The sequence below is a fragment of the Myiozetetes cayanensis genome, unplaced genomic scaffold (genome assembly GCF_022539395.1).
Source record: "Myiozetetes cayanensis isolate MyiCay16 unplaced genomic scaffold, myiCay2020 scf3, whole genome shotgun sequence".
Taxonomy (NCBI): domain Eukaryota; kingdom Metazoa; phylum Chordata; class Aves; order Passeriformes; family Tyrannidae; genus Myiozetetes; species Myiozetetes cayanensis.
In genome coordinates this window covers 30,586,772-30,730,950 of record NW_026087521.1, presented here as the reverse complement: position 1 = coordinate 30,730,950, position 144,179 = coordinate 30,586,772, and the positions used below count along the sequence as shown (strand labels likewise).

General features: G+C 40.4%; 2 protein-coding genes and 1 long non-coding RNA gene across 4 annotated transcripts; 2 read left to right on the top strand and 1 right to left on the bottom strand.

Moving 5' to 3' along the window:
- Positions 1-31,084: 31,084 nt before the first annotated feature.
- Positions 31,085-42,923, bottom strand: LOC126644829 (uncharacterized). Its single transcript, XR_007630027.1, has 4 exons — positions 42,681-42,923; positions 33,768-33,835; positions 31,984-32,158; positions 31,085-31,300 (listed from the first exon to the last, which is right to left on the bottom strand). It is a non-coding gene; the product is annotated as an uncharacterized LOC126644829 (long non-coding RNA).
- Positions 42,924-52,856: 9,933 nt separating this feature from the next.
- On the top strand, positions 52,857-68,856 carry SLC38A2 (solute carrier family 38 member 2). 2 transcript variants are annotated; one of them, XM_050324895.1, is made up of 16 exons: positions 52,860-53,065; positions 53,671-53,835; positions 54,095-54,176; positions 54,295-54,410; positions 57,252-57,325; positions 57,421-57,513; positions 57,708-57,789; positions 60,714-60,796; positions 61,497-61,555; positions 61,685-61,834; positions 62,603-62,682; positions 62,778-62,878; positions 63,263-63,387; positions 64,090-64,234; positions 64,352-64,449; positions 65,201-68,856. In XM_050324895.1, exons 2-16 carry the CDS (start codon positions 53,717-53,719, stop codon positions 65,297-65,299), a joined length of 1,506 nt encoding a protein of 501 aa, XP_050180852.1. In that variant the 5' UTR covers positions 52,860-53,065; positions 53,671-53,716; the 3' UTR covers positions 65,300-68,856. The 2 variants fall into 2 exon arrangements, with proteins under 2 accessions (XP_050180851.1, XP_050180852.1); XM_050324894.1 differs by having other exon boundaries at positions 52,857-53,065; positions 64,090-64,449.
- A 22,414-nt stretch (positions 68,857-91,270) lies between these two features.
- SLC38A1 (solute carrier family 38 member 1) lies at positions 91,271-134,019 on the top strand. The gene is made up of 16 exons (XM_050324896.1): positions 91,271-91,503; positions 100,568-100,780; positions 108,277-108,352; positions 108,908-109,023; positions 113,884-113,957; positions 115,590-115,682; positions 115,983-116,064; positions 117,448-117,530; positions 118,174-118,232; positions 118,941-119,063; positions 121,188-121,267; positions 122,446-122,546; positions 125,656-125,774; positions 126,294-126,435; positions 126,544-126,641; positions 127,670-134,019. Exons 2-16 carry the CDS (start codon positions 100,662-100,664, stop codon positions 127,769-127,771), a joined length of 1,467 nt encoding a protein of 488 aa, XP_050180853.1. The 5' UTR covers positions 91,271-91,503; positions 100,568-100,661; the 3' UTR covers positions 127,772-134,019.
- The last annotated feature ends 10,160 nt before the right edge of the window (positions 134,020-144,179 follow it).

Here is a 144,179-nt window from a genome sequence, read left to right as displayed (position 1 = left end):
GAATAGCATAGACTATATATAAGGTCTCAGCTCCAGGGTTGTGCAGAGGACCTGCCTTGATAAATTCAGAAGTTTCCTATTGCATCAAAGTTCCTTCCTCCTTTCTCTTCCCAGTCTTTCTTGCCCAAATATACCAGACTGTATTTGGGCCAAGCAGCTTCCCTGTCCCCGCTCCTCCAAAGGAGCTGCTGTGAGGTACTGATCTTCTGTCTTTTCTTTCCTAGGACAGACAAATGTATTTTATTATTTCCAAATTTGAAAGAGTGCTCTTTTTTTTTATTATTTTTGTAACCATGTTTAGCCTAGCCTGTCACACAATAACTGAACTAGGTGCTATTTGCAGGTCAATATTTTCATCTGCTTGCTAAGAGATGCAGACAGAAAGCTTCCTGGGAACTTTACTCAGCTCTGGACCTCTCTTCTGTTTGTCAATATGTGATGGTTTATCCACAGCAGAGCAGTGGCATTTCAATCCCCAGTTTATCATCATAAAATCACTGGGAACTCCACTAGAAAACTCAGTTGAGGATACTTTGTACTTTCTCACAGTAGTAAAAATATTTTGATCAGTAGCAAGAAGATTTTAAAGCAGCTACACAGTTTTGTCTTGCTTTTAGCTGGTGACAGGACAAAAGAAAGAAAAAAAAAACGCTTTTTATTTTCTGACTGGTTAAAGAAACTGTAAAAACAACAGTGTTGGTGATGTTTGATAATGCATATATGGAGGGTGGGTAACAAAAATTGAAACATGAACTAACAAAAAAAATCCTAAGCCTAAACTAGGAGATACCAGAGGAAACAACAAGTTATGAAAAGAACAGCAACTGCTTTTTACTACTGTCAGAGATTTTCAATATCCTTCCAAATCAAGGTCTCAGTGAAGGAAAAAGCATAGCTTATCCAACTCAGAGAGACTCCAGGGAGTCCAAAGGGCACATTGACCTCCAGAGACAGGAGATGCTTTACAAGACTGCTTTGCTCTCTGCCTGCAAAGGCCCATACTTAAACCTTGAGCAAAGCAACTGTGGGATAAAAAGCACCTGTGCAAAGCTTTTGGTATCTGTAAGGGTTTACTAGCACTTCTCAAAAGCCTCCTAAAGAAATAAAATCTAAGAGGGAGGGAAGTTCAATTCCGAAATATCACTGGAGGCAACATCAGATGAGCACTAATTTCCAAGATCCAGAATGCCTGAGAGATACCTAGGAAATTAACCCAGGGAGTCATCAAGAGATTAGATTTCATCACAGTAAGTGATGTGAGAGTGTATTTTTTCATATTTGTAGATATGTTCAAAACTATGCAGACTGTTTCCATACAATTTCTTCTAATCTAACTCACTCTGCATCCCAAACACGCAGACCAGGAATGCAGCAGTCTGGCACGAGCTGTTCCTGAGAGGGAAGAGGACCCAGCTGCTATTTATACATGTTATACATTACTATGCGCTCTCTCTTAGCAAAATTACTTCAGACTGTGGCATGGACAATCACTTGAGGGACAGACCCTCTTGTATTTCAGTTCTAGAAATGCCATCAACAGCTCACTGAAGAAATACCTCCTAGAAAAGTGCATGTGAGCTTATAGAGATATAAATTCTTAAACCTTGTTAGTTTTGGCCTGTCTCTGGTCTCTGGAGTTATTTTGGCCAGCACTCTCAGTTTCTGAGAATCTCAAAGATAGTATTACCACAGAGTAGTTTCTTCAAGCATGGACAGTGATGCACTGTGGGGACATTTACGGTATTTTTAAAAAAATATTCTTTAAAGAATTATTCTCTGGGATATTAAAGATATTGAAGTTGATTTCACCTTCAAGTACCACTGAATTGTATGAAATCTTTCCATTGAATCAAAGAGGATCTTCTGAATAAATAAATGGAGCAAACTTGTCTGATAGAGCAGATTAGTTAGAGTGCTTATCACTTTATCTGGACATTTCCCTCTCATATACTTGAAAATTCTTTCTTAACTAATAATATTAGAGCATTATTTTTAAAAGTACATTATCTCCTCAAATCTTGCTGGTCCTCTGTGTAGCAGACAGTGTAAAAAAATGTGGTCCAAAAATATCTAAGGAAACAGAAAGAAAAGGGTAAAAGAAAGTAGTACTCAAGATACTGTTCCAGCTGAGGTTTCTGAAGCAAGTGATGAAATGCCTAGGAAATGTGAAGTAAAACCTAGCCATCAGAAAGGAGGTCACCCTGGTTTTACAGAGCACTGAAGGACTCATGTTACTTTTCTGAGAAGTCTATTTTGGCTTTACTATTAGCAGCACCCCTGGATCATTTAGCCTTTCCATTAGCTTCTGCCAGGATTTAATTACAGTTGCTGGAGTAGGCTATATGCACAAAAAAAAAAAAGCAAACATATTACCTGGCAAAGCTGAAATATGTTTGAGTAACATCTGTTTAAGCAGAAGGAAGACACAATTTGCTGAGAGCTGCAAGTCAAATCTGTGGCAAAGACCAGCTTAGAAGCCAGGCATTCATCATGTCAAAGAAAAAAGCTTTGGAATGGTGGCTACTTGCTGAATTTGGGGAAAGAAGAGAGGGACAAGAAAACCTTTCCATTAAAACTACATGCAACGTGTGATTTGATTATCCAACTACAAAAGCATTACCAATGCAAAATGTATCAAGCACTAGCACACTGAAAGTTAATGAGAAATAAACAGTGATGCAAGACATGATTACCCTGTCATCTGGATTACATGATAGATCTCATAATTCATTATCATCCTCCAAATAAACTGCAAAGCTGACTTCATTATTTACACCTGTAGTATCATCAGTCTGTAAGTACTCACCGCTGGTAAAGGAAAGTTTCCCCTCACATTGATCATGGCAGCACATGCCATCCTCCAGATACCAGTACACTGAAATGGCCTCACTCTGCTCCCACAGGCACCCCATATAAATCCAGGAGAGGTCCATTTGTAACCTTAATATTTCTGGACTGTAGCTTTAGTAACTCTTTGACATGGGTGGATGAACAGCATAGCAACTTCATTTTCTTCACTATAAGAAGCAATTTTATACCTTCGAACAGTAGAGAAAATTTTGTTTGATAGACCACTTTATGAAAATGGCTTATAATTTCATAGGGATAAGCAAGAAATGAAATACTATTAAGAAAAAATCACAATACTAAGAACAAGGCTAATTTAAAAAAAAATAGAGGAAGAGAAAAAAATCAATTTGATGGATAAAGTCTTTACACGAAAGGCTAAAAAAATCCCAGCATATGAATCATTAAAAAAAAAAAAATGGTCCAGAAGAAGCCTGAAAACTCAGGTAATACATCCTTGTGCTTTAAAGACTACACATCATTTATGACAGATCATTTTCAAAAAGTTTTTAAAAGCTTCACCATCATCAGGCAACCACTTTCCACGTTTCACTATTCTTTCCTGAGAAAGTATTTCCTAATACCTTTGTCCATTGAAACTTCCTGCTTAATTTTTTTTTTAACATAAACCCATTAATTCTTGTCCGAGCAACAGCGGATGTATAACAATATCACACTGCCTTTAGTTCTGAAGTAACTTTTTACTTGTTTGAAGATTATCACTATGTTTTCCTTCACTACTCAGAGAAAACTGAACAGCTTGTTTTTTCTGTCCTTCCTCGTATTTTAAATATACCTCTGATCATTCCCATGGCCCAGGAAACAGTGTTCTCCAAATGATCTCTGTATTTCTTTATCTAAAGTGTTTAACATTGAGCACTGCTCCAGGAGGGAGTACAAAGGAAAGATCATCTCAACTCTGATGTACACCCCTCCGTGACTCATTAGAATGGGACTCCTTGCTCCCATTACAACACTGCTTTTCCCCAAGCAGCTGGGCACAGATTCTTACCTTTTAACTCACCCAGGAAGAGACCCTTCCCACTGAAAAACACTTCCCCCACTGCTGATCACTCCTTCCAAGAAGGGATTAAAATTTGTGGCCATACTGTGCTACAGCAGTAGCAGAGAGTTTTGAAGGCTGTACCACTGCAGTAGCTCATTCATGAAACCACTTACTCCTCATGTGCTATTGGTGTAGGGGGCAGATTTTAGGTTTTGATTGGGAAATATTCATGTGCTGGAATTACTGGGGTTCTAAACATGTTTCCTTCTCCTGGTTTTGTCCATGCAATTCTCCCTTTTCTGCACTCATTTTGGCTGCCCAGTTAACGAATGAAAAGTATCACTAATATGCATGCACAGAGTAAGAAGCAACTATATGACTGAAATTAAGTGACCATCCACACACATACAAAAAAAAAATTTTAAAAAAAGGAGAAAAGGTCTTTGATATACAAGACAAATTGAGAAACCCTCCTCATAACTGTGGAGGAACTGCTTATCAGCACTTAGTGTAACACCTGGGTGCAGAGAGATGTATCTTTTATGTGCATTGAAGATTTCACATTAAAAAAGCAGCTAATGACTCTCTACTACATCTTTCTACAATTAGTTGAATCGTATTTCTGCTTTTGTTACAAGTAAAGGGAACAGTTCAGAAATACTTTCCATACTAGATCACTAGTGAAACCAGAAGAACTGCTCCTACTATTGTGCACATCAGTAAACTCTGTCAGTCTTCAAAAAGACAAAGCCTCTAAGGAAGCCATCTCATAGAGACAATAAAGTATGTCTCTGCTGCACCCATTCTCTCAGCTGTTACAAAAAGGTAACCTCACCCCATAACATTTGAGAACCAAAAGCAAATACATGTCACTGACAGCATTCAAACATCTTTTCATCTAACAATCACCGCAGTTAAAATGCTTAGACACTGTCCCAGGGGTTTTATGTCGAACCCTTTGCTGATATTAGTAATGTTGGTGGAGACTGCGGTAAGGAAGAAACACAAAGCAGATCTGCAGAAGTGAAGAGAGCTCCCTCTCAGAAGTCTTTCATTATCATATGATGCTTTCTGGTTAACTGATCACCTCTGATTTGTTGAATCAGTGTCTTAATCATGTACTTGGCACCAAGCAAAGGAACTACCGGCAATATTAACAGAGTTATCCAGGATTGGGGGTGGAAGTCCCTGTTGTTTAAAGCACGAGTTAGGCAGTATTACCACGTGATCCCCTCGCTCAGACTCTTTGAAGTGTTATGAAAACATTTTTAAAGCAATATTTGCCACAGGGTAGTCACTCATGTTACATCTGCCTTACCCCTCCTCTTTCCATCTGTGAGTACCTCATTACCAGTGGATAATACTGATGCTGTAATACCACTTTCCCTTGGGAACAAAATAATAATCATCTGTGTCATTTGAGAAGGATCCTGCTTGGGCCTTTATGTGCAGGAATGCACAACTATAAAGCATGCCTGACTAAAACATTTGATTTCGTTCTGTTCTCAGTTCAAGAAATACAGGTACAATATGTGATCATTTGTTTCTAGTTAGAAGGTTTGAATACAGTTTTGTTTGCAAAAAGAGTAATTGCATCTACCACTTAAGATTGAAAATAAACTAGATTTCAGTAAATACAACAGGACTGTTGCTACTAATGCATTTCTGTTTGTCTGTAGACTATGATAAGTATTACTTTCATTAACTTAATTTTTCTCCTTAGAAAGTTACAAGGACTCATGCTGTAATAGGTTTTATCAGAAAATGACCTGGCCAAACCAGCTCAAGAAGTCAAGGATAGTGAGAGAAGAGCACAGAAGGAAAGACTGCAAGTGCCAGTAAATGGACTGAAATCTTTGTACACAATGTACTTGTCTGTATTTTCAGGGAATTTCTCAAAGAACTATTTAAGATTTGGGCTTGGCAGATGATACCAGTAGTGCAAAAGAGGAGATAAAACCTGGCTGAGATCTGCAGAGCCAAATGATGAGCCCCAGTCCATTTAGGGAACTTTGGTTCTGTTTCCTTTGCCTGGAACAGAGCTGTCCCTCAAAACTCCTAAAAGCAGACCCCTGTGTATCTCACTTTTCAATCGTGGAAGATTTAAGTTAAATTCTCCCTGCTCTCTCAAGTTATTATCAAAACCTCCATCAAGACTATTTAGACAAAAGAATAATGCCTTTGCAGGAGCCCAGCTGCAGGACATCTTGCTGGCTGCAGGCTTCACAGCCGTGCTGTGAGCTACCCATCAACAGGACAAAACCTCATCCAGTTCCGAATGCAACAGAGCACCACCATTGCTCCACATCTGCTTTTTTAGGAAGACAATCCCTGTTCCAAAAATCTTACAGTTGCTCTGGTTTTGTTTTTCTTTCCTTTTGAGAATAATGAACTTCAGAGAAATATCCAAATACTGACACAGCCTAAGCTTATATTCAAAATGGTGGTGCTCTTCTATAAGAAAATGGAACATTTCATGCTGTCCCCTGTCCCAGCTCCATTTCCCAAAACTCATGCAAAACAGCCTACAAAGGGCAGCATCCAGTGTGTCTAAGCCCTGCCTCCAGACAAGAGAGTGAAGGTCACCTCTCTGAGCCAAGTGAAGGAGGATAATGGCATAGTGGAACAATCTGAACCAAGGCTATTTTTAAACTTCATCATCAGGGGACTAAATCACTGTTCTTCGTGGTAGCTGATGACAAGATCAACTACAGTATCGTGGGAAAAAAAGGGCTAAAGTCACATAATAATTACATGCATTTTGATGTTTATTGAGAACAGCTACTCTTGTAAAATTATAATGCTGTATTCATAGATTAGAGCTCAAGTTCCACCACCACTGTTGTAACATTTAGTGAGATTAGTCATTTTGTTACAGAAACATACAATTGGATTATACTTTTTATAAACAATTTACATACAGACCTTTTAACTTACAAGTATATGACTGAGTTGATCTTATATATTAGTGTTAAATCTATCCACAGTGAAGACCCTCACTCTTGGGTACAGGGGTGCATGTACACACACATTTATTTTTTGACAGATAAGTATACTTCTACTTTACAAGAGGTAATAATCCACTTTACTTGGAAATGACAGCAAGTATCAAAAAATAAATTCATCCACCATGACCAGAATAGGCAAATTTGCAGTGTGCATTTGAGACAGGAAAAAAAAAAAAAAAAAAAAAAGATTGAGATGCATGAATAAAAAGTATCCTTCCATTTAAATTCTCATCAGTATAAAGATACATCTGGAGAAGGTGGCAAAAGTAACCATTCCTTCAGTTTGCTTCTACTGGACCAGAACCTGCAATGACTTGGTAACTTGGTTGTGCTCATTACATACTAACCCCCTCAGTTGTCATAGATGGATATCTTCCAAACCTTTGAATATTCATTACAAAACATCCTGGAGAGGCAACAATTGCTGTTATTATTCTTTTTTGGATAAAGACTGGAGAAGAGCAAAAGAAAGGACCTAATCTGAATGAATGAATGAATAAATAAATAAATAGGCACTTAGAGCAATTAAGAAGAAATTTGAGTATGCAAGTTCAAACAAGTCATCCATAAGATCTCCACCCAGCTGCTTAAACTGTGGGGTGTCCAAGTTCTCATCAGTCAAATGAGGCTCAGGCTTTCATGCATTTTCTGAGCACCTTTAAACTCTGCCTCTAGACTGGGTTAAGCCTAGCCCAAAACACAGTGGTTGTGAGCACAGAATGGGACACCAAGTTCAAACACTTTCCCCATTCTTGCCAGGTACAGACACAGCACTCTCACCTATCACCTCCTGCCTTGAAAACTGGGCTACTGGGAAGAAAAAGCCAGAGATGAATTCCTACTTTGGAACTGGGCTGGTTTATAGAAAGAAGAAATACAATATTCAGAGCATAAGTGTAAGGCCAAAGAAACAGTATTGAGTCCTGAGCTTATACTTGTGTGCTCTGCTATGGTTAATACAAGATGTATAGCTGATAAATTTTAAAAGCTGCATCTGAGATGAGCAGTTAGCTACACTGCTCAGGACCGATATCCAGAAACACCTTTTTTAAGATGAATTCTGCTATCTCTACCAATCTCTGCTTGCAGCAGTCATAAGGTTTAGAAAAGGAATTAATAGGAATGCATGGCTAAGGGTACCTCTGGTGAAGAAGAAGGAATAAAACAGAAGAGTGACTAACATCTATGCAATTCCCAGTCCAAAGCTAACAGCTTTTGAGAAAATCATGTTCTGCAAGGTAGCCAGAGATGCAGTGTAATGCAGGATTACAATATTACTGTTTTGCAGACAATGCTGACAAGGAAAAGCAAATTTTTTTAATCATTACAGGCAAAACTTTTCAATCTTCTAATAAATAGTACTAGAAAGAGACAAAAAAGGGATTTTATTTTTGGCTTTCATACTTGCTCACTTCTAATTAATGGCATCTTAATTGGTCACTTTAGTGGAGCAGGAAGTCAGGCATCAAATCTGATTACATATCCAGCCTGGGATTATTTCCTCAGCAAGTCACAATAGACAGAGCAATGGGGAAACACAAAGCAAATTGTCTGTCATACTTCACCCATCACAGTGGAAATTTTATTGTTTAGAGCTGCCCGTTTATAAGCATCACATTCAGGATACATCTTCATTTTTTAAAAAATCACAGTCCTGAAAGCCATCCAGCTGCAACAGCTATACTGACAGATGAGCACTGTTTACATTCCTCCAGCAGAATGAGATAATACAAGAATGCAAAAAATTCAGCCAAATGTTCTGAAGAGAATTCCCTCCTTTGCAAAGCATCTGAATTCTGAGCAATGGGATTTTCCACAACTGGAGAGTGCCATTTTCCAATTTCCACACTTTCAAGTGATCTATTGGCTGGTCTTGCACAACTATAAACACAGCGGTAAAGTTTTTTTAAATTACAACCTTTTAGCCAGATACTTTGTTAATCTCCTATTCAGTTCCCTGGGCAGCAACTCTGAGGAATAACAGATGAGTTGGAAAACCACTTCATTTTGACATGAAAAACTTGAGATTCTTTTCCAACTAATCTAAGAGAGTAAGTGCTGTAGTTTTCTCACAATATAGGACCCCGCTCTTAAAACACACACCATTTTCCCCTTTACCCTCATCTCTTCAGCTCATACTTCAAATGAATTTTCATATTATTATAAAATGTGTTGATATTCTGGTTGAAATCATAAATGTTTGGGAGCAGATGCCCAGCAAGAATGATACTCCAAAGGCAACATTAATTTCAGTTTGCAATACAACTTCAATACAAGCATTTGTATACAAAGCATTTCTTTGTTTTTCCTTTTTTTCTTTTTTTTTTTTTTTTAATGTGATAATATAAAAAGCTGGCAAAACAGAACAAGGATGAATGATTATTTCTTTAGATTAATACAATCTCACATAAGAGTCAAATCCTGCTCTTGCTGCTTTGACTTCAGTGGAAGGCAGACCTGGCATCTGATGTACATCCTATGCTCTGGGCACAAAAGTGTAAAAATTGAAATACACAATCCAAAAAATATTAAGGACTACCTATCCCAATGCACAGATGAATATCTATCAGCCTACACAAGAACAATTAAATAAAATTCCTAAATGGAGATTAGATGGCAGAGAAGATTACAAACACGATGAGGGTCATTTCATCTATAGTTTACTGTTTTACAGGCAGTCTGAGCAAGTATAGAACAAAGAGCAGCAGATACCTGCTGGAAGACAAATGAGCTGATCTCAATCCAGCTTTTTCTGGACACACAGACAAATTGGGACAGAGGAGAGGTGAGAAAGAGAAGTGTCAGAGGAAGCATGAGAAAATGCATGCAGCTAGAAAACTTCCTGCCTCTCAGAGAGAAGTCTAGAACTGTGTCATCCCTTGATCCCTAGTGGTACCACCAGAAGCTGACAGTGCTTCTGTCAGCAGGAACACCACACGAACAACAGCAGCACTTTACTGGGAATTTCATTCTCCAATGCTTTAAGCATTTTTTTACAAGCAAGTCTGTCTTCTAAAAAGCATTTGAAAGTCCCTTAATAAATAGTTTTTCTATATTAAAAGGAAGACAGAAATTATTCTGTTTAAGTGCACATGGTGTTTTACAAGAAAACAGACTTTCAGACACTTCATCAAGACTGTCATCACATATCATAGCACTGCTTTACATTTAAAGGGGGAGAGGAAGGTTTTCCTCTTTAAATCTAGACTTCATTACAAATAAGTATGATTTAGGTGACAGCCAGATTTCAACTTTCACTGCTAGGCCAGCGAGCCACGGGCAAGAACAAAAGATGTGACATCTGGGGAAGACACATACTCCTTGAGCAAGTTAAAATTAATACAGTGCTTCTTAAGAAAGTCTCTTTCCTGGGAATGTGGATAAACACTTTCAAGTTTCACTGGCAACGAATTATTGTACACACATACATGAGATTATAGCAATACACAACTAAAAGCAGTAGATCTCACTGAGAGCTAAAACCATGAATTCTAAAAATGAGAGAAGTTTACAGAGGAATGAGATGTTCTATATGACAAGCTCCTTTTCTTCCATTTAGATTTTTTAATGTTTCATTCATTTTACTAGGTTGCTAGGTTGTCTTTAAATCCCAGAGATCAGACAAAGAACACAATCTACAGTTAATATGGAAAGTGCTAATTTTGCTTTTTTCCAGATAACAGCATCCAGGTAACCAAAGCCAGGAAACATGGCTGTAAAGTCCAGGCAGAATCAAACTTAGGAACAGTAAGAATAGTAAACAGTTAACATCAGCCAATAGCAGATTTAGGCAATTTCTATGAAAACATCTGTTCAAGAACCTCAGTATAAATTAAGTCATCTCAATATATACAAAGAATGAATAAAATTACTCCAGAAATAAGCCAAATACTCTGTATTCATTACAAATATTTACTCAGTTCCGTTCCAATTCTTAAACAAGAAGAACAAATCCAGAGCTTGGAGAAGAAGTTACAAACATGTTCCTTAAAGTATTGCTGTTGAAGAGAGGATGCAGGAACATTATGACTGAAAACTCAGAGTTTATTGTACAGTTTTAATTAGAATTTAAGTTGATGAAATGCATACAGATAAGCCACATGTAAACTAAATAAAATAATCATAAGTCACAAATAACAGATTTTTATGGCTATATTCTTCATCCCTCCAGTTTCATAAGCAGCTGGCTATGTTCCATAGAGTTGCAGAGGTTCTTCAAGGACACAGCACAGGATAGTGATTTGTTATTAAAACAATTTTTTATTAATAATATAAATAGTAGAAAACACCATTATTTTTATATCTGGAACAAGTTAGAAGAATGAGAAGAATGAGCTATTCCTCCATTGCAGCCCAAAGGAAAGCATTAGACAGAAGACATGTTGTGGTGGGCACTGTTACAATTTGTTACAAGCTAAATCAAGTTTAAAAACATTGTTTAGACAATAGCTCAGTTGTCTTAATATTAATCAGTCTTCTTCCTTTTAAAAGTTCTCATTCTATTTTCTGTTTGTTTGTTCCTTTGCTATCGTAAACACTCCAGTAGCATTTCAGAGCACTCTGTTTAGTAATGTTATGAAATATAAGCAAAGCTGATGTTATACAAAATTTTTCAGATAGGAAGACTTGGTTCTTTCAACAGGCTTTGCCTACCACACACTTTGCTTGTTTGCATCAAAAGGAATTGATTCTTTTTGGTTCTTATATTCCATGTGCAGAATGGTAACATTCCAAGATTTGTAAGGGTAAAACAGCACAACATAGGGATTGATAGGGAAGACTGACTGCCCAATTCAAGCTTCATTTTCATTTATTTCTCTAATTATCCTTGGCTGAAATGCCCCAGTCACTCTTTTCAGTTGTTTTGGGCTGTTCTGTCAGCAGCTGATCCAGCAGAGAAAGAGCAGGATTAAGGAGCATGAGGAAACCAGACCCACTGCCTGCTCCAATGAAAAGCACTTGCAAAGCCATTTCTGGATTTTAACCTTTTTCTTGCCTTCTTTCCAATCAGCAGCTTTTCTGGACAAATTGTTGGTATGTTCTCTTTCTTGAAGACATCTGCAGAGTGTAGCCACAAGGCAGGTTAGAGAGGCTGGGACATCATCACCCCTGAAAGAGCAGCTTTGGGAGCAGTAGGAGCAGGTTTGGGAACATGCTTCCCTAGAAACGGGGAATGCTCTTCTGGTGCTCTCCCCTCTGCCAGCAGAGACCTGTAAGGTCCCTTTATGCCACGTCCTCTTATGGTGGACCAGACCTGACCTGGCAGAAGGAAAATCCAAGAGAATAAATTATGATCAGTATAGAAAGGCTGAAAACAAGAGTCAAAATAAAGCACAAGGGGGGAATGCAGGATTATGTTTCCCGGCAGGCACAGCCTAGATTCAGCCTTAAACCTTCTTGGGTGGAATAGGCCAAGAATATGTCTGTAACCACAAGTAGCAGAGAGCACAGCCTTGGCCGGGATGCAGAAGTCATTCTGCCATATGCCTTCATAAAGAGATCACAGAAACTATGCAGTCTCAGCTGCCAGACCCTTTCAACCTGGCTGGACCTAGGGTGGGGAAGGTGGCCAGGCAACAGCCTGTGAGCTGCAGGTGCTGTCCATGTTCCCTGGTGTAAATGGGCAGTTGATCTGATCAGAGTTTAAGTTATTTATACCAACAAAGGGTTTTTCCCTTCACTGTGTATTTTATAACCAGCTATGCCTCTGCTGTTGGCCAGTAACATCTCACATAGCACTGGACGGGCGCTGCTCCCAAATAACTCAACTCTGGTTTCACATTCCTCACCTCCACATTCACGCTGCCCAGTGGTTTATTTTACAGATTCCCTGGCCTCAAGAGGCTGCTATCATGTTCCTCCACCCTGGCTGCAACCCTGCCTCTCTGTCTGTTCTCAATAGGGCCTTTGTTGGCTGCCACATGGGGGTCAGCAGTGGCACCTGGGAGCACCTCTTGTTTACAGACCTGGGGCTTGCCTCCCCAGGCCCTCCTCTGAGAGTCACTAGCTCTCAGGGGAGAGCTAGTGTGAGAGAAACCACACAGTGGTTTCTCCAGTCACACACACTGGACTGGACTGGAGTGTTTTTCTGCTCTACACAGGGCCCTCAGCAACAGGACAAAAATGCAAGACATTACACACAGCCAGTAAAGTAAAGCCCCAGCTCCTTTCTTTACCTGAGGTGTGTTTTCATGGCAGTCTTGCACATTCCCAGGAGGAAATTAATCGTCCAGGACAATGTATTTCATTCCTTCAGGCTGATCTGGCTGGAGCAGATTTCCTGGTTTTTACTTTAATCCTAGTCCATCTGCCCACTTCTGTTGAAAAAAATATACCGTTGCTGGTAATCTTACAAAACTGCAAATCGAAGATTACATTGAATTAATCCTGTGAAACAGTTTACCACAATCAAACTACATGACAGGCACAATGTGAAAGTGACAATTATTAAAAACTTTCCCAGCTGTATCTTGATTACAGGGCAGATAAATGAGAAAGGCAGCTCTATCAACAGGCGTTTCCAGAAGATGACACTTACTATCCATCAAGTACTGTAACAAGGCCCTAATCCTTTATTAGCATTACCACAGGCTGCCAGGATGTGAATCAGTAACAGGAGTCCTGGGATGATCTGGACCCAAATTCTGAGCTGCCCCAGTGCTGGAGACAATACACAGGACTTTGCCTTTGCAGAACACACAACTTGCCATTGCCCCTACTTCAAAACGCCCAGTGATGACGGTGTGCAGCCACCTGATTCTCTAATTGCTGCTTGCAAATGCAGGTCATACATCAGGACACAGATCTATGGAGGACTGAAAGCAACAACCAAGTACAATAGTGTTGAGCCCATCATGAATAGAAACCTAATAGGTAAATATTTGTGTACCTCTACCTTTCTTAAAGGCTGTATTCAGTTGACTCTTCAAAGAGTGGGTTGAAAGAGCCCTGCCTACCCTCTATTTACTCCCGTTAGAGACTACTATTACCCCTTTGGGCCAGAGTCCTTAGCTAATGTTCAGATTGCTTTTGTTGAGGAAACTGAAGATTGAATTGTGTATAAACAGGGCAGAAACCTTGTTTATTTACTGAAAATGGGCATTAAAATGTATTTCTCTTAATACAATCATCAAACAGCAAGAAGGAATTTCTTTGCTCTTTATTCCAAGTCTTTTATTTGCCAGCCAGAACTTCACCCAAAAAGCATGACCTTTTTCCTTGTTATTTTCTTTCTCCTCTTAAGGCCCCATTACTGAAGCTCATTTGACCATTCTTGGCTTTTTCCAGTGGTCTCAGCCTGCTTTTGTGGTACCCCAGTTGCACTGCCTACACACAGTTATATCCAGCTCACACCCAGACATACCCTATTGCTTGCTTTTATACCCTTCTGAAACCCTTGCAGTGATACAACTCATGTCCCAGATGGCCTTGAATGGACTGCATCATGGCCATCAGCCTCTATCTTTTCAAGTTTTTTCCATTTGTTCTAAGACAAAGGTAGATTTTATAATCATCAGTTTCCAGGAGACTTCAGACAGTTTCTCCCAGTTTTACACTCATTACCACAAGGACTCTGGAGTACATCACAGAGAAGCTCCTAATTGTGGCTGCAAATGTTGTGTGACAGTCACAAAATAGTAGTGGTGGTTTTGGCCAGCTGAAGCCAAGGACAGACTGTAAGACTTCTAGTTTCTGTGCACTGTTTCATCTTCCCTCCTGCTACAAGGGAGAAAGAGAAGTCTGCAGCACTTGCAGAGCATGTTCCTGGCACTGCAACACCATGGAAGAAGAGGACTTGGGTACTTCAGTCCCTTGACTTGCCAAGGACCCCATAACTGGAATAGCTTCACTGTGGGACCATCATTAAGATATTGATATTGGACAACATTGATTTCTTACTTTAAAACTGCTCCAAGACCACAAATATTATATTATCAAGAAAATAAAGGATAAGAAACCAAATTCTTTTTAGAACAGCTAGACTTTACTCCAAACCCAAATTATTTGTATTATATGTATTCAATTTTGTCATAAATCTTTCCTGCCAGTAAAAAAGCCTGAGAGATGAGAGTTAAGGCTGGTTCTCTTGCATCCTGAAGAGAGAGCTTCACTCAGTTTCAGCCTCCTAAGCTTGTAAGTAAATTACACTTCTTGTGAAGCCTGCACAAAATCCTCCTCTCAGTAGAATCACAATGACACATTTTTATTGATAGAAGGCAAAGGAAAATTAAAGGAAAACACCAGATTGTCAATACACAACTAGATCTCTACATCAGCTAGTTCAAGTAGTTTGCTAAGTAGTAGCACCAATAAATATGTTAAGGGGAAAAAAAGATATCAAAGCCTGGTGTAGAGGTCTTGCTTTCCACTAAAGTTATTGTAAGCATTAAGAACTGTAAATTGCTTCACAACTCAAGTTTTTTTTCAGCACTCATTGTTACTGTCTCTCGAGATACTGCTACATGGCACTGAAATGTCACATGAATTGCTAATCTTTCTCTCTATTGTTTTATGAAATGTGGGGTGGCAACGAACTGCACTCTCTAATCACATATTGTAAGAAAAAGTTGCTGCTTGACTATCCATCCTGAACTCAGCTACCTGGAAACCATGTAACTTATATAACTTATGATTAAAGGAACTACAAGTGTTTCTGCTCACCCTTGCTCAGCATATTGCTCTTTTTAGGGCAACATACAGGCAGAGTTCTGTTAATTAAAGCTGTTCCCTACAGACATATTTCATTTTTGTTTTTGTTTCATTTCACACTTTGTTTTGTGCTTTTTCAGGCAGTAGCACATCTGTTCAGATCCCCAAACCATGCAGTGTGGGAAGTATACTTAATGAAGGCAGAATTCCAGGGATATTCTGAGAAACTCTGAAACAAAGCACAGTACCTTGATAGTTTCTGTTATTGTTTGGACTTGATTTGAAAATGAAGTTGGTAATCTTTTGATCGTATATACTGTAAAATATTATTGTACAGCCATAAATACTATTTCCTGCCTTAAGAAAAATTATGGGCCATTTTCCAGATGTATTGTAGCACAATGGGCATGGCATCAAAAGACAAGATCAATGAGTACAGTAAAAAATGTAATCTTTTTTTTTTTTTAATAAGTTAAATAACTTGACAAGTTTGAATGGTAATCCTAACATGTGTGAGGTAAGATTTTAATACGGAAGAAGTGGCCAACACACTGTACAGGAATTTGTCCCTTCAACAGATGCACTATCAAATATGTGAAATATCCCAATTTTGACAGAAAAGAACGGACCAAATCCCCATCTCAGTTACTGACTGGCTTCACTTCCCATGAGATGGAATTTGGTGTGGTGAATTTAACAGGAAACAATGGACCAAGCAGTCTCATCTCCTGTAAAAATTAAACACTGTATTTTCATAACTTGGGAGTTATGTAAGAAATATCTCAGAGGCAAGCAGTTGTAAGAGTTCCACACTCAGCAAGCACACTTTGAAGGATAAGGCCAAATAATAATTGCCTCCAGAACTTGGGAAGTATAGAGATCTCAAATAATTACAATCCCCAGAGCATGATAATCCCCAACTGCATGAGTAGTTTGGAAGTAGTTTAACACACTTTTGGAGAGAAGACATGAGGAGAGAAGGAGCAGGGAAGGGAGGAGGCCTTTGCACAGCCAGATTTAATATTCTTGTTCTGTGTGTACATGCTTGTCCTTAAGTAGCTAAGCACCTTGTTCCCCTGAAAGTCTCAAAGCATGTTTGTAGGCAACATACACCTATACTAGTCTCACGCACAAGGTTAAATACACTCCTGTTTTCAGGGGAAGAAATCAAGTGGCAACTGCCTTCAAAATCACTGGATCGGCTACTTTTTCATCAATAAAAACATGTACACTTTGGCCATCCAGGATACTGGGAATTGCATATACACCTTTCTGTGTGCACATTGGCTATGGGAGACCTCAGCCCACAGTGCTGTATCTTAGTTTTAAATTAGCCCCTTTTAAATTTAATAAAATATCCATACCTGAAAAAAATGATGAAAACATTCTACCAGCTGAGAGAGCAGCTCTCATGGCTGGTGAAGACTGGGAAATAGATAGAAATATTCTTAAGAGCTCAGTCGTCATCTCCAGACAATGGAGACACAAGGCCTACGGCTTTTTGACCACTCTGTGTTCTGTTTCATCTTTCCCCTATGTTCAGAGCTAGGTTGCTCATGACTGGAAAACAACAGTAGAAGAAAACTGTAAAGTCAGATTTTGAAGAAGGGTTTAAAGAATGCAAGCAGAAATCTGGAATGACTGGAAGGGGGCTGCAGGAAGAAGAGACAGTGGAAACACACAGTGAGGAAAAGATCTCTGCCTGTAAGCCCTGTGTCCCAAGATTGGCAGATCTGTAGAGCAAGAGAGTCACTGCTTGAGGTTCCACCAACCATACCCCATATGCATCTCAAGGTTTCCTTTGGAAGACTCTGTCATGACTCTGTGTCCCATTAGGTGTGCTACTATAGAACACTGACAGGATTAGCTTCATGCAGAAGTAATTCAGCCAAGCTGTATACTCCAAGACTTGCAGCTCAATATGGACAACAAGTGTTTTTTCTTCAAAAAGCATTGCTAATCCAAGCTGGGTGGACATGCCCTGGGAGATGTGACATTGCAAAGGCAGGGTAAGCAGGCAAAAAGAGCTCTGCTGGAATTTTTAACAGGGAAGAAGCCTTTGAACTCCATATTGGTATAAATTAGGAACTCATGCAACCATGCAACCAATTCAGAAGAAATAGTAATTTATTATAATCAGTCATGCTAGACAACTGAGACCAATCAGAAGCAAAAGGTCAACCCTGCCAGGCCATGTCCCACAATTAGGTACGCAGCCATCCTTCTATTATTCCTGTACTACCATACTCTCTTGATGTAAAGGAACTTCTGAAATTGGCTTCATATATACAGTTTTGCTTCTGTCTCATAAACTGTTTATCACAGCTCTTTAGATGCACTTACAACCCAAATAAAGGTGCAAGTGAGTCTGAGCACAGAAGTGCATTTATCTAGGCTTGTGAGATACACTGGATACAGCCTCTGCTCCAACTTATGAGATATAGAGCTGTCACATTTCCCCAGAAATACCCATTCAGGATGGAGAAAAATCACCAAGCTGATTCTGCATCTTATCAGCTAAGGTAATGCAAGAAGTCACTTAAAATATTTCCCATCTTCTGCTGCTGCTCTCTGCAGGGCTGGCACCACAGTAAAATCAAGTTTTGCTGAAATTTTTCACCCATCTTTTTAAACACAGGAATTACGAGCTCTAATCTTGGAGGTGGAAGCCTACTATTTCCAAGGCTTGCTCTACTGTGGCCCTTCAGCTCATGCTGGGGATATGGAGTCAGAATCCATCTCAGCAAGAGAGCACCATTGCTGGATTTCTGTGAGACCAAGGGCAACTGGGACTAACAGACAGTAAAGAGGGAAATGGAAAATGGAAGATAAGCCTTCTGCTTCCTCCTGTATCCATCCTGTGATTAATGTGGGAAGTATAGTGTGGGAAGGTGAATATGGGCTGCATTTGCAGGCAATCATCAATGTCACAGTCATGGCCTATGGAAGAGAGAAGCCCCAGATCAGGAGCATTCAGAGTGCCTGCTGGGGCATGCAGGACCCCACATGTTTGCCAAGTTCAAACAAAAATGGCAGCAACTTGTGTCCTCCAGGCCACTTTTGAAGAGCAAGGTAGATATCTATGTAATATCTAATTAAAATAATTAAGCTTTAAGAGTAAATTACTACATAATAATTCATTTCCTGAAATATGTGTAGGCTCTGTTCCTCTTTCCCACTTAATTCGTCTATCTGCTTTTCTGCTTGTGCCTAGCAAAAACAGGTCAATCCTTGACTCTGCTACAATAGTGGGCATTTCCCACTGGCTTTCAGAGAACTTGTGGTCTCCTTGTCTGGAGAAGAAACCATAAAGACTTAAGTAACAAGTAAAGATTTTAATTAGTCATAAAGCCAGACTATTTACTAATGTAAATAAGCTGTTGTTCTGGAGATACAAATCCATCCAGAATTATTCAGAGATGGTTTCTGAGAAAACCCACTCCATCAATACCAATGGGCAGAGGTGCAGAAATTTAGTTCCTATTTGTGATCACAAGGCTGAAATGTAACACAAGCTGCAGCATGCAAACAGGCAAGAGCAACCCTGAGTATTATATCAGAGTGCTCGTCCCACATACAAAGTGACAGTCAGTTATCATCCTGTGGTGTCAAGCCATGAAGTGTCTAAGGTGTGGTTCTTCCTGAATCTCAGAACATGAACAAAATAATGACCATATATAGTGGTAGGATCCTCCCTGGCTACCAAATACCAATCTGTTCCAAAGCACATGGTTTTGTTTCCCCCAACCTCCAGGCTCATTTATCACCGTATCATTCAAGTTTCATGCAGTTATAACTCTGTTAGCACCAGGTCCATAGAAACTCTGATTGCCTGCTGATACTGAAAGAAAGCACACATCTTTCCAGTAACATAAAACGAAGTTTTGTTCTGTAGTTTTTTTCCAAACAGGCTGTTCCACTGCATTCAAGTGCATGACAGCTCTGTAAATTGAGGGCCACTTGGCAGCCCAGTTCCAGAAAAGTTAAATAAAATACAGTATTAAAAGCCAAAACTTGCTTACATAAAGCAGCTTTTTGGTTTTGCATCCCTTCCTTCTACGTTATTTAATTCTTGTGTTTTTGACAGACCTGTATTTGTTGTACACTTCTTTTGCAAACAACATAACAGGAAAAGAAAGGGGGGGAGGGAGAGAAAGAAAAAAAAATCATTTTCTTTATTAGGCTGTTTGTTTAACATTCTAATCCAGGATATTCTCCTACAACACTTTAGAGTAATATATGTACACTAATACCCATCAATTTTAAAATCAATACAAGAAGAGTTGCCTTGAGGGGTTGCATTTAGCCTTTTCAGCTGAAAGCAACAAAAGAACAGCTAATAACAGCTGAATTCAGTAGAATGTAAATAAGAGATCCTTGCCAAATCTTTCCTGGTTACAAAATGCTCTACCAATTTTAAAGATCCCAATGTGATACCTTTGTACTTTATTTATAAGGCTTTCAGTAAGCCACTCCCTTTCCATATTTGTTTGAGCTTATGCCCATATTCCCATGATTAGTGCAGAACAAATCTAGGTGAAAGGTTGTTCCTCTTTCACAGCGACATTCATCTGACTTTTTTCCCCTTTCCTGATGATATATTTTTAAATCAGCAACTACAGTCTAAGAATTCAAGCAAAATATTTGAAGTTCTGGTGAAGTTTTTATTTCTTCAGAAACAAGGCACCTTTCACAAAGCACTTCAGCTGCACAGTGGATCTCAAAGACCTTGTTCTAAGGAGCTTTTGTGAAGTTTCCAAAGGAGAAAAAACTTTTCCTGCTTTTGTCATTTCTCCAGTGGACTGAGAACTCTTTGAATCAGAGTAAAGAGACCAATTATTTGGCTATCTTTTTGCTCCATCAGTGATATCTATGCAGTACTGGATGAACTCCCAAAGTCCTGCCTGAACATATTCCAGGCTGAGCTGTGCAGGACTTGGGAGGGGTTCTCTGAACGCCGTCTCTCCTCTGCACCTTCGCTGGGAAAGCATAATGCTTTCCCAGGGCGTTACACAACTTCGCCGCAGGTAAAGCATGAGATACCGAGTGGGAATGGTAATTAGAAAAAATTCGAAACTGAGTGACCTTCCCTCAGCACTAACATGCCACATAGTACTAGTTTTGTCCTGACATGTGAGGCACTTCTCTTCTGTACCTTACCCAGGAATCACTTTACATTTCATGAATCTACATGCAACATGAGTCAGATATAAACAGAATTGCCCAACCCTTTAAAAAATTCCATTACACTTACTCTTCCTGCCAATTCAAGTAAAAGTTCTAGGCAGAGCAGGTGGCCCACAGCTCACTAACCTTTTTCCTCCTGCATATGAGGCTAGGATGAGACAATAGGAATCACTATCTTCATGCAGATGTTACCAGCCACATTTTCTTAGCTTAATCTTGCTGAGAGCTTTTTTCAGGTCTCCAATACATCCCAGTCTCTAGCTGGTGTGGTCCTTTTTAGGTGTCAGCCTCACCAAGGGTGCCTTTCAGGTGTCTCCTGATGCCTTGCTCTCATGGCACAGGACTGGCCAGCTACAAAATTCAGGAACTTTCCTTGCTCCAACACATACCCATCTAGATTTGTGTGGCTTAAAAAATAATAGGAAATCCCTGTAATCATAAAGTCAACTTTCTTTTTTCTTTCTCTTTTTTTTTTTTTTCCAAATCTCATATTTTCTGCCCACCCTAGGCCTCCACTGAAATGGAATGAAATTATTTGATAGGCAACTCCTCTTTTACTACAAAAAAGGAGCTGTGGGGGGATCTACAGATACAGTCTTGCAAGTACCTCACAGGCTCAAAGACAAAAAGCTGACAGAAAACAAAAATGTTTTGTTTGCAAAAACACAGGAGAAAATGCTTTGGGTTTGAGTCCTTGGTACTGAACAGTAAAAGTGGTGTATATTCACTTGCCCTGTATTGCACAGGTTGCTGGCACAAAGAGTAACCATGGGTTTCTAGCCTGGAGTTGAAAGAAGGCTGGCTATGTATACCAGAGACTGAACTTAAAATAAGGAAAGTTCAGAAAAATGAAACTAAAAAAATTTAAATTAAAAATTAGATATGTTTTAAAAAAAGAGGCTCATAAGGTTAGAAAAATACATCTTTGCCCTCCACCTAGTTCCTTCCTGAAATACTGCTTTGCTGGCTGGTTACTGCCCTCCTCCCCCACAATAAAACAAAACAAAAAAATCTTTATCTCCAGCCTTACTTCAGTGACTCACACCAAAAACATACCCTTTTACTTCCCTGAACTTCTGAGGAATTTAGAATTGCAATCTTCAAAGCCCCAAGGGAAGTTTGGCATTTCATAATAGCCCAGGAGCCCCACCTGAGGTATGAAGAATGCTTTGAAACATGCCTGTGATTAATTAATTAACATATTGGCACCTAACTAGCTTTATAACACTCCACCTAATGTTTCAGCTTAGAGTTGCCTGTGCCTGTCACAGACACTGTGTGGACAGATGCCATTATCTTGTAAAGAATAATGCATTTTACATCTAAGTAAACATAACAGTGTAACATACATACAGCAACTTGAATTAAGGATTAATTACAGTGATTCGTAGTGCTTAAAGAGTAGGCAGTTTACAAAGCAAGGAAGCAATTACCTATAAAGAAAGGGTTTTTTTGCTTCAACATTTCTGAGTGGTTGCATCATTCTTACTCCTGACAACAGAAGCAAAATCAGTACATTAGAAAAGAGTCTTACTTATGTGAGTCACAGCTCGGCCCTTAACATCAACCTGCTCTCCAAGTGCAATGAAGGCTGGCTCTCCCACGTAAGGCTGGAGCCCTCCATGCTTACAGGTCCCTGTGTGGGTGACAGCCAGTGGCCTAACCTGTACCCAGGGTGAAGTGCCCAGTGAGCACCAGTGGCAGGGAGTGGAGAGGCAATGGATAATTATCCCAGCACCATGCAACTTTATGGATGACATGATTTATTAGGTAGTCCTGAGATTTAGGCCCTGTACACTCTTTCCTATCAGCTGAGGAGCTCAACTGCATCATTTAATTTGTAGAATAATATGTTCTCTCAAAAAGGGAGGGTTATATTAAACCTTCCTTGAAGTAGTAACTAAATTACTCGGTTAACCAGGGTATTTTTGAATATTTCTGGTTGTTTAGGTAAGCATAAAACCCACAGAACCATAATAACAAAATACAACCAATATAGTTAAACACAAATCCTCTTTCTCCTCCTTCAGCTACTAGAATAAATAACTTGTGTGTTGCATATGAGAGAGTCTTAAGCAAGTATGAAATCAAAGTTTTGCATTTAGCCCTGAGAGTAAGGAGTTTCTTGGTCATCCATACATCTTGTGGGAGCAGATTTCACCATGCAGTTCTAACTCCAGGAGAAACTATCTCCTGTGCTTGTGGCTTCCTTGTGTTGGCTAACAGCTTTATTGTTGTGAGGGGACTAATAGCAGAGGAACGCTTTATCAAAGGCAATGCTGCCACAACTGCTTCTAGGTATGCAGGTGGGACTTTTGGGTTACCTTCCGTCAGCTTGGAAGGGCAGGGTCAGTTTGCAAGAGGTGGTTCTGACTGCTATCAGGGTCTGTGACCTCCAGCTCCTTGAAGAGGAGTTCATGGAGAGTTGAGATCAGTTGTCCCTTCTCTGCTTTCTAATTTGTGTGCTGGCCTTTGCTTTGGCTTGGCTACAGACAGCAAATCTCCTGAAAGACTAGGAAGCACTAAAAAGTTGGAAGTGGTTTGTGAAAGTCCCATGGATCAGTGGAAAGCTCATTTTTATCTAGTTTCCTGGGTTAAAGCAAGGAAGAAAGTAGTGAGCAGCACAGGATTCCTTTTGGGGAACAGTGTGAAATCTAGATCTCACAATCACGCTCATCAAAGTTTGCTCTTCAGTGATGACATGCAAGATGAACATCAAAACTAGATTAGTGTTCACAAACAAAACCATGAGATAAAAAAATACTGATGGAAAACAACAAATGGGATTCAGTTTAGAAAAAAAAACACATATAGGAAATAACTGCTAAACCCTTTGAGAAAGAGCAACCTGAATAGAGAAGGTTGAGTTGATACTGAATGTCAAAATGTTTATAAACCTAAAAATTTATAATTCTGTACTGTTGTTACAGAAGCAGGACAAGCCAATATTTCTTGCATAACTTTCTATACAGATCTGGATATCTCAATACCAGAATGACAGCCACAAACTGGGAGGAACTCAGCTAAGTGCAACTGTGGAGATAAAAATGCTACAGAGACTAATGTAAGTTGAGAGAGTAAAGCCTGAGGGTAAAATAAAAAAAAAGGTAACTCTTACAAAATATTTGAAAAGTGTGACCAGAAATGAATAGTTTAGAATGCTACACCAAGAAGTAAGAATAGCAAAAGTAAAAATAGTAATTAATCCTATCCATTGTATTACTAAAGAAATACAAGCTTAGTGTACTCAGTAGTACACAATGTAGTACTCCTCTCATTTGGAGGTGAAAATCAGGAACTTGATTTGTTTCAAGTCAAGTTGCAGTGGGTTTTTTCCACTTTTTTTACATACTAGTACTTTTTTCCTCTAGAATAACATCATAATAATACGATGAATTGCTTCCCCAAAAGATTTTGCCCCCTCTCTAGATACACATATAGGGTAGCCAAGAAACAAGAGTGGAATTTTTTTTACTGCTGATTGAGAATCTGTCATTTCCACTTTTCCCATTTTTTTCCACTTTTCCACAGTTTTCCAGACTGTGTATTCTAGGAGTTACTATGCATCCTCTTAGCAACAAAAGCGTTACAATCACAGCCAAGCCTCATGGGTGCTGAAGACTCGGGCGTGTCCTACACAGGTGAGTCTTGATCCAACATTTCATTGTGGACCATGTAAACAGCCCCACACCACTGCAGGTGGCCAAGTTTTGCTCATGATTACATGATGATTGCTAGACTTGAGAGTGCACTTGTAACCAGAGCCCCATTGCCTACACAGAATCATAAATCACAGGCTAATCAATGAGTGACCCTTCTGCTGGCTCTCCCCAGGCTCGGCTTCTCCCATGGCAAAATTCACTGGAAGCTATGGCAAGGCTTGCACTGATTTCACACCCTGTGACTGTGTCTTGCCCTAGCTTCAGACACTAAAATTATCTACGTGATGTTTTCCATCACATCATCAGCAATTTAAAAGGGAAGCAGGACAGTGAAAAATTAAGGGCAATATGGAACAGCACACCAGGTGGGGTATGATCATCTGTGCATGCATCCTCCTTGACACCTTATCCTTCTGGTGGACACCCATCACTTTGAGGCTGAGACTATTCTGACAGTATAAAAAACCAGATTTATACACAGCCAGCATTGACTTGTTGAGTTGTCCATGTCTTACGAGTGGAAGTATTAATCACTTACTGGGGGTTGTTAACCCGATAGCAAGGAAACCCAGCTGTGCCATTACTCTACACACACCAAGGTAGGTAATACATTGCCTGAGACTGGATTCTGTTGTGTCCAATAATCTGATCTTTGTAAAAGAGAGGCCCATTAGGAATTAATGTACTGCACATCCAAATGTCTGCTTGCATTCCTCTTTCACAGACATGTGTTTGGCGCCTGGGGTATTAACTTTCAGACTTTGTTTCTTTTTACTGCATATTCGTCTGCTATACTGTTGCCTACAAATGGGGTGCAGTAGAAAAACAAGCTGTATTGCCTGTGCCCTTTCCCAGTTCTCTTGGATGCAAAGGTCGTTCGTTCATAAGTGACTGTAATATTTTCTTATATGAGGCGCCATAATCTAATGAGAGTTTATTTTCACTTTTGGTCAGAACCAAAATGGCCAGAACCCATATTAAGTTTCTATTTATAAGTAACAGGAAAATTTTTTAATACTACAGTAGCAATAAAACAAACAGCAATATAATAAAGTGTCTCTGGAATTGTCTCTGGAAAATGAGTCGAAAATAATAAATGCTTAGACACAAAAGTAATAAGGCAAATCATTGTTTAATAAATATACAATTGCTTCCAAAAATATTGCATCCTTATCTTGTTCAGAACTACATTATATGCTATTTTGATTAGACTTCTTGCATAAATTAAAAACAGCTCTCATTTTGTAGACACAAGAATGTAAAATATTTTTGGTAGGATGTTACTTTCAAACCATCCTAAAGATAGTTTTGACCATAATGCAAGGAAATCAATCTGACCAATGAACTGTACAATTTATATTCTGAAAACTATCTGCTCCATAAAACAGAAATTGTTAAATTTCTTCAGAACTAGTATATTTCTTACTTCATATATGAAGAAACCCATAAATTCAACGCAGTTGGATTTTTTTATAGCTGAGAATACATTTTGATTCTTTATCTTTCCCTGTGTTCCAGTGCACTTTTGTCAGTCCCACTCCTTTGTCACTATTCGGCAAAAATAACCACGCAGGTTTCTCTTTTGACACTAGCAGGTTACAATGCTCAAGGCAGACATCAACAATTGTATAACTTGAGACAGGTACATATATATATATATATATAACTTGTTTGAAAAACAGTAACTAACAATGACTAATACCTATGTATGATGCATATTATATTCATGTGTATACTGCATATTCATTAAATATTAAGCAAAAAATAATTTCAATAGCAGGATATAACTACTTATACATTATTAAATAAAGGAATTTGGACAGAACATTTATGTGAATACATTGCAAAAAGAGTAAATGACAGGAGAATATATGGAACAAAAATCATTTCATCATCTTTTAACATGATAGCACGTGTGTATCCACATATGCACAGCCACTCAGTGCAGGAAAGCTGTGATTAAAAGCTCTCATGCATGACTACATGCAGACAATGATGTTAACACTAGTCACTCAAAAGGGGATAAAGAGGCAATGGGTCAAGAAAAGGAAGCGATTTTTGTTAGCGCCATTATCCTCCTGTATTCACTAGCACCAGATCTTCTAAGGCTTTAAGAGCAGAATTCCTTATTCTATATCCATGGTCAAAAAAGGCTCACATAGACCATAATAAACAAGTACTTTCACACAGTGAAGGGGTTACAGTATACACTTTCCTGAGATGGATATTACTGGAAATGCTAGGAAAAAAAAAAAAAAAACACAAAAAAAAAAACACCACCAAATTTACTTTCCTCTACATGAAAAACAAAGAGATTTTTATTATTGTCATTTTTTGCTCATTGTTTAAAGCTACTTCTAGGTATATCTAGATTTCTAGTTTAAGATACTCTGTTGGGAATCCATTCCAAATGGAATTTCATTATGAGATTTAAAAAAAAAATCTTCCCTTGGAATTTTCACAAGTCTATCTGGTGCTATAATATATCAGTAACCACTGATTACTGATTATGATGAATCAGTGTAGCACCTATTATTCTGCTCATAGAAAGGCATATTGATCTTAATGGATGCAGCTAACTAAATGATGTATTTATTTCATCATTTGACAACAGTTCTACTAATTCCAAACAGCTGTAAGAAACAGGGTGTTGTTATTGTGCAGCTAAGAATGCATTTGTAAAGAAAACCTCATCTTGACACTCTCATTTACATTATGCTCGCAAATTGAAATGGGCAAATTCCGATGCAAATCCAGATACACATTCACACATTTCTCCCTTCTTGGTTTAGTCTAGTGGGAAACGAGTCCCTTATTTTCTGCCTTGACTTGAATTTAAGCCCCTATTCCTTTGCATACACAGAAGAGGGAGCTCCCATGTGGGATTATACTGCTCGAACTGTCTCCCTGCCATTACAATTACCACTTTTACTCTGATCCCAGATGGGCAGAGAAGCAACACACCAGTGAAGAAACATAGTATCCTTCCACATGTACTAGAGCCTTCTCAGGGAAATTAGCAATGATACATTAATGTAATTAGCTTGATTACACCGATCTAGCGATTAGTCCCATTTGAAAAGTTTCCTTTGACAACCACCACATGGGACCTCCATGGGCAAAGGGACCAGCACCCACGCAACTCCAGCTTCCTTCTTGACACCCTTGAGGACCCTCCTGGCCAGAAGTCAGGAAGGGACTTGCTCTGTCTGGGACAGCTGCAGATCATGAAGCCATTAAACCATTAATCACATCAAACCATTGCATCTCTTATCTTCTGGAAAAGATGAAGATGAATTCCCCTCCCTCCATCCTTTCCTTGCTTTTACCCAGAACAACAGATGAGAAAAGCCCCAAGCCAAGAACACCTGACGCATCCTTTCACTAATATCACTTCAGTACACTATTTTACCCTAGTTAGTTCACAGTTACATTACAGATACTTATCCAGAAAGTTGTCTTGCCTCACGAGACAACAATGAGCAGAAATGTCACAACAAACACACAGACGAATCTTCTTTAGCTATGGGTATAAATCCTAACTTTAACGTTCTATTAATAAATTTCTAAACTGAGCACCTCTATTCCAGTTACTTTCCAATTTTAATCATCTAAATTTTAAACCAGCTGTTGCCAAGAAAGGTTGTGAAAGCTCACTTACTTCCTCTTCAAATGAGAACCAGACAACTGCATTCACAGAAAAATAATATGACTAACCCATTATTTCGTAAAACTACTCTGTGGAAAGCAGTAAGAGTTGGAGATTCTTAAAAGGAAAGAAAAATCACCAAAAGAAAGATTATTCTCACCAGCTTCACGAACCATCAACATGTTCGTCTCTATTCCCTGAAAGGGATTTGTCTTTTTCTCAGGAGGAGAGTAGAAAGCACAAGAACAAGGATGACAACTTTTCCAAAGATTTGAATAAGAATGAATGAGAAAGAGGGAAGAAAGGGAGGGAGGAAGGAAGAGAGGGAGAGAGAAAAAAAGAGAAAGAGAGAAAAAGAAAGAGAGAAAGAGAAGAGAAAGAAAGAAGAGAAAGAGAGAGAGAAAGGAAGGAAGGAAGGAAAGGAAGGAAGACAGACATTTTCACAAACTGGCTTTGTGGCCAGCTGTGATACTGGGACTCCAGAAAACAGGTGTCACTTCTGGGCTCCAAGTCCATGTGTTATGCAGAGATAACAGCAATATCACCTTTATGAACCCATAGAGATATTTCCTTAGTGCAATAGCTGTGTCCTCGTAAGTCCACATCAGGCACCTAGGATATTATTGACCTCATATACAGGTTGACACTGCTGTATGACATAGACAACAATGATCATGCAATAGCTATTCAACAGCTTTCTGTGCAATACAGAACACCTGATACAGATCCAGTTAACCTCGTGCACTTATTCAGTCCCAAATAAAATCCTATGATTCTATCTTTCTTGTTGCCTAATCCTGTATGCACCTATGTCTTTGTCAGTGGGGTTCTTCAGTACACTGTCTATTGCCTGCACGTGATCAAAAGTCACCAGCAACTGCTCTGTGACCCATGTCCTCTGATAACTCAGTGCCTCTGTGCACCCTTCTGAGTGCTGCGTGGCACGTGAACACACTCCCTGCACCTATAGGAGCAAGTCCTGGAGGAAATATCATAGCAGCTGCTCTTTCACTTGGAGGAGGAGAAGTCCGGTTACACAATAGCTTAGCAAACACAGAAGATAAGAAAAACCTGCTCCCACATCCCAAGCAAGTGCAAATTCTCATCTGCCACTTCTCAGAGATGACCTGAGTAGCAGGAAAGACCATGCTGCAGGAAGGGCATCCCTGAAGCAGTCATACTGCATATGGCATAAGTGGTGATCCTGTAATTTGAGTGTGAGAAAGAGCCTGTGCGACTCTCCAGTCACAGGGTCATATACTGGCCAGGACACCTGAGTCCCCAGACCTGCTGCAGATACAATAATAATTCAACATCTTTGTGTCATCCATGGTAGAAGAGTAGATGAAGCAGATCTAAAGTATTCAGATATACTCACACATATGCATGTATATAAATATGTCCTTAGAAAAATGAGTCACTACGCAACATTTTTTAAACTAATAGTGAGGAAGGCTCCTGACTAGAGGAAGGCTCAACCTAAAATCTAGAGATAGCTCCAAAGCTGAATAAAGAAATGTGGCTCAGAACATACTTCACAATAAAGAAAAACTGTGAAAGAGCAAGGATAGATGATTAGAAGTCTGCAACAATGTAAGAAAATGATCAAATGACTGAGGACTCTACAGTCAGGGAAAGAGATGAGTGAGGGATGTGGCAGAGGTGTGTAAAATCGTAAGAGTTATGGAGAGAGTAGTCTGGCACCAGTAATACTGCATCTACCAATTCAAAAGTGAGCAGTATCAAATGACGTTCCAAGTAAAACTTCAAACTGAACTAAAAGGTGTAGTTCTCATTAAGTGGGTGAAATTCCTTGCAGCAATATTAAAGGTTACAGAAGTTGGTATGGGCTTAAGCAGCAACCAAATAACCTTTTCCTATTTTTTTTCTTGGGCATCCCTTAAGATTACCGGTAGTTTGGAGGTAGGAAAATATTTTAATTCAGGAAAAAGAACAAAACCAGTTTCCCACATCACCAATTTTACAGTCAAGTTCCCTGGATCTAAGGAAGATCCAGAAGTCAGTCTACCCAAAGTGCTAATGATGAGGTTCATTCTCAAAAAACATCTTCATAATCAGAATGCCTCCCTGTCAGATAAGTATCACAGCCTGTTGGGCCAGGTGAATCCTTGTTTTGACAAAGCACAGCCATTCTTATGTTCACCCAGGTATCTCTGTTGATTATGAGAGTTTACTGATACTGACTATTCATATCAACTTGTTTCAGTAACTCCACACACACACACACGTGCTTTGACACCCTCTTGGTAGGCATTACTTATCTAGAAGATAAACAGGCTTTGCATGCAAGCCTTTGCTTCCATTTGGAGCTAACTCATAGAGCCAGCTCCACATTGCTCAGTAGGCAACCCAGTGTCTGAAAAGTGGACCCTGTTAGTGTGTTAAAAACACTAAGATGGGAGCCTAGACATCATATTGGGTGGAGAATGGTATTCCTGAGGAACAAGCTAAAACCTTCTGTTGAGTGGGGAATTACCTACAGGCAGCCAACAGGAGATAATTTTTTTTTCAAGGAATACATTAAGGACCATCTCTAGGGTTTAGACACATTGAATACTTCCAGTGGATGAAGATGTAGATCCTAAAAGGCAAATAAGCCTACCTGCAGCAAGGCAGAGGTGCTGAAATAAACATTCATAGTCATACTCAACTGCCTACGGTCTTGTAGCTTTCAAAGTTACCCAGCTTTTATAATCTCTCTCCTTAACTAATTTCTATCTAGATTGCACAGGAAATGTCAGTGGGATATTTTGGATCTTGCCCTTAATACAAAGATGTCTTGAGAGGAGAATAAGTTAGCTGAATAGAAAAAGTCTGATGAAAACTTAATTAAAGTAGATGGAAGTAACTCCTTTGTGCATCCTACTCTGGGAATACAGGAACCTTATGAAGTTTGAGGTTTTGTGAACCTAAGGGATTTTTAAACTCTCTAAGGGTTTGCAAAATGAATTTTGTCTCTTTCTACTCTATCATTTAAACTCATAGTTTGTTTTATTTTGTATAAGTATAATTCAATTTTTTAAAAACCACAAAAAATGTTTTTCTAGCTCAGACAATCATGTGCAATGTATTAAGGACAGAACAGCCTCCAAGTCCAAGGTTTGGCACAGTCTCAGTCCTGAAGAGACATACTTACAAAAATTGGGATCTGTTTCTTTCCCTTTTCTCTGATGCTTTCCCAGGGTGTCTCTTTCACACAATCAGCTCTCCGTTTCTTTTCTCACTCTGTTTTTCATGATATATACTTGTCTTCCCTCTCTTTCATAGTCACCTTTAAAGATATAAGATGTGCTGCCAGTAACACTGAAATCAACATCAACATTTTAATGAATAATATTTCAGTAGGTTTGAAATCTGTCAGAATGATTTAGCCTATGTCTAATAAGAACAAGATGTCCAGGGATTATTTCTAGCACTCTCCCTTGTGAGTTTATCACTTCTCATTCAGAAGCACTGCATTTTGAACAACACCAAGCCTAACTTCAAACCGTATTCAATCAAATCAAAATTTAAATTTGATTGGGTGTCTTCATGCTTCCATTTGCATTCATTTATCATGAACATGCCAATATGGGAAATGATGACAGAACCGATTAGACTAAGAACCTAATTTTAACTAAATACATAATTCAGTTGTTGGAAGAACCTAAAGATCAGAAAGTTTTTAACAAATTTGAGATAGCTGTAAACAGCTGAAGGGGATTTATTTAAGAAAAGAGAAATCTAATAATCTACACAGGTACATCTCAGTAAAATACTTATCACAAATAGTGAGCATTCTCTTTATAAGATACAGAGTTGAAATAATGGCTCATTCAGCTACTCTGAAGCAACAACCCAGCCTCCAGGGCCACTGACTACCAGCAACAGAAGAAACTTTAAACACTTTAAGCTTCTATTATGTGGCACATCATCATGCACATCATCAGGTATTGCACACACTTCAAATCTTACCTATCCTCACACAAAAGCCTCTTAAAATCTTGGAGGTTTATTTGATATTATTCATCCCAGGACCTTGGAGTAACATCATAATATTTGTGTGAAAGATGAATTCAAGAGCAACTGGTTTTTAACCAGCTTTCTTCCCTAGAGACAGGTAATTTGAAGTCCAACAGCACCTTCCAAGCTGAAGAAAAAAAAAAAAACAAAACAAATATTGAAATATTTATAAAGCAAAGTATCTTCCAAAGAATCGTAAATAATGTGCTATCAGAGGCATACGTTTCATAAGTTGCATTTTTTACACAGAGAGTAAACAGAAGATGCATTGTCATACCAGCAACTGCAGTTTTACCCAAACCTGGTATGTACAGAGGATGAGGTTTATTGATTCTTTCCTGTGTCAGAAGATGTAGAGTAGTTCACAGGCTGCAGTGATTCAAATTTCCACATTTTGAAAGACTGCAACTGCTTCTCCAGATTGCAAAATAAAAACCTTTTCTTGTCTCCCAGTGCAGAGCCTCATGCCTTACCTGACCAGCACAAGATCAGGAGGGTCACAGTACTAGCCACTCTGGCCTAGCTTAAATATCCAGGTTAAAAAAATAGAAAAGGGAGGCTTGCACAGATGTGGGGTATACTTTATTTTACACACTTAGAAACATTTGTTGCATTAAAACTATGCCAAGAAACCAAGTAGCTAGATTTTGGATCTGAATTTACCTTTTTGTTTCATTTTTAAGGAAAAGTCTGACAATATGGGTCAATCTATTTTCCACTTACAGTCTTTTAAATTATAGTGGTAATCTTCCTGTTACTGACAGTGGCGTTAGCATTTGCCTATTACTGTGTTGCCTGGAAGTCCTTGGCAGAAATCAGGATTCTAAATGCCTGTCTAGATGCTGCAAACAGGACGTCGTGAAGAAAATGAGAATTAACTGTCATTATAGAGTCAGCTGTAACCAGAACGACTGCTTAAAGAAAAATTTCGGAAAATCTTGGACCCATGTTCAAACTAGCTGTTCTGGCCACTTCTGTGGCAATTGCTTAGTCTGTATTCTTGAAGCCCTTAGCTGCTAACTCTGACTTTAAATTGGAGCCTCTCTTCCTGTCAAAATCCCAAGACACAGAATCAACAGAAACAATGAAGGAGAAGAGAATGTTATTCTGCTTCACAAAGTATTAACTGAACACAGGGTAGAGGCTGCATTAAAATGTAAGGAAAGCACAGTTTTATATATTGCCAGCAGTAAACCGTCTACATATAAAAAGTACTTTCTTTCTCTCTAGAAGCAAAGAGTAGGCTGTAAGTGCAAAAAAATGGTGAACTATGAACAAAACAGGAAGAACTAGGGAAAAATTCATTATGGAGTAGTCTGTCTCTTAAATAGTTAAAGACCATCTTGCATTGGTGTACTTGCACAACCTCAACCCTCTTTATTAAGAAATGATTGCAGATTATTTCCTTTACAAATATGACAGCCAGAATATTTCTGTATTACTGCATAAGAGGTTCCTCTCCTTTACAAAATGCCATGACTCCTGTTAGCAAACAATACGGTTTTGTTAACTCATTACCCAACCTCACATGCAAAGTAATAAAACTTGTGATAAATTGCTCTTGCTCCATAAACTCTCCCACAAGTAAATGGCTTTTGACAATAAAGCAGCAATATCTCCCATCCCTCTCCACTGAATTTGTATTAGTTTTGCAGCATTTCTGTGCTACAATTAATCTACGGCAAAGACTTGAGGTAAGAGCACAAATTTCACAAAATATAAACCAAAATGCTTACATTGTAAATTCCTCTGTACCCACAGTTACAAGAGACATGTAGCAGCTTGCTGCTTTGTGTAGTAGAACCTGCAAAATATATGCAAGGTAATGAAAGAAAACAAACATAAAACATTTCAAGAACTTGATCTTGCAAGTTGCTGAGGCACCAGCAGTAATTTCCAGGGGAACATTTCTGCTTAAAGATAAGAACATGCTTGAGAGCTTTCCTGAGGCAAAGCCAGAAAACCCAACTTCTCAAGCATTTGAATTTCTCCTCATTTTAAAGTACAAAGATGATCATGACACTTTCCTCAGCTGTTTTAATTAGTTGATGTGTTTTAGATGTAAGCAAGTCAGAACAGTATGCCTTCTTTTTCACTTAAAACTCTGCAATTTTTTTCCTGTGTGCCTAAATATCTTGAAGAAAATCCCTTCTCTACCTAATCTGAGCAGAATTCATTCAAACATTATATTTCATAAATAATTAGAGTACTTTGAGTATGTGATTTACTATGTGCTTTATCTTATTGCATTTGATCTCCCTGACCTTTTAATCAAAAAGGGAAATAGATTTATCTATGGTTAGACCATGACACGATTACCAACTCTGCCTTACATTCTAGAAGCTATATGAATTTTTTGTACCTAGGTTTTACAACCTAATATTGTGAGTCATCTTCCTAGTACAGAGATGTCATCATGTTTATGACCCTATGTTTTCTTTTTCTTGCCTCAGCTTCCGTTCTGGCTTTAGCTGAGCAGTTTAACCTTGGACTTTCCCCATTGCTTCCTGTGTTAAACCCATGTTGCTGAGAAATCTTTGCTGATCCCTTAACCTCTAGCATTCGTGTTTCCTATGTATTGCATAGTCATGATTAAAATTAGTAACATTTTCTTGGAAACATTTTTAAGGTTGCTGAAGTATTTTGGAATCCTGCCTGTTAGTAATCTTCCTGCACAAAATACTGTAAATCAGTGCTTGGCCAGTTGAACTATGATTGTTGCTCATGTTATAGGTGTTCTCAAATGTTCTTTCTCAAATGACTAGGATTCTTTGCAGCAGGAACTTCACAAATACAGGAAGAAACAGTACAAAAGAACTCACTGTTGCCCACATTACACAAGTTTTAAAACTTTAGCTGAAATGACACACATCTATCATCAATGAACAAAGTTGTAATGGCTTTCACACTCTTGGCCAGAGTCAAAACAGATGGTTTATAAGAGCAATTTTTTACAGATGCTGAAATGTTAATTCAGTGCTTTACCTCTTATGCCTCTAAGTACCAAATTTCAAATACAAGTGGCTACCATAATCAGATTCAATACATCATGATGCAATGGATCTTAAAGTCAAACACAAAATTTGGATGCTCTTGTTTTGTCATGGTGAAAAGCATAATAAATGTGCGTATTTTCAGACCACTCTTTTTTGAAAAGTTGGAAAAAACCTATCCAGTCTCCCTCAGTCTTCCAAATAATTTCTAGAACATTTTAACATATTTATTCTAGAATAATTTTATACATTATTGCCTGAATGTTTGTCATTTGCCACTGGCTTCAGCAGCAAAACCAGTTTTAAAACCTAGGTTTCTCCTATTTCACCACATCAGTTTGCTGCCCCCTCATCAACACTCATAGAAGTATTGGTGGGGGGGCTCTGTAAGAAGGTGAATTGCTGAAAGGATTTAGGTTATGAGAAACCCTGGAGAGGCTGACACATTGTGGTATAGGGGCAGGAATGAGAGATGAGCAGAAGACGCACATGCAAGAAGGCAGGACTCCTTGAACTGACGTTATCTTCTTAACACAGACTGGCATCCTGAGAAATACCCTCCGGTGGCTGGGAAGCAGCTGTGAGGAGGTGTTAAAAACTGCTGCAAACCCCAAATGCCTTCAGTGAAGGGGAGAAGGCATCAAGTTATAGCATCAGTTGCAACTTCCAAAGGCAAATTAATCTTCTGCATTAAACAGATTACACACTCATCTCCCTCTTCTCTCTGCCTGACAAGTCTACAAACTACAGCTAAAAAATTCTCCCTTTCTTGGGCATGTTTGTTCCTTTAGATGTTCTGATGTTGTTATGTCACTGACGTTGCTGTAACCTAACACATTTTTCTTAACTGAAAAGTACCCCAAAGGTGAAGCTAGATTTAAAGAAAGCCCAGTCAGACAAAATTCTCTGGCTGTGGCTCATTAGTGTTAGTGGTTACCCATACAGACTTCCTCAAGCTGCTTTTTCAGGCCTCACCACCCATCCCATGTGAAACAGCTGCACATTCCCATCTCCTGGCACTACTGCATGCATAGTCTCCTCTAGTCCAGTTCTGTCAAATTTGATACAGGTTTTTTGTTGGGTTTGGTTTTTTTTTTTATCTCCCACTATGAAGTATTTAAAGTCACTCAAATCATTTTGACAGAATAAAGTTAATGAGTAACCAGACACTCAGTTTTGCTGAAGGCTGGAGATAGATTGGGGGACAAACATGTCCAGTTGGAAGAAAGTGTTAGGCAGGTGACAAAAGCCTGAGTAAGTCAGTCCCTCTACCTCATTAGCAGACATTATATATAGGAAGGCTAGTCTCATACCAGCTAACAAATTCAGACCTAACTCTTCAGTCACCACTAACTGATGCTTTTCAGTCAGTCAAGAGCATCTGTTACTCAAGAACAAGTAAACAAGAATATCCTAGTCCAAACACTATCTGGATTTGGGGGTAAAAGTTGAAACAGTAATAATAATAATAATTTTTAAAGTCTGAGCTTTTGTTTACATATCAAAAAGTGTAAAAAAAAAATCCAGTTAAGTTTCAAATTTCATTTCAAGTAACAATATGCTTGAAATGCAAAATAACAGCTCTGAATGAGAGTTGCAAAATTATGGGGCAAGTTAGTCTCTTAGGCTACACATTTCCAAATTTTAATAAACCATGGAGAGACCATTGCCTTATCTTATTGTCTTGGATTTCTCCATTTCCTTTTTCCATCAGAAATGTTTCAGTTGTGGTCTTATGTCGTTGATTTGGTAACTACATTTGCTCTTTTTCAGAGTAGTCTTGTATTGAGAAAACCTTGAGTTAAATCCAGTTCAATTTATTCAAACTGTGGCTGTGTCAGAACTAGATATTTTTTATGCCAAAAATCACTTACTAATTATTCTAATGTTTGAGATACTATTGATTGATTCTGTTTTTATTATCCTAATACAATGCAGTGTCACTCAGTCAAGAGCAATATCAATATGAAGCAAAACATTGCTTTATATCAGACTGTATTGTTGTTCACTGAGTAACACAGTGGCAAGAATCAGCCTCTCTGAATCATTTATATCTTAAGGGAAAATTACTTTGTTGACACATCTTTTTTTAACGTAATTTTTCCATGCCTCACTTATTTCAAAGGAAATGCAGGGCTATACTTTAGAAACCATGTAATACATAGAAGGTGTGGTATTTGGTAACTTTACTTGCGTTAAATAAGCAAGCACTCATAAAGAGCCCTTGCAAAAATCTGAGTTTAGTCTCAGGAATCCTGCCTTGTCATGCCAAAACAAAGGACCTATGTGTAAGTGTGCATTATTTTTGCAGCTAATTACAACGTTGATGAGCAGGTAGAACATTTTAAAATGTTTCCTTGTGGATCTCTACTTTCTTGTGCTGAGCTAAGCGACAGAAAGGGTAAGTGCACATGCAGATTCAACTATTTATTTTCTTGTAAATGGCCTTGGAAAAGAGTGCAATCATTGTTAGCAAGAACAGCAAACTCCTCTTTATCATGAGTTTAGATAAGGAAAGATTTTACAGGAATCTCTAAGAAAGAAAAGCAGTTTCCACAGCAGAATATATTGTCAAAAGATCATTCTTATAAAATATCTGTTTATTGGAAGTTATTTAAAAAAATAACTGTAATAGAAATATAGTTTAAAATACATGATATTTTGAAATACTAATGTGAAACCCAAATATATTTGGTGGGTTATTTTCATGGAGAAACAGCGATGAAAGCAAAAACATTCTTGTCAGCATTTTTTGAGAAAAATATGATTTTCTAGTGAAACATGGTATTTATAGCACTGAAGTCAGGGAAAAAGTTATGCCTTCAAAAGTCAAAATTAACAAGATTTTCTATGAATAAGAAAACTTAAACACCATGGTTTACTCTGAGCACTACAATAGCTCTAGTTCCTGAATGTTTGTCCTCTCCAACAATATTTCTACTTCCTGCCCATATTTCTAACTCTTTCTTTCTTCCCCCATTTAAGAACACCCTTTTGTTTTTTAAAAGAAAAACTATGCTAAACTCAATTTAATTTTTCACAAAACTGATTTGTACATCCACAAACACAAAGAGCGAGGGACCATAGCTAATATAACTCCCCTCATTCTGTAGAAGAGTCATTGATGCTTCAAGCTTTTGTCTTTTCAGCTTTGGACCTTATGAGGACCCTCATCAGCCTGTTGCTGAAGATACTCAAAGCTCCCCAGACCTGGATGGTTTTATACAATTTCACTTCAACTCTCTCGAGTCGTGATGTATCAGTAGAATAACCCTCTGTTCACATCAGGCCTGTCCTGTGAGCTGCAGGAATGAAGAGTTACTGACCAGGACATTCCATACCCATTACATTGTACAGTACTTATTCCAGATACGCCACTTTTCAGTATTTTCATTAGTGGTTTGCACAATAGAATAAACAGCACTCACATCATCTTTGCAAATAATGCAATGCTTGAAAAAGCTGAAAGACCTATGCAGACCACAGGATTTGAATTCAGAAGGAGGAACTGAAGAAATAGGGAGGATGCACTACCCGAGTAAGACTCATGTGGTCATTAAAAAATTGGAATGCGTTTCACTAAGGACAAATCCAAAGCACAGCACTTGGGAATAATCGACTAAACAAATGTAGGATGGGGATGACTGGGGCAGCAGATCTACAAGCGGGATCAGAGGTCACAATGGGTCACAGACTGAACATGCGTCAGCAATGTCACAAGGTTGCAAGAAAAGCAAATATCCTCAAAAAGGGTCAATAGAAAGTTGACCATTTAGATGGAGTACTATTTTTGGTTTAAAGTATCATTTCCAGGTATGACAGAAATCATATGGTGAGAGAACAGAGAAAAGTAGGTAGAGCTCCCTGAGCCTGGGAAACACTGAAGGGACCAGGCTCTTCATCACCTAAAAATGAGAAGACTGTGGGGAGACATGATAATGGTCTTCAGATATGTAAAAGGCGACTGCAGAGAGAACAAACAGCAGTGGAGTTAATTGTAACAAAGGGAGAACTGGACTAATCTCTACCAAGAATGACTTAGGTATCCCTTGAGAACAGAGGATGGACTAGCTGACTTTAAGAGCTACTTTGTCTGTTTTCTGTGTTTTCTTTAACAATATGTTTTCTTCAATAAAACTTTTTAATTGCTCCAGAAGCAAAATACAAACATGTCAGCATATTTGGAGACTTCTTTTTCAGTGTGTTTAAGCTAATGTAGGACTCCCTAACTAAAAATCACTACCTCTAAATTAAAAAAAAAAAAAAAAACAAACACCAAAAACAGTGACAATATGATTGTTCACAGCATTCATGAGTGCATTAATGCCTGACAACTATGTATGAGTACTAAAGACTGTTATAAGAACTTTCTTCATGACAAAACGAATCAACAAGCTTTATCGAAATAACTATTTCTTCCATAAACACAACATTTTAGGATAAAATATTCACCTCATTCTTCAAAGTCATATTTTTCCTTGGTATGGTTTTTCCCACAGGAGAATTTTAGCTACAGAGTTCGAACAGATTAATTACTGTAACTATTTTACCACCACCACAAAAGGAAGGAGACTGGCTCCTTAGTCTTTCAGTTAACCAGAACCTGCTCTTCGGACTCCAGGGTGGGCTTAGTGTTCCCTTTTTTTTTAATTCATCTAGATAAATTACAACTGTGTTTTAAACTGAATTTTCTCTTTACTTGGGAATACATTTCCTGGTATTGTCAAAGCTGGCAGAAGAAAAGAAGGTAAAGCCTTGTGCCAAATACTTCTCCTGTACAGAAATAACATCTCTGTCACTGGTTTCAATCACAAGTGTATACACATAGAAAGTCATAATCTGTTTTTTTAGTTTAGAGGAAGGGTTGTGCAGATAGTCTGGAATAAATTCTGTGATCAGCTATAGGCAACAAGTCTATTAGAGAGAATCTGCCTCAATAGGGACTCTGCCTTGCACTTGTATTTGATGTTAGTCAACATCTGCACCTCATTCATACAACTATTGTCTTAGACCGACAACAGCACAACATCATCAGAGTAATTTCATGCTTTGCAACAATCAAAGGATAAATTTTACAACATGAGTTTGCTAAACATTCAAGCATGGCTATCTTTGCACCAAAGTCAGAAAGCCAGGCATTGAGACAAAAGTCTGTGAGACATACAATGAAGAGTACTACATTTGAGAGTTAGGTGAAAAGATAGAAGGGAGGGAGAGAGGCAGGGAGAAAGGAAGGGAGGAAGGAAGGAAGGGCAAAACAGAGGTAACAGTTAGAATTTCAGATTTTGCATATACAGCAACCAAAAATTAATATATAACTACCTGGTTGATCAAGCTTCTACGTAACTTGAAGAATGCAAATAAATTTAAAATTTCACAGTAAGTATTTACTATATCTGGAATACAGAATAAAACACCATAAAGATCAGAAGAAGTATAGGAAGACCAAAGGTTACTTATTCAATGCTTCAATTCCATTGAAAATAGGAGATTTATCAAATAACAAAAGCAAGAATATCACTTACTACCTACATTTTTTTATTATTTTTATACCTGGAGAACTGTGAAATACTACACTTAAGAATGCATATGTCATTATGAAACTCTATGTCAGTTCATCTCAGGAGACTTTGAGATTATTTGCCTGTATATTTTGACATGGTATTAGCAATATCTGAATGTAGAAAGTAATGAAAATTAGTAGAAACAAACAATTTTAGGTTTCATAGTTCTTACCCTATATCTTTTAAACTCACCTGTCATAAGCAGCATTTATCAGAATAAAACTAATGCTTTTACTAGCCTTCACTCTCTTGCTGCTTCACTAGTTTTAAAGAGGGTAATATTTGTATTATAGTATTTAAACAGAAAGAAAATTTTAAAATGTTCTACCCAACACTGGCCATGAAAAAATACAAACTTGGGTCCTGATTCTAATGTCTTTGTGCCTGTGAGGAACCTGCTGTTTCCACTGATCTCCAGGACATACATGCCCCACTGAATGAAGTCAAACCATAAACAAAAGTAAAGCAGATCCCATCATCCCTGTGTGTCTTCTCCTCTTCCCGTCATTTGCATCCCAGAACACACCACCTATCCCAACTCAGACCAGGTACAAGAACAGCTACCAGTCACCAGAAGCTTGTGATCATAAATTTAGTGGAAGATACTATGTCCAGAGCTAACCCGGTGAAGGATGTGAGCTTTCTTTATGCATTTGATGCAAAATAGCTTGGGTTGATAAAAATTATCCTGGAAAGCCATTGACTTTGCACTGAAACAAGTGAGAAAACTTCACAGCCTGTTTGGCTGTGGGAGCAGTACAACCTTTCTGCAGCAAGTTTCTTATCATGGCATTTATGTGTGTTTGGAACCTGAGACAGTGCTTGGCTCAGAAGGATTACAGCTTCAAAGACAGTGGCTAGGAAGAACTGACTGAAGAAAATCCAACTGCCTACCCACTCAGATTTACACTACCAATTATATTATCTGCTCGGCATTCCTGTGTGCCTAGCTTCTACATGATTACCCACAGATAGATAAAAGGCTGCAATAGTCATATGTGTTCTGATGATGTTTAAAAGAATCATAGACTGGTTACTGCAGCTGCATACATTTTACAGGCACATAAAACCAAGAATATTTGTAATTTCTACCACTGGAATATTTTTTTTAATAATTATGCAGTCTCATACAGCAATGATCATCTATATATGGTAGTGTTTGTGTATGTATTTATGTGTACAGAAGCATGAAACCTCACAAAATACTGTTGTAAAGTTCTATATCCCTACCTGCTTTAAAAATGCAAGTATTTCCATAGTTCTGTTAATTCTTTGGGCTAGAATTCTCCCTGTTCAAGTCATTCAATAATAAGGAATAAAAAACCTTGAGATAAGATGTTACAATAAATGCACTGACATGTTTTGCACTCCATAAGTTAATGTAAGACCTTACTACCCTTCAATACTTTTAGCTTGTAGATTTATATTGGCTAGGAATGAGCCTATACTTTAAAATGCTATACTTTAAAACGCAAAGGCTGTTCCCTGAATGCTGGGTTTAGATGCTCACATAGAAACCCATTACCTAAGGTATGCATTCAAAAATAGATCATCATAATCTAATACCATATCATCTTTGTCATAAGCAGCTGGAGTTTCAGACTTGAATTTTTTTTAAATGTAGCACTGAGTAAGAAAGTATTTTGTTTACCCAATAAAGCTTGTAGTGACTCTATACAGAGAGACTCCCACACCTTCCTGTTAATAACTGTGGAGTTTGGGGCCAAATCCTTAGTGAAGGTCTTTGACTACAAGTAACATAATATTATGTAAATACAAAATTCCTACAGTAATAAAAGGTATCTTGAAGAGCTGTAACATTTTGGAAAAACATTTATTTCTGCTGCATGTACAGAAGTCATCATGAGAAATATAGCTAGATAGCATGAAGTTGTACCATCTTTCTAGGAGTGAAAAATGTTAGTATAGTATGAAGGTGTATATAGAAGCTGGGTCTGAGGTGTGCTTTTACCAAGCTGGTTGATGAAAGTTAGGCAGTGCCAAGAAACAAGGCAGATACATCTTGCCACATGGGAGGATGAACTAGAAGCCTATGTGAACCCCAAGACTGGCAGGGAGAGACAATCAGTACCTCCAGCAAGAAGGTAGTCCCACAGCCCAGCAGGGCCAGGGTGGTGGTAGGGTCCCAGTTCACCAACAGACCCAGACACGGATACTGAACTAGGTCTGTGGTCCATCCAGGAGGTGCAGCCAGGTTTTCCTGCAAGAGAGCACCAGGGTCAAGGTTGACTGCCATGTGAGTTCAAGGTCCAGCCAGGGAACAGGGCTGGATACAAGGCTGGCTGTACTGTAGGTTCAAGGGCCAGCCAGGAAGGCAGCCAGCAAACCTGGACTGCAAGAGGCAGAGCTGTACACAGCTCACTACACCACCACACAAACAAGAATGGGATGTCCAGACCTGAGCTTAAATGGGCAAGTTGTGGCTGGGAGTCTGAGGAGGCTGGACAGAGCAGCTACAGCTTGTACAAACACAGATTTCCCAATTCATTATCCTACAGAGGGAGGCTTTTAGAGGAATTCTCAAGCAAAGGGCCAATATCCTAACACTGGCACTAGCTCACAGCCAGTCAGTACCCAGGACCTACCCTGTGCTTCCTCCCATGGCTTGGAGGGATTTTGTTACAACAGCAAAAGACTGCCAGGACATGGGGTATGCAGAGGCTATATGGTCCATTATGGGTTGTTAAAGACCTTTAGGGACATTGGAAATACATGAAAAATAAGCCCAAAGGGAATCTGTGTTAGTTATAGATAGCCTTACACTCAGTGGTCCTTCAGTGTTTGGGAACATGGTGTACAACCATTTTTCATTAGTGACTGGCAACAAAATTATACACGTGCAGGAAAGAACTCAACCTAGTGAGTACTGCAGTAAGGGGCCTTGACAAGATCTCATTGGAAATTTAGTGAACAAAGTGATGATATGGTCTCTTGGTGACTTTCTGGCCTCTCTGTGACTCCTCCTAATAAGCCTTCCTCCACTTCGCTCTTACTTTTTTTTTATCAAGTCTTCCTACAGGTTCATTTCAAAACTTTGCATAAAAATAAAAAACCACAGAGTAGTTTTCCTGTGTCATTAAGGTTTTACAATGTGCCAATCTGATGTAAGGAGTAAGGGTCCTGGACCTGAGGTAGGCAGAAAGACGTGAAGCAGACAGAGAACAACAGCACAAAAGATGACTTGCCTGCACTTAGGGGAACTAAAAGGAGAGGGATGGAAAAGCAACATCATTAGTTCTGATTAATTTTCTACATGTTTGCATGATTTTGTCCAGGTCAGTTATTCTCTTGCTGTGAGACTGTCCTATATATCTTCTGTTAGAGGAAAAAAATTTCTGAATTTTTATGCTTTCTAAGATCACTTTGGCCACAGTCAAGGTCACCAAGTTTCTATCTGACACCAAACGGTATTTGTTACGTACAATTCCAAAAACATTAAAATAAAGAATGTAAAGTTTTAGGAAAAAGTATAAATTACAGATATGTCTAGTACACTGATATAATAATTAATTTACATTTACTTCATCCCCTAGCAAAATTTTTATTTATATTATCTCAACAATTTTGTTTCTGAGACTTTTCCATTTCAGACTGTTCACTAGAAAATTATATCAAACTAAATCATGACCTTGAGGAGTTCTGTAAACTAACATGACAGTGACAATAACTTGGTAATCAGAATAGAAAGGAGAAAATTGTGTGTAATAACAGCATTCATTAGCCATGATTGACTCTAAAGTTCTATTAAAACCGTGTTTCTCTTTTTAAATATATTACTTATTTTGACATTAATTAGCAAATCTACTTAAAAATTTTTAACCTGATCACATTTTAAATTATGTGAAAATTCTGGTGAAGGGATTCTACTTCTTTCTGTAGCTCCCTTGTTCATTAACAATAGCCAATATCACTTCCTTAAGCTTGTCTGTGTGAGCATACCTGTTCATGTCAGTATGTGGAATAAAAAGGAGAGTTTACAATATAGAATTTCTGTATTTCTTAACCTGAGGTAGTTGTGAGTTATATATATTGTTCCATATGTGTGCCAATCATGAGTTAAACTAAAAGAAAAATCATTACATATTCTATACATGGTTATTTATAGAAATCTGTATTTCAAAATTCTTCAGATAAGTGGTACAATTTATAGCTACTTTTTGATGTCATGCCACAGTAAGAAACCTTATGTTCTTTGGAACAAAATCCCATACCAAATTCCAATGCCATTATTTCAATGTACTCCATCAAAAATACAGTGACATGAAGTCCATCACATTCAGTTCTGCAAAAGCTTTAGTACATGAACAAAATCCTGCACATGAAGACCGTATGACTCTACTGAGATGAGTAACTTTCCCACTCAGTGAAGTTGGTATTATGGCAACCAAGGTACCCATGGGCTACAAGAAAATCCAAATGACCTGAAGTTCATACCATAATTTTTTTTTAATATGAAAAAGGCCATCAGAACAATGGTGTAATAAGCACTTCCACGGCAACAACCAAATAAATACACTCACTCTTTCCCTGCTGAATGCACTGACAAACCTTTTTATGGAATACCATGGGAGTAGAATAAATTTCAAAAATATGTGCATTTACATGACAAATGACAGTAAAATCTTTATTGGTCAAAGGTAAATTTCTATCTCCATTCAAAGATATAACTACAGACTTAACAAAAAAAAAAAAGCTAAATGAAATGTGAAGAGCCGTGATCTTTATGGAATAATTATGGTTCTAATAGCAATGTAAACTAACTACTTACAGGATTTTGAAGAAAGTAACAGCTGCAGATATTTCTGTAAATGTAAACTGGATTCTGCTCATCACAATACAAGTATGTACTAACATGTTCAAAGAAAAAACAATTTAAAACATCATATTCAAAGGGAAAATAAATGTATTGAATATATTTATGGTTCCATAATAGAACCTCCCTACATTTATGAAGAGGAAGGCAATGTTTACAGCTTCTCATAATTTATTTTGGCCTCACAAATTATTCAATACAGGTTATACATTGGTATCATAAATTGTAGGTTATCTACATTTAGACTTAATCACTCTAGTTATGTACATATCTTTCTTTGTTCAGGAAACATTGCCAACAGAGAGCTTGATGTCTCTCTCAGATCTATTACTACTCATATATTCAGGTAAAATTTCCTCTGAATAACTGCACCGCAAAACTGGTAGTTCAGCACATTAAAATGAACACTACTATATTATTTTCTTTAATAATGAATCATTACTGCCAATAAATAATTTAATGTGGATAGACTTTGATTTGCCTTACATGGCTGCCTAAACACATTTCCATTCCCCTGCTTACAGCATTTTCAATGAAGTCAGCTGTAATGCTGTGTCATGCTTTCATTTCCTAAGTGAGGGGCGTAACACTGCTCGCCTGATACACAGGAGAGAAAGCCTACCAATTCCTAGTAGAAACGGGGGTTGTCAATCACTCAATGAAAGTGTGACTCAGCAGCTGCTTATTCTGTAAAAGCACTCTGCATGTAGGAGATAAACAGGAGGGGCGATGCCTTTACAAGCACACAAATTCTCTGCTATATATATAAACAAAAATGTCCTTACCACTATACTGAATTTATGTAATATTTTTTCACTAATTTATTTCAAATCTGCTCTTTGCATCCAAAGAAGACTGTTTAAACTGGGTTATTTAACCATTCTTCATTTTTTCAGGAATTGATCCATGCAGATTTCTGTGACTAAATTAAAGATGTCCATTTTACCCACTTAAAAACTATACACACTAAGGTAGAAGACTGATTTTTCTTCCCACAAGCAATGAGTTTACAAATGTGGCTCATAGTTATTTACAACTAAAAAACATCTTTCCAAAATAAAAAATAAATGGCTACAAGTTTTCTACGCTGGACACCAGCCAACTTAGAATACTCAGACCTACAGCAAACACTCAATCCAAAGAGCTGAGGGAAAAGTCCTTCCTCAGAACATGCAGATAAATATAGATCAGTCTGAACACAGAACAGCAAAAAATATCAGTGTAAAACCTGCTTGCTGCCACTTTATGAGAGACTCCAGGTCTAAATTTCATTGTCTAGCAAAGGAGAAAGCACCTGTAACAATATCTTGAACAATCTCCATTTTCTCTAGTATAGGAATCCAGGGGAACCAAAGATATGAAAAAAATTCAATCAGATTGACTAGATGTCCTCGGCTTCAAGAAAGACAACCATACAATGTATAATAAAGGTGTATAAAGCCCAATTCTTACTGTGTAAAATATAGGGATCTTGAACTGATGAGGAAGAAGTCTGGGGGGAAAAATTAACAAAGGGAAGAAGGTTCTGTAAATGTCTCAGTAAGTTTGTCACTGCATATGATAAAACATGGGTTCAAAAGTGATTCAACAATTTCATGCAGATGAGTATCAGAGACTATTGAACACATACATGTGGATACAACCTTTGGTTCTGTAAATCCTAGACCCTAAACATCAGATTGCTCAAATATATAACTACATACAATATACATGGTCCTATGCTCTTTCCCACCCTTTGTCACAGAGGAATCCTCTCTTGGCCACTGTCAAAGTATTGGATTATTGTGATACTGTAGACAGCTATTTTTGTGCTTTATGTACTGGAGGTGAAAAGCAGAATTTTAAGTTCAGTTGATAATGGTTGTCTACCACAAAATGGGATCCAGTCCTTAAGTCTTCCAGTCCTCAAAATGCTTAGGAATATCAGCAATTTTACAAAAAAAATGGATAATGTGTACTAACTTACACACACAAATGTACAGACGGAGATTCAACTATAATACGTTTTTACTGCTACCTGTTTTCATGGTATTTTTTAGTAAGAAATACTTAGTGAGCAGCTGATCTTCTTGGTTCACTGAGGCTTTGTTTTCACAAGTACAGTACTTGTTGATCTCCTTCCCTAATTTGCCCCTTTTTGCCCCATCACACACTTATTTTAACTGGTAAAGCACAGAAACCTCATGGTAACTACACAATTATTCCAGTTTTGTTCCCTTTTGAATATAGCTCTTGCATAAAGACTTGCCTAGGGAACTTAGTCTAATTTCTTAAACTTACACAATTTTTAAGAGAGCCACAAAAATGCAAGCAACTTTTCAAAGTTTAATTGACAAAAAATATCCTCAAAGATCTGCTGATATAATAAGCAATACTGATGTACAGAAAGGTGTAATTATGGCAATAACATCTCTGGAAATCCAAGTGCATATCTTAAATTGCACTCTGTGCCACTAGCAAATGGTAAAAGAAAAAAAATAATAGCTCTTATTCCCGTAAGGATCGAAACAAAAATATGTGGGAGGGCTTATAGAAAATGACAAGAGTTTCAGCTAATTAACAAATACCATTTCCAAAGTTTTTCTAGATTTGTACTTCTAAAAAAAAATAACTACAACCCAACATTAAAGACTTATGTGAATTTCACACAAGGAAAAAAAAAATCAGTGTTTGTTGAGTGGAAAAGATGAATCAAGATTAGCAAGAAATGCTATTTTTAAAATCCCTAAAAATGTTTCGGAGTTCAAAATATAAAGTAAAAGTTATTTTTATAGCAGCTGACAATGTCCATTTAAGGCTGACAATTTCTTGCAAATGACTAGTACTATATATCTCAAGCAGCTCCCACTGTTTTGAATTTATTGCAGTATAACAGCATAATCAGATGGCTTTAAAACTCAGACTCAAAATCTCTCCCTATTTTTGCCTTAAATACAAGTTATAATTATATCAGATGTAATATTTTTTTAAAGTATGCTGCTGCTTATATTCTTAACATAATGATTTTGTTGCTTTCACATTGCAAAACTGAAACTAGTCTAGGATAAACACAGAGGGAAAAAATTAAGGCTTAAACTGAGTTTAATATGTAACTCCAACGCACCATCACAAACCCCAAGAGGCAGGATATGCAATCCTTCATTCCTTATGCACTTGTAATACTTCTTGGCTTGAGTGGAAGTTTTGTTTAAGAAAGCATATAATCAGAACCCATGATTTCATTAATTGCATGCCACAGGCAGTCCATGTGAGGTAAGAATTATGAACCAAACTGGTTGGAAGGATGGTGGAACCCATTAGCCCTGTCTGCATCTTTATAGACCACTGAATCTATGCAGCAAAACCATGAATCCTCATTTTTCACAGTCATCCACAATTCCAGCTCTTCCTCATGACAGACCACATCTGTCATGCAGAGATCACTGTGCAGAGGTTTCATTCAGGACACAATACAGCTCTCAGGTGTGCCTTACCATCCTTCCCCAGATTGTTGGTAGTACTGAGTATTGCATCTGATGTAGACCCTTAGTCTGCTGGGATTTCTATATTATTCATACTAGGCACAGACAAAATGAATGTTATGTAGCTATTAGTACAGAGTGCTTTGACATAAGATATTACATATTTCATTAGATATCCTTTGGGCAATTTAGAAAGTATCATCTAAAAAACATGTGGATGGACTTGACTTTGACAGTATTACTGTACACAAAACTTTTCCATGCATACCATAAACATAAATGACTCTATTCGGTATGTGCTACAGATAGTTTTATGGTATCCCACAAGGTTTGTTTATGTATGTTGGAAGAAATAGCATGAAACAAGAACCTCCCATATTATAAAGGCCTTTATTTGCTAAAACATGAGCAAAGAAAAAGCATGGGCACTTGCCAGGTACTTCTTCTTTTTCTAAACATAAAAACAACTAATCAGATTTAAAAAGAAACCATTCACAGACCGAAAAATGGCAGGCAATGTTACAGTGAAGGGTGAATCTACAGTGCAGTCTCTGCTGCAAACCAAGCAAACAAACCTTTAGAACTCAGCACAGAGCTCTTCAGCTTCAAAAAACCCATTACCCTCCTGTATAATATATTGAAAACTAATTAATTTCTACCTGTGTAACTGAACACAACTCAATTTTTACAACACCTAACTAACTTCTAGTTTCTTTTACAACAGCTTAACTTAGAACAGCTTAACTTTTTTTTGTTTGTCTGGTTTTGTTTTCTTGTGAAAGCATAAAGCCCCCCTAAATGCTTAGAAAGTCTTTCAAGAAGGGAAATCTGACTAAGAACAAGACATATCACCCACAGCTCTGTATTAAAGAAAACACAGAAACCTATTTTTCAGTATTTAAAAAAATAATCTTTAGCAGTCTTTAGTCTTCAGAGCCGTGTTGGGTTATCTTATGAACACATACAGCAGAAACTGGATCTCCAGATTAAAAATAAAAAAAGTTCATTCTTAACTATCCTAAATGTTCGAAGTTTGTAAGGAAGCTTCCAATGAGTAAAGACATACAAAAGAACAAAATAAAAAGCAAACAAACAGAAGGTATAAAAATGAGGGTGATTTAGGGATAAGGAGGATGAAAACAAAGGAAAAGAAAAAAGAACGTAAGAACACTAAAAAAAAGAAAGAAAAGCATGACAATGAAAACAAATGAATCGTTGAAACTATGGTGGGAGGAACTGATGAATATTAACTTTTATTATTCTGATTACAAAATACATTTCAAAATTGGATGAAACACATTGTATGTATGTTTTGCCAAGGACATTCTTGGCAGTTGCGAAGTCAGGAAAATTATAATTCAATCAGTGAGGCATTACTTAAAACCACTTGAAAAAGCAGATCATTTGGACGAGCAAACAGATTGCATGGGTAAAATTTTAAAGACAGTATTCTGGAGCACTGCAGATTGCACTAGCATGTTGCAGAGTGAACCTTCTAGTAATGGGGCCATTAGAAAAATAGCAATTTTTCTTCCTGAATGCATTTCACCAATTTTTCTCATCGTAAACGATGAATAAAGCCTCATCATCTTTTCCCATATAAAATGAGGAGATGTCGTGGATATTCTAGGAAAAGAAGAAAAAAAAAAACACAAAACACTTGTAGAGTAAAACTCTTATTTTGCTTAAAAAATCTAGTTTTAACTTTTTTAAAAGCTGTACCGTCCACGGCAACCAGATCACACCTATGAAGACGGTTGCTGTATTTATCAAACGCATGTGGGACAGTTTACCGTGCACCAGATCTCTGTGTTCACCCTGAAAGGCATGATACAATCCTTAAAACATTAAGAATACGTCATTCTGGTTGTTGCTATACTGGCAAAACCCGCAACAAACAGGTCACCTTGACCTCTGTCACGTAAACTGTAATTTCACAGAACTGCTGACAGCCGGAGAATGGGATTGACTGCAAAAGCCATCGCTCCCCTTGGAAAAGGAGTGTGCCGTGCCTTCCCCGCAGTAGCGCTATTTACATATCACTGTGATTGCGCCGCGAAAGGGGAGCGGCACATCCCTTCGCTTTAACTCGTCAGGGTGCTGAAGACTTAGCATATTGCCCGTTGTGCAGTCAGGCTTTCAGAGGGCCGAAAACGCCGTGTCCTGGTACTCCTGGGGCGCTTTTACCACCCGTCACGGTCACAGGCACCCCAAACCGCGCTCCGCCGCGCCCGCACACGGGGCAAAGGCGGGCGCCCTGCGCCGACAGGTGGGCAGGGCGGGAGGCGGCTCGGCCCCAGAATGCCCCGAGCTGCGCTGCAGGGTCATTTCAAAGCCCGATACCCGCGGAAGCAGGTGCGACATCTCGGCCCCTCCGCGCCCCGGGGCTGCGCGGGAAGGCGCCGCAGCGTATCCCGCCCGCTCCCACTCCCGCCCCGCCCCGCCGGGCTGCCGCGGGGGGGCGCGTGACGCGCCGCGCCGGATGGGGGCGGGGGTAGCACTGCAGTGATGGAAAATTTTCGGCTCCTGCGTCTCCTGCGCGTGCCCTCGCCGGTCCCCGCCCCTTCCCCGCTTCCACCGCCCGCCCCCCATCCCGGCGGCGGCGGCGGCGGCGCTCCAGAATGTTCTGCGGCCGTTACGGGCGGGTGCCGCCGCCTGGCGCCGCCCGCCCGGCCCGGCGGCAGTGGCGGGGCAGAGCCACGCGTGGGCAGAGCCACCCGTGGTGCCGCCTGTCCCACCCCAGGGCAGCCTCGTCCCCCCGCAGAGCCGCGGGCACTGCTGTGGGGCTGGAGCGGATAGGGATGGTGAGGGCTCGCTGCCCTCGAGGGTGTGAGCTGGTCCCGTGTCTCTGCGGCCGCTCCGCCGCCGGGACAGCAGCCAGCAAGCGCCGCTCGCACCGTCCACGTGCTCTCGCGGCGAGGGAGGGAGGAAGGGCGATAACGTAGAGGGGCCAAACGACTCCGTGTCTAGGTATCCTACACGAGGCTGGCAGCACCAGATTGGCGTGGGAGTGCGCTGCTGCCGGGGGCTCAGAAGCTAGGGAGGGGAGAGGCTCCTTGCAACCCCCGGCTCCTCAAGAGACAGCAGCCAAATGGGCCCCCACTTCGCGCGCCGAGAATCCTCCGGAGCTGTCGCCTTGCAGCGTTGGGGGGGCTGGGGCAGGCAGTAAAGCCCCGCCGTCCACTTTCATGGAGGGCCAAGTAGCAAAGCCCTCCAAATTTTCTGGAGTGGTTACCTGAGGAAAAGGAAACAGAACATTCTGTTACCTCTTCCCTACAGTGGGGTTTATTGTGAATCGCATCACCAGGGGGAGGCTGTCATTCCCATTCCCGGAGGAAACGTTCGGGGAGCCTGTCGGCTGCCACCGGGGTCTAGGCTTGCACATGCACCGCTGCTTGCTCGTGTGTTAAAAATAGCGAGTGACTGCAACGAGCAACTATGATGGGTCGGTGGCACCTCATCCCCTGCCACGCACTCGGCCACTGGGAAACGCCAGCGCCGGAGCTCGGCAGCGCGCCAGAGGCAGGCGCGGGGTGGAAACGGAGAAGCAGCCCTGGGTGAAGCCGGTATCCACCCGGTGCTGCAGTCACGCTGCGGATGCTGCACCGGGCCGGTGGAAGCACCTCTCAGGCAGGGCGCTCTTGACAAGCACCGCAGCGTCCTGTCTCCGCCGTGTAAACCAGTGCCCCCAGTGTAAACACGGCAGAGCCGCTCCGCTCATACGTGCTACGGCCCCTCTCCCGAACCCCGCCGGGCACACATCGGCGACCGGATCCCACCCCTCAGTCGGGGGCGCCCCCCGCCGCCTGTGCTCCCCCCCGCCCGGGCGGCGGCAGGGGGTCAGTCGGGCAGGGCGGGGGCGGCGCGGCGGCGGGCGGGCGCCGCGCCCCTCGGATGACGCGCCCACATTCCTGCGTGAAGAGCGGCGGCGCCCCGAGGGGGCCGTCAGATCGGGAGAGACGCCGGAGCGAGACGGACGCAATATTTTCTTTCCCTTTGATACCCCTGGGGGTTTTTTACGTGATTTTTTTCTACCTTTTGTTTATTTAGGGGTTTGTTTTTGCTGACGTTTTATAGTTAAAGGCTTTTTTCACTTGCAAGAAGCAGCAGCAGAGAGAGGAGCATCTCCTTATTCCGAGGCTTCGGGAAAAAAACCCTCGCTTTCAAGCTCTAGCGCAGAAGGTACGGCAGGGGCCAGCTGGTACCGGGCCGCCAGAAGGAACGGGGGGACTTTCCGGACGGAGCGCAGCTCGTCCTTCGCGCCTTTGTACGGCGGCAGCGCCCCGGCTTGTCGCCAAGACCCTGCCGCGCTCCGCCGGGACGACTGTAGGGACGCGCTGCCTCTGCATCCCGGAAAGGTGGCAAACTCGCAAGGCGACTGCGGCGCGACGCAGTCCCGCGACCGATTTGCGGTTTTCCATTGAAAATGCCGGGATGCGCCGTGTCGCCGCGGGGGGGAGGGAGGTAAACACAGGGACAGCCGCGGGGCGGGAGTCTCCGGCAGCCTATGTGACAATCGCCCGTCGGTGTTGCATCAGTCTGCGCTCCGCTATCGGGGCGGGCAGGGGGGGTGCCGTGAGGGCGGGGGGTGCCGTGAGGGCGGGCGGCCTGCGGGCGGTGCCGCTGCCCGTGCCGGTCCCCGCGCCCCGCGCGCCCTCACCTTTGTCCGCGCGCCCCCCGCCCCGCGCGCCTGGTACTTTTCCACTCGGCGGCAGGCGGGGGCCGCGCGGCCACGTGACGGGCGCGCGCCCGCTGCGGCACTGACGTCGTCTCCCGCCCCCTCCCAGGCGCGGCGAGTCCCGCCGGCAAGGACAAAAGAGCGGCCCCGCCAGCATGAGCAGCGCCGAGATGGGCAAGTTCAACATCTCCCCCGACGAGGACAGCTCCAGCTACAGCTCCAACAGCAACGACTTCAGCTACCCGTACCCCACCAAGCCGGCCGCCATGAAGAGGTGAGCGGGCTCCGCGGCGCCGGGCGCGTACGGGCACCCCGCGGTGCCCCGTGTCCGTGGGCACACGGAGACACGAGAATGACTGTGGGCGGAGACGGGCGCGATGCTCCGTGCGCGGACACGGCGGCAGGTGGGGTGGTTCTTTTGGGGTGTTCCGTCGGTTTGCTCGTTTGTTTTGAAATGGATTGGAAGTGCTGAATGGGGAGTGAATATGCCCGTTGCCCGTGACAGTCACTAACGATGCAGTGTTGTTTTGCAGCCACTATGCGGATATTGATCCAGAAAACCAAAATTTCTTGCTCGACTCCAATCTTGGAAAGAAGAAATATGAAACTCAGTATGTAAGTACATAGCAATGACGTTTCAAATAAACAAACAGAAATGTATTGCCAAAATTATGTTTAATTCTGAGATGAGTAATAACTTTCTATTAATCATTACCTGTCTCTCTTTTGTCAGCATCCGGGTACTACTTCCTTTGGAATGTCAGTATTTAATCTGAGCAATGCTATTGTGGGTAGTGGCATCCTGGGTCTTTCTTTTGCCATGGCTAACACTGGAATTGCTCTTTTTGTGTAAGTATCTTTTGGTTCATCAAAAATAAAAAAATCTTTCTGCTGTGTGATTCCTAATGGAAAAATACTTGGTGTAAGAATATGAGCTCTAGAAAATACTCAGTTGTATCCATCATCCAGAATATATCCATAGGTGCAGAATTGCATTTTAGGATTTATGGCTTGTTTTAAATTTAAAGACTTATACATTCAGAAGGATTTGCAAAAATTAAACAGCTTCATTGCAAGTTCTGCAACCCACAAAAACATTTTACAGTACTTAGTTGTAGTTTTTCATGAATAACTGATAGAATTCCCACGGAAGTTCTGTTATACAAGTCCCAATCAGGGACATAATATCCTTTTTCTCAACTGACACTGTTGTGCCTACAGAGTTACACTGTACTTACACCAATAAAGAACTCCTTTTATTGTTATGCTTTTACTCAATTCAGGCAACTGGTTTCAATTACACCAAAAAATTGGTGTCTGCCTGCCAGGGAGGGATGTGGAATAACCAGCATGTCTTTATTGATATGTCTACATTGGCAAAAGCTTTCAGGTGTAAGACAGACTGTAGTAATGTAATTGAAAATTACATGAGGAAAGTGTACAAATTATGTACAGTGCTTTTAATTATCTTGGGAAAGTACATTTTTCATGTATTGAAGGCACTTCAGCTCACATGTTACATCAGCGACTTGACTGAAGATGAGTATCCATGGACATGTTTAAAGGAACTTTGTGGTGTTATCCTGGAAATAGACAAATGTACTGAATTTTGAAGAACATGTGAAGAATAATGTTTAGTTAGAAATTTCCCTGACTCTATTTCCAAATTTCTAGAAAGTAGGTTAGATTTACTTCCAGATGTTTCAGAGTGTATCAGGGTGGGATTCAGATTTTCTGAGGAAACTACTAAGGTATAGAGTTCTGATCTAAAGGCTTTTATTTTAAGTATATGGTGATTTGTTAATCTTTTACTAAGATTTTGACTTACTTAGATGATGATGATGATAAACTGAATGAACAACTTTAGCATGAATTCAGAAGAGATAAATACTCCATCTTTCTACACATCAGTTTCATGCTCTAAAGATGTACTGCAGCACATATAAGATAATCAGCATAATGCACATTAGAATGTCTCTGAGGAGAGGAAAAAAGAGAATTTAAGGTATTTGAACAGACTCAGAGTGTTCCTTCTTTTCTACAGAAAAAACTGTCAATTTAGCAATTGGGTGCTGAGGTCATTTAGTTGCCTTTCATGTCCAGGTACTGCATTCAGATCTACTTACATTAGGACTTTCAAAGACAAACTAGCTTGTTATGTTTTAAAACTTAGTTTATATAGTTCTGAGGCAGGAAAGCAGTTAATCACTGATGATACTGAGGATTTATGATGACACTGAGGGCATTACAGGCATGCTTTAATAACTAGGTTATAGATTCAGATCCAGATGCAGTTGATTAAGCAGTAAATTCTTCCAAGACTGTGGAATCACTTGTGTCAGTGCTGTGACTTGTCACTTGTGTCAGCACTAAATAAATAGTATGGTCTGGAACAGAGAGAGCTTCGAGATGAATTTGCAGCCATTCCAGATTAGGATTGAGGGGTCCAGGATCTGTGCTGTTTTAAAGTAATGTAACCCTGACACGTCTCAGCTGTGCTGTTTCTGGCTGATGGCTGAGTCAAATCCTAGTTAACCTCTACCTGTCAGAAATAGGTTTATTTGTGTGCATGTGTTGGTCTTGAATTAGCACTGTAAGACAAGTTTCCTGAATCCCCTGTACAGATCTGTGAAGTTTTTCTCAAGTCTTCTGGTTTCCAGTTCTTTGTGCAGCATTTAATAATTTCACCAACATTAAAAATGGTGCAAAAGGAAATGTAAAGAGTACTCTCGGAGCGCTAAATGCAGTTTTCCATTTTTGAGCAGATATGCTGATTCTTAGGTTTCTTATAAAGCAGAATGCTCCTACTGGTAAAACATGGAACAGGGGGTTTTTTGAATGTATTGTAATTTTCCACTGTGTTCTTTGCAGCTGAGAAGTCCCCCCTAGCGTGCCACTCCAGAAAGTGCATTTGTTGAGGGAGAGATTTGTTTTTGAGAGATCTGAATTTTAGGTGATTCACATGTGCTTCTGGAAATAACATGCACTGCCTGTAAAAGCTGTGGGGAAGATAAACAAGCCACTAGTGATTCCCATGTAAGCACACCTGAAGAGTTAACTTCTGGGGAAATAGGTTTTTTTATTACAATAGATATTTCCATTTGAAAACACAGCTCTCAATGTGTCTGAATTTTCATTCAATTCTTTAAGACTTCTGCAGTTTCATCTTTACATTAAAAAAGACATAAAATAGGTTTCAACTGAAAAGCTGATTTAAGACCAAGAGATAATCTTCACTTCAGCTGCAGTTAGTCACAACTGTATTCAATAGATGCATGACACACTGTTGAACAAGGATAGGAAGACATGAGAAATAGTTTCTTGGAAGGATACAACCCCCCACAACCACCATTCCCATTGGTGCTTTGTTATTTATATCAAATGTAGCCAATTATAATAGCCTGACAGCTTGGCAGTGCTAATGCCACTTTACACTAAATAGAGGAGTTGTTTCATCTTGCACTTGAATTTCTTTGTATGCCTCTGAAATGCAATTTAGTATCAAATCCTTTCTAAACAAGGCATTAATTAGGTTTCAAAATGCTTTTAGCTGACCTTAGAATCTACTTTTTTTTTTCCTGAGATAATATTTTAGTATGGATAATGTTTGTGTTTGATACATCTGTATTTAATAGGGCCACAGGAAGACATTTATGTCTATTACAAATTTGCATGTTTTTCTCTCCCCAGGATACTCCTGATGTTTGTTTCAATATTTTCTTTATATTCCGTGCATCTTCTTTTGAAGACTGCCAATGAAGGAGGTATGGCAAATTACTGTATTACAGGCATGGTATTTGTTTCATATGGTATCTTTGTGAAACACACCTTTCCAATGGAATATTATGTTTTCTTTTAGGATCTTTACTGTATGAACAGTTGGGAATGAAGGCTTTTGGTATGGCTGGAAAACTTGCTGCTTCTGGATCTATTACAATGCAGAACATTGGAGGTGAGGACAAGATCTTAAAATGTCTGTATTGTCAATAGTAATTGTTCCCTACTTATTCTTGGAGACTTATTTTCACACAACATGTGTTCATTAACTGCTTGTGTTCAAGTGAAGTTATGAAACATGTTATGTGATTCTTGCATCGTGTGGCATATTCTATATTTGTAATGATCTATGATGTTATTCACCTACAGCTATGTCAAGCTACCTCTTCATAGTGAAATATGAGTTACCATTGGTCATCAAGACATTTATGAACATCGAAGAGACCGCAGGGTAGGTGTTAGAACTCCTCATCAGAGAAACTATTAGGAGAAACAAATACGGAGACTGTATATATTTTTATATGAAGACCACGTTCGGTACACCGTAGGGTAGCTTCTTACTCAGAGAGAGATACAGTAAGTTTTCCCTTCCCCTGAGTGCTTCACTTCATTTAGATCCAGCCTGACCTGGGAAAAGGGTAGAACAATACAGGTATCGCATCATATTACAGAAAGCTGTTCTCTAAAGAACATCAGGTAAGTGTTAATGTATGTACCAGTCTGTACATACTCTTAAGGAAAGATAAATGTGGTTATGGTTGGCTTTTTTGTTTTGGTTTTGTTCTGTTGGTTTTTTTTCTTACTGCATCTAACTGGTTTGGTCTGATTAATTTGGTTTTCTAGTGTTAATATTGTGGGAAGTGTTTAAATATAAGACTAAGGTGCAGTTATGCAATGAATGTCGTAAGCAACAAAAAAGTTCTCAAAAAGATAGGGGAACTAAATCTGGGACCTAACCCTGAGTTTCCGTGCCCAAGACTAAACTGGTGGATGCCTTGCCATGATGGCCTTGGAGACACGTTGACTCCAGAGTGGCTTTCATGCTTGGCTTTAAATATAGGTGCCTCAGATAGGGTTAATTTTATCTAACCATACCCTCTGAAAGTTAGATTTTGAGCTCATCATATAATCAGTGGAGAAAGGTGATCCTCTGTAGTAGTCAGTTCAATGCACCTGGCTTAGACACATGTTTTGGGCATCTCCACAGAACAGTTAATCATATCACTCTGTATTGAGAGGGTGTGTAAAAACAAGATGCTTGAGTTCAGATGGATAGAGTTAAGTGCTATAAATCTCACTCTTCAGAGTTGTACTTCTGTGCCTTGTCCTGAAGTGTCCCAGTCTTGAGAGGGCTGAGCAGCTCAAGACTCCAACTTACACCTAAGCCTGAGTTCAGAAGGTAGGCATTTTTCTGCCTGTGTTCCCCAAGGGGTGTTCAAGCCATTTGGTGGTGTTTGTACAGCTTGCTGATACATACTGTTATAACAACGTTAGCCTTTTTTTTTTTTTTTCTTTTTAATGTACTCAAATACTGCACCTACCCCATCTACTTAATAGTGTTATGTTTACAAATTCTTTGCTGGGAAGGTTCATTTCTCTCCTTTGGCTGAATTCAAGTCCTTATTTTTTAATTCTTAAGAAAGTCCCTGGAGTAACCAGTACTTAGAAAGGGGCTTGGAGGCAAATATTTTTAACTGTCCCATCTTCAGTAAAGAATTCAAAATTGTTCAAGAGGGAAAGTTAAAGGCCGTGAATCTCACTGGATACAGCTGCTGCTTGGCAAATCTGGCAGAGAAAATTAAGAAATCAAGATCTGTATCTTAAATGTTTTCTTGTTGGCTGGCACTAGGTAGCTGTACACTGATTTAAATTAAATATTTTCTCAGTGCTCTGGCAACTGTGAACCCCGTTTAACTGACTCTCTCCATGCATTGCTTAGGGGAGTCTGGGTGGCTACCATTGGCATGGATTCCACTCTGGCAGCCTGGTGCCTAAAATGTAAGCACTTACCTGTTTAAATGTCCCAAGATAATGCTTACTGTAAAAGATCTGAAATTTCTGAGACAATATTACATATACTAGCTCCATTATTAAAATTTGTTTAACAACTTTTAAAATATTTAGCTGTATTTGAAGCTGCATTAATCCAATTCTTTACTCTCTAGCACGGAAAATCTTTCAAGTCCTTGATCTGAAAGTCCCGATGGCCTCTATATGGGGTATGCACAATAACAGTGTACATTCTTATAACTGTATCAAATGCAAAGACTCTCTGTGCTGTGATTTCTTTTAAATTTACCACAAGACTACTGCATTTAAAGAAAAGTGTACAATGTTAAATGTCCTATACATTTGAAGTTCCTAAAATAGTCCTTTTTACATTTAGTTATCCCAGATAAAACGGAGTAAAGAGATGACCAAATTGGTTTTGCATTTATTACATAAATCCAGAGCAAGTCAGTTACCTATTCCATATTTCCACTACCATAAAAAAGGTTATACCTCAGCAATTATGCTTGCATATACAAAATTCCAATTAAATAATTAATTTTTCTTTTAACTCAATAGTATACACTGCATTTTAAAATAAATACTGTTAGATAACTCCATAAAAGGATGTAAAATATTAAAATTTGGGAATAAATGCTTAGTGTTACTTTAATTGCTTAAAGCATATAGGATAATCCTGTAGAACTTTGTTTTTCTGTGTTTCAAAAAATATGTTAATCTTCTAATGCTCAAAAATGTTTTGTCAAAAAATAGCTGCTGTTTCTTATGGAATAAGTGGCAAAAATGTTCTGAAGAAAGAATATTCTGAGCTTCTTACCATGTTTTCCCTACTGAAAGGGACTAAATGTGCCTCCAAGAGACTCCCTGTGCTTGTTGGAGTTTTCTCAGCCAGTGGGCTTGAGCTACTGCCTTACCTTCAGCCCTCACCTGTTTTTCCTTAACTCCCACAGGGCACCCAATAGAATTTTATTTCCATTTAAAGAAGAAATGCTGTTGGGGCTCTGCAATATTGTAATACATCTGGAGAGTTGGGAGCCAACACTTTAAAAAATTACAATTTTTTTCCATGATTGATCCCAATTGACTTTTTTCTAACCAGTCATTTGATTTTCTGTCTTCTGACTTCCAGATGCATATTATTTTTATAAAAGGACACTAAAGGAAAGGCACAATGCAGGTTTGGGGTGAGATAAGAAACTATTGTAGAGCATTAGGCCCATATAGGAAATTGAACACTAATCCTTTGTGACATCAAGTAGTGCATATTTTTAAGGAGTCATATGTTGTAGAAGATTAGTGAAGACTAAACTGAAAATGTAATTTTTAAATGCTTGATTACTTAAAAATATTACTTTTTTTCTACAGAGAGTGGTATCTTAATGGTGACTATTTAGTGCTGCTGGTGTCTGTCATCCTCATTCTTCCCCTGTCCTTACTGAAAAATTTAGGTAAGCAGGAGAGTGCAATCAAAATTAAAAAAACATTGAAAATACTGTGGGGAAATGGATTGATAAAATGTTTGAGTCTTGAAATGCTATGTGAATTAACAACTGTTTCCAAACTTGTCTCTTGGGACTAATTAGTGTATAGGTGATTGCTGTCAGTCTACTTGAAAAAAAGAAAAAAATAAATCAATACAAGTATCCTAAATTACAGATGTGTTTGTGGAAAATGAAAGAACAGTAGATAGGTGGCTTTAGAACAAGGCTCAATAGTGTGTCTCAACATGAGACTCATTATTGATCAACTTACTATTTTCTAGAAATTAGGTAAATCAAAAACAGAAGGGAAAAGTCTAAGTTATCTAGTAGCTCATGTTATAAGAATTAACAATATAATCATTCTTATACAATAAACAATTCATATAGTTGTTGTTGTAGGGTTTAGTTTGCATTTTTTTTCTTATAAGTTAAAAAGTTTAATATTACAGAGTCGCTCTATATACAGACCCTAATATGTGTTTCAGAACTTTCAGATCTGGGTTGAGATTAATGGAAAGTCAATGAATAATTAAGTAGTTCTGTGTGTAATGCTAAGAAAATCACAATCTGAAGAGATCACTGATAGAATGTATTTTTGATAATGTTTTGAAATGAATGGTGGTTTTGTTTATTGTGCCTTAGATTTTTTTATCTTTCTTGATCACAGGATATTTGGGCTATACCAGTGGCTTTTCCTTACTTTGCATGGTCTTCTTTCTGATTGTTGTAAGTATAATCTTGTTGACTTTCAGTGCTTGTAAAACTGTGTTTCAAAGTGAAATTAAGCACAGTTTCTGAAAATTTTCACATCTTATATTAGTCAAAGTAATAATAAATGCATGGCTTTATTTCTAGGTAATTTGGAAGATGTTTCAGATTCCTTGTCCTATGGACAGTGACATTGTGAATGCGACATTATTAAATGCAACACTGGCACCTTTTGTAAATGAAAACATAACAAATCATGATATGTGCAAGCCAAAATATTTCATCTTCAATTCACAGGTAACTGACTGAAAATCAAACACTCTGTTGAAAATAACTCAGACTAAATACGTAGCAAATAAATTAGGTCATTTTTCCTTCAAGTATTTCTTCAGTTTTAAACTTGGGATATGTTAAGACTTTCTGTTCCAGTAGACTTGGGCACTGTTTACCTCATGTGGACTGGGTGTTTCCACATTCCAAATACAGAGAAATTAGCAGAGCTTGAGATGCCTGTTTGAGTGGCAAAAAATACATCTTTCATTCTTCAGCACAGCATTTCTCAAGCTTTATCAAGTAAGCTATTGAAGCATTTTAAGAAGTTGATTGCAGAAGAAGATGAAGGAAATAAAATTATAAAAGCATGCAAATAGAAAGTGTTTGCCAGGGTTTGGGATAGACTCATTCCCTGTCAGAAATTCTTGACTCATGAATGCTCCCAATTGCAGTGGTCAGTGTCCACCCATGGAGATGTGTAATACCTAATGCCAAGATCAGGCTATAATGGCTTAAGCCTGTGAGTTGCAGAACATAATTCTGAATGCAGATATATTCAGATCAGCATGGACTTCAGTGACATTTGAGATGATTTGGTCCTCAGGGTCTGGGTTTAAGAAAATACAAACTTGTTTTAATTTTTTCCAAAGTTTCTGGTGTAAAGAATAGCTAGTCTTTTTCAAAAAATAAAGTAATGCGTAAGTCAAAACTGAAGAATCTACTGATGATTATTTATAAACTTAAATTTTTAATGTCAGTTGAGATACTTACAAAAGATACTTTTTTTTTCAGACTGTCTATGCTGTCCCAATCCTAACGTTTTCTTTTGTCTGCCATCCTGCAATTCTTCCTATTTATGAAGAACTGAAAAGGTAAATGTTAGAGATATATCTATAATTTCACTAAACATACAAAGTAGTATGAAACAGTATGTTCTCAAAACTAACAATGTTTCATTTCCTTACAGCCGAAGCCGTAAAAGAATGATGAATGTATCCTATGTATCTTTTTTTGCCATGTTCCTCATGTATTTATTGGCTGCTCTCTTTGGATACCTGACATTTTATGGTGAATATTGCCTTCTCTGCTTTCTTTTAAATGACTTATGTTCTGGAAAACCACAGTATTATTTTAAAGATAGAACAAGAAAGCATTTACTGTGGGTTCTAAATATACAGTGTTTGTTGGGGTTTTTTTTAGTACTTCTGTAAGGGCTCACCCAGAAGGAGATCAGTGGCAGAATTAGGTCTGAGACACTGGATTAAAATTGGATTAAAACAGATTCCGTGCCTCCAAGTCATCCCTGTGTAAAATGGAGGCATGCTTATAGGAGTTCTTAAGGCTTTCAATTCATATTGATGTGACTGTAAAATTTGCTTAGAATTTAGAGCAGAAGCAGTTGTTTGAAAACTTTATCAACTACATCTAATTAAAATACTATTTTCTTTATAGAAAAAGTGGAGCCAGAACTACTTCATACCTACTCTGCTTTTCTGGGTGCTGATGTTCTCCTTCTTATTGTGCGTCTCGCTGTTCTTATGGCTGTAACGCTCACTGTACCTGTAGTTATTTTCCCAGTAAGTAATTTTTTTTTATGTCTTACTACCAGTTTTTATTTTCATGACCTTTACTCCTGCAGTCATTTACTGATTTGGCAACTCCTGTTTATTAATTTAGAGAGTTTTTCTCTTAACTGAAAACAGAAATTCATTCCAATAAGCTTGATGAAATATGGCTATGCTGTTAATGTAAATAAATATGCAACATTTACAAAGCAGCAGGTACAAATACAGTCAGTTATATTGTTTTCCTGGTATGATTTAATTGGGAAAATGAAACAGATTGGCCCTTTATATAACATACTACAAAAGTCAGCGTGTTTTTGTACATACATTGTGGACACGACTGGACCATTTAGGTATGCATTGCTGAGCAACATCCATAGATGTTACAAAATTCCCTGGAATTTATTTTTGTTCGAGACAGATGTTCTTTCTTGTTAGTTTTTTTTTATCCATTACTGACTGCGCTTTGAAAATCTAAATCACTGAAAAGAGAAAAAAACCTCAGAAACACAGAGCTGCCTCTCAAGTGCAGGAAACAAATATCTAAAAAAAATTCTTTCATATTTTGACTTTTATTTAAATATGAAGTGTTCAGGAAAGGAACATTAAAATACTTTCAGAAGGAAAATCGTAACTCAGGTGACAATCAGTGTCTTCCATAATAAATACTAAAGTGTCTTCTTTTTTTCTTTTTTTTTTTTCCCCCTTCAAAAGATCCGCAGTTCCATTACACAGCTTTTGTGGGCAGGGAAGGAATTCAAATGGTGGCGTCACTGTTCCATTACAATTGCTCTTCTGGCATTTACCAATGTGCTTGTTATCTTTGTCCCTACTATTCGAGACATCTTTGGATTCATTGGTAAGCATTCTCTTGTCAGTTCAAGCAGTCTTTCACATTTTAGAAAAGGCAGTTCCTGTGTAATTAAAATGTGTTTACCTGTTTATGAATGTTTCTTTCTGTGCTTTTTCTATACAGGTGCTTCTGCAGCTGCCATGCTGATCTTTATACTTCCTTCTGCCTTCTATATCAAATTAGTGAAGAAGGAACCAATGAAATCAGTGCAAAAGATTGGGGTATGTATAGACAGATATGTAATTACACTTGTTTATTAATTCAGAGAAAAAAAATTATTTTCTGTTTCCTAATTTAAGAATTTACAAGTAGTCAGTGAATTGGTATATAATGTTACCTTAATTTAAAATGTGGGAGCTACATAGAAATTAAGAAGCTAAGGGGCTGACCATCCCAAGGCTCAGTTCACTGCAGTGACTTCTCTCAGCGCTTGGCCCCAAATCTCAACAATAGTTGGGTCATTCTGTTAATGATAAGAACTAGATTTCAACAGAATACGCTTAAAAGCTATACTAAAAAAGTCTTAACAATCTTTAAATAGTCTTTTAAAATGTATGTATGTCATTTACCCCATAAAAGCTGGCCTCTGCCCATTGTTTGGGTTATCCTGACTGTTCTTGGTGCTCTTACTGATCATAGACATACTGACTCAGAATCAAGTCTTACACATACTGAGTTAAGTCAGCACAGTGGCATAGCCTGGCTGGTATCAGCAGCTACATTAACTTTCCTTAGTTGAGGGTGAGGTCTGCTGTATTGAAAAAAAAGTACTTTTTGATTTGAAAAAGGATCCCAAGTATGAGAAAGATAGCTCCTTATCACTGACTTGATCTCTTGTCTCTTTTACTTTGTCCTCCATGAGCAATGGCCTTTTTGTTGTACATAGGCATGACTTTATAGGTGTATATCATGGTTTAAATAACAGTGTCATAGCAGAATCTGAAGTATTTTTATGTTTTCTTTCTTTTTCAGGCTGCGTTGTTCTTTCTAAGTGGTATAATTGTGATGACTGGATGTATGACACTGATTATTCTAGACTGGACCCGTAATGTTACATCTGATGGCCATTAACTGCCCTGGTTTAATCTCTAATATTCCACTTCAAATGCCAGTGTTCACTCAGATACCTACTGAGAACGAAAATGAGCTATTCAGCTTCCTTTAAAAGGCAGATTCTTTGTTGATGGTTCTTCTGACTGTAGAATATCTGAACTCTGTCTTTAAGAAACTATTCTGCATGATGGAAGTGGATATTAACATCAAACTATGTGAGTGTCTGGCTGAAGGAAGTGACAACTTTATTCCATTCCAGAGAATGGACAGAACTCTGTAGACTTTTATCAAGCCATGTTTGGCTTTCGTCATTGTTACTTGGATATTTTGTTATTTTACTTGAATGTGCCTAATGGAACCATTTGATGTGAGAAAGAACTCTTTAATTTACAGCAAAGTGTTTAAATAACCAATGAGAGAGAGAGAGAGAGAAACACTTATTTTTTGTACCAAAAATTCTTATGGACCTCAAAAACACTATTTTGACTGTAAGAAACACTTTTCTAAAAAGAGGGAAAGAATGACATAGAAGAGCTCATTAAGAATATTTTATCAGTGTCCTAAATTAAATTATTAAATTTAGTTTGACTTCTCGATCTCTGCACTCTCATGACCAGTGACAGGACTCAAGGATACAGCATGAAGCTGAGTCAGGGGAAGTTGAGGCTGGATATCAGGAAAAGGATTTTCACCCGAAAGATGGTTGAGCACTTGAACAGGCTCCCCAAGGAAGTGGTCAGAGCACCAAGCCTGACAGAGTTCAAGGAGCGTTTGGACAATGCTATCAGACACATGGTGTGATTCTTGGGCTGTCCTGTGCAGGGCAAGGAGTTGGACTCAATGATCCTGATGGGTCCCTTGCAACTCAGCATATTCTATAATTCTGTAGAGGCATAATTAGAAGAAATTTTATTTTAAAAATGCTTCTGATGACCAAAACAGATAATGAACCAATTCATGTCAAAATTCTCTGATAATAAATGCTTCCTATGAAATTCACGTAGGTCAAATTAGAGTGAAAATAATCCTGAAAATCATTTGTCAGCTTACTTAAGTAACTACAGTTACCCTAGTACCCAAAAATGGTGTGGAAACAAATTTTCAAGCTTTAAAAAACCCCACCTTTTAGAAATGGGTACATTTGAGAATTAGGTAATCTAAAACTGTAAAGACAGCATTGACATTTCCCTTCTTGAGGTACTCAGTAGTGCAATTGAGTAAAACAGGGTTTGGGGTTTTTGCTTTTTTTTCCTATTGTAGATATCATCTGAATGGCACTGGATCATAGGATGCCATTAATACAAAACTCCCTCCTCAAGTTCCCTTTACTAATAAGGTCCATTGTCAGTTGTAGCAATGTTTGTTGGGGGGTTTTCTGTCCAATATATCTTGAAACACTCTGTAGGAAATCAAAAAGGTCCTAAATTAGTCTACTACTTGTATAGTATTCAAAAACTGTACAGTATTTCTCAAATTCCTCATCCATTATTGGATTTTGAATTACTTGACTATTCTGTTTCTGAGTCAAATCCACAAAATAACTGCACCAATATTTCATGCTTGGTACAAACTCTCTTCATATATACAACTGGGATTCCTCTTCCAATTTATACTGTATAGTAGTATTAAAGATAACCTCATAGGCTGGATAGTCATCTCATACTTGTTTGCTTCAGAAATAGGTAGGTTTCTTACGAGCCTTAGCTAATGAAGCAGGTGCTGTATGGTTGTGATGAGCTATTTTGTTTCTATTGCATGTTTACTCTTTCATTCTTATCCCAGATTGAAGAGAAATAACACTTGTATAACAGCGTACTTGGCATATAAGAGGTTCTCAAACTCAGCAATATTGGGTACAAAAGCCTAGAGAGAGATTATTAATGAAATAATCATGGCAATGTGGTCAACTATCTTCATCTGACACAATGTTTTAAAATATGATTTACAAAGGTCTGCTCAGTCTTTGTGTCAGAGGGAACAAATAAGGGCCTGTAATCCATTGATTAAACAGTGCCTGAGACTTTTTTGCTCTTGTAGAATTAATCAAACAAAACTAAACAACAGTGTTTGGCAGATAGTATCAATCTCTGCCCAGCCATTTAAAATATTTGAAAAACAACTGCAGGTATTTTGTATTGATACTTCTGCATGACTGTAAGTACTGGTCACTTAAGTCTATAGTGTAAAACTGTAATGAGAAATTAGATTTCTCTTGTGTTACTTGTATTATTAGTTTGGTGGTACTCAACTGGCAATTAACAATCCTGGAGTCAGCACTGACTAACACTCCTTAGGTACTTCTCTGCCTCAGGTACTGTACATCCATGGCTAACTATCCCGTGTTACCTGATCTCCACAGAAGTGCTGAGCACGTCTCCTCAGTACTTTGGCAGCTTTTCTTCTTCCTCCACAAATGTGCAAAGGTGGAAGAGGATTAAAATGTTGTCTGCCTTTGAGCAATTTGTAGCACATAAGGGATAAAGTGTTTCCCTTGCTAGCGTTCAAAAAGGAGGAAAGTGAGAAATAGCCTCCTTTCTCTCAGTAACCATAGAAAAGGAAGGAGTTGTAAATGAGAAGTTACTACAAAGTCCTTCTCAGCAACCAGAAAGGAGGAAGATTTTTATGATGACACCTCATAATGTATTGTACATGTCATTAATTTTCTGAATGTAGCAATTTCCAGATTATACATTGTGTGTTATATTATTTGATGACTGACTCTCCACCTGCAACAGTTGAGTTCCACTTGGCTGGGTTGTTTTCTAACATATGATTTTTTTAATTATTATTTTTTCCAAAGCTATCTGTTTAAAGTTACCTACATTACAAACCACCTAAAAGAGCAGCTTCAGTATTAAACCACTGTTTTGTCACCTCAGTTAGACATTACTGTCTTCCATGATATTTCAGTCATAAATGTAACATGTTATTTATAAAACATTAATCCATTAAGACTAAACCTATTTTTCAATATTTATGATAGTCTATGTACATAAATTAAATTGTATGTGTGTATATACTGTAAGTATAATGTATATAATGTAGGTTTGGAATCCAGGATTTATGTATATATTCCTCTCTCATTACTGATTGTAACATCATTTCAAGGAGTTGTTCATGTTGTACATCTGTAGAACAACTGTCAAAAGAAAGAGCCTCTTACAACAAAGTATAATGCTTACAGAAATGGAAGAAGAGTGTTACACCGAAGATGTGTAATAAAACACTAAGATTGTATTTATTACAAATGTATATGTTGCAATAAACACAGGAATCACTTGGGTCCATAGACAGCATTGTTCAGGTTCATGTATACTCTTCCTCCACGATTTACCATGGATGTTACGATTTTCTGAATGCAGCAAGTTAACAACCTTTGTGATCTAACTTATTTGTTAGGCTGCCAAATTCGGGCATCCTGCGGTACACCCATGTACATATATGTAAATACCCACCGAATTGGTAGAGGCCAGCAGTACAGCTGCAGTTGTTGGCTAGACTGTTGGCCAACAACACAGTTTCAATGAAACATTGTATGTTTGTTTTAACTGAAATAAATAAATAGATAATCCTAAGCAATGGTGTGGTGTTTTTCTGGGGGGAGGCATTTGGAGGATTTTCTTTAAAGATATTAAAACTGTACCTTTAATTTCATGCATATTTAACTTACGAGCAATTTTTAGGAAAGCAGACTGGGAAGAAAAAATGGCATACAACTACATCTACGATTTATGACACTACACAGGCAAACAGAACAAGTCTGGGCATTAAAACAGGAGACTGCATTATGTTGGGGTTTGGGTTTTTTTTTTTTTTTGCAGAACAGGCATAACTGGAGGCAAGACTCAATGTGTTAGATCTTGTGTAAGTGTAAAAAATGAGTGAGTTTTGCTAAAATCCTATGCTACTTTCTTTCATTTGAATCTCCTGGAGAAGAGTAACTGCTTAAGTAAAATTTTCAAAACTGGTGTCTGTTTCACTTCCATTTTAGAGATTGAGTACAGACCAAATACAGAGTATCTATTCTTAATTCTCAAAAAATATCAATTCATATGAATATCTGTCCCAAATATTAAGACTCAGGTGTGAGAGACACTGGAGTTGTAACAGTGTGTCATGCATACAGCAAAACACTATAGGAAAGGAGTATTAGAGTTAAGTACCCCAAAATTAGGAAATACCTCAATTAAGGTCGTATTAATTACATGATAGCATAGTATTTTTTCCTGGAATCCTCACTTCATAGCTGTTCATTATTTTATTTTTTATGATGCTTTCTCTTCATGGTGTTCATGTATCTGTGGGATGTGGAGAGCTTTACAAAGCAGTGGCTGCTTGACCGTGGACATGACTGCTCGGATACCTTGCAGCTGCTACAGGTTGATAACGAAGGAATGCAAGAAAACAAAGCCCAGCTGTCCTGGTAAATTAAAGGAAGAACTGTCTCCAGCAAGAAGATGTTATGATTTGGACACTGATACTTTTAATTAGAATGAAACATAACAAATCTTGTTTTGAGTTCTGTTCTCTGGGAAAGTGTTCTGTTCTCTGGGAAAGTGTAACCTTCTGATTTTTGTTTTCTAAATATGTGTAGAAAAATAGGTTTCTGTATCTATAGCAAATCCTTGTAGAGAAAACAACCTACCACCCTCTTTCTGACCAATGCGAGCATTGCATGCTGTTCGCAAAAATACCATATAAACCTTTGTAAAATCTTTAATAAACGAGACAAAAAGCAATTTTCTGCTCGTGTCTCCCAGCGTTTTGCGACAGTGGGAAGTCCAAAGCCCATCCTGATGAGGGATGAATATCCTCATTTCTTCCTAGTTCTTATTTTAATGTCATCTTTGTGAAACACAAATTATTCATTCGCACAATGTTGCAGGCCTGTAAGAAGATGTTAATTAGTATACAGCTCTGGGGACCTGGAACATGGACAGGCAGTGCTGTGAAGCAGCCATGTATTTGACTCCACAATTTAATGTGGACTTGCTTATTTTTTATTTCAACAGTTGCTTACAACCACCTGAAGCATAACTTCAAACAGGTTTTGCATGATCATCATTCTTGAAAAAAGAACCCTAAGCATCAAGCTAGCCATTTGGAAAGAGTGATCAAGTCTGGGAAGGCTCATTGTCTTAAGTTGCCCACCATGACAAAGGAACTTCATAGCAGTAACAAAGCCCTTTCCCTAGAACACTGCTTGACTAGCTGAACAATCAAGCCCCACCTCTATGCAATCAGGCATTTCCATCAACTGAAATGAGAAACAGTGTTTTCTACACACTTATTTCTCTCAAGAACTGGCTCAGCCTGTGAGGTGAATGAGATAGTGCAGTGATTAAAAAGAAGAAACCGAAATTTCACTGTGACAGTCTAAAATCCTGTGCTTTGAACCTCTCTATCTGCCATGAAGTCTTTGCTTCAGAAGGCAGTTGTCACTTAGAGTTTATCACAATGCTGAGATTTGTGCATCTCTTGAGGTCTGTGCAGGTGACAGGTGGCATCTTTATTTCTGATTCTCCTGACATTTTCCTCTTTCTTCCACCTGGGCCCTGCCAAGTCTGTCCTGTCCCAAGGTCACGCCTAGACACCTCACCCTCAAGTGTTCATTCAGCAGCTGGATTGTATCAGGTCATGCCCTAAGGTCCCTTGTGGCTTAGCTCATATCCTTTTTGCAGGGCAGCACAGCTCCCGTTCAGTCTGTGTGCCCAGGTTCCCTTTTTGGAAAAACAGAGCAGAGCATGGCCAGTGTATGCCCACATTTCAGTGCCAGAAGAAACCAAGATGCCATGAGGGAGCTTCCAATCCTGTCCTTCAAGGAATGTGGACATGCTGTCCTATCTCCAGTGCAGATATGTCCAGCACTGTCTTTCTTGGCCTTCCTGCTTTTAGTCTCTTGAGTGTGACAGTCTAGAGACCACCTACTTTCACATGCATTGCCTTCTGTGTTCTTGCACAGCTGCTTTGAGCTGTCATAAAGTGAGTCTTTGTCAATTCTGTCACTCTTGCTTGCACCCTAGTCCCAGTTTGCCAGCTCCCCAGTAACACCACCTCTTGAAGCTCCTCCTGCCAGCCACCTATCTCACTACTTTCTTGACTATGTGCCTGCCCAAGCCCAGCACCAGTCCTTACTCATTTACTTTACCCAGGCACAGCCAGAAACATATTCCTTTGATTTTCCTAGTCTCTTCCTAGCTGGTCTCCTTATGGCCACCACTCTAAATAGAAGCCTTATTTTCTTTTTTTCTGGCCATCCCTCCAGTCATGGCTCTCCAGCAGTCCCACGGGGGCTACTTCAGCAGCCCAGAGAAGCCCACTTCCACACTCAGTTCAGGCACCTCTTGCCCCTCAAGCCTTTGGCCAGGCACAAAGCCCTGCTGTAGAGGAGGGCAGGGACAACTTTTCCAAGAAAAATGATTCATTATTTTTTTAATGTCCTCTTTTCCCTGATTTTATTCTCATAGGGGCCAAATCATTTACTCTGTCTTTTTTACACAGGTGTACAGAAACACCACCCTGCTGCAGTTACCCATGATGGAAAATGTCAGGAGAAGAATCTGAAGCTAGATACCATTTAAAAGAACAGAAACATACTCCAGTAAGAGAAGAGTCATTTAATCCCAGTAACAGGTGGCAAAATCTGTCTTGTTTGAAAATGTTATTTAGATTAGATATGAGTGGCATTTTTAATTGTCATTATTATTTACCTATATTAAAAAGGAGGAAAAAAAGGGTCTCCATTTGCAGAATATAAGTTGATATGTAATATATGTTGGTTAGGTACTAACAATAACGTAGAAAGTCAGTATGGGTCTTGGAAAGGAAGTTTAGCTTATATAACTAGCTTTTACATCATTTTTAAAAGTCTTCTTCACATCATTTCCAAACAGCTCCGATTACAGCAAAATTAAATGGAGCCAAGTGAGGTGCTGTGGGTATTCCCAAATGCTCAGGAGTTATTGGGCTGGGACTAACATGATCAATGACATATGTACTTTTTGTTAAAATAAATATCAGTTGGTGAACCCTCCAATATTGTTCCTTCCTGCTCACTTCAGTAAAATGACTCAGTGCAGTGGTGGGTGATAGCTTGGGGCTGTAGCCCAGGTGACTACACATAACAGACAGACAGACAGGTCTCATGAGACATGGCACAGACTGCCCCCCAGACACCTCACCCTGCCTGCAGCACAGGCACTGGAGGCTCCACTTGAATCCCACTGAGGACTTGGGCAATGAATAAAACTGGCAGGCACTTCCACTGTGGGCCAGACATGGGGAGCATGCCCCAGCACCATGGCTGAGGAAAACACTGAGGAAAACGCTAAGATGGGGATGGGGATCAAAACAGGCATAGTAGAGCCTCAACTTTGTGGAAACATGAAGAGCAGCCATGTAGAGCATGAGCAGTTTCCCTCTTTGTCCATCAGAAAACAGTGGCAACCAATCAGAAGATTGTTTTGAAATAGCTACCCCTAAAATATGCATTTGTGCTTGCTTTTCTGACACAACGGGGGAGGCAGTTGTTAAACTGTAGAACTGTTGCTCTGTGAGGACTGACGGGCTTCAAATAAAAATGGCATATGAGGGATGGGTTTTTCGGGGAAACAAGTGAGGAAGTTCCTAAGAACACCAGCTGCAGGAAACCAAGCTGTCACAAGAAGCTGCCGAGGTTACCAGGGGCCAGTGCTGGGTGCAGGTATTTCCTGATGAGGAGGAGTGCCAGGAGCAGCAAGCCTGCTGCATACACTGGCCTGCCTGCAGAAATTGAGCCAAAACGTCTTGAGTGCAGGAAATTATGAAATCTGCACTAACACGGATCAACTGCCCGTGGGGACTGTCTGTAGCCTGTTGCCGTCACACAGCTCAGAGGGGCTGCATGCTTGCTGCGTGTGCCAGGTTTTGGCACTTGCTCTCTTCCCAAAAATCAGATCCCCAAGGTCTCTTGCCTTACTGCAAAGATAATGTTGCCAAGCACAAACAAGACTTACATTCTTCTAAACAGATTATTAAAACTATGGATGTCCCAGGAAACATTTTGAAGCCATCCTTGATATAACGATCGTGGTTTGGGGTGACTCTGTGTGTCTGTGTATGGATGTACACACTGGGAATAGAGGGTACAGGGGCTCTTTTGATCTATTTCCACTTACATGGAAAGAGAGTAAAAATTCAAATGGGGAAGTGAAGAAAACAAGTTCCTCTTCTAGTAAACCAGACAAGAGCCAATACTGATTTCTACACCAATATTGCTCTTCTCGGTCCCAGAAATATCCATGATTCTCAAATTCCTCTCACACACTGTACTTTGGAAGCTTGTACTCACTCTAACAGCCAATGCAAACTGGCCCTTAATCTTCATTTCTTCCAATGCAAGTTGGCCCTTAATCTTTCATTTCTTCAGGTATGCTGTATTTCATATACTGACTCCTTCAGATCTTACACAGTTGATGTGAGCACCAAATTGATTATGAGACATAAGTGCAACAGCCTTTTTTTCCCTCAGGACCCAGTCCTAAACTCTGCAGTGAGCTTTTATAAACTACCATCCAGGTCACAGTGTATTTCAAAACTGAGCTTGTAGTTTTGTGTAAAACAAATGTTTTTGGTTTTTTGCTGCCACAGATTTCCACCCATTGTGGTACACAAAATGCAGCACTTCACTAGTCTGGCACTTAACAGAGGCAGTTTCCATCTTGTGGTTAAATTTCTCAACGCATTTAAACAATTGGTATCTTGGATCAACACACTGCTTATCTCCAAGTCCCAGTAGAGAAGTCCTATGACGGTTATTATGTCTGAGCATGGCTAACTGCTGGAATATCCATCTGTCCTCCCCTGCAAATTTTATTTTGGCAGGGAACATCAGTCTTCTCTTCTGCATTTTCTAGCAGCAACTTCACCAACACTAAACCTCTGAAGTATTTCCTTTTTTACTTGAATATGGATAAGCGTGTGAAAGAATCAGACAAAATCTTCGTGAACCACAAACTTTAGAGAACCATGAAATCCTTCTGAAAAAGGCATCAACAGAGTTAGGAACTACTTGATTGCCTTCTTATTTTTATAAATACTGAGTAAACTTAAACATATGGAACCTTAAGTATTTTTACAGTTTATTTTGTTTCTGTCAGTTCTGCTGTTATCTGAGTAGAGCTGCCCATGTGATTCAGACTTTTCCCTGCTGAAGTGACTAGAATGGTGCTTTCTCTGTCTGTGCACAGTGAGTGCACACGGTCCAATAACACAGAGATAAAACTACGGAAGTTCCTCTGCAGAATCTTTCCTGCTTTCATTTCTCTCACTCTTCTTCAGACTAATGCATTGTAGCTTTACCTTCTCCCTCCACTACAGACACCCAAGACCATTCACTTTGCTAATTCTCAAAAGGTTTTGAAAATTGTTAACACTTCCTTTTATTCTCACAAATAAATGTCTGCTTTTTATTTGCTTTGTAGTTTCTGACATGATCTTTCAGAGACTGTAAAGATGAATAGATTTCAAAGTGGAAGTACATAAGACCTTTTTGCCTAGTCTAACAAATATTTTATAGAAGTATAAAAGAGGGGAAATATCTGGAAGACTAAGTAATAAAGAAACTGTGAGAAATAATGCAATAATATGGTAGTGAGTATGACAGCCAACTGATGCATTAATGTTACTAAACTAAACTATAGATTGCCTTTGATGATGGAGAGCATAACTGAAAATGTAACAGCACAGAGTTTTCTCTGCATCCACCTGCTGCAGCTCAGCCATGTTTACCTGCTGCCCTGCACAGTGATCTGGCTTGCAAAACCTCAGGGTTTGTGCTTTGTTTCATTAGCCAGTGTTCCCTTTATGCATGAGCCCACTCCCTGCAGCCTTCCAAGAAGCTGGTGAATGCAGAAAGCTGTCAGATGCAGGGGCAAAGAGGTGGGCTGTTGACCAAAAGGGATAGGTGTCCAAGACAAAGACTCAAGTGTGTGCTAACAAAAGGGATGCTTGATCAAAGGCTTCTGCTTTGTGGTACCTAAAGGCTGAGAATGAGAGCTGCCAGCAGCCAGTCATCCTGCACAGGGAGAGGAGCTGCCACTGTTGGCCAAGCACCCATCACAGTGGGGTCTGCAGGCCCCTGCTCACAAGCAGGTCAGCATCACTGAGGGCTCCCACAGGCAGGAGTGAAAACGTAGGCAACAACTGCATTTTTGGAGTTGGCAATGGAACTCACTGAAGCACAAATCACAGGAGAGGTAAACAAGCCAGAAGAAACACAGGGGGAAAAGGCCTGTAGAAGAACAGAAAAGGAGAATGATTTCATGATTGTGAAGAAGAGAGAAAGTAGACCCACTGGCAAATGAGAAGGGACATGAGAAGAACAAAACATAAGAAATCCCAAAGTGATTTTGTGGTTATTTGTTTGCCTCCTTGCCTTCCTTGAACAGGAAGGGAGAAAGGACTTGGTGGAAATATTCCTGGATAAGGTACACAAAACAGAATGTGTGAAGAACTGAACATCAGCCAGCCCAGCCTCCAAAGCAGCTCAATTAATAAATATTCAGAATCATTTGGAATTATTTTGAAATCATGCAAAAAAAATACTGAAGAAAACTCTACATGTTGACAGTCTCCAAGGGAAACCTGAGTCATTACTTAACTCTTGTTACTTAGTGCCCACAAGGCACTATCTTCTATCCCACTGGTACATTATTATAAGTAATAAAATAAATCACTCTGAGCCAGAATCTTTCCTGCAGGAAATGCTCAGTGAAATCAAGGGGGTAGCTTGTCAGAGGAGCATGGAGGTCCACATCACCATTTAAACATGGATTTTTAGAGTGGATAACCATTACAAATAAGACAGAAAGGGATGACTAAATTTTTTCAGACTTCGTCTGTTTCTGACTCTTGAGCAAAGATATATAAACCTTTTCCTGTCCTGGATTTCAAGCTGACAATGAGGAAACTCATCCTGGAAAATAAAGAAGTGCTCATTCCTGGCACGGCGAAATGTCTCAGGGCAGCCAAGAAGTGGTGGGTAGCAACATCTGGTGCAGCAGCCATGCCCCACTGCAGCCAGTGCAGCCCCACAACAGCACTTACAGGCAAACTGCAGGCAGATCATTCCTCCTTCTCCTAAGAAGCCACAGAGCAAATACACAGGCATGTATGTGCCTCTCTCCAGAAAAAACGTTCTCTCACTTTATGAAAATCTTTTGCAGTGATGACTTTTGGTGCTACAAATATAAAATGTAAAATTTACTTATTCCCTAGGAAAGTAGTGAGCCTGATATGTAGCTTTGAGGGACCCTAGGATTGTCGCTCTACACCAAAACATACCAGTGATGCTGGAGGTTTTCTACTTGCAGTCAGTTACAATAACCTGAATCACATGAATCTCGTAAAAACTGCAAAGTCATAAACAAGCATCTGACCTTGAGCTAGTAACTTCACTTCCTGAAAATAAATCATCATAAAATGGTATGGTTGATGCAATTTTCCAGGAACCAGAGAGGAAGGAAAAGAAAGTAAGTATTTTTTTCTGACCAAAAGATTGATGGTGATATTCACATTTGAAGGGAGGAATTTGCCTTGACTCATAGGAAATATCTTTGTTCTTGGAGATTTAAAAACAGCCTCTGTGGAACAAAATAGATAGCCTGAACTATGCCTATGTTTTGAGGAAGGATAACTTTGCCTATTGAAAAGAATAACAAAGTGAAGAAATATGTTAATGAAATGTGAGGTCATTTTCATTTTTCTTTATAGCTGGCTGCACCAAAGGCAAATGACGGTGGAGAATTATTTTGAAGAGTGTAGCAACATAGAAAGTGAAAGAAGTTTAGATTTTGAATAATTAATTTGGATCATGTTGCTGTAGTCAAGTTGTTCTCTTATTTGGAAGACATAAAAATGGATAAATTCTTTGCTTTTAAGAGATTTATTTTCTTAGCAATAGTGATCTCAATTGATTTTGGTACCAGCTGTCACATATTTACCTTCACTTTTTTTAAACCTACCATAAAGTTAACAAAGATTAATTGAAGCACTAACAGAAAGAGAGCTGCAAATCCCCTCTAAAACCCAGTGAAGGTGCTCACTCATCATCTAACCAAATTTTCTATACAGAAGAAGATCTGAGGATTATTAAAACCAACTTCAAACCTGACAGTATCATTATTACAGTCCCAGGGTTGCTTTCACTGCTGAAACATAAGTAGCTCTACTCCTAGAGCAATAATGTTGCTGGAGGAGATGAGCAGCACGTGGTCCAGCCTTGCCTGAACTTAAAAGCAACTTAAGTTGGCCTTCCCTGCATGGTGCCTCGGGCTCTGAGAATGCAAATTAATTATATTCTTTAAGCACCTTGAATGGTCCCACTAACTGATGCTTCTTTTAAAGTAGCTTTGGAATCAAACCTAAAACAAATTTGTTTTTTTTAATCAAGACTTCCTATACAGAATTAATTTGAAAAATGAAGAAAGAAAATGGAACTCAAACTTTGCACCAAAACGAGCAAGTAACTGGGGCACGTGCTGAAGAAGGTGCCAGGGAGAAGCTCTGCGGCATGAGAAGAGTTACCCCAACTCCCAGGCCTGCTGCAGATACCTAATCCTATTACAAACCATGCTGGATCATTACCAAAACTGTTCTCATGACGTTTTCCAGGCCTAAATACCTGCATGTGTTTCACATCATCAGGCACAGCACCCGTAAGAGGGCATGGCATCAGCATAGCCAGGAAGGCCAAGGGTGGCAAAACAAGTTGTGCTTCTGGGATGCATTTGTCAGCTATTTAGGTTTGAACACACCATCTTTTCAGCTTTGTGGACTCTTACAAATATTGCCAGCTGCACCAGTCAAAGAATTTCTCACAGATGCCCTTTCACAGTAAATGTTTCAAGGAATTTCTCAGCTATTGGACACGGCCAGGGGAAGACATGGCCATTTTGGAAGGAGACTTCTTAGCAGGAGAATCAGGAGAATTAGGAGAATTAGGAAGATGAAGAGAGGCAACTCAACGTGGCTGCTGTGTGAATGTTTTATCTGAACACAGGTGTCCCCCTGCAGCCACCACCTTCCTGTGTGGGCACACAGGATGTCTGCTGGGCAAGAGGGCAGCAGCCATCCTGCACACGCCGGAGCTTCCCTGGGCCCCTCACGCGGGCCGGCAAAGCCACAGTTATCCGCTAGGCAAAGTCATATGACAGCACACAGAACAATATTGCTGTGTTTCCTTCCCATTGACTAATTAGTTACCAATTTGATACCTCAGAGAAAATTAGGAAAATTCCTGCCTGTTGCTGCTAAGTAGCTAAGTTATGAAAAAGCAACCACTTCCTTTAAATTCACTTCTCATTCTACTCTTTTTACAAACATTTCTTCATTCTCCTGGGATATAAGACCTTTTAACATTATTTTCTATCTGTTAGGTTTCCTGTGTAGGAAGCACCATCCTGACACACTGTATTAATCCTTAAAGAGGATCAAAAAAAAAAAAAAAAGAATAAAAATGTTCAAATTTCAGAATTACTAGGATCCTCTTGAGGATGACTTTCCTGTTTTCCACTTCCTGTCAGAATTTGATTTTGCAAAGGAAGCTGACATATGAAACCCTGATCACATCTCGGTACTAGTTTTATATTTAAACTTATGAGTGTGATTCAGATTTAGCTTGGGATTTTCAGAGCTTCAGATGCTCATTTCTTTAACTCAGGAAACAGCTCTGCAAGGAAAGCACATCTAAGGACAATACCATGATAGAGCAATAAGAGCATTACATGTCATAACACATTTCTATCAAAGATAAAGCACTTCCCACCTGTCTGAAAGGTGCACACCTATCTCCTGGAACAGCAAAAAGGAAAAGAGACAAAGCAATATATTCAAAGCCAAATGCATACGAAAATGGATGGGGAAAACAGAAATAAACTAAAGAATTTTCAATTTAGACGTCAAAGAACTAACACTGAAGTCTTTCCGTACATGTAAACATGACTGTGGACAAAACTGCAACAGAGCAGGGGAACACATATTCTCAGAGAAGTCCATTATAAAGCCATAGGAATCACAATTTAATTTTGTTATTTCCCTCCATAAACTCTGTCACACAAACATATTGTCTCCTTCACATGCTGCAAAATGAAAGATGAGAATACCCTGTCATATATATCAAAATAAGTTGTATTCAATACATATTTGTATATATTGTATCAAAAGATAGAAAAGATACATCACTGTAGCTAAAAAGGCACAAGAACATGAAGACAAGTTTTGTAGATAGGGATTACATCTTTTATTAGATTAACTAGTCTAATTAAAAAAAAAATAAATAAAAGAAAACTAGAAGGAGCACAAGCTCTTATACAGGTCTGAAATAGAAGCAGCAAACCAAAGCTTGCTATGAAACTACATTTCACTGCACACCACAGTCTGTTCCTTTCCTATTGTCACATCAGTCACGTGATACATTACCCCTCCCCACACTTCAGGGGATAAGTTTATCAAGTCTTTCCACTTTGCTTAGCAAGTACCAGCTACCTTTTCTGCTGGGTGGCCTAACTTACACACACCTAATTTGGCTTAGAGCAGCTTCCCTCCACTTCTGCCAATTTGCTTCTATATCTTGCCCGGAGAAGGCCATGTGTGCTCAATAGTTTGCTTTACTCAGCATACAAACCTCAGCTTGCCAACATGTGTTAGTGCACCTCATCTCCATGAATTCTGTCCTCTTTCATTGCCATTTCTCATGATGTGCTAATACAGAATAATACAAATGCCTAGAAATCAAAGGGCAAGTTTTACTGCAGCAGCATGACAATGATAGAAACATTTCAAGAATTAGCATCACCAGCATAAGAGAAAATAAACATTTCCATAGTAAGAAATAAATTCTTAGAGAAAATTACAGACTTGTGAATGAAATATGAGAAAATTCTGCATGGCACAGTATTTTTAAACTGGATAAATGCAGGGGGGGTGACAGTCATTTTTGTTAGTAGCTGAATATTTTCCAAGAGCAGTTCAACACTAGTTTGAAAAGTTATTTTTAATTATTTTTAAAAGTTTTATTTCACTCTTCAAATGTGCAGTGTGGACTCTAAAATTTTGAGAGCATGCAAGTAAATATCCAAATACTCAAACAGCTCCAGAGGGACCATCTAGATTTTGCATTTTATCACCAAGATGAGTGAGAGTACAGGGTGTGCTTGCTGTCCCTGTGTTCATAGGGCATACTGGGATGAGGTCTGGATCAACATACTGGGCAATGCAGGTGAGCTGGCAGTGGGATGTTTTAATTAGCAAAGTGTTATGCCCTGAAGGTAGCAAAAAAAGAAAGTTTTGTCTGTCCTTAACTAATAACATTGGTGCTCCACCTTTCCCATGATGTAATGTGATATAATGTTATCTATGATGTAACCTAGCCTAAATAAAAGGAAAAAGGTAAGGAAAAAGGCAGGGGAAATAACATAAATTTCAATCCCAACATTTTCCAAGCATGAGACTAAAATGATGAGAAAAAAGTGACTCCGTTTTTAGAAGTCCCAACGCAGCACTGTTGTGTGCAAAAGGCCTTAAGAAGGTGGCCTTTGGTTGTGTTACCATCCTCTTCACATTACACAGCTCATCAACTCTGTTGTTGCAACATTTTCAGGCAATTGATTACCTGGTTAGTGAGCACAACTTAATGAGTCATGAGCAGCAGTGTTTGTTGTGAGTGGCACGTGTTTGTGTAATCCACGTGAGAAATTATATGAAAAGCATCAGTAGCCATTTCAAACCAGCTGAACGTCAGAGAAAAGCAAATAGTTTTATATTTGTAATACTACATATTGGCACTGAACCCTTCTCCTGCATGAAAACCAAAAGGAAAACAAGGAGCCAGTGAATGCTTGTGCCCATAGAGGCTGCATGCGTCGCTGGCAACAGCTAGCCATGAAATTGAAAGCAAATATTTGCTCTGCTTAAAAAATGCTCAGACTGTAATAACTGCATAGTGCTGTAAGCTTCAAGAGCTTCTTGATCATTTATGGAGGCTGCCTCTTTGCTTGCTGAATATTTACTGTGCGTGGGGTGAGGTTCCCAGCAATTGGCTATCAGTGACTCCCCTGTTTAAATCCAGAACTTGTTCAAACAGAATTATGCAAGTGAATCAAGTTCTGATATACCATGTTTTTAGTTTCCTGGTTCCCTGTAACACAGGCTGCTGGGTTTTTTTGGGCAGTGGGCATGCTCCAAAGTTTGATCCCTCTTTCATTTAAGGTCCTGATTTGGGTTTCTTAAAACCACAATCAAAATCTTGACGTTTCCAATGCCAGGCATGCTCCAAGCATTAGGTGGCTTGGGGGAAGTTGAGAGGCTGGATTTGTCCTGTCTCAACTAAAAATAGAGGAGGGGAGTCTGTGGCTGAGCTTGGCTACTTTTTGTCTGCTGCCAATATGCCACTTGACAACCAGGTTTTCCCACCTCTCACCTCCTCAATAAGCCAGACTTTAGTGCAAAAACCAAAAAGTGCAAAACTCAAGGAAAATTGCAGAACAGTTCCACTTACCTGGATACAGGAATAAATGCAGTTTTACAACCCAGAGATCTGTACAGCTCCTATAGGACCGTGGTCACTGCTGGAGGGAGTTGGAATGAGCTACATGCTCCCTCCAGCCCGGCATATAGAGCATCCTCTCTGAGATTTACCAGAGGTTTGCATGACCAGACCCCTTCCCTGTGTTATGAGGCAGCCCTCACCAGGTCTGACAGTGCTGTGACCCTGCTCTGGTCCCAGTCACCCCAATGCTGCCCCTGTCACCTCACATTGGTATGCCTCCACTGAGGCTGCCTGGGTCCCAGGAAGGGCCCTACTCTAGGGAACTGAAACAGCAGTGCAGCAGGGACTTTTGAATACCCAGTCTGGAAAGGGAATATGAAGGTGTGGGAGAAAAAAAAAAATCCCTTGTCCAGCAGTGGGAACTCAGGTACCAGACAAGTTCTTGTTGAAAACTACCGTAGATTAAAAATGCTATCTCAGGATTCAGAGAAGCAAACTGCCTGTGCACCACCTGCCTGTTTCTGCCTGTGCAGTGGCCATTATGGGAACTAATCTGAGCTCAAGGCTTGGAATAGTGTTGTTCCTAACCTGGATGTGTGCCCCAGCCTGGCTCAAAGCAAATGAGCTGGCTGTGCAACTATAGCCTACTAGGGAGGCATGCTCCTCCCCAGAATCCTCCTTCCCCCTAGACCCCTGTAACTTCCAAGCAAGTATTTGTATCTTTACATCCTGGACTCACCATTATGGACCAAATTTCAGAAAGCCCTTCAGCACAGAGTATGTTTTATGTATGTTTCTGCCTTCATTGACTTCAAGAAGCTTCCAGTCAGCCTTAATGCTGGCTGAGATTGCCAGAGGTGACTTCCCACAGCCCCCCTGCACACACATGGAGGAGTGATGGACTCTGCAAAACCAGCACCACGACTCCTTCTGAAAACAGCAATATTAGACGACAATCTTTTAGAAAAGCATCCAGAACCTGAACCAGGTAGCATTTGCAATGAACTTGAATGTTTCAGAACACCTTTACAAAATCTAGTTAATCCTTACTTTTACATCTGCATTAGGCCATGATGGTAATACTAAAAACACACTGGGCTATGTACACTAGTCCATAATAATATTTCCAATGCGACTTCAGTACCTGAGTGCACAAAATTTGCAGGATCAGGCTATGGTTTGCTGCCAAGATAAGGCTTTAGAAAGACAGCATTTTCAAATGGACATTTTAGACTAAGCACACACTTAACAAAATACAGTCAAGTTCTTGCACAAAATACAAGTTCTAAACCTATATACAGGATTTTTAAAATTGTAATATATCTTCTGTCTTCTGGTTATTCAGAGCTTTATACACCAGGTCTACTGGTAAAGCATGATCTTGTAAGAATTTTTTCTTCTATCACTTACCTCAGGATAAAGTTTCTCAAAGCAGCTTTTAAAATTTTACATGGGTCTTAGAAATTTTATTGCACTTTACCTCTGACACAGTCTTATTAAAATGTTACCTGTTTTCTTCATCTTCTGAGTAAGCAATGTGAAAAAGATGGTAAAACAGGAGGGACCTCTAGATGAGTGAAAGCAGTGGGAATCAAAACTACTGAATCCCTTTTCCAGTGTGAAGAGCCCCTGCCAATGTTTGAGCTGTGTATGTTCCACTGATAATCATTATCTTGTTTGCTGTAAGAAGGTACATAACTAGTTGTATGCATTGCTAAGTTAACAGCATCTTCTGCTAACGTGCTTGTCAGAAGAGGCTGTAGGACAAGGCAGGCAGTCTTCACTCAGATGTTCAACTTCTGGTGGCAGCAAGTGTCCCAGATAGGACACTAAAGGATGTAAGCCCAGATAGGAGAGGAATATAAGTCCACAGTGCTGAAATACATTTTAGGTGGGCAAATATACAGCTGTTGGAAGACAATAAAACAGATGCAGGTTCAGTTTTCTTCCACCTCCAAAGATGTCAGGAGCTGGCATGAAGGCAGACCTACCTCTATAGAAGTAAATACTGATACTTAAGGAAGACACCTGAAGTCTTTTCTATTGTAATATCGTGCTCCTACCATTAATATGACCATACGGAATTGTACAAAGAGTAGGGATTTCTTCTGGGAAATAAAACTTGTAGGTGCTGTATCCAACTGCAGGCTATGAGCAGTCTCGTTTTGTATTGAAAATCTATAGCACCAGGACCTGCATGGAAAACCTTTTCATCCAAAAGAAATGCAAGAAAAGGTCTGTTGCTTGTAGGATCCTCTCAAGGACATCAAAGGAAAGGACATCTAATCTTGAACTAACTAGTCTTCCTCTAACATTTGATAGGAATCCTAAATAAATAATTATTCTCCTTTTTTCCCCAAGTTTTCAATCTGCAGTGGGGCTAATAATACTTGACACTTGTAAGCAAAATACTAGGAGATGCTGAAATGAAAAATACTGTGTAAGTTCAAAATACTTAATGTAATCAATAATTCTACAATATGATAGACTCCTCACTTCAATCAAGTGTACTTAAAAAAAAAATTATGCACTCTAAAGATAATTTCCCAAACACTATCCTTGAAATCAGAGGATTCAGATATGGAATACTTAACTAGATTGCAGGAATGCATGCCATTTCTAGTCCCGTAATTAGGCAACAGAGCAGATCTAATCACTTCATTAGTGTAATGACAGCTGCTATATGAAGTCCAAAACCAGAGAGAGAAATGGGTTACCGCACAGGTACCTTAGAATGTGTTCAAGCATGACTGCTAATAGAGCTGCATACTTTGACATTTTTGTTTGCCATTTGCCTTTTTTTCATATTTGCAGCTTGAGCTCAATAGCCTGTCAGTGAGGTGCAACTGGTGTTGAGCAGCTCCACGCTGCATGGGAGACTCAGGGGAAGCAGGCACACCAGCAGGGCTCGAGACTTCCCTGTCTCAAGTTGATCAGGAAGTTTTGCTATATTTATAACATGAAATTTCATGTCATAAACATAATTTATCAGTTTTAACATTCTTTCTACAGAACTTAACTCCCCCATAATAATAATGGCCAGTCTTCGCGAGCGAAGATCCGGGGAAGGTCTTTCCACCTTCCAGCCTGCGCATTGGATTTTTTAGGTGAGACACAGTGTGCGCGGAACTGAGCCCACCCTTTAATCCTAAGGTTCATCTGCCGGGGCCAAGCGAGCTTGGACGGTGGCAGCGAGGTCCTTAGGACGTAGGTGGGTTGCCTTTAAGGGCTAACGAGCTCCATCTGCCCGGGAGTGGCCCTGACCGGGAATCGAACCCGGGGCCTCGGCGGTGATAGCGCGGCGCCTTTACCACTAGACCACCAGGGGCTCAACTCCCCCATAAACACATTATTAAAGGTAACACATTATTAAAGGCATGCACATTTAATAACCACTGAACACACATGCACAGAGGATTGCCTTGGCCTACAGCACTATCACAATCTCTAGGGAAGGACTTGCAGGAATATACAACACCCAATGCCTTGTAAATTATGGATTAAATTTTGCTTTCACTGATTTAATCTAGTTTTAATGAAAAGGAAATTCGTTTGCATTTTAAAGAATTGCAAAAGCTAATGTAAACACCAGGGGAAATATGGGATGGGTACTGGGCACCACATGAGGAACCTGTCTGGTTTTACAGCTGCATTAACAACATCAGATTTTAAATAAACTGACTATTTCAGCTGGACTTGGCCATACTTCCTGACATGCCCTCAGGTGTGTCAATAGCTTTATTTTGGTTTATTCTCTTAAAAAATATTAGTCATCAAAATGTTCTTAAAGGACTCAATTTTAACCTAGTCTTCTACTCCCTGAGTATGAATTTTTTGTGTGTAAAGCTAAGATTTATTAGTTGGTTGTTTACTGTGATGATTTAAAGAATTCATCATTTTTTCACCATCCTGAAAAGCTTAAGTCATCTTCTTAGATGAGAATTGTCAAAATAAAGTCACTCCTTTTTTCCAAATTCACCCATTTAATGATTTTTCGTGATCCCATAACTTCTGCAGGATACATTATTGCTGGATAACACTAAGATCAGTATGTACAACCTGGATACTAACAGCTCAGCATCTAATAACATATATAGTCAGGGAAATAAGCACTCTGATCTCTAAAGATACTGAGTTCCCTTAACTCCTATAGATTTAAGTAGCAGTGAGACATGCTCAGCAACTTTGAAAGCTTTAAATTAATGTTATGGATTTAGATATATAATATTTGGCAATCAAACTGAATTAAGGGGTTTTTTTTTCTTTTATATATATCTCTCTATATATCTCTATCTTTTAATCTATCTTTTTCTTAACAGTAGAGAATTCAATTACTGGGCTCTGCAGGCCGGTCCCAGATTAAATAAATTAACTTTAGTATAATTTAATACAACACATAACTAAGTATTCTTAGAATAATTTAATTCACAACAGTTATCAATTATTTCACGCTTCTAGACATATCCCATCCTCCATAGATATGCCTTTTATGGTTGGACTAGGAGTTGTAATTTGCATGGACAATTTCTGGCAACATGACATAACAGGTACTGTCCCTCAAAATGCTGAGCAAGCCTTTGAAGTTAATCTATACAAACGGAATTGCAAAAAGTATCCTTTACTGGGGAAAAGGAGAGAGGATCTCATCTTTGTGTAGTAACACAACTCAGCATCTTGGTCACCACAAAGTATAAGTTTACTCATTTCAGAAAGATCTACTCAGACCATATAACTTGGTCTATAGCACTGTAAATTGAAATCAAAAAACAACACATTAAAAGTAAGTAGACAGAAGAAAATTTTGTTACACCAACTTTTAAAGTGTGTTTAAATGAAACTTTTACTATCACTACAGGCACCTATTGTATTGCAAATCTCTTTGTTTTAGTCACTGCTGTTTTCTTAACCTCATGCAAGAAGTTTGAAACCTTTGTATGCCAGTAAAACATTTGTTCTGACCAAAGAAAAGAGTTAGAACAGATGATCAGGAGGTAAGAAGAAAAGCACAGCTACCTGGTTTATTGTGTGAATTCCTGAATCTAAAGGGGAAGAGCAAAGGACAACTCCTATTAAACCAGGATTAGTCATCATAGTTGTATACCATGCTTTGGTCAGAAAACTAACAAATGATAACATCTCATGGTCACACAGTCACTGACATGCATACAAAATTTTGCAGCCCTGGAAAACTGATTGTCTCAACATGCAGAGTTGGAGGCGGCTGAACACGTTTAAACACAGTTGATGCTATCAGCGTTCACGAAATCTGTGACAAGCGTGGGCAGTTTTTTTCAGAGTATCATGCAAGACCAGTCATGTACATATCGTACATTATGCATCGTAGTCAGTGATGTTCTCCCTTGCTCAGCTGCCAGGCAAAATACCCTCCTCTGCTAATTTCACAGATTCAACATTGGGACCCTTGTAGCAACAGAAGGCTTTTAACATGGTGATAGATTTCCAAGAAACCTTTCTTTTTGTTTGCTAGCAAATCCTGGAATGGCAGACTAGAGAAACCATAGATATTCGTTGGAATTTTTACTTTATTTCAAAGAAGAGATTTGCACTGTGCAGTGCAATAGCTTGCTGTACCACCCAGAAAGACTACATCCACCTCAGCACACCCCATGGTAGGTTTGGGCTTGAGGCACTCCCAGCCCAAGTAGGTACCAGTACGTTGTTCATCCTTGCAGAACACCTGCAACACTTTTTGAGTCCAGAGTCTCTGTGAAGCCTTAGTGGTAAAAGGCTCTCCCTGTGTAATTACTTCCGTTAAGAGGACTGGTACTGACTCCTACTGTGAGCATCCTGTGGTTTAGATGCTGTCTTATGAAACCTGAGTTCATGGGCTCTGCAGCAAATGGACACAAATTCTTCTTTCCAAAAACACAAAACCAATGAAAAAAACCAGCCTCAAAATTCTATGTGCATTTTAGTTTAACTTGATTTAGATATAGTACTGAGGTGCAAAAATAGCCACTGCCTACACCCTATGCCTCCTCATCACTCTTGACCACTCTTGAAGGGCAGTCAGAGATTACAAAGGTTTCAAGGTCACTTTCTGGCAGCAAGCACCTTCTCTGCAAAACACAGGATTTTTCTCCTTAAGGTGGCTTTTCACTCCTGGTCTGTTCTCTTTTATTCTTCTCTCTTTCACACAATCACTAGCACGTAAGTTTAAGCATGCCACTGACGGATGTACTAAAATAGAGGTGAAGAGAACTCTGCAAGCACCTCCAGCTCCACCTGTCAGGCTTTGTCATATCAGCTGTGAATCCCCCACCCCAGGCACATCCACCTCCAACTCCAGCAACCAATTCCATTCCCCTGGGCTGTAGCCATACATTTGCCAGAGGGCAAAATAGTTGAAATGGGTAATCATACAAAATTAATGACGCTCTGTCATCGGCTTTGTGCCAGGTGCAAGAATTGTGCTTGGAATGTCTGGTAGGCTTTGCTGCAATTTGGAAGCAAAAGACAACAAAGAAGCCAATCAAGTCCCACTTGCAATGAAATGCACCCCAAATCAAACAGCATTCTGAAACTGTGTGGAGAAAATTGCTAAATACTCACACGTGATAATTTAGTAAACCAAGGAAGTATTTGGTGTCTTGATTTTAGCTCACTTTTACTATGTAGGTATATTTTTTATTGCATACTAGCAGTTTCCATTAGGCAGTAAAAGTTAGTCAATAAGCATCAATTTTTGAAGGACAGTTCAGAAGGGAATTTTCCAGACTCTGTAAGAACATTGCACTTCAGAGGGTAGTTCTGAAAATGAATATGGCTGTTGATTCATTTTAGGCTGGCAAAATATAGTCTAAAGAATATTTGGAAGCTGTAGGTTTGAACAAAGTGGAGAAAGGCTCGGGGCTATTTCAGAGGAAAGAAAAGAGGATCTATTTTGACTAGATAAAAGTGCATTAAAAAGCATTCAAGAAGAGAACTGCCACTTCATGATGGGCAAGAGAAAAAAAAAATGATGGGTCTCAAATATAAAGGAAAATTCCTGAATCTTTTTGGTATATCTGAAACCAGATATGGGAATGAGATTATGAGTGAAAAGGATAAAGACCCAGAAGGAATGAATAAGGTCAGTAAGTGAACGATACAAAAATCTGTTGAAAAAAATTTACAAGAAACCATAAAAAACTCGAAGATGCGTGCCACAAGCATCAAGGTTTCCCAGTATACCAAGGCAAACAGAACCAACAGTGATAAAAAATCAGAGAGATATTGAGAGGAAGAGTGAAGAAATCTGAAATACTAGAAGAGCAAAGTAAAATAGTTTCCATTTCTTAGAAGTGCTAAGAATTTTGTGGAACTGTATTAAGATATGTTAAAAAGATTTTTTTTTTCAAATTCTATAAAAATTAAGTGCCTTGATTCTAAGAATGTGCATGCCAAGGTAAGAACCAAATACTCTGCCTTTACAGCTATAAAATGAAAGCTGGTAGCAGAACACATCAAATCAATGATCATTCACCTGATAGCCTGATAATGTTCTGTTTTAAAGAAACAAAGTAGTTTCCTCTTATTCTCTACAGCAATACCACCTGACCACATCCACTATATAACACACACTTTTATTCAGTAATCTGGGGCAGAGGTTGATTTTCAGTTCAAGATGTATAATATAATCGAGTCAGAATGAACTGCAAATACCTTCTTCTGTGCTTTCGGGCACGGTGCCTTGCATGAAGAGCTGGATGGGTAGTCAAGCCTATAATTTGGAATCCGATCCCACATCTTTTGTCAGCCTGAAATTTCTCTGGGATTGCATATGATTCTGGTGTGAGTACTCAGAGGTTTATTCACATGAGGAAGTGTTGCAATAGTAGCCCTTGGCTCAACGCCCTTGGGCAGCTAGCTTTTCCTTGGGCTTCACTCTTACTGCTGGGATGATAAGGTTCTTGTCTTAGCAAGGTGCAACGGGATGGGTGTTAATTAAATTACTGTTTGCACAACGTTTCACATTCACAGAACTCTGGGGTCCTCAGCACAGTAAAGACATTGTTAGAGAGGGTCCAGAGGAGGGCCACAAAGATGATCATGTGGTTGAAGCACCTTTCTATGAGAAAAGGCTGAAAGATTGCTGTTGTTCAGCCTGGAGAAGAGAAGGGTCCAAGGAGACCTTATTGTGGTCTTACAGTACCTAAAGAGGGCCTGTAAGAAAAATAGTAACAAACTTTTTAGCATGGCCTATTGCAGTAGGACAAGGGGTGATGGTTCTAAACTGAGGGTCAATTTTGATTAGATATAAGGGAAAATATTTTTTTCCTTATTCTGAAATTACAAAGAGGGTGGTGAAACACTAGAACAGGTTGCCCAGAGAGGTGGTGGATGGTCCACCCCTGGAAACATTCAAGGTCAGGTTGGACAGGGTTCCAAGCAACCTGATCAAGTTGAAGATATCCCTGATCATTGCTCATTGTTCATTAGACTAGATGACCTTTAAAGATCTTTCCAACAAAAACTATTCTATGAAGTGCCCTATTGAAAAAAAGATGTGGCAGAAGCGCCAATATGGGAATCCAATTTGTACGTGCAAATCCAATGATTTGAAAAACACAGTTCTTAACGTGTATCATCTGCCTTTTTAGCCTGACATTTAGAATACCCAACATTTTCAACATTTAGTGGAAATTCCAGAGCAAACACCTCAGGAAGCTTCTAGAAGAGTTACCACGAGAGCTTGCCAGCAGCCGTTCTCCCCCACTGTGGGCAACCAGGCAAACTGCCCCCAAAACCTACACGATCCAGCATCCTTTTACTCTTTGCCTTGTGATATCCCACACGAGTCATGTGTTGTGTGGGGTGAAACTGAGGACAGTTGCAATGCCATCTTGCTTCAGGTTTGTTCTTAAAAAGTTTTTTCCAAGTCAAAAAGCTCATACAATGCTTTCTAGAAATTAGTATGGAAATAACAAGCTACAGCAAATCACTTGTGCATCAAATCCCCCCTTGTATTTGTGAAAGGTGTCTTGCCCCAGTTGGAAATGCTCTGACCTCTCGAACGCATGGCAGCATTTTCAACATACACATTTTGCATGACGAAACAGGAAATCGTGTTACAAGATAACGCCAGATCTCTCGTAGCCATTTCACACACCACAGAAATCCGACCTGCCTGCCAGGAGGGGTTGTCCTGTGGGCAATCGTGGCGTGAAGAGGGAAAAATTATTTTCTGTTGTAAAAAGAGTAAAAAATTTAAAAAAAAGAAAAAGAAAGAAAAAAAAAAAAAAATGAAAGAAAGGTGCTGAGCATCCATGGGGCCGGAGAGCCGCGGGTGCCGGGGAGCGCCGTGGGTCCCCTGCCCGGACCACGTGCGACCGTCGGCCCCGCGGGGCAGGCCCGGCCGCGTCCCCGCGTCCCGCAGCACCTGGTGGCGCGGCCCCGGCCCCGGCCCCGGCCCCTGGCCCGGCGCGGCGGCGCGCCTGGCGCGCTCCCGCCAGCCCGCCCACCTCCACATGCACACACCCGCGGCGGGAGGAGGAGCGGTATGTTCCTCGCCGTCTTCGTTTCGCCAGTTTAATTTCCCTTGCATCCTCGCCTCTTTTTCTTCTTCTTCTTCTTTTTTTTTTCCTTCAATTTTAATTTCTTGTTATCCCTGTAATTATTTGTCGCGGTGCTCCAGCCGGCTCCCGGTGGATAGGGTGGATCGCTTCTCGTGGGATCCCCGCAGCTCCTGGGGAAGGTAGGCAGCAGCTGATGCAATCGTGGGGACGGGGCCGCGGCTCCCCGCGCACCCTTTGTCTCCGCGCCGCGCGGGCCGGAGCGCTGAGATCGCCGCGCTTTGTCCCCGCCGTCTGCGCATCTCCCTCCTCCCCCCCAAAACGTGCCTCCTCGCCCCCGGGTGCTGCGCATTCCAAACCCTAAAAATGCGCGCAGCGAGCCGGGGAGGGGCTGGGGGAGCCTGGCGGGGCGGGAGGGAACGGGGGCTGTGGCCGGCCATGCGGCATCTCCCCGCGGCTGGGGCGCGTTGCCGGGCCGAAGGAGGGGGGGCGATGCTGCCCTAGCCAGCTGCTGAGAGGGGCATGGAAAAGAAACCAACCAAAAACCCTGCAGAAATAGAACAAAAACCTGGTAGTCATCAACTACGAGCTTCCGCTTGCAGCGAAAAAAAAAAAAAAAAGTAGTAATAGTAATAATAAATGAGTTTGCCCCTGGTGACGGCCGGGCCGCGGGTGCCGCAGCCCCCGCACGGTGCGCGGCCGCGGTGTAGCCCTGCCCGGCTGTGGAACGTTCTTGCCTTTCCCTTAAACCCAGCGCTGCTATGGGGTCAGTGCAAGTTCTACGGTATTCGGAAAATGCAGGCGCGCACGCGTGTGCGTGGGGGCCCGTAAATACATAGTAACAGCTGAGGTAGTTGCTTTTAATGAGCAAAGACGAGAACAAAAAAGGGCCGGTGTGAATGCCCGGTTGTGCACTGGTACACGTGTGTACGTCCAGCTCGCTCTTGTGGCAGGGAGCTTGTCCCATTGTTTTGCAGAGAGTTCGTAATGCAACCTGTAGCTAGGATGTGTCTGTCTCCTTGAGAAAGAGGAGATGAGGAGGTGTGTAAACCCGTGCTTTGTTTATGTGACATTGGAAGGACTGAAATAAACCCCGGATCTGACAACTGGCTTTATGGAAGTTGAGATATAGTCTGCTTGTGCCACCAGCCGAACTCACCACATGTCCTTAGGCTATTCAGCGTCCCAGACTCCTGTGGGGCATTTCTACCAACGTCTGGTCCAAATTATAGATTGGAACCTATGCTTTGTGGTGCTTCATTCACCTTCAGGTTTGTCTGGCTTTTACATGTGCTTGAAAGGCAAAAGAACATAGAAGAGCCATTGTTCTAAAAGTAAAGTGTTAGGAAAAGATACTTGTTAGTTGATAAAATACATTCCAGGAATAAAAAGAAAAACCAAGAAAATTACATTCTGAGTCCAACATGCTTAGATCAGAAGTAAAAACAGCTACAGGGAGAGAAAGAAACAGCATCCTTCCATCTCACGTTTACTTCATTTGCTACCAAAATACCAACTTTGTTTTAAAAGCCTCTAAAAGGAAATTCCATCTGTTGCTGAAGGATATAGATATCAAAAACTGCCCTTTTCAGGTTAGGAGCCCCTGCCGAAATGGCTGTGAAATCTGCTTGCAAAACCTGCCTGAAATCTAGGAACTGCCATATTGCTGGTAAGCAGAGGCCTTCTGCTGAGGCTTGATGGAAATTCACTGACTAAAATGGGATCTGCTTCACAGTCGTACTGAGTGACTCCTATTTGACTTTGCCTTTTCGGAAGGTTTTTTTTTTTTCTTTTTAAGCGGCACCATAGAGAGAGCACTTCACTGAAGCACACTGCAGCATCCTCTGGCTTGTCACTTGAGACTGTTTATGCTGTAGTTGGACCAACTGGGCTTTCTAGCCCAGGTGAGGACGGGAGACAGTTGTTGGCGGTGAGCGTCACATTCCACATACACCTGTGCAGAGGATTATCCTCTGAGTTGTTTGAGGCTGTTTGAAGACTGCTGTAAAACACAGAGGATCAACTATCCTTCATGACCAAATCCTGCTTTTTACAAGGGTTTTAGAGGATGGAAGGGGAGGCAGGGCTCTCTCAGCCTTTGTGCTTGCAGGCTGCTTGTCCTGGGTCTCTGTCCTACATTTTGTCTGTGTTTTCTGGTTTGGGTGTTTGGTTTTTTTGGCAGGGGAAAAGAGGTGACTGAGCAGAAATGGGACTTTCCTTCCCTCTGTACTCTCCTCTGTCTTTCTATCAGCCTGCCAGTTTCTGTAGAAATCCATGTAGCACGTAGCATGACAATAGCCAGAGCTTTAAAAGTTTGTATTGTGAAGACAAATGAAATGCTGTGGGAATATTTAAATATTTTAAGCCTGAATTCGGATTCCTTTCTGATGGGTATTTACTGCTGTGACCTTAATCCAATCCAAGAAGTCTGAGTGTCTACTCTTGGGAAAAATGGCAGCTTTTTCATGTTTTGCAGTCAACTCTCATAATATTTGTCTAAGCTTATCAGATAAATATCACTGTGAGTCTCTTAGAGTCAAAACTGAAGTAGAGAAATTACTTGGAAACTGGGGCAGAAGGCAACTGAGTTACATATGAACTTATACAAAGGGTTCTTCCTTTGTAGTACAAAATCGATTGAAATAGGAATTTCAAAGCTACCGTTTAACCCTTACAAATACATCTGGGTAGTCTGTTTTGTTGCAGTGCCCGGTAAGGCCCCACTCATATAGCATCTCCACTTTCTGTGGAAGACAAGAGTTTATTTGTGGCAGTGCGTTCTGGGATCTCTTCTCAAAACCAAGACCGTTGAGAGGATTTCACAGAGAAATATAATTAGGAAAAAATGTGACTATATTCCTCTGCCAAATGCCTTTCCTAAATTGACTGGGAAGGGCTCAAAACAAAAATGTACTTAAAACCATTTTCCTTTATGGTTCATCTTTAAGTGTTTTGCCTAAAGTAATGAATCACTGGGTGAATCAGACTGGGATTTTATGGTTTCTTATTTGCCTGCCTTTGATCAGCTGAGTAGCCTGTCGAGACGTAATTTGGGACTGTGTTCTCTTTATGGCAGCATGGAAGGGCAGTATGGAGAGCGTTGGGGAAAAGCAGGAACATTTTCCTGTTGCAGCGCAAGGTCATGCACTACCAAGAGAAAGGTTGACAATCCACATTTGTGCTCATCACTTCTGAGTGATGTATAGCATCCTTTTCTGAGCTTCCTTCCACTTCCTTCCCAAGTCTTGTGTCATTTGTTTCCCCCCCACACCTTGTTATAAATTGGTATAAGAATTTAGACAACTCAGTTCCAATTAAACATTGATATATTTATTAAGCAAGCGATAATAAAGCAAAGACAGTGCTGGGTGGTCTGGGGAGCTAGTCCGCTCCACCCGAGACACACATTAAAATGTAGTAAATGTCCCTTTTTATACATTTTCAAGTCCCGGGTTTTGAATGTAAATCTGCTTGTGGTTGCAGTGCGTGGCTCATTGTTAAGTGGTCATCTGGGATTCGTCAGAGATGAAAGCTGTAGTTCTTATCAGTTGTAAATTTCACCGATACTGATACTTGTTTGTTTAGCAAGATGTCTGTAATTAATTTTACTGACACTTACTTGATTAACAGGATGTCTATGAAACTTATCTTGTTGAATTATAACAAAAGATTTTTTATTCCCTCATACACATAAGATTTTATGAACAAAGTTAACCCTTCTATTGCAACCTTATCTTTTAACTGTTTCCATCCTGCATGCTGTGGGAGCTGTGTGAGAGAGAAGGAGCCTGGAAATGAAACGTGGTGATTTACAGCCACCAAGGAAACAGCTGCAGCAGCTCGAAGGCCTTCCGGCTGCTGCACTGCTTTCAGCCTGGTGCTGTGTCCGATGGGCAGGACAGCAGTGTGCTGGCACCTTGTCGGTTCTCTGTGGCTCCTTGAGCCCAACTGGGGCTGGGCTACCGCGGGACCAGAGTAAACCTGCTTCCTTCCGCTGCTCCTGTGGCTGCAGCCTGCTGCAGAGGGGCAGAGCTGAGGAGCTGGAGGCAATGACATTTCAAGCACTGCAGCTGTTTGCTCAGTGGATGTGAGTCAGTCTTTAATTTCCAAGCTCTTTGTTATCTCAGTGGCTCTTCTCTAATCTCCCCATTTTGTCCTTCCTGTAGATGAGGAGTAAATCTGGAGCTTTATGTTCCTCATGTCAGGTGTCACTAATGCGGAACAAAAAGGAGATATTTGCTTCCCTCCCTCCCAACGTGATACTGTTTCGTATAAAGTATTTTTGCTTTTTTTCGTTTAAGTGAACAGTCTGTACACAGAGTTTCAGGCTCAGTGTTTCATTGTTTATATCCATGGTGTCTTATTGGTCATATTGCTCTAGTTTGAAAGAAGTTTCAAAAGTATGAGCAAAGACGTATCACATCTTGGGCTTTGCAGGACTAAAACCAGCTTGTGTGAAAATCAAGTGCTGGATTCTGATGACTTGTAACCAACCAAAAGCTTGGCAAAACTCCCTTTGAGAAGGAAATTGAGTCACGTTTCATCTTTTGAGCAAATTAGCTTGAATTTTGTAGTTAAAAGTGCTTAGTGTGTCTTGGATATTTACAAATCCCAAGGCTGACTGTGGGAAGCACACAGTGAATGAAGCTCCCCTTTGGGTGTGCAAGGGCACATTACAAAGACCATATCCAGAGATGGGCTAGGTGTCCAACTTGACCAATTACCCAAATGCCTCTTGCATACTGGTTCAGCTTTTGGGCAGTCATATGCTTTAAGGTGACATTTTATGAATGATGTCATTTATGAGATATGAAAAAAAAAAAAAGACATGTGAATTAAACCATCACCATTACCACCAAGAGTGATGATGTTACCGTTAAAACACAACTTCCAGCAAAGTGTTTTCTGAGAATACACCTCTTGCAGGTATGGCCCAGAAAGGATTCATGCTTGAACCCGCTGAAGAAATAAAGATATATTGTCTGTATTACATTTTTTTTCATATACAAAGGTTTTGATCCCATTACTGCTCTTGTGGAATTTAACAGTCCAGAAAACTGGAGTTGCAAGGATTTTTTTTTTTTTTATGTTTCAGAAGGCAACAGAGAAAATGGCTACAGTTCTTGGAATGTGCTTTAAAGGCTTGTGAAGGTCTCAGTGTCCTTGAAAAAAAAACTTTCATTTTATCTTCTTGTGTCATCACATAGTCCTCCTGAAGTCAGTTGTAATATTTCCGTACTCTGTAAGGAGCACACAAAATAAATTATCCATAGAGGGTTTTACAAGACACATCATGGAATGTTTAAAGAGAAGCCAAGCTCCTAGGCCAGAGCAGTGCTTTTTCTACTAAACAGAGGGGCTGGGTCAGCTATCAAACAAAGGCCCTCGAGGTTCCTCGTGAAGGGTCATTAACTCTTTCCTGGTTTTCTCTTAGGGTTATTCCTGCTTCAAGGAGCAGTGGTTGACCATCTGTGTATAAAAGTTTGAAATAAGAGCAAAATTCTAATTTCTTCTTTATGATTTACTTTGTGTGTGTTTGGAGAGAGAGGTTCGATGGCAGGTCTCTTGAAGTTCTCCTTTTGGGAGGTTTAAGGATGGACAGAGTAGCAGCTACAGTGACCGAAGTGACTGGGATTTCTGCAGTCACTCTTCACATGATTATTTACTGCCTTTCAATGTGAATTAGGAATAAAGCTCAGTTTAGGAACTCTTGCCAACATAGCATTTTTATTTGCTCTTCTTTTATGACATTTCTTGAATGAAAGGCTGTAAAAGTACAAATATGCTGCTTCCAGTATAGCTCAGTATCAACATACGATGAATTTCTATTAGTTGAAACAGTTTGGGTTTTTCTTCCCACAGCATTAGTGACACCTACACCTGAGGTGGCAACTTGCTTAGCTCAGCTATGCTAGCACTGAATCTCCCTTGGGGAGCAAAGCTATTGCAATTGTAGGGAACAGCTCCGTGAGACTTCAGACCCCTCCTGTGGGTTGGGGTAAGCTGTCCTTCAGCAGTGCCAGGCTCTGCTGTAGAGGCCAGATGACAAGCCTGGAGCTGACATTTGACTTGCAGGGAATGAGGCTGGTTGACATGAACACTGTCCTTTGGAACTGTAGATTTCATTTAGGCTCTGCGATATGTCACATGGGTGAATTTGAAGTGAGGAAATTTATATGACCGCCTGTACTCCATTGACTGTGGAGGGTACCCAGAGTGATTAGCAATGACAACGAGTTTTCTCTGTATATCTCTAAGATAACTGTATCTTGGCAAAAATTTTGTGATTTGCAGAGTGCTTTATTCCAGGTATCACATTAATCACCCTTTCTCTCTGAATCTTTAAGAGCTTCACAAACTAAGTGTTATTGTTGCTATTATCATCTTAATTTTACAGATGGAGGTGCTAAGGACATGTTAGTTTTTCTTTGCAAAAGATCTGTGATAAGTTCATGCCATGACAATGAAAATTTCAGTCCCCAGCCCCACCACTCTCTCCTCACCCTCCTCGTGTTTTGGCATTGAGATCAGGTTTTCTCATACTTGGAAGTGCAGTGCATTATTTCATTCAATTTTTTTGTTTGTTTGTTTCAGGGTTTTATTTTGGTGGTTTTTTTAGTAAATCACCCTAGCAAGAACCTGAGGCAGATTCAAAGATGACTGTTGTGCTGCTTTAAGAGCAACTTATCTGCCTAAAAGCTGGAATCTGCTGAAATGATTGCTGATGCTTCAGCTTGCACTAAGATTTCACTCCATCTTATAGAATCATAGAATAGTTTGGTTTGAAAGGGACCTTGAAGATGATCTTGTTCCAACCCCCCCGCCGTAGGCAATGACACCTTCCACTACACCAGGTTGCTCAAAGCCCCATCCAACCTGGCTTTGAACAATTCCAGGGATGGGGCATCCACAACTTCTCTGGGCAACTTGTTCCAGTGCCTCACCGTCCTCCCAGTAAAGCATTTCTTCCTAATACCTAACCTAAACCTGCTCTCTTTCAGTTTTAAGCCATTCCTCCTTGTCCTATCATTACATGCCCTTGTGGAAGTCTTCATTCAATTAATTTTCTGTAGAAGCAGAGTTTTGGTTAAAACAGACAAAGCTTGTCACTCCTTATGATGAAGCAGTGAGCTATGCTCCTGCCGCTCTGGCCCTGCAGTGTTTCAGTGACAGAGGGCCAGAGCAGCAGCTCCTGAAGCCGGAGCCACACGTCAGTGAGCTGTGCAGCCAGCTCTCCAGTGTGCTGTTTACCTCACATGAGTGCTAATTTCAGCACCTGCTTTTGAAACACTTAATGGGGAATTTATTAAGCACAGGCAATGTCAAGGCAGTTCTGAAAATCCTCCTGGGGCACCATGATGCAAAACGGTGCCCAGAGGAGAATCTTCTCTGTTTGAATCTCAGATGAACATTACACAGGTTTTTAAATGCCAGGGGATACAGATCCTGGTACAGAGGTTGTCAGGTCCCTTAAAGAATTGTTTATTTTAGGAATTCACGGTCACAAGAAGCTTTAGGATTCAGTGGGCTTGGTCCTTGCCATCTCAGCAGTTGCCGTCTCCTGTGGCTTTATCCTTTTATAAAAAGATCGTGCTTCTCTTCCAAAATAGGTAGACTATTTTATCCCTGCAGTCTCCATGAAGACTGTTCCAGAATGTCACTGCTTAAGCTACCCTCTGCTTGCCAGTCTGCATTTATTTATCAGCAGCTTAAATCAATGATTTTGAAAATATTTTATTGTGCCAACATTTTAATACCCAAGCAGTTTTCTTCTGGTGTCTGTGGTGGAAATCTCTTCTGTAGAGGAGTTTAAAAGGACTCAGTTAACATGCCCCAAGCTTTGTCCTCACACCAGGCTGTACCAGGCCCTGTCAGCCACCATAACCATGTGCTTAGTTGCTCTTTCAGTGGAAAAGAACAGATCTTGCTCTACTGTTAGCCTCGAGACTAACCTTTAAACTTTGCACCTGAAGTTTAGACAGGGTGGGCCCTTGAGGAATTGTTAAGAGCACATGTAAATTTTAAAACTACATTTCTGAGAAAGTGTTTACAGGGAAGAAACTGCTCATTTGCAAAGTCCTCTTCTGTGCGGTGGAGATGTGGTATAAAACAGAAGTATTGACTTCTGTAAACTTAATTTGAAACAGGCAGCTGTCCTAACTGAATAAGTGAACTACGTCTTCCTGTCTCACCCTGCAAGAGCTGGTGATGCTTATGCCTCTTTAGTTGCATGTAACCAGTTCGATGGCTTTGAGGTAGCCCTGAGAAATTTAAAAATATTCCCAGATTAATCTGGCATCTGAGTGTTCGCCACATACCCCAAGGTGAATAGTTGTTTGGCAGTACTGCAGGAAATTCATTCACAAAATGGGAATTGAGAGAGTTGTGCTGTAGGAGCTTGTCTGTGAATAACACACTATTACCTCCCTACCATTCTGGAGTTGTAGCTCAGCTGAGAGTGGTTGGACTCCAGCAGATACTGGTCTTTCAGTTGATTTGCATTGCTGATAAGGAAATATGTCATTGTAGTAGACTTCTCTGATCTGCCTTTGGTGTTATTCTCGGTGCTTTTATGCAACACATCTATCAGAGGAGAGTTCACCTGATCACCTAGACAATAACTGCTTGACACAAGGTATACATTACTCTTTTCTCCCATGATACATGAGCTCAGGGATTTGGTTTTGTCTGCTTCTGTCCTTGTTCATTATAAGTTTAACCATACACAAAGCATCATCCACACATCCACTTTACCAAAAGTGTCTTGGAATATATAGATTAGTAGCACAGAGTGGTGGGATAACTCTATCCCTCTTTCTCTCCACTTAGCATCAACATGGACACAATGTGCTTTATATTTTTAAAATAAGAGTGGAGAACATAAAGAAGACAAACTCCAAATATCAAAATGTGACTTGGACAAGCAAATAATTTTTATTCCTTATTATATAGGCAGTTAATCTTTTTTTCCTGTAACAAACAGGCTTGGTTTGCTCACAAGTTTGTAAATAAAGTACTGTCTTCAGCTGTTGGTTGAAGGACAGGGTAAATTTGTACGGTTGATCTCATTAAGGCGTATAAGATTACTACTGTTCTGCATTGAGGTTATAACCTGAGGTCCATCTAACAATACAAAATTGCATGGTAAGAATGGTCCCTCCTGTGCGGTTTTCACTGGTTTCTTCTGGCGATATTTCCTGCTGCTGGTGATATACAACTTAGAGTTTTGTCTCATGTTTTATTTAGGTTGCTGACACTGTGGCTGCAGTTTATTCACAACATACCAACCAAACACTAGTATTTGAAGAACCACTTGGATAGGCACAGTTCCTCACCCAGCATGCCTTTCAAAGCTGGATTAGAACTGACTGAATTGCAGAATATGACTGTCCCTGAAGATGATAACATCAGCAATGATTCAAATGATTTCACAGAGGTGGAAAATGGCCAGATAAATAGGTGAGTATTTTTCCACTGACGTTTCCTCTGCTAAGAAACACACTGTTTAAAAACAGCATTCTAATTTTCAGTATATGTCTTGAATTATTCATTACCAAGTCATGCTCCATTTGAAGATGTAATTTGAATTTCATACGTAACATCTGTTGGGCATAGGCTGCAATAGCAGATAAAGCAAACAGAGTGGCAATTTATTCATCGTTTTGAACCTTTCAAATTAGTCTAATAAAATTCACAAACGCATAATGTAGCAAAAAGCCAACATTTTGAAATATCTGCTTGCACACAGCAAGGAAGTAGTAACAATTAATAAAATGTCAGAATTTGGGGCAAATCTTTTTGACCTTTGATCCCTGATATGACAATTTTAACCTGCCTGGCTACATCCATGCATCCAAGCTCCTGGAGATTTACAGCTGCTATGATTGGCAGCAAATGTAGTCCCAGTCTATGTTTGCAATTTGGCAAGATAAACTGGGCAGCAATTTGCTCCCTTCAGGCAGGAATGGCAAGAAGATGGTAAAACAGAGTATTACACCTAACTCATATCAAGTTTCAAAAGCATGGATACTGGTGAAATTTGCTAGTTACAATTATTAGGCTGTTGGCTTTTTCTATAAGCCGTACAGTCATTTCCAAAGACTTGCCTTTTCCACCAGAGAGTATTTCTCCAGCCCTTCCTGTCAGACTCCAACAGGTGCTGAGCCAACCAGTTTGTAGCAACGACCTGCTGACAGACTCTGTTTGGGTTTTGTGAGCTGTAAAACAGGAAGCTCTTTTTTGACCAAACTTCCTATTCAAATATTGCAAACCCAGGTGGAGCACACTGGCTGGCTAGTAACTGCATGGGGATCCAGCCCTGTAAAATATTCTCTTGCCCTTTTTTTTTCTTTTGGCAGTGTCTTCTCTGGCTATCTGGGAAACTCACTTTCTTCTGTTAAAACAAAACTTAGGGCTGTTTTTTCCCAAGTGCGGGTAGAGTCATGTGACTCTCACAATTGCGTGGGTGGGCAGGGAGCTTGGTGATGGGTATGGGAATAAGCACTCAGCACTGGTCATACCATTGGTGTAGCAAAGCCAGGCAGCCATACTGTGGGATGGAGCAGAGGGCCCTGGTTGGTGGTGTGGGTGAGCCCTCAGTAGAAGGGTGGCAGCCTCCCCACCATCGCCTGCCCTGGGGAAGTCCTGGGGCTGTGGCCAGCAGGGTGTGTGGTGGTGTGACCACAACAGCTGCACTGAGGAAGATTAGAGCTGGTCAGGAATTTTCTGATGCAACTGCTTTGATGGAAAGTGCCAAAACAAAATGCAAACCACTTCTGTGTTAAAAAAAAAAAAAAAAAAAAGGGAAGAGCACGACACAAAACCACTCCAATTTTGCCAAAACAAAACAGGTCCAGTATGAACCTGCTTGCTTTCCTGCTGGTTCATGTTGTAAGGAGAGGAACTCATGGGCTGACAGTAGTAAATTTGCTCTGTTTAGCCTGCCGAGAACTTATATCCTTGAGAGAAGGAGTGGCTTTACCAGGCTGACTGCACCTCCCCAGTGCTTTGGCTGGTGTCACCAGTAACTGTTATGGGGGAAAACCCTGTTGGCACTCCATCTTTCAGTGAATATTTATGGAGGGTGGGGAAGGAGTGTACCATATGTGCCTGATTCTTTACAGTCACAATGTGCTTTGTGGAGTTCCAACGTAGTAAGCGTGGCAAGAACTGTGTTGAATTCAGACTGCCTACAAAAGGAAGAAGAAAAGTGGGGTGAAGGAAAGAGGGTCAGAAACTCAGAAGCAGAATTTCTGATTGATGCTCTGGCTCTTAGGGCAGATGAACATATTCCACAATTTTCCATTCCTTTCTGGGTAACTTTTTTTTCTGCAGACAATCATTTGGTTGTATGATGTAGCCCATTATGGTTCTCTATTATCCCTCTGCCAGGGCTCTCGTGGGACAGCTACTTACATCCCACACATGAGTATTTTGCCCTATATATCCTGGTTTGTTCATGTTCTACTCCGTGTCTAAAACAAATTTCAAGGCAGCTTGTGCTGACCACAACTTCCAGTGCAGCATCATGTTGCACCCCTGTGAGCATCCCCATGTGTGATGAGCAGGGGAACATATCCTGTTCTGCACCCCATGCTGAATGCATCCTGAGAGGATGTAGTTATTCCCTTTCTATAACTGTCTTGGCAAACATCATTTTTCCATGGAGTAAGAGGTTAACAGACATAGGGAATAACACATTTTGTGCTGCCTGGCACATGGTGTGAGGCCTTGTGAAACTCCAAAGTCCATCAAAATCAGTGGGACTTTTTTTGTTGATTTCACTTGAGCTTTAGATTAGATCTGTAATTTTCAACTAACTTGCTTTTTGTTGTTTCAACCTGTTTGACTTTGCATACTGTATTTAATTTTGAACTTTTTTTTTTCTCACTGCATAATTGTTCAAGCTCAATGTAGAACAGAGTTTTTAAGTTTTACCTCTTTTGGAGAAGGTATACCAGGAAGAAGCTGATTCCAAGTCTGGTTGTAAACTCCAAATAGTTCTTGATCTTGGAAAAGAATTCTGTAGTTTCCTTTGGATTTCCAGCCTTTTCCAGGCATAAATATACAGTCGTACGTAGGGAGGGGATGTTGTTTTGAAGAGGCTGTACTGAGAGGGTTTTTTTTTAGTATGCAGATGTTGAATGGAAATGCCAGTCAAGAGATTTGCATCAAATTCAGACATGGATTTGGTGATCTTTAACCATGTCTCCTGGCTATAAAATTTTACCATCTCTGCACATAACTGTAAATCAGTATTTAGATGACTTACTCCTTATCTATAACTACAACAGTGGAATACTTTCAGGAAGCTGATATCTGAATGTCTGTCTTGGTTTACAGCTACTAAAAAGTCATCAGCACCCCTTGTTTTGTTAAAAAGGTTGTTAGTAGGTATACCAAGATCTTGTCCAAGTTGCATAGAGTTAAGTCAGACCAAGCTTTCTTCTGCATTTCTTGTTCCAACCTGCCCTGGAAATCTTTGCCACTGCTCAAGTTAGCATGCAGTTTAAGAAGCTGCCTAAGGATAAAGTTCTGTCATCTTAGCAAAACTAACTTTCCCTAACAAATGTTTAAGGCACCATCAAATATAATTTTAATTTAATTATGTTTAAACATATCTGAGATAGCTAAATGGTTTTGGCTAACTCTGCTTAGCCAAAATGGTTAACTTGAAGGTATCACCTTAACCAAACATTTTTTATTGAAGTCCTTTAATAAATTAAGTTTGGAAGGCCATAGTTTAACATCATCCTTTTAAAATCGCTTTATCAATAATACTAAGTCTCTACTTTGCACTAAATCAAACCAGGAAAATGGTTAGATTAAGATACTCTTTCCAAGCCAACTGTGAGGCTTCATGCATTGCAAGGATGAGCTCATTATATCTTGACTAGGATATTTCATTAATGTACCTGAAAAGTTTTGTATATCTGCTTTTACTCAGTTGTGGTATAGGAAACACAAGAGGAAAGCAGAAACATTTAAAAACAGGTTATGTCTTTTAACAGTGAGTAAAGCATTTGAAATGAAGACAACAAACAGCACAAATGGATTTCATGCTTGTCAGGCTTTGATGGCACAGGCGGTCCTGCAGCTCATTGCCACAGCACCTCTCACAGTGGCCTCTGGTCTTTGGGAGGGCTGGGAGAGGCTGGCGTAAACAGGCATTTCGCTTAATTTGTGTCATATTTTTAAAGGTCAAATATACAACATTCTGTGACAATGAATGGCTTGTTTTCTAAGCACGTCTATTAAGTAGAGCAGATGCATGGCACAGTTTAACTAGAAATTCCAGTATTCCAACATATGTTTCCTTTCATATGCTATAGGGGAAAAAAACCACTCTGAAATGAAAAAAAAAATGTTTACAAAAAGCACTATCTTGGGAAAAATTGTTTCTGTTGAATTAATTAAAATACCTTCCCCCCACACTTTTTTTAAAAAAATTATTTTTATTTAATTTAAGATCAGTAATACTTTCTGTTTATGGAAAATTTGTCTGTTATGTGGTATGGCTGTACCACCTCACAAGCATTGTCCCAAAACAATCTTCTTGTCTGGACTTGCAGGTTAAATTGCCTGCAACAGCAAATGCTGCACAGGCAGACCCCACATTCCCCCACACTGCATCACTGAAGAACTTTCTGGGAAAGCAATCCTGGAGCTGGAAGTTGGCCTGGGAAGCACCCCATAAAAAAGCTGGGCTCAGTGCTGTGTACCTCATGTTCTGGGAGCACAGTAGCCACATTCCCATGTCTGACTTTGCCCTCCTGTACACATCGCACTGCTTAAGTGAAGAAAAATGTGAAGTGTGATTTGGTAAACAGGGGGTGGATGAGGAGCCCATCTTGTAATAGGAGATGAGAGGCTGGACAACAAGCCCACTCCATTTCTAATGTAGAGCTAACTCAAAAGAAAGTACTTTGTATCAATTTATCAAATCAGGCTAGTTTTCTCGAAGTCTTACCAGGAAGGAAATAACATGTTTGTTGGCCACAGAAGTTACCAGTTTTGCAGAAGCTGTTTACCCTGTCAGAAATATTCTAATGGAAAGTCCCACTGTAGTTTTTATATTCAAACAATATTTCTCAAGTGTTGTCTTTACTGTGTATTAGTTTTTTAACAATAATTTTCATGGAATTCTGATACCAGACAGCAATAATAATAGTATCTACAAATTTGTTATTTTTGTAATTATTAAGGGGGGATTGGCTGCAGGGGGATGAGCAGAAGTGGGGAGATCAGACTAGTGACTTCTGTCATAACTCTTGACAAAATCTAAAATGACACATGATCTCCATAAATGACAGAAGAAGGCAAAGTCCACAGATGTTCCCAGCAGCAGTTACAAATCCAAAAGAGATAAAGCTCTTCTCTGTGCTCCTGCCTGTACAAATTGCCTGCAGGGTGTTTCAAGAGAGAGCTGGAATGTCTTTTTCAAACCGTTCACACTCCGCTGCCTGTGTTCAAGAGATGAGCTTTAAACAGACATGAAAAAGAAAAGCACATGTTCTGAATCAAGTTGAGATTTTATTCCATGAGGATGAAATACCTACAAGGTGAGCTTTGGAAAGTTAATTTCAATCAGTTTATCTTAGAAGTGATTGCTTTTCATTTCTAAAAACAGTGGGGGAGGTTCAACCATCTATTCCAACTGTGTTAGCACTGGTAAATCTGACATGGTGTCTATATTTTGCAGCAAATTAGTTGCTGAAGTTACTATTTTAAAAGTATAGGAGAAGCCTATAGTTGTTTTTTATTGACGTAAAGGAAATCAAAGCAGACCAATGAGTAGGAGTCAAAATTGCAGCAAACCCAGAAGAAATACTACATACATTTTGCCAGCTATGCCCAGATTTAAAGCATGAACACAAAATGTTTAAGACACTAGGTCCAAGTGTGTCAGCTGTGGAAGCCAATTCAGCAGCATTATACCTGCATGATTTTGTCATAGCCTTAGAAGCTGTGCTAGCATATATATCAGTAGTAATTAGGCCATAGCTGAGGTAGTAGGGAAGTTTGACAGAGCTCTGTCTTTACAAGCTCACCTGAATACCACTGTATGTATTCAGATGATGTGCAGTCTTGAGTCACAGTTAGAATTATACATCCCCAACCAGTAGATGTTCCCAGCTGTGGGAAAGGACCAGCAGTGCTGTTGTTTGTGTCCAGTGTTGGTGTCTGTTTTAAACTAAGAAGAGTCAGCTTAATGTACCTACAGCTAAAACAGTCTCTGACAGCTGGTGACAGCCCCTAGTTAGGTATGTGGCATGTACAATGGCTGATGCATTAGCCAGTGCAGACTAAGAACCATCTGTGGATTAACAAAGATGCCAGGGACTTAATTGTGCATAAACCTTCAAAAGATGAAAAGCTGAAAGAATGCTTTATACAAACTAAAATGTTTGCTAAAGAGAAGATCTGTGAGAAAATAACAGCTCATCCAAATCATAAGTGTTGTAAATCCCAAGGATGCCGACACAACCACAGGAGGACAGTAAGTTCCTAAATGTGGATACATCAAGGACACAAAACAAGTAAAGGGTAAAGAGAAAGAAAAGCTGTTTGTTCCATGTTTCCCTGCACAGAAGTGTTGAATTTTGCAGTATGATGAATTCAGTAGTGACTTTTGAAAGACACTCAATTGAAAATCTGGTAACCCAGAACAGTGCAACAATGAAGCAGGTTACCTGGTTCAGGATGGTCCAGGCAGTGCTGACTATGTGTGGCCCATCCACCTCTGCTTAACTGCAGACATACCATCCCTATGTGGCAGTTTAGAGTTTCAGTGGCAATGTAGGCTTTCACAGTGTCACTCGACAGTGAGGGGACAGATGGAGTCTTTTAGGGATCCTTGGCAGAATGATGATGGCAGTAAATCATAGTTACAATTAAAGCTTTATTTTTTTAGTGGGGTATTATGATTAGCGTAGCGCAGAATTTAGTATTTGAATGGCACAGGATTTCAACAGACAGAATCAATGTAGTGCAATTTATAAGTATTTATAATACAGAATTTATAGTATAACTTAAGATTAATAATCACCTAGACCCTCAGCAGATGGGGTCAAATCTTAATACCTGATTTGTTTTATCAGTGTACAATCATAGTCTAGGCACAAACATCATGTAAAAGAGTATAAATAACTGCCTTAATCCTTGGAGGATGCAGAGGACGGAGGGATGTTCCTGGCCAGTGGCAACTGCAGTCCCGAATTCTCCCCTTAGGTCCTCTAACTGCTTGATTTTATAGTCAGTACTAGGGATGGTGTTGTGCTTCCCCTCTTCTGTGAAGGGGTCATCGCCACTTCCTGGTGGGCTGGGTGCCTGGGACCTTCCAGGCTGTCAAGGAAGGAAGTAATTGAGCTGGCGCCCAGGAGTCTTGAGGTCGATAGGGAGGGGAAGAATAAATCTGTTTAGTTTGTCTACTTGCTTCACAGGACCTTCAGGGTGCGATAATGGGAGAAAGGAATGAATACATGACATGCTTGGTCACATAGAATGGCTACTTGCCTTACAGAGTGGCGTTAGTTACACTAACCCCATGAACAGGGCTGGGAACAGTGGGTACTCCTCATGAGCATCTCTGCAGGACACCTGGAGAAGCATCTCCTCTTAGCATCTGTGCAAACAAATTGCTTTCCCATCCAAAAAATTGGTGCTGCTACTTTTTTACTAAATCACCTAAAAGACCATTCTGTGTATATATTTTTATATATATATATATATATAAAAATATATACACACATATTTATTCTGATCTTGTGCTGGTGTTACCTTTACTGATGCCTAATATACACTGTATTAGTGGGGCATAATCTGTTATGAGTTTGGCCTCTTTTTGCACACAGTTTTTATGCGTTGCTTATTTTGTAATCACATGCTGCTCATGGAATTAATGTGTTCACATTTTCTAAGCACTTGCTAGAAATAAATCCTCTGACTTCTTTCAGCAAGTTTATTTCAGATCGAGAAAGTAGAAGAAGTCTCACAAACAGCCACCTGGAGAAGAAGAAATGTGATGAATATGTAAGTCTCTCTCACTGTTCTTTTCCCTGTCAAAAGGAACTGCATATTGTGTAATGAAGGGCCTTTAGATATCATCTTCAAAAATGCTGGGCACACACAATTATAACTGTATTCAAGTTTCACTAGGAAATGCCTGGGATCAGCACTTAAATAAAACCCCAAAACAAACCCCCAAGCATTTTGGTTGGGTTGAGTCAAGGGAATCCCTCTGGCCTGTGTTGGGCAGGAAGTTGTGGTGGTTCCTTATGGCTCTACCATATATAAATTATGTGCCTTAGATGTTTCACAGGCATAGTGAAAGATGAAGTTTAAAATCAAAATTGTGAATGAGTTGTGTATTGCCTATAGCATTTACGTCAGTTTACAAAATCTATTGGACAGCTCTGACAGGGTTCAGCAATGCTTTCTCCTCTTTCAAAACAATTTTTATTAAGTAGTTTCCATAGGAGTTGTTACTTATATCTGATACATGGCAAAACGTGGCATTCGAAGCAGAGGTGCGTTTCCCTGCTCTGTTTCAAGCTGTTGCTGACACATCTGTCTTTACTTCCCCAGATCCCAGGAACTACTTCATTGGGGATGTCTGTCTTCAACCTTAGCAATGCAATTATGGGCAGTGGGATTTTGGGTCTTGCTTTTGCCTTGGCCAATACGGGAATTCTCCTTTTTCTGTAAGTATTCACATGATGAATAGCTGATCTCTGTGGTGTTTCACTGTGTTTAAAGAATATGTGCACTGCCAGCAAGTGGAGGGATTTATAGTCCATCTGTAATGAAGTACAGCATTCAAGCCTGAAAATATTAGCTACAAGTTTCAGACATTTTTTTTTCAGTCCAATATTTCTGAGGAAGAAGCCATTACTTGTAATGCTAGGGAAAATTAACTCCATATTATTTACTACAGACCTAGATGGGGATTTTTCCTATGCTCTGGAAGCTATGCATACATTAGAAATACTCAGTAGTAATAGCTTCAGTGGGCTAGTACCTAGTTCTTACTTACGTCACAGGATCTCCAGAGCTTTCTTCAAAGTATGGTGCAATAAACACTTTTTTAAAAAACAAGAATATTTATATTCCATTATAAGTTACATATAGGATTTTCATCTCATTCCCACGGTTACTTCACTTTTTATGTGAGTACTTGAGAGCCAACATAAATATAACCAAGATTTTACTGTGGAGAAGAGTTGAGGCAGAGTACTTAACCAGGGAAAAAAAAGGTTTTTTATAAAGGAGAATTAAATAGTTTAAAAATGAAACAGTACCATTGAATGACTAAGACACTGTTATTTTGGATCTCAATATGAGACGTTTTATTGTGAAAAGTGATTGTTAAGAAACCAGTTGGGAATTGTGTGCAGATTTCAATGATAAATGTTCATTGAGGGGAGAAATACAATAATTTACAATATTTGAGAACTGTTCAACAGGGTTACTGAGTTTACAGATTGTTCTAAAGAGGTGTCATTTCTTGAATGTCGAATCTAAAAATATAGAACTTTGTCATTTCTTAGTATATAATGTGAGCCCTGTATAAAGCAGCATTGATGGCCAAAGTGGTATGTATAGCCATCTGCTCTGAGGTTTTGTGCCAGAATAGCTAGATCCATGCTGCTAGCTTACAGTTTGCTATGGTTGGGTAAAATCTAGAAATAATCCAAGGATTTAAACCATTTACATTAAGAATATATGAAGTCTCATAACTGTGTTGTCACTAAGCTAGGCTGTAAAATATCTGAATTGTAGTTTACATCTTTCTTTAGCAGGGTGACTCAGTTTATTTTATTTTTGCTACATTTTTTACTCAGTACTCTAGCCTGTATATGATAGTCCACCCATGCTCTGATAAGTACATCTCTGTGGGTACAAACTGATGATTGCAAAAACTGCTGTAAGGAGAGAAAAAAAAGTTATGTCTTTTCAGCCTTGTTACCTCTTCTGTGATGATAGTGTCTCAGCCAAGGAACAGCCTCATTTTCTCCATACTGCTTTAGTTTTCTATAAGCTCATCTTCTCATTCTTTCAGCAGTTTTTCATCAGAGTTCAGTGAAATGTGTTGTTCTAAAGGATATAAAAAGGCAGTTTCTTTTAAGTGAAGTAGATCAGACTGGTAATGTGAACACCAGAGAAACTTCTAACAATGTGTGATGGTGATTGAGTTCAACCCGAGTAGTGAGTATGTAGATCTGTATCAACACACTGTGCAAAAAACTGCCAAACTGAATGTAGAGATTCTATATAGTAAATAACAGCATTATTCTCTGTGGAATTAACTGTGTGTGTTCAAAAGTGGATAATTGGTTTTGTTAGATTTATAATGCCTTTAGATCTGTTGGCCTTGAGATATAGCAGCCAACTGAGATCACAGGTAAGGAAGCTAGCAGGACCTAACTGAGCAGGCTAGCTGAGCTTTCCCCTTTGAAGCCTGGAGATGCGTGATCCTAACATGGTGTCTGTAGTTATGCTTGAAAGTTGAACTGCTTTAAATGTTCTTTTATCATACAATAATCTTAGAGTTAAACCTAGTCTATTAGTGTTAGATTTTTTCTTACACTCTCATTCCATACATTTTTCCCATAAATTTGTAGTTCTGCTGTTGCTGTCACAGTTGATCATTTCTGCTTTCTCTGCTTTTTACACATGAGAAAGCTCTTAAATTCAGTGCTTCTGAGTAGCACAGTTCCTGAAAATTTATCCAGTATTGGCATGCACCATTGTGAAAAATAGAAAGCAGAGGCAGAAAAATTAAGGGAGAATTTTCAGCACTGACAAAGCAGACCCTGATTTCCACTCTCACAGCTTTTGGGCTCCTGCAGTATGAAGTGCACACATCCATGATCACCTGGATCACTTCGTATCCTAATATCCTTAGCATAAAACATGCGAAATAAACATGGCAATGACACATCCTATTTGCATAACTTAGTGCCATAACAAAGCATCATAGTTTCTAGGCAAAACTACTGAGGTAGGAACTCAGAGGAACTTAATCCCAGTGTTGGTGATAACTACAGCCTAGACCAAAAGAGAACATAATTTCCTGTATGCAAAAGGAGAGAAAAGTTTGCTGCCAAAAGATGGCCCAAAAAGTTTTGGAAGTTAGAGGTGAGCCAGGCCACCTAGGAATGGCAAGAGCAGTTGTTGCTGCTTGTGATTTCATCCTGGAAAGCCAGGTCCAAGAGTCATGGATGATGTTGCTGAGACATGTGGGCCAGCCATGCACAAGGTGCCTTCCGCCTGCATTTAGCCCAGCAATATACATCATCTGAAAAACCCTGTTGAGGCAGAGGAGCTTGTTAGATGAGGTATAGATTGAGACTAAGCTGAAGTTTCACACTGTTTCCTGCAGCCAGTGCTGCTAGTTTTGGCTGGAAGAACTCATGAAGCTGCAGCCTAACTCCTCCAGAGGTTTAGGGCAGCTGGCAGACCAGCCCTCTAGGAGACTGTAAGGTAGCAAAAACCTCATGCTCTTTTGTCCTCTGCACCCAGTACCTTATGAGGGTTCAGAACTGCTCTGTGAAATAATTCAGGTGACTGCATGAGCCTCACAGCTCTCCTAGCCCCAAAGCCTGGGATTTCACAATGGGCTGGGGACAGCATAGGATTCAGCTGACCTGGTAAATGGTGGTATCTGGGAGAAAGCAGCAGTGGCATCACAGGAACAGTTTGTTCTTCCCAACACTGTATCAGTCCTCTGACCTAAAATGTTTATTCTTTTGTGGGAAAGTGACTTTTGCATCTGCCGTTTGCTCGCACAGCTACCAGCACTTCTTTAAAAGCAGGCAAAACAAAGAGTAGGGGAGTGCTTTTGGGACTGTAGCGCAAGCTTCCCTCCTTCTGTTTTGAATTTGTGCAGAGCAAGTGGCATGGACATTTTCATTCCTTTCCAAGGGGTGGTTCTGGCATGAATATTCCTGTCCATACCACAGTCCTAACACAAACAAGTTTTTCATACAGTGCTAATAAAAATGCCAAGTGTCTGTAAGAACCCTATGGGGAGCTAAGGACAACAGATCAGATAAATACCTGGCTGCTTGGGAGTGTTATTTTTTCCGCTGCAAAGGCTCTGTGAGCTCAGTGCCTGAAAAACAGGAGCTTTTAATATTAAGACAGGCTGGATGCTGGCATGCAGAGCTGGAGCCATTTGGGGCTGGGAGTGAGTCAGCCCCAGCAGCTGAGCACAGGGGCTGAGCGCAGTGTCTGCAGGCAGACAGGGGCGGAACAGCTCAGCAGGGAACACGGGCAGGAGGAGGGCTTAGCAAATCTGTAAAAAATGGAGCAGAGTGACCTCAGCCAGTACAATCTCCCTTCCCTTCTCCACCTTCTCAAGGAGAAACACGCTTGGGGCTGTACAAAGAGTGTGTTGTTATTGTCAACCATCATTCTTTCTTGGCAGAAGAACAGTTCCCTCTATCACCTCTTTATGTTTCTCCCTGCTCCTCTGGCTCCAGGGAACTTGTGGGTCATTATTTGGCAGTAAAGTATTTCCAGTCTAAACTAATAAAAAAGTGGGGGCAAAAGGCTTCTCATCTTGTTCTTTCTACATATTCATATGAGAAAGATGTGTTACTGCCTATCTATGGCAGCAGCTTGTTTTCTGTTCAATTTTAGTGTTGTTTTTCTCGATGTCCGGAGGGTAGTTGTCATAATAAAGAGAGGAATTGCCAACAGATTGTCTGAATGCTTTTCACACACATCATGAAAACATCATCAGGTCTTTGTGTGTCAGTGTTGGAGAGGAAGACACACATGGTGCTTGACTTAAAGACATTGAGCAATGAGAAAATGTGCTTTTATGCACTTAGCCCCCAGCAGTGACTAATTATCATTTGTGCCAGCAAGTTCCCTACACAAACAGTTTGGTCACTACTTCCTGCAATTCTTCTGTGTGAAGTTAAATTATGGATCATGTCAGACCAGGGCTGACATCAGTGAGGGAAGATGAGTCTCCACCTGGACAAAGTATAAACTTTTGGTTGCTGCCTTTATTCCAAGGGAGGGCAGTCGAGCCTTAACTTCCCCTTTATTGGGCACTGTGAGACCCATAAAAAGCAGTTTGGGCATGTTACCCTTTGATGGTAACATATGAAGCGTGTCCTGGGGAAAGATGCTTCCATTTGGTATGGAAGTCCTTAAATACGGGACTTTCATCAAAATTTTTACTCTGCTTCCAGAATAAAAAGGTTTAGAATGGTTGTTGAGTGACATACATGGCTCACATGTGCTCTGATTCCTATCTGATAAGACGTCTTTATTCTTGCTTTTTTCAATATGGGGAGGTGTAACTCACTTAGCTGTACTCTACGGCTCTGCTCAGTTTTATTTGCTTGAATCCCTCTGCAAGTGGGGTCTTCTACCTCCATGGTGGAACTGCAAACAGCATGTGAATCACATGTATTTTAGGGCTTTTTGCATGGTCAGAAGGACAAAATATGGTCTCAGAGTCAGTCTGAATATGACCTGACATGAAATATTGCAATGTTAGACTTCATCTCTTATGGTAAGCTTTATTTTCCATTCTTTTATAGGCTGCTTTTGATTTCAGTCACGCTGCTGTCTATTTATTCAATACATCTCCTGTTGGTGTGTTCAAAGGAAACAGGTAATCTAAGATGTTTTACCATTTCAGTAGAATTATAAAAACCAAGAGGTGAAAAGTGTTCAGATGAAGCCAGGTGCTTTGTGTAAGGTGGAGTTTCTGTCACTCTGCTGGCACGATAGGAAGGCCTGACACATTTTGGGTCAAAAGCCCAGAATTAACAAGAATTTATGTCATGGCAATGCAGAAGAGCATCATTATAAAGAAAAAAACTTATGACAAAGAGTGAATTCTTTTGCCTGGAAATGTTGTCTTCAGTGAGCTAGAAGTAACAGCTCATACAGTTTCTTTGCATTACAAAGTGAATTGCAAGTGAAACATAGTGAACCTTCGCCTATGATGAGGAATACATGAAAATACAATTTGTCCTTAATGGTTGGTGTGAAATTCCTGATAGCCTCTGTGGTATAGTAGTAGTTTTCCTAGAATAAAATAAAAGGGAACAGTTCTTTCACAGAGAGAAGTGCATTTGTAACACAGATACACTATCTAAACACAGAATTTAGAAGTTTCCTACAGTGTTAAATGTCACTGTGCTCTGAAGTCCAAGAGTCTCTTTCCTTGTAAACAATCTCTGAAGCCATATTTTTTAAATTATCTGTGTACAAGAACACTGTAATATTTAAATATGCTATTTGATCACACATGAGTTACTGTTCTAGCATGTATAATATCAGCAACTGCCTGTTTAAACTAGGTACATGTGCCTCAATATGGACACATTTGTGCCGTATTAGTTCCCAAAATCTAAGCCCTGTTTTCTATGTTCCTGGTACATTTAAGCTCAAACTTATTTTTTATACAAGCTTCAAAGCAGAAATGCTAGCTATAAGGAAACATAGAGAAAACCAAACAATGGAATGCATTTTAAAAATCATCTGCCCAGTGTAACATCTGCAGTATTTTTCTTTTGGTTCTCATGTATCTCATGATCTTCACAATGCCCAGTCTTTTTCTCAGCCTAATTCACAGACAAGGTAAAAAACCATTTAACAGAAACACAAACCAAAATAGGGGAGTTTCTTAAGCTTGACAGTTACTTAAAAAGAAATCTTAGTTATAATTTTCATCTTTCTCCATTTTTACCAAAAATATATCACACTGAGAATTCACAAGTTAGGGCTTTGTCATTAGAAGTTGTAAATGATCCTGTTAAAGGTGGCTGTCCTCATTTGGATCCTTCAGGGAAAGCAAGCGGAATTGCAGAATGGCAGTACTGTGCCTGCAATGGCCAGGCTGCCAGTGCTGACTTGTAGGTCCTACTGTACTGGGTTTTGTCTGGAGAGGAGGCTTTCTATGTCATTCTCATTGCAGGCACCAATTTATGCCAGGATGGGGATACCAGAAGTTAACATGTCACTAGAGGTACATACAGACTCATTAAAGGAGTACAGTAGTCTCATTAAGGGCTTCTATTTCAAAAGTGACTGGTAGCCAACGATAACATTTATAGAAGTCAAGAAAACATAAGTTACATAAGTTTTAGCCCTAGAAATTACAAGAGAGCTCCCTATTTACTTGCAAAGGCCAGTTTTGGCTGCACAGATGGCTGGTTAGCTGAAAAGGAATCATGTTTCAACTCAACAGCTTTCAATTGTGTATTTGTTACCTTTCACCTCTTTTCTTTTCATGCAGGGTGCATGGTGTATGAAAAGCTTGGTGAGCAGGTCTTTGGTACCCCAGGCAAAATGATTGTCTTTGGCTCTACATCTCTTCAGAATGTTGGAGGTAAAGGAAATGAGGAATATTAGAAAACAAAGTGCAGGAATATCTCAATAATGTTACGTCTACCAACAAGTCAGGTTCCTCCTTCTCCCCACGACATCTTGGGATCTTCATGATGCTCAAGATAGCTGTGGCCAATGCTTTGCATGCAGCCTTTTAAAAATGCTGTAATTTTACAGTCAGTCACAGTTCAGGGTCTTCCATCATCAGACACCACTGTGGGAGAAGGTTCAGGATGCTTCTCTGTACTTGTTCCACAAAATACTTTATCCATTTTCTAAACTGATTTTCTTCTTCTTCCAGCAATGTTGAGCTATCTCTTCATAGTCAAAAATGAGCTGCCTTCCGCCATAAAGTTTCTAATGGGAAAAGAAGAAACCTTTTCGTAAGTTGAATTAATTTTGTTGCTTAGACAGTAGAATTTAACATTGTGTAGTTAAGTTTAAGCATATGTTTACAAAAGCTCTTAAGGATTGGATACCCTTTAGGTTTGTCAAAGTAGAGTTTCACAGGAGTCTCTCAGGGGGTTCATAAAAGCCAAGATGATTTTGGAAAGGAAAAGAAGATGGATAGGAAGTGAAAGTTAGTTGCTGTTTTTGCACGCTATATTTTCATGAAGAATGGTGATTTCTACTGATGCCTCAGAGCATTTTTGGAATTTTTAATTTTTGTAGATTTTAGAAGTAGTTGTGTAGTGAAGGTAGATTTTACTGTAGCTGTACTTTCCCACATGCTGTAACCTAATGTTTACATACCAAACCTGCTGCCCCATTTTATATCAATCCCTCTAGCGTGTTTAGCCTCCTTTCAAGGTAGAATGGTGGGAAAAAAACCATCTTATCATAGAATCCAATAATTTACGCTGTTAGGCAACACTTGAAAATATTGAGAGGAATGCAAGTTAAAGATGTTATGTGTTTCCCTGCATTCTCAGCCTCTTGCAGAATTTTTGCCCCTGGAACACTGTCCCTAGTGTGAAATTCTTCAGTATTAGCATATGACAACTGCAGAATATTGTACTTAGATTTCTACCACTTATCATTCCTTGAATTTACCAGTTTCTTTAATAGAGGGGGGGGCATTTTTTATAGTGGTAAATATCCCTCACTCTAGGTTATATGGTGTGCTGTAGTGCACAAGAAAGTGGTATAAATTTCATTCCTCCTCAGGATATCATACTGAATTGGACCAAGCAGTGGAAATAGGTCATACAGAACATCACTGACACTGTCCCTTCTCCTCTCTCTTGCTTTCCAGCAGTATTCAAAGCACTTTGCTAGAGGAGATACAGACTTAGACTGGCCAGTGCATGCCAGCCCGCAGGAGCCTTGTTTGCCACTCCAGTCAAATGCCTGGGTGGTTTCCCAAAAGAATTGTGGTGCCCCTCCCTGCTCCACTGCGCTGTATGTGTGACCCTTTGCACCATGTTTCGTTGTCCTGGCAGGGTGGCTTATACCAGGTTACACAGGTGGTTGTTCTGCCTCTCGGTCCCACTTACTGATCCCAGCAGTAGGGTGATATTTTGACTAGTGACTATGAAAATCTACTATACCTGAGTCAGACCAGTGCCTTGTTTCAAGGGCTGGATAATTTAAGAGTCTGCAAAGTCGAGATGTGAACCCTTCTCTCCTTTTGTAGGAGCTTGTAGGGTAAGAAGACCAAAGATAGTTCTGTAAGTACAGTAGTTAAAAAGGGTGACTGAATGAAGGGAAAGGCAGAGAGTGTTTAAGGTGTGCTCATGGTATGGTTTTTTAAATGTTTTATGCAGGGCATGGTACGTGGATGGACGGATTCTTGTTGTCATAGTGACATTTGGCATAATCCTCCCTTTGTGTCTCCTTAAGAATTTAGGTAAGATGAAAATGCCATTTTGGGCATCATGCCACTGACGGCCACGCTGACAAAAAATAAGTTACTTTTCTATAAGCATCAAAATTTTTAGTGATGATGTATTGGAGTTTGAAGTAAGATTCATACAGAGAATTGCATTTTCAAAAGTGTTTGAATCCACAGAGATGCTAGTAGGTACACAATGTATTTTTATAAAACCATGTAATGGTTTGATGACTTTGTCATCAAAGTCCAGTTGGGATCTTCCTTTTGAGAAAATAACCCAAACTCAGCTGATTTGACTTGTATCAGGGTATCTATGTCACATTCTGATTGCAATTGCACACTTTCATGTATTTTTCAATTGTCACAACCTCTTTCAAAAGTAAAATCAGTTAAACTGATGTGCACGTAAGCCTGAGGAAGTCAAATGGGTCAGAGCAAGGCTCAGGCCTGACCGAAAGCTAGGAGATTTGTTATGTGGGAGATTCCCAAATGGGAGACTTCCATACCAACAGGACATGTTTTTGTCCTGCCCAGAAGCTCAAATGCATAATAAATGTATCATACATTTGAACTTTTCATGAAGAAGCAAAAGGAAGTAAAATTCAAGATAAGACTAATAAAATTATTTTGTATAAGATCTCCTTTTAATTTCTTTCAGGATATCTTGGCTATACCAGTGGATTTTCATTAAGCTGCATGGTATTTTTCCTGGTGGTGGTAAGTTCAGCTTGCTTTGTTTGTTGGATGAGTCCCTTAGAACCATAGAGTCATTAAGGTTGGAAAAGACCTTTAAAACCATCAAGTCCAACTGTCAACCTAGTGCAACAAGTTCACCACTAAACCATGTCCTCAAGTGAAATAGCCACACATTTTTTGAACACTTGTAGGAGTGGTGACTCCACCACTTTCCTGGGCACTCTTTTCCAATACTTTACAACCCTTTTCATGAAAAAAGAATGTCCTAATATCCTATCTAAAACTCCCCTGGTGCAACCTGGGGCTATTTCTTCTCGTCCTGTCAGTTGTTACCTGGGAAAAGAGACTGACACCGACCTCCTACAACCTCCTTTCAGGTAGTTGTAGAGTGATAAGGTCTCCTCTGAGCCTCCTTTTTTTTCTTCAGGCTAAATAACCACAGCAGCTTCTCATATGACTTACTCTCCAGACCCTTCACCGCCTTTGTCCTTCTCTGGACTCACTTCAGCACCTCAGCGTCTTTTTTGTAGTGAGGAGCCGAGAACTGGACACAGTACTCAAGATGTGGCCTGGTCGTTGTCAAGTACAGGGGAATGATCACTTCCCTAGTCCTGCTGGCGACACTATTTATGATACAAGCCAGGATGCTCACAATTTCATTGATATTTTTATTTTAATTTGCTTTTTATTGTTATTTTAGCAATTAGCTATCTTCTGTTCTTATTCTAGGTTATTTACAAGAAGTTTCAAATTTCCTGTGGTGTACCAGAGCTAAATGCAACATCTATCCTATCAAATAGCTCAGCACATGAACATATGTGTAAGCCAAAGTATGTTATCTTTAATTCCAAGGTATGTTTCTTTTTATAATACTTATTTTTAATTCACATAATATGTGCACCTACACCCCATGTTCTTAATCCGATCAGTACCACATAGGGCCTGATTCTCCATGCTTCCATTTGTGATCCAGTGGTGAATGCAAAATGGGTCTCCTTGCTTGGTCTTGCGGAGATGCCATGATGAATGTACCTCCTTGCAGTCTTGTCCTGCCCTGGTAGTAGTTGTACTAAGGCTAATGAGTCTGAGCTACCACTGGACAATGAATGCTTTCTTCAGGAGATTTTTCCTTTCCACTGCTTCTTACTATCCATATTACAACTGTACCTTTAGACTCTTGTTCAGCAGGAGCTGAGTAGGCCACACCTGAATCCAAAGCCCAGAAGTAATCTCTGTCCTTTTGCAGAAAAACCACTGCTTTGTGACAGGGTACATGATTCTGTAGCCATGTGGTGAACTGGATAGCAAAAAGGATACAGTTGGAAGTTAGTCCAGCAAAAATTTGGTAGCCTTTCAGCTGGATGCTTCCCTCTGTCACCACACAGCTGCAAAAGAAGTTGGCCTAAGAGAACGTGAGAGCTTTGGGAGCAGGAGGAGGGCTCCTGTCAGCTGTGCTGGAATGCAGTGCTCCCAGTGAAACAGCCCCTTATCCAGCAGGCCATGGTCCTCAGGGCCTCACAGTTGCATTCGTAGAGAATACGCATGTGTAGCAGAGGAATGCAAAAATTAGTTTTTTAAAAATTCAATCTACCAGCTTCATTTGAAGAAGCCAATCCAAGCACTATTCTTTGGCTGGGGGAAACCATCACTCTAGATCCAGTGTGACAGAACAAGAATTAGTTAACTTGGTGTGTGCGATAGCAGCTTAAGTGTAGGTATTCCAAATAGTGTGGAAGGGCACCTTCTTCTACAGTGAGTCTCAAGCATTTGTTGAGCTCATCTCCCGAGGTTTGCCCTCAGGGCCAGTAGTTTGCCAATCATTTTAGCAACTTTGGTGTGTGAGAGGAGAAACAGGACAGTTTCACAGAATCAGAGTATAACTGAGGTTGGCGGAGACCACTGGAGGTCACCTGGTCCAACCCCCGTGCTGAAGCAGGGCCACCCAGCACTTTGTCCAGGCAACTTCTGAATATCTCTACAGATGGAGACACTACAGCAGCAATGTGCTGTGAGTGAGCGAGAGGAGCTGGCAAAGGCCTGGGCAAGGAAGGACCACTGGAGAGCAAACAGTGCATTTACTGAATTTGTCAGGCCTGGGATGTAGCACAGAACAGCTTCTGTGGGAAGGGGATGCCTGTGACCAGCACAAGATCTCAGAGGGTGGGACAGAGCTGCATGTAGGGATGGACTCATTTTGTCCTTGCACATTCATATGACCTCTGCTTGTACCCTTTCCCTCATGGAGAATAGAAGTGTCTGGGCACTGAGATCATTTGTGAAATTTCGAGAGGACTGAAATCCCCTCAAGCTCTTAGTGGAGAAAGGGGCGAGGTACTCCTCAGAGGCCTCCTGCACTTCCTGGTGACATAATGGTCTTTCTCTTTCCCCAAGGAAAAGCATGCTCCCTCCAAAGCCCTCCTAGTCCTTTTGTTGGGCTGGGAAATTAAGGGATTCAGTCTGGTACCTTAAATATCCATTTATTTGTAAGTTCTGCATTCCTGTTCTCTTTTCTTACAGTCTGGATGCGGGCTTCCTCTTCAGGACCTCAGCCTTAGCACCACGGGTGCGCACCCCTCTCCATGCCAAGGCAGGGTAGCGTAGCGGTGACCCGCCATATGTCCCTTTTACGCGTGACACTGTGCTAGTAACCGTGGCAGTAACTGGGCAGGCAGACCCATCCCAGGGAGCAAAATCAGCAGCAGTGTGGCATCCAGAGCTGCGCTCTGCGAGCACAGTCAGGGCTGCACTTGCACCACCAATGCGAAGACTTTGTCCTCGGGTGGAAAGCGCGCTGCTTTCTGTATTTCATTAAATGCGTGCTAATTGACAGGTCTTCTGCCTTCTCAGAAGGGCTCTCAATGTTTGGTTGAAGAATTCAACAAGCTGGAGCTGAGGTAGTTGAACATAGAACATTTCTTCACACCAGTGGAGGAAATACTTCTTTTTAACTTCTTTTCTGAAATTCTCTCTGAACAGACTGTGTACGCTTTGCCCACCATTGCTTTTGCATTTGTGTGCCACCCGTCAGTCCTCCCGATTTACAGCGAACTTAAAGAGTAAGCCTTTCTCTTTCTTTTTTTTTGTTTTTTTCCCTGTTAATTGTTTTGAACCATTTTACACGGAAAATGTTAGCACAGAGGTGCTCTGAGTCATTCGTGCCACTCAGAGATGTGCTTTAACAACACCCAACAAGCCGGTGAGCATGGCTGTCAGCTAGGAAATCTGGCCTCCCAGGCGTGCCGTGCTGCTGGGGTGGGGGCAAGGGAAGTGGAGAATAATGCAATACTTGGGAGTTTTCTCTGGAAGTACACAGCTGCCTGGGGAGAGCCAAGATGTGCTGGTCATTATTTGGCATAGCAGAGGCGTGTGTTCCACTAATGGTGTTTGTTCCAGTGCAACTAAAAATGTGTTGCAGTACCAGGAAAATAAAAGTACTTTCAGCCTCGGTGATATTAAAAGAGCTTTGCTGGTACTGCTGTCTCACTGACACTTCTGGCTGGGAAGGGCTGTGGGGAGCTGGAGACCAGTCCTGCTGGGACATTACTGGCAGCCCTGGGCAGCTACAGTGGGGTCCTGGGCTGTTGGGGAGCCCAGGGGAGAGATCAGCCAGGCATACCCCTGAATGCCCTCAGGCCCCAGCTGGTTGCTTTAAATTTCAAGTGACTTTAGCAGGTTCACAGGTGCCTATTTAGGGCATCCTTGTGTGGATTTAAAAGTCTAAGTTTAGGTACTGGAGTGTAAATATTTTAGAACAAATATCTAAAGATGAAATGTTTACACTTTACCTATTTTATAGGTCTGCATATATCCAGTATTTTCTACCCATGGGAACACAAATGTTCCTCTGCAGTCATTCAGAGTGTTTCTGTGTTTTTTTCCTCTCTGTGTACTTTTATGCTTCTCTCATTTTGACCTTTTAATTTAATTACTGAAGTATTTTAGGGCTGTCCTCTCTCCACAGGGCTTCACTCTGTTTAAACAGGTATGGCCATGGAGCAGAGCCATAGGTCGGACCCACCGTTTTTTGACTTAAGCCCCAAGTTAGGGTCCTTTTCCCCAGTCCTTTTCTTCCTTGTGTAGCTGTCAATTAATTCTTGTTTTAAATGAAAATGCATTTGTGAGTCTCCCCAGAATTACTGTGCTTATGCAAAGACTTAAATAAAACATTTTGAAACAGCTATTGAAAAATCCAGCCCAATCATTTTTATGTGTTCTTTTTCTGTTCTTTCTCCAGCCGTTCACAGAAAAAAATGCAGTTGGTTTCAAATATCTCATTTTTTGCCATGTTTCTGATGTACTTTATGACTGCCATATTTGGCTATTTGACTTTCTATGGTAAGTATTCAGCTCTTTATTGATCAGAGTTGAAAGGGGATACATGTTAAATCAATAGTGTATCCCAGCTGGAAGGAAAGTCCCATCCACTTATATTAAAATACTATTCCAAATAATTTTCCTTAAACTTTTCATATTGAAGGCATAAGTCCTTTCTTCCTTTTCCCCTTTGGATGAAAAGCACAAGTTGAAAGTATTATTTGCAAAAGGCGTATTCAAAATATGGGGGAGAGATTTATTTAACAGAATTGGGGGTTAGCTGGGGCCCACTAAGATTTTGTTCCAAGGTCCTCACCTGAATGACGTGTGTATTGGTAATGACTGGAGCATGTATATTTGCAAAAAATTAGACAGATTTGAGAGCAGGTCCTAGGAAGTGAGTAACAAATAGGCCATCACAGCCTTTTCACTTTTTTATTGACACTTTCATCATAGAGACAACAGACCAAATGTTTTCCCTGTGTCCCTAGAGCTGACCTCTTTAGGTCTTGGTTAAACAAACTGGCAGCGGGGAAGCTTTGAGTATTGTCCCAGCTCAGCTACCAAAGGATGGTTATTTCAGTGTTTGAGACTTGCACCCTGTCTCTTTTCATGCATATCAATTCTCTTAACAAATTATATTGTATCACTAAAGGATACAATATGTATGCCCTAAAGGCACAATTGTTAAGTAGAGTAGGATAAAATATGAATGTTGCCCAGGAAGCTCTTCCCATGTTCCAATATAATGAGAATGTTGAAAAGCAGTCTCTTTTTCCATGGACCATTAAGGGGTTACAAGACAGGTGGCAAAGCTGATGTTTGCCTTTTACTTCAGAGTCACCATCAGTCTTCTCCACCCTATTCCAAGTGACCTTTTTGTTACAGCCTCTTCATTTATGATACTGTCCCTTGTAAGCCACCAGTTGCAAGAGAAAGAAAATAACTAAATATGAAATGTGGCATTTTTTTCCTTCAAAGGTTTACCTATCTCATATTTGTTTTCCCAGACTCTCATTCTAAGGCCTTGAGTATACATGTATTGAAGTAACTTGAGGTCATCTGTTCTAATTTTCCCAATAAAATCACAAATAGGCTGCAAGTGACAACAGCATCAGCTGTTCTCATCCAACTGCTCCCATCTAATACATCTTCCTAGAGATGCATCAAATTAGCTGCCCCAGGGAGCAAATGGGTGTAAATCAGCATGGACCCCTTCACTTTGGCAGGGAAGAGATTCTGATGTGATTGCCCCAGGGATCTGAGGAGGCAGATCCGTGGCGCTCCTCTCTGGGAATCTCCCACATCCCTCAAGGACGAGGGTCTGGAGTCCATGGAGGAGGTAGGGGCTGCGTCCTTCTGGCCCTCCTGAGGGGGAATGGTGGAGGAATCCCTGGGGTGTCTTGTGTGCGTCTTCCCACATCAGGCTCCCCAGCACTGAGCCCACAGACAGAAGCTGTGCAGCTCTGCTGGGGCTTCTGCAAGTGTCAGTGCTGTGACAGGCAGCAAAAAAAGACATTGAGGGAATATAAAATTCCTCCACTTGGATCGTTCTTCCCCTTGAGACTGACAAGACCTTACATTTCATATGTTCAGTTACAGTGTTCTAACCCTCTTCTCTACCCTTACCTGGGTAAGAACAGTATTTTTATTGTGACCATTTCTTCTTTGCACCAATAGTACTTGTCTGTTTGCTGTGTTCTCAAAAGTGTTGCAGTGATGACTATATTTACATTGCAGAATTACAGAAAAGAGGTGTTTTTCTTCCCCTAAAAGGTCACAGTGTGGTTGGGCTCTGTGGTGTATCTAGCTGAAAGGAAAACAGACCTTCAACTGTAAGCCTTGCCCTTCACTTCCTACCTGGCTGCAGCCCGTGAGCGGTACAGAAGTTGCAGTCTGTGCTTGCAGGAGCAGAGTAAGCTCTGTGTCGCAGAAGCTGTGCATGTGCCCGGCTTGAAAACCCCACTCCTGATCTGCAGGGAGGTGGGAGAGCATTTTCTTTCTCCTGGTGGGGATTCAAGCACTGCGTAGGTGGTGTTGACCTGTGGTCTCTACCCAGAAAGGTGCCCTGGGGGGAGTGTAGGCATTTTGCCACAGGATAGATCCCTCTGCCTCCAGGAATACGTGAGGTTTTACCAAGTGCCAAACATGGTAAATCAGACATGGCCATCGAGTTCCCTTTAAGAACTGTTATGTTTTACCACCAGCTTTCTAAGATTAGCAGGCAGAAACAAAACATAAGCCTAAAAAGGGGCAGCAAGTATGTTTTGTGTCATGCTTAACAGCCCCCGCCTTAAGTTATTGCTCAAGGATATTTAAAACTTACAAAGCAAACATGTAGATCCCTCAGCAACTTGGTTTTCCTCTTGGTTAGTACACGCAGACCTGCTCTGCACTATTTATCACAGCTTCAAGGAAACATTTTGGCAGGAGGTCGTATTAAAATACTGCCAGTGCCTCCCCATTAGGCACCCCCTGTGATTTGTCTTGGCTGCTGGGGCCGCCGGCTGGCGTGGAGCTGAGCTGCAGGCACTGCTGGCAGCCCTCAGAGGAGCTGCTGAGGGATTTCAATGCAAATGTCAGTGTCCCACTGAGAGCTGACCCAAGATAGGCTTTGTTCTCGATTGAGAACAGGGGCACTGCTTTTCACTGGTAGTTTATTTGCTGTTAAGACTAATTTAGTTCAAAACCTTGCAGTTTATATTAAGTTCAGCCATTGCAGTGCATGTGTTTATTTTTATATCATTTGAAACGCAAAAAAAAAGTCCATGGAACTAATTAAAAATAGCTTATTTCACTTTACCTATTTTTGTATCTATGTATATATGTAAGCAAGTTTTCGTGTATGTCTCACTGTTGTCTTTCCTACAGTGAAAATTACCTTAGACTTAGGCACGTGCTGTCTTGAATTAAGATGCATTCCTAAATCAGGCCTCCAAAGGATTAATCTGGAATAATGGGATCATTGAAATTTTGTTCAAAGCGCTGTTTTAACTCAAGAATGTTTCATTCCATACTCTTTTGTTTACAGATAAATCACTTGTTGTTCAAGAAGGCTGTTGTTAAACAATGATTTTTGTGAACTAATTGCCTGTTTACCAGAACACTTACCTTACTGTCTTTTCCATAGAGAGTGTGCAGTCAGATCTGCTTCACAAATACCAGAGCAAAGATGACATCCTGATCCTGACCGTGCGCTTGGCTGTGATTGTGGCGGTGATACTCACTGTGCCGGTCCTGTTTTTCACTGTAAGTAAAACTTCCTGCACAGTTGGGAAGTTGGTAAGAGCTGTACACAGCACATTTCTTCAAACCACAGTCTAGCAGTTGCTGAGACCATAATGTTGCAGCTACTAAAAGAACTTGAGCTTGGATCAGTTTTTCGCACACCAGACTCCCAATAACTTTCCTGCATGGAGAAGTTCTTCATCCAGGAAATTTTAAATTGAATCCACAAGGGTTCTCTCTTCCTTCACATCACTTTATTGGAGCAGGCTCAGAGGTGAAATTCATTTTTAAGTGCAGAAGGATTTCAAAAGATACATTAGAGAGGAATATCCTACTGCACATGCGTGTGTACCTACAGTTCTGAAATAACAAATTATTTTTAAGGATTATTTCAAAGGACGTTACATGAGACAATCTAAAATTTATGACAGATCTATGCAGCACTTGTCACATGAAGAAACAGTTCAGATAAACATGGGAAGCTTTGAATTGACTCATAGGCTATTCTTGACAGAGAAATTTCTTTCTCTCTCCCTACAGGTGCGTTCATCGTTATTTGAGATGGCCAGAAAGACAAAATTTGACTTAGGCCATCATGTTTTGGTTACTTTTGTTCTTTTGGTTATCATCAACCTGTTAGTCATTTTTATCCCATCCATGAAGGATATTTTTGGAGTTGTAGGTACAGTATCTTGGTTTTGTACTACTACTAAAAGACAGTTGCTAATCAGCAACACAATAATTAGCTGTTGCTGGCAGTTAACAAAACTCATTTATTTGAATTTTGCAGGGGTCACTTCTGCCAATATGCTGATTTTCATTCTTCCTTCGTCGTTGTATTTAAAAATTACACAGCAGGATGGATCAAAGTTGACTCAGAGGATTTGGGTAGGCATTCCATTCCCATCAATGCAACATTTTCGTCTTGTCATTCTTTATAATGTGCAAGGTGCAAAGCACATCTAATCTGAACATAGCTGTGAGCTTCTTTAAGTACTTTCCCCTCTGTGCTTCAGTCAGCTGGCAGCTGTGCTCGCCCTTCTCCTTGGCTTACCCTGGGGGTCTCCTACTGGAGGGGCCATATCATGCACAGCATCTCATATTTTGGGGGACCCTTCTCTGCGGGGTGAGGGACTCCCCTGGCTTGCAAGCAGCAGTAGCTGTCAGCAGGGTGCAGGAATTCCTCCAGCCACCTCAGCAAACCTTTCAGTCCAGAAAGCTCTCTCTGTTTCCATGAGTTGATACAGAAAGTGTGCAAAGTGCTCCATTTGTGGTATTCCTCACAGTTTTCGTGGACCAGAGTCAGACTTAAGGTGGCTCCACCAGAAGCAGCCAGCTGAAATGTTATGTTAGCCCTTTGGCATGCATGAGGAGATGGAAATGGGCCTTGGAAAGATTTCCTAGGAGCCCCAGAAAGAGCTGAAAAGATGCAACACTGTGTATTCCCAGCCTAATGGGGCATGCACTGGAAGCATTGTAAGGTCAGACCTTCCTTTTCTGAGCAGACAGGCAGGAAACATGTGTTTCACTTGTGGCTACATCCACAGATCCCATGACAAAAGGGTTGAACTTTGATGAACACATATCCACTGGGAAGAATATACTGATTTCCTTGAGGCTTTGGAAAGAGCAGAGCTGATCGGTCCTAAAAACAGACTCACTTAATCCTCTTTAGGGATGATCGGTGTTTAGGAAGTGAATTGAAAGAAGAAAAAAAATTGGTTTGATGCTCAGCAAGTAATTATTAATGATGCTAATCTGTTTAATTATCTATGGGTCTTGTCTTTGCCAGAAGTGCTTTTTCATTTTAGTTGATAACTTTGATACATCACCTTGTAAATCTCCTTAAGAGAAGTTAACATACTTGAATTAATTGTCTTTTTATGCATTAATTTTCTCTCCTTTTTTTGTTTCAGGCTTCTCTTTTCTTGGTACTGGGTATAATGTTTTCCCTAGTGAGCATTCCCTTGGTCATCTATGACTGGGTACAATCGGGAGGCAGTGCTGAAGGCCACTGAAGTTCACCCCCTTCTGAAGAGAAGACACCCCTGTTTGCTATACACCAAAATTGCAACCATCCGTTCTGTTATCTATTCCATCTTTTGTGAGTTTACTCTAGTCAAATCCAAATAATTACTATCCAGTACTGAAATTACTGTTATGGGTGTATTTTCTTGAAGAAAACAGACCCATTTTTCCAACAGACATATCACTCTGGTCCCCAATACTGAGTTATCAGATCAGCGATAAGTCTCTGTTAATTGTCCGTGAGACTATATAGAGCATTGCTTATAGGAATTCATCACAATTAGTTTCCCCTCTTCCACCCATGAACTGCATTGCTTCATTGTTGTCCTTAGCCTTTCAGCCACAAGTTCTGCTCCTTTAGGGCAGCAGCACCTGTTGCTATCAATTCCGCCTAGAGTGATGTCCGTTCACACCCTTCCCTCCCTCTTTTAGCCAAAACTCTGCTCTTGAATTGTACACATCTGGTTTGTTAGTTTGTTTGTTTCTTCTGTTGCAGTTGCAGGCACCATTTGCCTCACTGGGTTAAGTGTAGCATTGTGGATACAGGCATGAAAAGCACCACGAGAACATAACTGAGTGCTGTATAAGTGTAGGTCCTAAATCTGGTGCTTCTCTCTGATATTCTGGCGGGGGAGTCAGTGGCCTGTTCATGGCTTTTGGGAACAGACTATGTGTGTCTTTGCGATGGGCTGCAAGGAGCAAGAGAAGGATGGCCACCACCACGAGCCACCGTTCCCCTGACACACTTCAGTTGGAGGCTGCCAAGAACTAGACTTGACCTCAAACCACGAGTACTTGAGCCTGAAGAGAAGCAGACGTTCTGAAATTTCCATGGGAAGTCTGCATTTTCTTCAGCATTAAACTGTTCAGTAATGCCCCACTCCTCTCAGAAAAAAAGATACCAAACTCCAATTTTATTAAAACCTACACATTTAATCATACCTCATGCCTTTTCCATTCTAAGTTTCATTTGTTCATACCTTACCCTCCTCCTACTGAAGTTAGCAGGGTCTTTGACAGCAGTGGGAGCAGGATTGGACTCACTCTCTAGTGGAAATTGAAATCTGTAACATTTCTTTAAATGAACTTTAAAAAGAAATACTTTTTATATTTAAAAGGTTTCATTTACATTTTTCATCAGTTCTCCATTACAGTTAAAAGACATTCAGTTACTACTAGCAGAAACACTGTAACTTGCATCTGTTGTCCACAGAATAAGCATTTGCCTAATGCCTTATAGCTGGTGTAGAGAACTACTTGTAGAGACTTAAATGCTAAGCAGGTGATTGTTCACCACCCTGAGCAGACATCTTCTATTACTGCACTGCCAGCAGAAATGTGTGCACTTTGTGTCATTCACCATGCGAGCCAAAAAGTGTCTCAGAATATGAATGTGGCTCCCACTGAAAGCACTGATGGCTAAAGGGAGCCCCAGGCAAGCCCCAGGGCTGAGTGATGCCCTCAGTATGCTCAAGCCATATCTCTCAGTATGTAGTAACCCTCTTGTTCCCAGTAGCTGGTTCATTGACAACTCCCACTGTAACTGTGGAAGCATACTGTCATCAGCTGTGAGGAACCTATCATTGCAACTTGCTCTTTTTAAGGGTAGGGATGGAGTATTCGGGGTCTTGGGACCTCTGTGAGTTACTGAATTGCCTCAGTTGCCTTGGCTTGAAGTCACTGAGAGTTGGGACCACAGAGCGCATCTCAGGACCTTGAAAGTTGGTTTCTAAGGATAATATCCAGAGAGGTTACTTTGGGGCCTTCCTTAGAATTTGGGCATGGATCTGCAGAGTGTTCATGCTACAGAGACTAAGCCTACTAAGCCCAGACTTCCAGATCTGTACCTCAGCCCAGGCAGTGAGGTGCCTGCCTCTGATGATATTCCACTGTGATCCAGAAATAAGGCAGAGTGCACTCCACAGGCTGCCCAAGTCCTTGGAGTAGCCCAGCAGCAAGAACAAAACTGGAAGCCTTCTCCCTTCAGGCAAAGTGACCTGCTAGAATGCAGTGCAGGGTTCCTTTATTCTGCCTTCCTTCTGGTCCCTGAGACCTTCACTCACAGGCTCCCAGCAAGATCTCCAGTGTGGCATCCTTTCTCCCAAGGACCCCCTAGCCCAGCCTTTAACACATGAACTGCTGAGATACCTGGGACCACTGGGCTAATGTCCCTTGTGCTTTCCTTTGGCTGGTCTCAGACCCTTGCCTGTGATGGTGCAGGTTACCAGCTGTCTCTGTGCCATCTCTTTATGGGACTGATCCCTGCCCTTATTCACAAAGAAGTCCATACCATAGCCTACAAGACCAGGTGTTAGGCAAGCTCTGGGGAGAAGAACCTATGCTTTGTTCCTGTCTCTTTGCACCTCATTCACCATCTTGGCTGTAAGTTTGTGGTTCCTCTTTTGCAGGCACCCAGCCCTCAGTGGTCACTGCAGCTGGAGCCCAGCATCTCACTCCTTTCTCTGACTCAGCTTGCTGAGGTCACATTTCAGGTTTTGAGGTGCCTTATAATCTCTCTGGATCTTATACTAAAAAACCTAACTCAGACCTGAGGATGCTGTACAGTGTTATCCTTAAGATGCTCCAGGGTTCTCCTGCTTTCCTCCCCGCTTTATCCTTCCGCTACTGATTAATGCATCGCTCTGTGCATCAGGGGTTATGAGAGAGGAGATCCTGGGAACAACTTTCAAGTACCCAGGTATGAGCTAGAGGTCTGATCTGCTGCACGGGGTTCCAACGAGGTCTCCTCTGTGACATCTCCCTCCCTCCTGTAGTCTTCTATTTGAAATACCAACCACTGAGTTTTGGCATCCAACATCCTTCGACTGGAAGGGCTGTTGGGTCACTGATTGCTCCTTGTATCTTCCTAAAACTCTTCCATCACTATGGCTTTCTCTCCTCTTTGCTGTTCTTCCTTCTCCTTTTTCCCAATTATTTGTATACTGGAGTTTTAGTGAATAAATAGGGAGAATGAGCTGAATGTGCATAGAGTGAAATTACCCAAGGTACAGGACCACCAAAGCATATCTTAGATACTGAAAAATAGATACCCAAAATATTAAGTCTTTAAACAGACTTTGTTTCTGGGTCTCTTAACTAGGAAAAACCAAACCAACCAAACAAAAAACACAAAAAAACAACCAAAACAAAACAAAACAAAAAAAAAAAAAAAAAAAAAAAAGAGAAAGAAAAAAAGGGGGGGAATATTGCTTAGACTGATTTGCTGGCATCATATTTATAGATATTTATGGAAAGGAATCATGTGTTTATTGATGTCTGTGGTAATGAACGTGAAATAACGTGCTTTTTGTTTTCTCATCAGGTTTATACATTCTTAACAGAATGCAATAGACCCTGCTGTAACTGTCAACATCAGTGATGGATGACAATATTTGTTTGAGGTTATCTGTAAAATGTACTGCTGTTATTCAGTTCATTTGGAATAGTGAACCTGTAGCCAATGATTGTATGAGTCCCACATTTTAGCTAAGATTTTAAAAGCACAGTGAAATGCTATACGAGTTTCTCTGTTGTTAAATTAATAGGATCCAGAGTACCATATCTACTTAGTAGGGAGTAGCATGCTTTCTTTTCATAGAGAGTTTATCACTATTGTGAGCACTGCAAATGTCATAGACTGGATGCAGAATTGCTCCTAATAACTGCAACAAAAAGACTTTAAAATTCTCATTTGCATAATCGCAACAATCGAGTGGTAAGGGACAAGGAAAGACTAATCAGAAGCAGGGACTACTAATGAGACTGTAAGAGTTAATCCTACACTTAAAAGATGACCTTGCTGCCTCTCCTAGTCCACAGCACATCGCAAAGAAAATAGTCATGGGCTTAAAGCAACCATAATACAGCTGCCCTTCTCTGTCCCATGGCACACATGCCTAGTAAGTGAAACACAATAAATTGTTATTTGGGAACAGTATCTCAGGAGCAGTGACCTCTCTGGGTGATGCTTGCTCCTGGTCGAAGGGCCAATGCCAAATCCGTGCACCAGCACAGACCTTTTGTAGAGCTGACATGGACCAAGTAGTGCCTGGCCCATGTGCAGGCCTAGAGCAGAACAGCTGCTCTCATCCTGTGAAGTCAGGGATGGGGATGCTCATCTGCTCCTGAGGGCTGCTCTTCTGAGGCACATTCGAACCTGTGCTCCACTTGCACTAGGCCACATGTGCAAGTGTGGGCTGGATAATCCGTGGGTTGTGTCGGTACATCTGCCTTACAATGCATAAGCGCAACACAGCTCTGATATTGAGTATTAAGAGTAACAAATAATGGTATCTCTAGCTCATCTTTAAATTAAAAGGTTTCTTTGCTTGAACCTTACATTAAGGCTAAAGAGCATCTCGGTCAAAACAAAACTCTTTCCATGTGGTGGTGTCCCACGTCCAGTCCTACTGTCCCACCCCAGTGCCTGCAGGAGAAAGGCACCACAGAATGTACTCAGCTCCATCAGCAGCTCCTAGAGATGGCTTTATCAACTGGCGCCAGGGGGCTTTCCTAAACAAGTCCCCAGAGCCCTTGGCGCTGGAAAATCCTTATTTCCTATAACGTACACAAAGAATGTTTTATTTGTATCTAATGTAAGGATTTCTGTAACAAACTGTGAAAAGAAAAAAAAAAAGATAATGAATTAATAAAAAGTACAGGGCTGGAAAGGTCTAGAATTCACAAATTGTACACATGCCTATGTTTCTCAAAACAAATCTATGCAGTTGTGTTGTATTGTAGGAAATTTCAGTTTAATGTACATATATATTGTAAATAAATAGGATGCTGTATATTTTTGCAGTTGTTTTTCCCCTATGATATAGAAGTGTTGAGATAGACTCTGCATATTAAGAGTAATTTAAATAGAAATACAGATACTTTAGCTTCTTAGCAAAATGCATATCCTTTTCTTTCTCCCAAGAGTTCACAAGTTAAATACTAAACTTGAAATTACAATTGCATCACTAATGTGACGAGAAAAAGAAAAATAAAAGGTCGAATGAAATTGCTAGAATTAATTCCAGTGCACGACTCCCTGTTTTCTCAAGAGCAAGTTTGTCAGTCTTCCTGTTGAGTAAAACATCTCCCTTGTAAAGGGCCCCTTTGGTATGCAGGTACCTCTTACATCCCAGGCTGAGGTCAGGTGTAGTAAAGTGTTGAAAAGGCTTTATGCAGAAACCATGGCAAACTGCAACCAGCAATTTGACCCAGCGTTATGCCATGTTGCATCCAGGCATATATTTACCCAACTAGGCCAAACAGGTCAGGGCAAAACTTCTGTATTTCCATTTTCAGCTACCAGAAATGCCTGTTCTTCAGAAAAAAAAAGTACTGCAAGCAAGGGGTGGGCAGCAACCAGAGCAATTGGTGCCATTTCTAGCCCCCCGCCCTTCCTGCAGAGTCCTGTGGCTGCTCCTCCGCCACAGACCCTGCTGCTCTCATGCAACCAAAACACTAATGCCTGAGGATGCCAAGAACATCCCCAGCCAGAGACTGCTTGCACATCCCACCCTGTGAACAGGCAGAGGCCAGTATTTTGGTCATGGGATAGCTGCGTGTCCAGGGGTGAGGGCGATGGGAGGGAAGAGCTGTGTATGTCCCGAGAGTGCCTTCATCAAAGGCCTTGTATAGACTTTCTCACTGGTAAAGCATGAAAACATGTTTTTTTCAGGATTGCTGAAAAATGGAGGTTAAGGAAATGCATCTAAAAATAATTGTATTTTTTTTCCATGTTTACTTTGTGAGCTTGGATGAAAATGAAACTTGAAATAACATTTGCTTTCACCATGAGCACAAACTGAGGGAAAAAACCTATATACAGTCAGTTCAAGAGAGCTTTTCAAGTTAATACAAGTGTACATTTTATTTTCAATGTTATAGCCAACAAAATATAAACTGTAAAGGTATTTTTCCACAAGACTTGAACTTAAACTTGTTTATAGAAACCTGTTTTTAGTGTCCCAATATATGTTATGGCTCACCCAGATCCAGTATAAACAACGGTGTTTGAATGATACATGCTTGATACAAGCTCGCCTGTAATAGATTGTTGAAGTGAGTCATTGGTAATATTTTGCTCCTGTTAACATCACCTGTTAACTTTGTGCTGCTCATATCCAAATAAACAACACAGTTTTTCAATTTCTGTGTGTAAATAAAAAAAAAATGTATTGAGTTCTGTAATCTATCTGTTAACTCTATAGTTTTTAAACATTAAAATTGTGATCTAAACTAATGTTAGGACCATACTCATTCTTTCAAAGGAATGCCTGTGTATCATTTTAATGATTTGAATAGCATATGCTCCCTGCTCTTTATGCAAGTATTTTCACTGAATTTAGGGCATGCAGCTCTTGCAAAGCCAGCTATATTAGATTCAGTGCAGTATATGCAGCACAATATCAATAGACATCTGTGGAGCATTAAAGTGAAGCTTCTGATACAGTTTTAGAGGGACCTGAAGCTGGGGCATATGGTCACAGCAGTCTGGGGTTGCGGAAGATGACAGCATTCCTAAAAGACAGTACTTGTTTCTGCCTGTTCTTTGAAGACTGTGCAAGTGCTTGCCAGTCTGTTTCAGGGTCAAGTCAGGCAGTTTAATTTCAAGGGCTGCTGTCAGAGTTGGGTTTGAGTACAGATGTCAAACTGGTACCTGGAGTGACTAAGCCTTTGCCAGACTTTTCTCTGTCTGCTATGGAAGCAGAAGCCATTAGCAGATGTATGAGGAGATTCCCAAAGACCCAATGTCTTAAGCATTCCCAGATATATCTACCAAAGTGTCTCTGTCAGAGTTTTAAAGGTTCTGGGAATTGCTAACTTTTTTGCCTTTGGTCACAAATTTTACTAGTGCTCAGGTTGTAGTGACCACCCACAAAAACACCTTTTGGCTTGAGTCCTACAAAAAACTGAAGAGCTTAGTTGACTGCATGGGATGAGTACAGCTCCCCAGACCCCTCTGCAGGAGAAGTGATGGGAGGATTTCTGTATCAGATAATCTCTGGCAAGCCGTTGCTTGGTCCCCAAGCCCAGGGACGTGTCTTAAACTGTAAGTCAGGGAGTGCAGAGGTACAAGCTTCTGCACTGACCTGGTGTAATAGCCCCTTCTGTTTGGCATATCTTTGCACCCACTTTTCTATCCAGCCAAGCGTAATCATCTCATAGCCATACCTTTAGGCACAGGAACATTATTTATGGAGCAGAGGGAAAAGCAGAAACTACAGTTAATTTTTTCCTTCCTTGCAGAGACTACAACAAACATCTGTTGCCTTCTGCAGTGCAGTCTGACAGCTTCACCTGAAGTTCACCTAAAACCACGCAACCTAACACCAATCTCTTTTCCAGCCACACACTTCTACCTTTGGCTTGGCACCATCTTCTTGTATACCAAAGGTCAGCCAGATCTCTTGAGTTCATCTGACCTGTCTCTATTTGGGAGTGTGTCATGGGTTTGCCCAGAGTGAAAAAAAAGAGGGAAAATTGCTATTTTCTAGGCAAGCAATGCAGCTCTGTCTGAAGGAAGAGATTCCCCCATATGGTTCAAGTGGGGTCTTAGTTCGACTTAAATTCATGTAAAATTGCATTTTATCTTCAGGCTGAAGCCCAAATTCAAGCAACTGTCAAGATGTCTGATTCCTCAATTTGCCAAGAGCTAAAAGTGAGCACTCATGTCAACTTTAAGAAGTGTGGAGAAAGTGGAGATGGTAGGAACAGGGATAAGTGATAAGTCCATTTCCAAAACTTTCTGGCCACAAACACATAATAACCTTAACATGGACTTTGCTTCTTACACCCTGTTGTCCTCAGACCCATGGAAGAGAACAGCACCATTTGCTTTTGCTGTCAGTCAAGTATCTCTGGTTCAAACACCAAGTTCCTAACACAGATCCCAGTGTGGTTAGACATAAGTTTTCAAGCCGCCCAGCATCTGTGTTTTGCAAATATTAAGTGCCATACATTTCTCTTTCAGCTTATAGTTATGGAAAATGGAGACTCCTAAAGATGTTGCACTGCTAAGTGCCGTGGCACTGGCAAGGGACGGTGCTTCTGGCTTAGTGTGCCTCAACCTTGCCATGGCTCTCTGCTTGAAAAACATCTGGTTACTGGTTTTCTTGGAAAATGGCGTTGATCAGCCAAGACTTAGACAATACAGCTAAGCAAGTAAACTGTGATGGGCTGGGGTGGCATCAGCCAGCCCTGTCTGAGATTCAATCTGCAGAGCAAAGCCACCTTGTGAGTTCCCTGAGCTTATGGGCTAAAGGAAGCTGCTGTCTTGGAAAAATGGAGGAAAGCATATCATCAACACGAGTCAGAATGTACCCCAGAGACGAACCACATCCCCTCCTTAGAAAATGCCTGGCTTAAAGTCTCAGGTCCTTTTCCCAGAGGTAACCAGATCCCCCTCCTCCTGCCTGCCATGTACCCTTGAAAGGGCATTTGTCCAGTGGGCAGCAAACCTTAAGCATTATCCTCTTGCGAGTTACAAAAAGCTGGTGGAATTTACCTCGTTTTTTGTGGAGATCATTACTTCAGACTAAACCCTTCAAATGCACCAGGTACTGACCATGCCCTTGACATGCTCCCATGTGCTCTTCCTTCCTGGACACCTTTTGGGACCCATTTTAACAGCCCACACTCGCTCTATGAGCTCATCAAAGGGGTTTTACATTAAAAATATACAAGGCTCCAAAAATCCACCTGCTGGATTTATTAAAAGGGCCTTCAGTTCTTTTTATACCTTGAGAGAGAGTGCAGGAGTAGACACTACACACATTTCTCAAGAGGTCAAATAACACGCTTTTATTGGCAAACTTTAGAAAATAAAGGAATTTGGCAAAAATTTAAGGGCAGCATTCAAACAAATCATTTCACAAAACATTGACTTAGCACATGCTAACCCATACAGCTTAGCAAAATCCAGCCCATCCAGCCTTAAGTTACCCAAATATCAAGAAAGGAGATTAGAAGAAGTAAAGAAAGAGAGAGGAAAAGAGAAAATTATAACTACTGCCTTGGGTCCTGTGTAGTTTTCAGGTTCCATATGTCCTGATGGTAGGGTCATGACCACTTCATGGTGTTGGTATTCTTTGCTCTGGCCCTCTGTGGCCACCCCCTTCAGGTGGGACCTCTGGCCCACTAGCCACTCTGGGGCTGGATTGGGGCTCCAGGGCAGGGTATGGGGCGATGCTCCTGGTGTGCCAGTGACTGACAGCTGTGCCAAAGGCTCTCAAGGAGGCAGGGTTATGGGGGGGCACAGCACCATTCCGCCTTGGCAGAACCCAATCTGCCTCCTCCCCCCACACAGAGAATTGTTCTGAGCCAGTGAATTTCTTTCAGTCCCTCACACCCATGCTCAGGTAAGTTCCCAAAAACTGTTCTTTCCAAGTCCCTTTGTTTTCCCAGCAGTTCTCACGTTACATAAACTTTGCAACAGCTAGACTGTCCACATTATGCCTTGTACAGACCTGCCACACAGCCCAGGCAAACCTGCTGGCTCCTCTTACCTTGCTTAGGAGGGGTTTGCTCAGCCATTCCCCTTGCACAGCAAGCGTGGCAACAACTGTTGTGCAGAGGTGTTTGACAGTGATTAGAGACGTGAAAACCAAGTACCAGATGCAGGAGTGGCTGCCATTTCTCCTCTTCAGGCTCGTGCCAAGAGCTTGTCCTGGTGAGCAGCTGATGAGGATGAGAGAGGACGGTCTGTTGGCCACATGTCTCCCCAGCCACCGGGCCCAGCCCTTCAGAGCTCCTGGATTTGCAGAGATGGGGCACGTGTGGTGCTCAGCAGCACCACCACAGGAGCCAAGTGCATTGAGGATAAAAAAGCAGTTGTTCTATCCCAAGTAATTATAAGGGAATATAGCAGAGTTAGGCACCAAGTGTTATGATAAGAAAGAAACTCATGAAGAGGGTGGAGAAATTTTTATGATGTGGGATCAGATTAATGACCTGTACAACAGCTGCAGTAAAAACAGCAGCATACAGATGCTACAACATTTGGAGAACGCATTTCTTCAAATCATAACCAAAGCCTGTAATTTACTTGGATATTAAAAAAAAAGAAAAAAAAAAAAAAAAAAAAGAAAAAAAAGGAAATTATATGTTCACTGACAAAGCCAGTTCTTGCAGACTGAAATCTCCTTGGGCTTGGTGCAGGCAGCAGTTCCCAGTAGTATTTCTTACATAATAGTTGGATCTCCTATTAATTTTCAGATACCATTTGTAGATAATCAGAGAAGTACCAGATGCTGGAGAAACAACTTCCCTGACATAACAAGGAATTATATATCTCTTGCAATTAGATCATCATAAAATGAAAGGAAAACAGGCATCAGTCTGCCATTCCCACATCCAGTAGCATTTAAACAATGAGTGCAGTCTCTATTACTTCTGCTGGCAGCCCTCCAGCAGCACTTTGAAAAGGCAGCGTGGCCTCCCTGTAAATTGATAAACAATCTTGCAGAGCAACAGGCATAGGAACATTCAAGCCTTTGTTAAATTTTTACTTGAGTAGAGAATTAATTGGCGTCTTTCTGTGCAGAACAAGCAGGGTCAACTGCTCTGTTTTCCAGAGGCAGATTATTTTAACCAGAATATGCAGTCCCTGCAGTTAATGGAATAAACCCTAGGATGCGGGTACTATGGGATGCAGAAATCGTTTGTTTTCTTAAAGAGTTCTGGGAGCAGAACAATCAAACTCAGTTGGCCAAAAAGACTAAATAACTGAGTCCTAGCTGTGTTGATGGCTTCAACACACAATCACTATCACTACAAAAGCAGATGTGTTATCCTCACACAGGATACTGATTTCCTAGAGTAACATGGCTGTACTGTTCAGGACCAATCCCATACAGACAGGCGATGATATTCTCACCTCTGCTCTGGGCCAAGGAATAGAGAATGGCCTAAAATCTTTTGTACAAGGCTGCCAGTGCCCAGTAAGATGCAGGTTGTTCTCTAGGGAGTGGGTAATAATCTTAAATACATGCATGCCACCTAATTATCTTCCTTCATCTAGCACTCCAGCATGTCCTTGCCTGCTATAGATTACACCAGGGCAAATTCAGCTCTTACTGACACTCATGCTCTGGTAGGCTGCGAGGAAGAAGCTTGTCTCTGTGGCTGACCAGAGTATGAGTAGATATAGCATGATGAATAGATGTACCAAAGCAGATGATGTACCCCATGCAGTCTGCAAACCCCATGTAGGCAGCTAAAGCAATGAGCAAGTGGGGTGGCACGTCAACACATCAGGAAACACATCACCAACACCTTGACTTCTCTTGGGACAATCTCACTATCCTAAAAGAGAGCACAATGATAAATCAGTTCGTTCAAGTAAGAACATTTCTATATTTACATTACAACCCTCTATCAAGCACAAGACTGACCACTAGTTCCTGTTTACTGTAGAAATAACCCGTATTTCCTCTCAAGGCAAATAAGTACCACTCTGAGGGCTCAGAATAGTTGCCTAAAATGGGAAAACATTTTTTTGTTACTTTTTTATTTTACTGGCATCTGGACAAACAGTCCAGATACAAATAAACAAAATAGGTCAAAACTAATAGCTAGAAAACCAACCTTGCAACACACTCTTTACTTACCTACCTACCTCTGATGAAACAATATGGTTAGTACAGTTGAGACATGAAATCAACATCCACAAAGAGCAAGACTCATCAAAGCCAACTCTGAGAGGTACTTTTCACAAGGGGACAGGCAGGAAGAGGGCATTTACACACAAGAAGAACATGCAGTATTTCCAGCCCCACTCCTTTACAGGTGCTGAATCAGTGAACCTCCCTAAGTACTCCACCACATGCAGCAATGTCCTGATACACAGCTGGTAACACTTCCGATACTTTGCTGGGAAGTACCAACTTTGGGATGTCCTATGGCTTAAAGCAGACAAAGAGATTCCATGTGTCTTTGTCATGGATCTCCCCAGCGAATTTTCCCTCCCAGGGACCTTACAGGAAGATCTGAATGAGCCAAAGACAGAAAACTCATAGTCTAGTTACAATGGACCAGATTAGCTATATAGCACCCATATATGAATGCTGTACATTTTTTAAGAACTAAGAGTTAATTAATGGCTCACAAGAATTTAGGGTGCTGAGTTTTGTGAGCAAAGAATTCTAGCCACAAAGATCTTAGGTTGGTACAGAGCTTATTTTCAAAGGTCACTAGCAGCCACTACTAAGTGGTAGTCACACCAGACTAATTTACTGAGATAACACAGAGCTATTCTCAGACATTACTTCCACAGGATTTCCAAGATTCACAGCCTGCAATGAAATGGTTGAGGTCCACTGTGATCAAAGGAATTAGTCATATTTTTATATAACCTGCTAAAATGTCTTAGACTTTCACAATATGAAGAACTGCCTTAATGGATTTCTACTAAGATACTAAGTTATACGTTAACTGCTTTGGGGGCATGGGTGAGACAAAAGAAATGCTAGATGGGCTTCAAGACTTTATATATTTTACTGCTAATAAAGGATTTATATTTTACTTGTACCAGCCTTAGTAAGAAATGAAAATCATCTAAACCAACTCTGTAAAAGATGTAGAGAGTCAACAAAATTCCAGGAAACAGCACTACCAAGGAAAACATCGGCAGGAATGAAAACTACTGCACTGGAGTTGTATGAGCTCCAGGTCTTTTAGGACAACAATACTGCAAATCTCAACTAAGAATAAAAGAATTAAAGGCAAGTGCAAGTGTGGTTGAAGAGCTCAGTGAAACCCCACCTAATGCGCAAGGCCCAAGCTGTCAGAAAGTAGCCACCGTGGCTAGGGATGGCTACTGAGAATCGCACAACTATACACCAAAGCCTTCTCTGTTCTTGTGGCAACATTACTTTGCATACACACTCATATTTATAAGTGTGTCTTTAGCTATTGCTGCTTTTTTAACTCATCTGCACAGTCAGCAGAGAAAAACCATCATAACCTATATGATTTGTCCCTGTGGGCTGCACATGCAGACTAATCCCTGACACAAATTCGTCATTCTTACCCAAGTCAGGAGGTAAATCAGCACAGACACCAGCAGTTTAGCACTTCACCAGCAGGCTTTGCAGCAATCCTGCATGCTATAGAAAATATATCTGCTCTCAGCTCTGATAAAACCAGGTCACCAAAAGTATTTCCTCCTGCACTATTGTTTTATATCTGAACACACAGGAACTCAAGTGTTACTCCAGTGTGCAAGCTCCTGATGATCCATGGAACAAATCCACCTCACCCAGCAGGTAAATGAAGCACAAACACAAACCTCACTGGGAAGTATTTTTCAAATTGTTGGGTCTGAAATAAGACAGGTACCATGTTTTTCTTCAACAGCTGAAGAAAAAAATAGTCGTACCACAGCACTAATGTGTGCATGTCATTTAGCAGCCCATCTGACACTGGTTGTAATGTCCTTAACTTCTGTACAAGACATTATGTGTTTTTTCCGTTTCAAGTCAGAAGACAGAGCTTTTAGAAGGACCATCTTCTCTGTCAGCTGCTTTACAGCCAAGAAAGTTTGGCAGACTCCATGAAGGGATGCTCCAGCAAGATGCACCTCACTTGGGAAGCCTAGAAGGGGAGTAAGAGAAAAGGGTTACACACATACTTGGATACTGATTGAAGTAAGGAAAGACTGACAGAGGGTCAGGAAGCTTTGTGTGGAAATATAGGTCCCTTGATGAGCCATGCTTTCCTTTTTAGTAATGTTTTGCTCTCTCATTTCAGCATTTTACGCTGCTGGTTCTCACAAGAGAGTCTCCAACTACCCCCAGCGCAGTCAGTCAAGATGGTGAAGTCTCTGTTCAATGTATTCTCTAGAGAGGCACAAAACACACTGCAAAGGAAGAAAGTGCCCAAGAGAGACTCAACACCTCCTTGCAGCTAGCCAGGCAGGAGATGTTGGCCAGAAGGCCTGTTTGACTGTCCTGCATTTGAGGGCCTCGAGGAGGACTGGAGAAGAGAATAAGGCAGCTCCGTTTATTTACAATTCACCTTTTAATGCTTCTGTGATTTTCTGTCTGACTCAGTCTCTGCCCCGTGGTTGGAATTTCCATGTCAAAACACAAGTTATTTGAATGAATTTTAATAATACTGGTCATTATATTATTCATAATATTGTTACATTATTATAACTATGATAATTAAGAAAAGGAAAATTGCTTATATTCTTTAAATATTCCCTTTGCCTTTTTATTGAAAATTATATTTTTCTTGAGTTTTTATAAAGGTCTCGAGTGTTTTCAGGGGCCTCCCCTCTCCCCTTTGCCCAGGAGGTGTAGCCACAGATGGATTTTCATGAGGGCAGCTCAGACCCCTTCTCTACACACAGAGGCAATCCTTGCTCTCTGATTGCCTGCTCTTAGAGGCTGGGTAGGAAGGGCAGAGACAGGTTCTTGACCTCCAGCTGAGTTCACAAACCATATAAGAGCAAAAGTAACTCATCACAGGCTCACTGAGCCAGGCAGGCTCACTGAACTGTTCCCAAACTCATGAGGCTGGTGCTAGGACTGGTTGTCCTGCCTGTCATTCTTTTCATGCCATAAGAAATCCACAGTTTTTCAGTCACTGCCTTTGTGCTTTCTAGGGACTGCCAGCAGCCTAGCTCCTGTAATGCTAAACAGAGCAAGCACAGGACAACATGCTCACACCCATAACCACCTCCACTGCCCTTTTGCTGGTACTGAGCCACCTTCTCCCTGCAGAGCCAGCGACTCCTTAAGGGTTCATGTTGCTGCGCTGCAACCTGAGTGACATCAACGATGCCCCTGTCTGGTACCTGTACTTATCCTGACATTATAATAGCAATAAAATAAACCAGATCTCTGCAGCCTTCGTGGCTCCTTTGTAACAACCCAGAACTAACACAAACATTACTCTAACATCATCCAAGCAAATCCATAGCAAGTTTCAGACCACTATGGAAAATATTTTAATAAATGAGAAGATCAACATCAGTTTTCTTGCTGTTTTACAGAATAAACCTTGTTCGAAACATTTTAATTTTAGCAGAGTTGATTGGTGATACTCAATGTGTTTCCTAGACCTAGCAAAAGTCAAAATAATTTAAATCTCCAGTCTCTCACAAAACCACAGAGGTTTGTTAGTCCCAGGCATGTGGTAGGTAGCCAATACGGTTTTCCTGGTACATTGCAGCAAATGACAACACAAAATTACCAAAAGGCAGAAGAGCAGCAGAAGATTTGCAAACACCACGAAGGAGCTGGCTCTCTACAGTTGTCTTAGCTGTGCCTCCTGCAGTTTGTTATAACATCACTCGCACATGAAAGCAGATGGTTTGCTACATATCAATGCACTAGGCCTCTTTTTTCACTGATTTTTTTCAGCTCCACCTGTGCATTTTTATTCAAAAGGGGACCATATGGTCCCTGTGAGGAACTTTATAAATAATTGTATATTTACAATAGCAGTTGAAACCAGAGTCATATGCTTACCTTCAAGAAAGCAGCTGGAAGTAGCTGGGTACTATAGGATTTGGAACTATTCCCTCAGTACAGCATAGAGATATGCAATGAATAATTAAACAAAAATTGATTTCACGTGGCCTTCCTGATTGCATTTGTTCTGCTACTGCTGCAAAACACGAGGTTCCTAATCAGAGCTGGTCGAAGAGAGATGGGGTCACATGTGCCCTGACAGCATTGCCTCCATGCATCCATTTGCGTGCTGGAGTAATGATCCTGTGTCCCTGCTCTGTCAAGGGCTGGGTTCAGCTCTCAGTGAAGGATGGCCTGGGAAAGACGGTGCTGTCTCACTAGGAGGCCCTCCTTTAATTTATCCTTGAAGTCTGCAGGGGCTGGTTTGAACACCTAGTTCAGCCCTTCCCCCAGGAGAGAAGTTTTCCAGGTACAGATTGTGGAGGACAGCCAATATCTAGCTAGCACCACTTACCCAAACGCTCTGAGAATTAAAGGCTCCTGTGAGTGACTGTTTTATTACTACTTCTTCTGCTTGCCCTTCCCCTTCCTCCCTGTGTACCTGTTGGCCATACCCTATTTCAATCTCAGCAAAGAGCAAATTTACTTTAAGAAAAAAACCAATCGTCTGAATAAACAAGACCAAAGCTGCTCATGTAACTTTGCCACCAAAGTGACTGAATTAGGGGCCAGGCTTGCTGCCCCCTTCTTCTTCCCCTCCCCCTAATATTTTCAGCACTGCCCTTGTTTTTGCACAAAAAGAATGAAAGACAAACCTGTACCTCCCCAGTACCAAGGGAGGGTATGCAAGATCAGATGTCCCAGATACTTGGTCTCCCCACTGGGAATAAATTGCCAGAAGAGTTCAGCTCCTGCTTAGGTCAATAAATAAGAGAATATTTTTAAGTGCCTCACATTGATATTACTGGCCAGGATATGTCAG

Excerpts from the sequence above, each read along its gene's own strand:
- SLC38A2 (XM_050324894.1), top strand. The coding sequence starts at position 53,717 with ATGAGCAGCGCCGAGATGGGCAAGTTCAACATCTCCCCCGACGAGGAC. Across the intron at positions 54,177-54,294 it reads AGAAATATGAAACTCAGTAT|CATCCGGGTACTACTTCCTT; the intron begins GTAAGTACATAG and ends CTCTTTTGTCAG. Across the intron at positions 60,797-61,496 it reads GTCCTTACTGAAAAATTTAG|GATATTTGGGCTATACCAGT; the intron begins GTAAGCAGGAGA and ends TCTTGATCACAG.
- SLC38A1 (XM_050324896.1), top strand. The coding sequence starts at position 100,662 with ATGCCTTTCAAAGCTGGATTAGAACTGACTGAATTGCAGAATATGACT. Across the intron at positions 109,024-113,883 it reads ACGGGAATTCTCCTTTTTCT|GCTGCTTTTGATTTCAGTCA; the intron begins GTAAGTATTCAC and ends ATTCTTTTATAG. Across the intron at positions 126,436-126,543 it reads GGATATTTTTGGAGTTGTAG|GGGTCACTTCTGCCAATATG; the intron begins GTACAGTATCTT and ends TGAATTTTGCAG.